This window comes from Uloborus diversus, chromosome 9 (assembly GCF_026930045.1).
Source record: "Uloborus diversus isolate 005 chromosome 9, Udiv.v.3.1, whole genome shotgun sequence".
Taxonomy (NCBI): Eukaryota; Metazoa; Arthropoda; class Arachnida; order Araneae; family Uloboridae; genus Uloborus; species Uloborus diversus.
This window is the reverse complement of record NC_072739.1, coordinates 12,286,075-12,430,253: the sequence shown is the minus strand read 5'-3', so window position 1 is coordinate 12,430,253 and position 144,179 is coordinate 12,286,075. Positions and strand designations below refer to the sequence as shown.

The window sequence follows — 144,179 nt, the reverse complement described above, 5'->3', positions numbered from 1 at the left end:
AATGGCAATAAAATTACTGACAAGTGTTTCGAGGCTAACAAGGAGCAAATTTATCGGCGCAAAACCTATGATCTTGAATGCAAGAAATCTGAGGAATAATTTCGGATACAATGTTTTCGGGTTCTCTTACACTTCTAAAGCCATTTTCTTTTCGTGAATTGAATGAATACCTTTGTGCATGAAAGGTAATATCCCCATATATATAATAGCGAATGATCGAGTAACGCTCCTGACGTCATCAACAATGAAACTCGCGACACGACATGATAACTTGATAATATTTTTGGTAACGCTTGACGTGCAGGGAAAGGCTTTATTGTGACAAGGCTGAACTGGATCCGGTCACTTAACTGTTTTACTGGTAAGACTCATTTTAGGGGAATGAAGAAACGTAAAAAGGGGTCAACAATGACGCTATCTACTGGAGTTTAGGGTTAATCCACTGGAGTTAGGGTTACCATTTCAACTATCAAAATATCACCAAACAGGCAATGGCTTCGATCAAATGTAGAAGCACTTTTCCCCCGTCATATCTTGACGGGCGATTTTCTAGTAAGAAATAACAACGTTTAATTGCACTAAATTGCAGATTCTGCAGACACGTGTTTAAGTGTTACAAGGAGCGCCTTTTTCAGTGCAACAAAAGTGAGCTTATGGATGGAAAGACGTCCGTAAAAAGCGTAATTCGCAATTTTGTGCAATTAAACGTTTTATTGCGAAACATCGGTATGTTTAAAATAAGAGTTATAATAAGAAGTTTAAAGTAAGAGTTATAGTAAGAAGTTTAAAATAAGAGTTATAATGAAAATTTTAATGAGAATTGAGCACTATGCCCAAGCTTTTTTGTGGGGGAGGGACGCAACAGTATTTTGTCACATGACTCAAGGTAAGAAATTTTATTTTGGTAATTTTATTCAAAACAGGAATTGATTTTGAACTAAAGATGTTTCGTTCATGAACGAACGAATCTAAATGACCGACTCTTCAAAATGAACGTTGCAGAACGTGCGTAATTGCAAAAATATGATTCTTTGAAATCGGGTCCATGTTTTGTGCTTGCCCTGAACATTAAACTGACTTCGAAAATCAAGGAAAATATTTTAACGGCATTCAAACATTTTTCAGAAAATAAAACTCAAAAAGCATTCGGAACTCCAGCGCTCGAATACGCTACCTTGCGGTGATTTACAAAACTGCAAATGAAACTAAAACATTGCCACGTTGCGTTCCACGTGTGTCCGTTGACGTAAACACAGGCAGTTTGTTCTGAGTATTTATTAACGCAATCGATGTGTCTTAGTTTGCTTTCAGCTACAGAAATTAATTCGTCCCTTAGTAGTATTCTCGAGCTTCTCAAAATAATGTTAGTTTTCATTATTTCCTTAATAATTGGTGAAAGCGAAAATTCTGGATTAACAAACTTGGATAACGTTATACAAGGTAAAAAATTTTATTGTTTTGTATGAATTTGTAAGAATATGGGTTTTTTTTTTAATCTTAAATTAATTAAACTTACCATATTTTACAGCAGCATTTAGTTGGAATGGACAGTATGCAAAATATTTTCTTGAATATATTATCGTAGAACAAAATGAATAACCGAGAAAGAATTTACTTTATTCCTTTTATTCTCAGCTGAAAGGTTTCGCCAAATTTGTTTAGGGTTATAGTTTTAGTATAGTGCGAGCAAAGTAGCCTTGGCGAGATTTCGCGTTTTTAGTTGAACCATTTTTAATTTTTATCATGAGTGGAATAAAATGATAGTAAGATTACAGAATTCGGTAAGTGAAAAGAAATAATGGTCAATCAACTGAAAAGAAAACTACCACCATATATCCGTGAGAATTTTGTTTATGATTTGCATAACATGACACAATTAAATCGTAACTCAGAAATTAGAAAAATCGAAACAGAAAATTCTTAAATTAACCGATTTGGGAATTCGAGAGAAATAACTCAGCTACAAATGGAAAACAATAAGCGCTAGCCAAGCAAGGCAAAGAAGTATCATCTTCTTTCGATAATAATTTGTAATGTCATATTGAATTTCCTAACATTAATTGTTGTTCTTGTCAGGCTACAATTATTATTTAGTTTTATCAAGAATTGATAAATATCGAATTCAACATCGTGGAAATAGCTGCTTAGAACTACGAACTACGTAGTTTGCATTAATCTTTGACGTTTAGTAATGCTTCTTGAATTCTCATTTCTTTCTACGTGGGCCAGAATATCCACAAGACTTTGAAAATTAATTTAAAAAGAATAAAGCAAAAAAATCATACGTACGAACAAAAATCACAACACTTTTAGCATTTTCTTCGTTACCATATGTGCGTTTGTTTTAGTTTTTAAGTCCGCCATTAGACAGTGACTTCAGTGCCCCCTATAGCTCGTTGGAGTTGCGAATAGGTCGACTGCATTCTCAAACAAAACAAAAATATATTCAATTTAATTAAAGCTTAAATTACGTCTTGATTCCTAAAGAAGTTCAAAATTCAGAAGAAAAAAAAACTTGAAGGAAATTAATTGAGTTTTTCACTCAGTTAAACATTCTATAAAACGGATTAAATGTCTCGTAAGAAACCAGCATGTACAAATTAAATATAAGCCTGAATCAGAAAAAAATAAGAACTCGTATTTCAAGAAAAATAAATAAAAATAAACGTTGGCAACAGAGATGATTACTTTTTCAGACGACATTTTTTTCACGTTGCCTTGGTGAAATTAATTAGTTCAGTGGAATGAATTTCAAATCTTTTAGGCGAATTCAGTATTGCTGTTTAGATTTTTGGAAAGCAATATTTTGATGGATCATTTTACAATCCAGAGGGGATTTCATTGAAATTTTCGCACAGATTAAATTACACGGAACAATAATTTCTCAAAAACGAAAATTGAATGAGCTTACAACTTGCATAAGGAATTGTAGCATCAAATTACTTGATCTTTTTTCTTACTAGAAAATCGCCCGTCAAAGTATGACTGGTAAAAATTACTTCTACATTAGAAAGAAACAATGGGGTGGTTTCCTTCAGTCAAAAGTACTACTTTTAGGCATTGAAATTGATAGAGTGAGCAGAAAAAATAACATGGACGCAGAAAATACTTTCATTTTCCCAACAGTTATTTTTTAATCAATTTTTTTAAATGTCCGATTTTTTCAAACAAGGCGTGGTCTTGTTGACGTCACAAATGATACTCCTTGGCGCATCTTTCTACTACGTTTCCACGTTATGATAATCAAGAAAAGAATTAAAATTGCTCTCTACCATAGACTAATAATAAGTAGACCGAGCTATGGCAACCCTTTTGCTGCTCATAAACCAAACCATGTGACTGGTGGATATCCTAGCAACAGCGGGCGTTAATCGTAGCAGACGATCAACGCCAGCGCGAAATAAAATAAATAGAATTGATGGAACACGGAAGAATGATCTTTTATGGAGTCCGATTTGTAAATTTGTTATTCTAAGTTGTAAATATTTTGTTAATATAGTGAGTTTTTCGTTTAGATAGTATTGTGCATTTTCTTTAGTCAATTTCAATAACTCTCTAAGCAATAAAAGATGCAAGCGACCAAGAAGAATCAGCAAACGGTAAGATTTTTACCTACAGTTTCAATGTAAGATACCGATTAGTACATTTTTGCGTTAACGCAAAACGTTTACGCCATTTCGTTCACGCCAACGCTGACAGCTCCAAATGAAATAAAAGTTACCGAAAACTGATCAAAAACTATTACTAATGTCAAAATAATGCATAACTAAAAGAAAAACAGTTCAATCTCTGCACCTGGAAGTTTTTTTTCATGAAAACACAGTCTTAAAATACATGTCGAGTGGCAAACTATAGATAATGCTGCCATCTAGCAACCACGCTGCCAAAGTCTTCGCCAAGCCCTTCCACTAGTCACATGATACATCTATGAACCAATTTTCTTTATCAGCAAGAATGAGAAAGCTCGGTCTACTCTTATTATTAGTCTATGCTCTCTACGCTTGCTATCAACCATATCGTTGCCAATACACGTGAGTAAAGATGCGAATTAAATATTTTGCTCTGTGAATGGCAACACTAAATGACATTTCATCATTTGTGATGTCATCGGGCAGAATCGTAAACAATGAAAGCGCTCCGATTTACTGTTTGACCACGGATTGTATGTAATTTTACAGTGTGCCAAGTAAAGACGATTCCATCTGAATGAATCCAGCAGGAGAGAGGGGAAAATTACGATGGGATTTTGATGCACACGTTTATAATATCACTAGTACCTTACTCAATTATATCATTCTCAAACATAATACATGGGGAAACAAAAATAGTTACCATGGAAACAACAAAAAGAAAATAAAATATTTTCATTTCGTTCAGGAACGTAAAAGCAAAATGGTAAGTTCAAAACTTTGTTGTGAATAAATAAATCATGTGGTTTTTGCCGTGAGAATATAGATCGAATATACTTGAGATTTAAAAAATATTGCTGTGAGAATATTTTCATTTTTACAAAACTAAGGCTAAATAGTAGAGAGGCAAAAATGCTCATCTGAAACAAACCAACTAACTCCCCTATAAACTAATAGATATGTCCATTTCCGCCTATAAACCGGATATTAGCCTTTCCATGTAATCGATGGTCAGACAGTAAGTACTTTTTTCAAAAATGTTAAACTTAGTCAAATTATTTAAAAAATGGTCAGATCCCATATTTTTAAGCATGCTCTTTCAGAAAAAAATACTTTTAAAATTTTGGAAACGACCCCATTGCCTGTTTGTTGATATTTTGATAGTTAAAATTTCAACCGTAACTCCTGTGGTTGAACCCTCAACTCCAGCAGATAGCGTTCATTTCTGACCCCTTTTTCGTTTCTTCATTCTCCTAAAATGACAGTTTTAAAAGTAAAACGGTTAAAATACCGGATCCAGTTCAGCCTCGCAAAAATAAAGCATTTGCCTGCATGCCAAACATTACCAAAAAATATTATCAAACTATCATGCGGTCGAGCGAGTTTCATTGTTGATGATGTCAGGAGCGTTACTCGATCATTCGCTGTTATGAGTCATTCCAGAGTCCAGAAAATGTAACTTTTGAACGCAAATATTTTTCAATTTCGAAACCTTTTTTTTCTTTTTTTTTTTCATTATTACATGATGTTGTCTACTAGAAGCAACCATGAACAATAGCCCAGCTAAGTTACAACAATTTTCACATACATTTAAAAAAAATAATAAATAAAATAAAACGAAAAAAAACCTCGTTCACAGAAATGGAAAAAAAAACACAAAAAACAACTTTTAATGCTTAAAAATTGAGGCCAATTTAATATCAAAGTAGTAACTTCGTAATTGTGAAAACAATGAGCTGTTTTAATCATTAGTGGGAATCTAATATTACTCCCTCTTAATTAATATACAGCTTAATTTTTAGTTATCCTATTAATTCAAATGTGTGTTAAAAAATAGTATTTAGTAAATTTGAGAATATACTGGCAATTTACGAGGCGTGTTTTTAAAGTAAGTTCCGTTTTTATATAAAAAAGGAACGAGTACAGATAGAGCTAAGTATCTGTACTCGTTCGTAGGGCGTTTTTCGTTGGGCGTCGTAGTGCCCAAAAATCTACCACCCTTACGCTATTTTTCGACATTGCTCCCGTGATTTTCCAAGCATTTGTCATAGCGTGGTACAGGTTTTTGCATACCTATTCGTACAAAGTTACCGCCCGTTTAGTCAACCATGAGGACTCTTACGTGATTTTCCAAGCATTTGTCATAGCGTGGTACAGGTTTTTGCATACCTATTCGTACAAAGTTACCGCCCGTTTAGTCAACCATGAGGACTCTTACAGGGCTTTGGCTGGGCGTTTTTGAACATCCTCTGGTTTGCCCTCACTTCGCTCGCAGCATCTTTCATTTGTTTCGGCATCTAAAGTCTTTCCAAGGTGGTCTGTGGCACAACAGCAATAATGAGCTCAGAGAACATGTTATCCCATGGCTGACTACACAGGCGGCAATTTTCTATGAATAGGTATACAAAAACCTGTACCACGCTATGACAAATGTTTGGAAAATCACGGGAGCAATGTCAAAAAATAGCGTAAGGATGGTAGATTTTTGTGCAATAAATTTCTTTGCTCTATCTGTACTCGTTCTTTTTTTATATCAAAACGGAACTTACTTTAAAAATACGCCTCGTATAATTTTTGTAGAATGCCTAATATTGATGTATTTCCCCTCCATCATTTATTTGCACCTCAGAAATAATGACATAAATAAGGTCTGTCTCGGAGGTGAGGAATTTTCTATTAATAAACGCCTAATGGATACATTTTTCAAGGAAATGTTTTTTTTTCTTCGTTGCTACTATCTGCACATGTTAAACATATGAAAACATATTCACTTCTCTTTTTACATTAATTTACATCCCTTCAGTTCATGGAGGTGAGAGTTCACAATAACCACACTTAGTTTTTCAAACAAATTCTATCTTCTTGTTTTTTCGAAAAAAATCTCACAACTTTTTTTGACTAAAAGAAAAAAAAAACAAAGAAAAAAAAAACAAAAAAAAAAAGGGGGGCTCCTTTCTATCACGGAAAATAAAATATGATGTCATTACTGCCACGTGTCAGTCAGAAATGGCGTTTTGTGTTTAGGTAACGGAGGTGAGAATTCATTGTGTGATATGATTCCTTATCCTACTAAAACGAACAAAAACACAATATTAAAAAAATAAATATGCATAAACAATTGGTATTTGAGACACTTGTGAAAGGAATAATAAATAAATAAGTACGTATACTTTTGATTAAACAAGTTATGAAGCAACAAAAATAGTCACACCAGGTGTATGACATGCCACGGAGGGGAGAATTCACACGTTGTGAACCAAAAATACATTAAAATAAAAATTATTATTAAAAAAATTGTTGGCAGGTTCAAATAGATATATTTTTGATGAAATTGAAAAGCATTGTTAAATGAATTAGTCCTTAAAGTTTGTACAGTAAAAGGCGTGTGACAGAAAAGTTACACTTCTTGCAGAATGACCCTATGGAGATCCAATCGATTCACTAGATATGACAGCTTATGGCGCAACCTCAATTCATCGATTTCATAAAAATGTAATCAGCGAGTAATTTGCTCGAATCAAACTTTTCCGAACTCCAATGATAACTGATCCAAATAAGCTCGTATTTAAAATATTGGGTTCAGTAATTAACTCTGGTTTTTTTTTTTTTAAATCTCCATCTCCTGAAATTTGTATTCCATAGAAATTGAAATTTTAATTAAGAGATTTAAAAGCTCCAAAACTATTTCCTTGTCGTTAAAACATGTTTAGACGATTCTTTTTATTGAAAGTTTAATTACTTTTATTCAAAAATTTCATTTCGCAGACAATATTAAAAATAAATAAGGTTTGTAGTTGATTATACGGGGCATTTGGTGCAGAAACTTCAAAATTACCTTTGATTTTGTTTCTTTGTCATTTTGCAGATTAATTTTCTGTACTTAATTATTTTAAGTTTTGAACGATTACACGTTAGTATGCGGCTTCTTTAAGTTATTGAGAAATGGTTTTCTAATTACTTTCATTTAATGCCATTTTATGATTTGTTTAGTCGAAGTTATTTATAATTTTGACAATTTCCCTTCGTTGTTTGAAAACGTTATGTTGCTTAATTATCTCTGGGTTCGAAAATATCATGATATTTTCGACAATATCGAAAAATATTCGATATTTTGATAGATATCAGAGAATTTGATATACTTCTGTTAGCTACTTTTACAGTTATATGATTCAGAAATAAAAACTATGTATTTCTACCGTGCACAGTCATAAGACATTTTCTTTTTTCCTGACCAACGTTTAATATTTAACTAGGCAATACTCATATGAATGAAAATTGTTACATTACTAATAATTTTATGGAAAAAAATAAGGAATATTACATTACTTTGTTATATTAATGATGTATTTATGCATCATAAAAAATTATACATGACTTTTTTTGGTTATTTTCAATAATAAATGAACAATATTACTATGACTTATTTTTATTTTAAAAACACCGTAGTAGAAAAAATAAACATCGAAAATAGCAAAATATAAAGATATTTTCAAAATAAATAACGGATATATATATACATTGTGATTATATCATGATATATGTTGTGATATATATCATGACATATGTCTTGATACGTATTATGATATTTATCAATATATCGGATCCTTACTGAAAAAAATAAGTCAAAATGTATTAAAGATACTGTTTCTTTGAATTCAGAATTTACTTTTAATGCTTGCGCTTACTTGTCTTAAGTTAATTACTTTCTGAAAAAAGGAAAGCATGATTTGGTAAATTGTGCAACTCAGTGCAACATCTAGTAATATTCACCATTATAATTGTGTGGTGTAATGGCTTAACTTTTGTTATACGTTCACTTCAAAGCTACAGTAAAACATAAATCCCAAGAATAACAGTACAATATTCTACTGTTGCTTTGAGGTGACGATAAGTGTTACCGTTTTACATTTAGTTTTTTAAGTTTAAAATATAGTAATACAATGGGGTTGTTTCCTTCAGTCAAAAGTACTACTTTTAGTCATTGAAATTAATAGAATAAGCAAAAAAAAAAGAAAACATGGAGCGAGAAAAAACTTTCATTTTTCCAACGCTTAGTTTTTAATTAATTTTTTTAAAATGTCCGATTTTTGAATTAAGGCTTGGTTTTTATGGCGTCACAAATGATGTACTTTGGCGCATCTGTCTTCCGCGTTTCCACGTTATGATAATCAAGAAGCGAATGAAATATTGCGCTGTACCCTTGCTATCAACCATATCGTTGCCAATACACGTGAGTAAAGATGCGAATTAAATATTTTTCTCTGTGAATGGCACAAGTAAATGACAGTTCATCAGCGCATTTGCCGATGACATCACAAATGATTTTTCATTTCATTTCACCTTTAATTTTTCATTTCACCTTTGTGATGTCATCGGCAGAAGCATAAACAATGAAAGCGCACCGATTGAAGTAATTTTTTAAAAATATTAAACTTTGTCAAATTATTCAAAAAATGGTCAGATCCTATGCTTATAAGCATACTCTTTCAGAAAAAAAAAATACTTTTAAAATTTTAGAAACGACCCCATTGGTTTTCTCCAAATAGACTGTACTCCTATGCCATTTTAGAGTATGCATGACGCATTCTAATAGGCACTTAGAGCAGGAATTAGAAAATGGAGGGAGCTGTCCAATCATTGGCTGAGCAAAAGTCTTGGCGAAGAGCTCAAGTCACGTGACTCAACAACGACGAATGGTGACACGTTGACCGCAAAGCTAGAGAAGCAAACCTGATTTTTACTTTCTTCTATATCTAATATATAGAAGAAAGTATTGGATTCGTGCAAATTTTCGAATATCGAATTTTGACGGATTCGAACGTCTTGAGGTGTGTTGAGTCCATTTCGACCATTTTTGGAAAATGTCTGTCTGTCTGTGTGTATGTGTGTGTGTGTGTATGTGTGTGTGACCAGTTTTTTGTGGCCGCTCTACAGCAAAAACTACCGCATGAAATCGAACGAAATTTGGTACACATATGTGTCCCTATGTTAACTTGTGCCCATTGGTTTTGGCGCGAATTCCTCGAAGGGGGGTAGAGTAATGGGACGTTTTTTGAGTTACGCGTGCTTGCTATTCCTCAGGAAGTAACTGGCGGAATCAAACAAAATTTGGTCCATATGTTGCCATTAACAGGAACAGGTGCTGATTCAATTTTAGTGTCAATAACTCAAACGGGGGTTTAGCTATAGAACGTTTTTTGTCGTCAATTGTGACTGCTGTATCTCAAGAAATAATGAACGGAATGAAGGAAAAATTTATCGGCAAGTAGCCCTTAGTGGGTATAAGAGCCGATTTTATTTTGGTGTCAACAGCTAAAAAGGGGGGTAGCGCAATTAACCCGTTCTTTTTTTTCCATTGTGAGTGCCCTATCTCAAGAAGTAATGCTACGTTCTGGTTGAAATTTGGAATATATGTGAATCCATATGTAAAGAGGCTTTGGTTCAATTTTGACGCCAATCGCTCCAAGAGGTGATGATTTTTTTTTTTTTTTGCGAACTAAAATAGCTTTATTAATGCAACAATAAGAAAGATAAATCGTAATAGATTGTCGTCTGCGTATTTCTCGTGATTTTAATTGTATGGAAATGATCGGAAATATTATCTCAATGATTTAAAATGTTTAACTGTTGCCATCTTATGTTTGTTAACAAATAAAATATTTGTAGTTCATTCAAGCAAGGCTTTTAAAATAACTTTCCATTTTCGCTCTTTGCTTTGCTTCTGTAATAATTCAGACATTGGGATGGTCGTCAAGTTTTTGCATGTGTCATTTTGTTTTTGTTGAGAATATTGCTTCCTCGTCAAGCATGGGGAGGGATCAGAAAAAAGAAAAGAAAAGAAAAAGAAAAATATAGAAGAAAGTTTCGTGATGGCCACAACATACTAGTTTCCAATGTTTTCCTTTAAAATCTATCACATGATGGAAACTTTCCTTCACGAATGAAAGTTTTCACTCCCTCCATTTTATCCCTTCTCACTGGGTAAGCATAACTACTAAACAAGTTAGCCTTGTGGATATATATTTTTTCCAAATACCTCATGTGGACACCATGGAGCAACTCCAACCTATTTATACCTCTTATATCCTGTCGGTAGAATCTCTTATAGTAATTTAATTTTTGACGAACTCTACACATTTTCGGTAGATTTGAAAATTTTTCTGAAGAAAAAAGAAACCGAACAAAGGGACTAAGAAACGTAACCATGGTAACAAAAGAAAAAGTTAATTTTTGTTGCGAAAATAAATTTGTTCATCTTCTGGATTGCTTAAGGTAAGCCCCGGATTCCGATTTTCAAAAAACAATTCTCTACATTTGAGCAAAATGGCAGAGATGCAAATGACTAAAAAAATTATTTCCCCTTACTTAAAATGCCTTTTTTCCCGTTAATTAGTCACCTCCATCATTTTTTAACCACAAGTAGACAATGTTCTAAAATAACATTTTCCAGCTCTTTAGAATGCAACCTGATTCGGGAAGATACAATTGTTATTTCGGGTAGAAAGATTCATTTTTGGTTAAAAAAATCAAACTTTGAATAAAAAAAGAACTATTCATCGAATTTTTTTTGAGCAATCAAGAATTGCTTATTGTTTCACTTGACCGTTTTAGGCGTCCGTTCGGCTGTCCGTCCTTTGATTTAATTTTCCTCCCGCCTCCCTTTGTAGCACCGCCGTCGACCGACCCCTCCCGATGCTACTCCTCCAGCGAGCTGCTGGGCGGTAGCTCTCCATATCCTACACTCATGCCTACACACACACTCACGCACGCCTACACAAACACGCCTGCACACACACACGTCTAAACATGCACATTCACGCCTACACACACACACTAACGCACGCCTACACACACACACGCCTGCATACACACACACGTCTAAACATGCACATTCACGCCTACACACACACACACTTACGCACGCACGTTTACACACACACACTCACGCACGCACGCCTACACACACACTCACGCACGCACGTTTACATACACACTCACGCACTCACGCCTACACACCTACTCACGCCCGCCTGCACACACACTCACGCACGCCTGCATAGACACACACGTCTAAACATGCACATTCACGCCTACACACACACTCACGCACGCCTACACACACACTCACGCACGCCTACACACACACTCACGCACGCCTGCATACACACGCCTGTACACACACACACACGTCTAAACATGCACATTCACGCCTACACACACACACACGGCTGCATACACACACACGCGTCTAAACATGCACATTCACGCCTACACACACACTCACGCACGTACGCCTACACACACACACGCCTGCATATACACACACACGTCTAAATATGCACATTCACGCCTACACACACACACGTCTTAACATGCACATTCACGCCTACACACACACTCACGCACGCCTGCATACACACACACACGCACGCCTGCATACACACACACGTCTAAACATGCATATTCACGCCTGCACACACACTCACGCACGCACGCCTACACACACACACTCACACACACTCACGCGCGCCTACACACACATGTCTAAACATGCACATTTACGCCTACACACACACACTCACGCACGCACGCCTACACACACTCACGTACGCCTACACACACACACACTCACGCACGCCTACACGCACAAACATTCATGATTGCAAAAAGCATTACTTAACTTGAATTCAAGATTTCATATTTTGTCTTCTTTTTTTTGGAAACGGTTGGTTGGAACGTACGGTTGGAAACGGTAGTTGGGGAAAATCTAATCTATCAGCATTGCGAAGACAATGCAGATCCTAGTTATAGCATTAAGACGCTGTCAGATAAGGTTTGCCCTGACTATACCTATATGTACAAAGCTTCATAGCCGTGCCTAGACCAAGGCTACCTGCGTTCTTATAGCAAAAATGAGGTTTTCATAATAGAATTGCATAGAAGGTGACCCTTGGAGGGCAGCGCCGCGAGCGGAGAAAACGATAACTTTGCCGTGCACACGATTTCTTTTGTTCTCGCGCCCGTCTTGACAGCCGATATAAGATCGTAAGATCGTAGGAAGCCATGAATAGACAAACTCTGAAATTTTCAACGAATTCGGTCAGGAAATTTCCGATGAGAAATAAATTGCTAATAAACGGGAAAAATTCGGATTTAAATTCATTTAAACGAAAAAAAAAAAAAATCATATTACTGGAGTTTCGATAAATACGGACACACAAATTTTAAGTGTTTTTTTTTTTTTTTTTTAATTAAGGTAATGATGCTTTCCTAAAACATAATTTAATTTGTACACGTTTTTGACAGTTATGAAGAAAAGTAAAATTTAAAAATGAATAATTAAACATTATTTATTCAAACGCACCAAGTGTACGTACGATAGTTCAGAAATTATTTTAAAAATCTATTTAATTCATACATAAATGATTTTTTTTTTTGGTTTAATTTAATTGAAATCTGAATTGTTTTACCTGTCAATTAGCAATTTATTTCTCATTCTTAATATGTCCAATTTTTATTCTAAATCCAGCTTTTATTAAAAAACTAATATACTCTGATTACATTAACCGTCTCATTACTTAGTATATTCTTTAAACTAATAGATTAATTGAAAAATTTCCTAAATCCTTTTCATGTGTAATATTTAAAAAAAAAAAAAAAAATCTTAAAACTTATAAGCGAAAAGCTATAAAAGCTCTCATTAAGTTCATAGAATAATGTCTTTGTGCCACGTCAAATCTTCTTCTTCTTCTTTTGCGCCATTTTCTTTTGTGCTTACATCTGAATAGTGGGATTTTTAGAAGCTCTAATTGACGCAGCTGCAATGATGAAGCCAATGATTGCCTCATTCTTCTTGTTCGATGACAATTATTTGCTCCGCAAGCCAATTATTTTACAGAAGTTATTGATTTTTTCCATTTATATAGCGATGAATTGAGTGCGGCAAGGGGGAATTCAGCATTGTTGGAAATAAATAAATTATTTCGAGACATTCGCATTTTTAGTCCTTTTGAGTTTTATATTTAGGTCAAAATGAGGCGCTGGCACAGCTCTGAAAGTAACTCTTTTTTTTTTTTTTTTTTTAGCGAGAGAAAAAGAATTATTAAGTACAGGTATCCCTTGTATAACGCGGTTAATTCGTTCCGTGTAGTATCGAAACCGTGTCTCAATAATCGCAAATTTGCTACCGTATAATATCGAAACCGTGTTGTACAAGTACCGTGTTATACGAGAGACGCCTGTATATCCTTTTCATGTTTATTGTTTAGTAATCAAGGATTTGAATATAATAAATAGAAAGCAGAAATACTTAATTTAAAACCCAAGTAAATCCCTGTACTCATAATAAAATTCCAGTTCAATATCTTAAAAACCTCGAAAGATATAAGCTACCTAGTGAGCCGAATTTCAATAATTCACGGATAGGCGACGAATCGAAGTGGTCCTTTGCAAATTTGCAACACTTGTATGCAACTGTTCAGTGTAATTTAGGATAAAAACAGATAATTTCCGAAAGATCCCTCACGATTCGTCGCCTATCCAAGAATTATTAAAATTCGGCTCATTACATCGCTGATATCTTTCGAGGTTTTTAAGATATTGTAACGGATTCGGTGCGACTTCCATTTTCTTGAAATGAAGACACAGTTCTTGATAAAAACACAGGAGCTTTATTTACACTATGTACAGGAGAAATCGTTAACAACTGCTAAATTAATCATCAGCAATTAAGCAAATATCACTCAACGCCGTAAACTTAACGGTTACCCACGTATTTACTTCCAAATACGAAAACAACACAGCGAAATGCCTCGCAGTAAACAGAGCAAATACGCTCTCAGTTCGAAATCTCAATCGAAACTCCCCTCTTTATCACGCGGGACCCTTTTATAAACATCGAAAGAAATCTCTCAAATATTCCAAACGCTTCTGGAAAATAGTAGACCGTTATCAAATTTTATCAATGAACAAAAAAAAAAGAAATAGGGGGGTCGTATACTTTAGCCATATGTTAAGGGGTTGTATATTCATTACGGGAAACTATTTACAGGTTGCGTTACTACAATAATTACTATTTACAGGATTTGTAACAATATTGAACTGGAATTTTATTATGAGTAGAGGGATCTACTTGGGTTTCAAATTATGAAGGTAATTAATTGCTATATTTCGTGCACGCGCAGTGAAAATTTAATTGCTTTAAACTTTCATATTTTATCCAATTTTCAATATTTTAATTTCAAATTTTAGTATCATACTTCTTCTGTATGCTGTCAAGTTGTCTGAAAGTCTGTTAATGTTTGATGAAAACGCTGCGTATTATGAGCCAAAACTCTGCAAGCGAAATTGGTATTTTCAAAGAAGATGCTTAGATCTTCGTGAGTATAAATGATATTTTTACGAAAAAAAAAAAAAAAACATAGTTTGTAAACTTATTTCAGAAATTTATAGCTTACTCCCAGCTACTTACGATGAAGGATGATCAAAAAATCTTTTGCTGTTTTCTCAATTTGTTGCTGGTTGCATGGGTGATTTAGTTTTTGTTGGAAAATAGCGACTGGAGCATACCTTTTATCTGACAAAAATACAGTCGTCTCTTTGTCGCGAGATCCTAATAAGTGTGTGTTTTCGAAAGTGTGCCAGCACTTTTGATGATAATATCAGCGATACTTCCTTGAGAATATAGCGTACTTAAGCCCCTGTTAACCGAATCGGTGTAACCTGTTAACTTGTAAAGAATTTTTTTTAATTACGTCTTTCAGGCTAGAAGCGTCAGTTCGCACCTTGATTTCAGTTATAAAAAACAATTGATAAAGAAACTGCATCGCGAAGAACAATTATGCCGTATATAAATAAAATTATGTAGTTAAAAAAACTGGTAGAAATTATTACTAGAAATTAGAATGAAAAAAAATATTAGATTATATAATGACAACAAAGGTTAAACTTCTTTTGGAGTCAGAAGTGAAAAGAAATTTTGACAGTAGAATTCTTGTAATGCCGAAATAGAGAAAGAAATTATTTCTGGATTACATAAGAATACTGGAAAAAGTTTAACTGTGACGGTTTAGGTAGCTCCAAGTTGAGTGAGTCATTTTGTTTCTAGATGGCGCTAATGACACTATGAATTGCACTACTTTCAATTGCGCCATCTAGGAAGTAAGTCACGTACTTCTCGTCCACTGCTTTGAAAGATACTTTATAATCTTTTTGATCATGTGTTTGCATTTGTGGAGGTAAAGGAGGGGTAAGGGTGACCCCACAAATTACCGCCCCGGATGTCACCCATGCTAGGTACGCCACGGCTGATGACATGATAATTATTTCAATTTCTTTTTGTTGGTAAAATTACCTTTCTTTTTCAAATAAAAAGGCCAAGTTTTGTTTCTAAAAAATGTTCTTATCGTTAAAAAGAAAGATTTCGAATAATCTGGAACTTAAGGTAACCGAGAGAGGGTAACAACTGACATCGGAATATCAAAGGTTCGTTGAGTTCTGAACAAACTTCTTGTTACCTAAGAAAATTACCAGTTTTGCATTGTCGCTATTGATAGTACTAAATGTGTAATTCTAAATTCTAAATGTTAATGTTTCAAAACAGAAAGAAAGAAGAAGAAGAAGAAAAAAAAAAAACAGCTAGGGGAATGTTTTGGCGTCTTCAAGAAATACAGAGATTGATCAATTGCAAAACTAGTAACGAAAACCTAAGTAAAAATGCTTAAACGAGTTAGCATGTAAATTTTCTAATTCTTGTACATATGGATGTAGAGTATAACTAGATTCTTTCCGGAGTATCCATCCCATTGCTGAGGTTCTAAATCGGGGTTCAAATATCTGTGGACTATGGCGAAAGGAGTTATAGAGTTCTTGAGCCAAACCGCGCACATGAGCTTTTCAGACATTTGCCCGTCTATACTAGAAGGACTCGTTGCCTATGGAACCGGTTTCTTGTTGTGCATCTAGTTAATGAAGACATTTTTGACTTTATTTTCGGGAGAGAAAGCTATTAAGAAAAGCACAGAGACGCCCCAAACTAAAATTTTTGGGCGGGCAAAAATTCTCACTTTGCCGAATGGAACTCCAAATTTTGTCGAATGATCATAATTTTGCCGAATAAAGACACTTTTGGGAAGTCACAGTGACCCCTCGTTATCTTCCATCGGGGCCGCCTTAGAAAAGCTTCCCAACTGGAAAATATGGCAACACACCGATTTCTGAATTAATGGTCTCACAGCTGATACCAACAACACGAGAAATCTATAAATGGAAACACTGTTGACAGACCAGGAAGTTGAATGGGCTCAAAGTTTCCATGGTTACGGAATCCCGAGTTTAAATAAACGCTTCTTGATTATTGATTCATCTTTCAAGAGGTCACGTGGCTGCGTGCGTTTTCTTAAGGAAAAAAACTGGATTTTTATGGTCTGTAAGATGCTGTTTTCTTCGAAAAGACATGGCCAAAAAAGAATTTCAATTGAATAGTTATTTTAAGCGGCGAGTAATAGCATTTCATTGGCGCAAGAAAAGTATTGAAATTTCAATCGATTTTTTTCTTTTTTTGCTAAATTTAAAATTTCTAAGGCATTTAAAAGGAAATTTTCACAAGTTCTGACATTAAGAGGGTTCAAGATCCAAAAATCGTCAAATTTTGTATTTTTATTTTTTTTTATCATTCAAAAAACTTTTTCCGTTTTTTTCCCCTGTTTAAAAGGACGATTGAATTTTGTTTTTATTTTAATTAGAACAAAGATGTAATTATTTTTGTTGCATGCATTTAACTAATATTACATTTAATTTTAAAACTTTAAACGCAATTTCCTCCACAATTTTCCCCATTTTTTGCATTTAAACTCTCATAAGTCAAGAATTGATGAATATAAAGTAATGAAATTTGGGGCATACCTTCTTCAAACAGTTAACTTTAATTTTTATTCGGCAAATTTGCAAAAAAACGTTTCCTTGAAAACATATGATTAAAAAAAAGTATCTTCGAATTTTTAGAAAGCTTTTCTTTAAATATTTTTTATATTTCATTTAATTAATATTTTAAAATCGCCGGATAATTTTTGGAAAAAAATTTGAAAATTGACAAAGAATATTTTGAGTTTTAGCTATTTAAAGCAACTCTATTTAAAAGAAACAAATTAAATTTAAATATGTATTTTTAAATCTTTATGTTATGATTTTGCTTATTAAATCGATGGTGAATCAGTGCAAAAAATTTCATCAACTCTAAAACTGTTTCATAATTATTTTTTCAAAATGTGTCCCGAACCCCCTTATTGAAAATTTAACAATCACGATCCTGATTGCTCACCTCATATTAGATGAGTTTAACCGGTAAAAACACTTAGAAAATTTTAATGCATTGAAACTTTTCTTCAGACATGGCTAACACGGAAAAGATAAGATAATCACAACTGTAGTTGGGGACAAACCCAAAATGGCAGCATTGTGAAGGCTACGTAGATCCAAATTACAGCATTATGACGCTGCCAAGATAGGCTTGCCCCAACTGCAATAGAATTTGCAAGTCGCAAAAGCAGAATCAAGAGGAGAAATTAAAAATATATTTTAAAAGCATTTCTAATAAAAAAAATCAATATGAAGAATTTTATTCGTTTTCAACTAGAAACTGGTAACAGATAAAATTTTCAAATGATTGAGCTTTCTTACGTTGACGGTCAATTTTGAGATGGTTAACAATCGCATGAAAAAAAGATTAGAACATATTTTAAATCTGCTAAAGAATGATTTAATGTGAGGTTCATATAACTTGGAAGTTCCAAACAGAATCCATCAATTGCAAAAAAACTTGTTCTTTTTTTTTTATCAATGCTAATATATTTTGAAAAGTGCAATTAAGTTTTTACAACAAAAGTTGCAAAGAAAAACAATGACTGAGCTGGTGGTGTATTTCATTTACGAGTTTTTAAATAAAATGATCTTTCATTAAAGTCCCACAAAGATGAGATCAAGCAAGTGTTTTTGACGTCTTAGACACAGAGAACTCCTACATAGATTTCGGTGCCCCTCCCCTTTTAAAAATTTTTCTCTATTTTACTTTGAACTGTTTTTCTGCTTTAAATTTGAGAAATTCGTGCAGAAAGCAAAAAAAAAAATCGCCCATTTCAGAAATTATCTGCAGATTTCCTCCAAAATCTACGAAGGGCATCACAGCGTCGCGTTGTTTTTGTAAACGAATCAATAAATAAATTTATGATGTCACAGGAGAGAATAATAATAATAATAATTTACTATATTTTCTTTTACTTCAGGAGGAAAATGAATGTTGAAACTTTCGTCATCACAAGGTCATATAATTTTTCAACTGAATTTAAATGTTTAGTGACGAAGATGCGGCTCATTAACTTTAAAAATTATGATATCAAAATTTAGCATGAAAAATTAATAATTTTGTCAGGAAAATCTGGCTTTGCTCATTCAAGAATTCAGCCACAAAAACTTAATTCGCTCCTGTCAATCGACTTGATGGATACTTAGCCTGTAAGGAATAAAAAAAGACCTTTGTGCTGATAAGCTAATTCTTTTGTCTGATATTTTTTCATCCATAATTTTCCTCCCCCTTCCCCACTTCACCCCTATTAGCTAAACATGTAAGAAATAAAGCAAAATCCCTATACTGATAAGATAATTTTTCGGCCTGATATTTTTTCATCCGTCTCCCCCCCCCCCCCCGCTTAACTTCATTCCTAATAGCTGAGCATGTAGAAATAAAGAAAGACCTTTGTGCTGATAAGCTAATTCTTTTGTCTGATATTTTTTCATCCATAATTTTCCTCCCCCGTCCCCACTTCACCCCTATTAGCTAAACATGTAAGAAATAAAGCAAAATCCCTATACTGATAAGATAATTTTTCGGTCTGATATTTTTTCATCCGTCTCCCCCCCCCCCTTAACTTCATTCCTAATAGCTGAGCATGTAGAAATAAAGAAAGATCTTTGTGCTGATAAGATAATTCTTTTGTCTGATATTTTTATCCGTAATTTCCCACCTTCGTCACACTTCATCCCCATCGCATACCGAAGGGGTTAATTGGGGGAGGGGGCTGTCCGTTAAACCTCAAAACAAGTGTCTGCAATTTTTGCGAGTTTGCATATGGTGCGTCGTTGAATGATTTATCTACTAAGCGTACGTTTTCAAGGCCTTGGTAACAGAAATTTGACTGCAACTGTCAAAAATTTTATCACTTAAAATTAATTTGCCGCCTTCAAGGACTTAACCACACGTATATGAGCTGTTTCCTTTAAACATTTGAAAAAAAAAAGAGAGTTCAGTAATTTAATTTAGGGAAAAAAAAAAGACTATTTATGGAAGAACAGTTTATAAAACTAAAATGGACTAGTCGAAATACAAATACCATTAAACGCAGTCATGAAAGAATATTATTAAATTAACTAGTTGCGTAACAGCAAACTTAAACTATTGTGTTTATTGCAACTAACTTAATAATTTCCCGCAACTGTTGCGATGAATAAAATTAGTTGAAAGATTTTCAATATTTCTTAAAGCACACTTAGAAAACGTCTCTATATTATCCATGTCTTAATTATAATAATCTCTGGATGGATTGCTTTTCATAAACACTCTGTGATGTATTTTCTGCAAAGGAATAGTACTGAATAATAGCATTTAAAATCAGTTTTAAGCAATAAAATTTAAAGAATAAGATCCAGTAGAATTAACTTACATAAGCTTTTGACCAGTGATTTTATAAATCTACTAGTGGTGCCCGCACGGCTTTGCCCTTATTAAAATAATTAAAAGTCATTTGGTTCTTCGCCTGTATATTTACAAAAAATGATTGACGAATTTCTCGCCAATTTGCTATGTTCATTTGCTCGCCCATGGTCGCATATGGTAGTTTGCTCGTTCACTTTGTAGTAATTTGCTTGTCCACGTTAGGATAATTTGCTCGGTAAAACGTTCTTAAAATTGGAATAGAAAAAGAACAAAATTCAATTTTCGAAAATCGCTTCGAGGTGCTCACCCCTATGCTACGAACTAATTTTGTGCCAAATTTCATGAAAATCGGCTGAACGGTCTAGGCACTATGCGAGTAACAGACATCCAGACAGAGAGACAGAGATCCAGAGACACAGAGATCCAGAGACACAGACTTTCAGCTTTTTTATGCTTAAAATGGAAAGCATTTAAACATCTATTTCAGATAAAGGCAAAATGTTTGGATACAGTAAGAAAAATCAGATTTAAAATAATTATCTTAAGTCTGTTTTTTGCATAAAAACAGTAAGTGAAAACAAAAATAGAGAAAAATCGTTTCACCAGTGTCGAATTAAGATAATCAACGAGGGGAAAAAAACGAAAGGAAAGGGAAAAAAATATATGATGCAATAAAGGAGCATTAACTGAAATTGAAAATACTTTTTTTTCTCTGTATTGGAAAAAAAAAGTCTAAATGTATATTTTTTCCTTTATTCTTCAAGGAATACAATGTTTTTTTTTTTGAAGTGGTTGTAAAGTTTTCGCGTGACACTTAAAAAATAAAACAGTTTTAATGAAATGGCGATCATAGCAATCTGACAGCCAGTATCTTATTCAGTAATTACAAGTGTCTTTAAAAGTCACTACCAATCAATAACTTCCTTCAAGACTTTCAATAAAATGGATTTTTTAAATTATCGACAGTTTGTCGCCACCAGCAAAAAGCGTCTTCCGCAATCACGTTTAATTATATGCATCTTCTAAAGTCATGATTAATCAACAATTTTATTGAAAAGTATTAAAATTATCGATTTCTTTAAGTATCGTAAGCTTGACATCACGGTAATTACATGTATCTTCTAAAGTTACGTCAAATTATAGATTAGTGGTTTCCAACCTTTTTGAGCCCATCGCCCCCCGTCTCGGGATTGACCTTCTCCTCTATCGCCCCCCCCCCCCTTTTTCTTGAAAAAAAAATGATGTGGTGCTAGTGATTGTTGATATTATAGAAAACATAAATTTGGAAGAAAATGTGTATAAAGCAATTTTCTTCAATCACTGTTAAACTAAATAATAAACTAACTAATTAAAGCACATTTTTACGTTTTTATTTTTCTTTTCTGAAATGAACTGATGGGTATTTGAAGCGAGATAAGATCATTGACGTATTTTTCAAAATCAGAACATTTTTTTATGATTATTTTATTTTTTAATCTGGAATCTGGGGAACGTAAAAACAGACACTTAAAATTAGAAACAAAATTAGAAATTCATAAACTTGGCGAAGAGTGATTAAATGCTTCCTTAAGGTTCAACCGAGGTATGAGGAAGCTCCTGAGTTTTGTTTGCTTCTTTTTTTTGCCTACGTTCCCGCAAATAAATAAATAAAAAAATAAATAAATAAAAATCAGAAAAAAAGCTGACTTAATGCATCTTAAAAATATCGCTGAAAAAAAATTGAAAAATTTAAAATTGGAAAGTAGGGTATTGAGATGGGAAAAATGTGTCTGTCGGTCTGTATGACTGCCCCCTCCCCCCAACAACTTGTGAAACGAGCTGCATCACATTGTGTGCATCACATGACTTCCTTTTACACCAATTTAATGTTATTTCACCATTATTGCAATTTTAATGGGATTCAATAGTTAACCCTCTAAATATCACCAACAGTGGCCAAATTGAAACCAAATTTAAAAAATCGCCAAATTTGTCTCCAAGTTGGCGACAAAACTTGGCGACCAAAAGACTGGCGATATATCGCCAAGTGTCCGCCAAATTATAACACCACTTGAGTTTGCATCGAAATTAACAATGATTTCCCCCCAAAAAGGTGCAAAAGACCCCTTTAGAAACCCCGAATGCAACCAAAAGGGGAGGTGCACAACTAGATCCCACTAGGAATCTACGAATCAAATTTCAACTTTCTAGGACATACCGTTCTTTAGTTATGCGACATACATACGTACATACGCACATGCATACGTACATACATACGTACATACAGACGTCACGAGAAAACGTGTTGTAATTAACTCGTTAAACGTCAAAATGGATATTTCGGGCGTCTTTACGTTCTTAGGTACATATGTACGTGTGGTCAGGACGAAAAAAAAACTCAACATTCATTCGGGGGTGAGCAAAATGGAAATTAAGGCCGATTTTTGAGTGAATTTTTTTTTGCGAATACAATACTTCCTTTTTTGTAAAAGGAAGTAAAAATAGTCACCTAAGTTAAAAATGCGCCGTGACGTACCTATAACAGCAGATTACCCAAATGAAATACAGTAAAACCTGTAAAGTTGACCACCTTTGTAAGTTGACCACCTGTCTATATTGACCGCTTTTGTCAGGAACGGAATTAGTCCTATCTTGTATAATGAAGGAAAACCTGTGCAACTTGACCACCTTTCTATCTTGACCACCTGTCTATCTTGATCACTAATGTACCCAAAATTTGGTTTGGAGTATTGTAAAAAATCCTTTGTAAGTTGACCACTTGGTTTATTTTTTAAAACTTAATTTAGCAAATTATTTTATTTTCTTCTTATTATTTTTTAAAGCTTTCATAGAATATTTTTGATGCCAGACCAGCAGTTTACCAACTAAATAAAACAGCAGCATAACTAAACCTCCTTGTAAGTTTAACCAAATTGGAAAATTACTAAGAACCCTTTTATTCTCCAAACTTGTTTTTCTTTTGTTGTTCTATTTGAGATTACCTGTTGTACCTCTCTGTTCAATGAAAACATGTGTTAGTAGAAAAGTACTAAGTATTTTTTTCCAGTTGCAATATTTTGTGGCAACACTGGAATTGTGCTAGAGTAAAAGTTACTTGCATTGTAGTATTTCTGGTGCAAGGAATTAAGAAATAGGACATTTTCATTTTCAATTACCTTTTAGAACTATGAGAGTCCAGCTTGTTGCTCTTTGTGTTATAGTTTTACATAAAATGGCTTCAAAAAGAAAGTTAGTTGAACTTGAGATTGATAAAAAGTATGAAATATTGAAATTAATTGAAAAAGGAGAAATCCAGAGAAAATTAGCTGACACATATGGAATTTCCAAAACTAGTGTCTAATAAGTGCGCCAAACTTCAATAAGGAGTTATTTTGTTGAAAAGTACATCATCATGGTTATAAATGTATGAATTGTGTATGAGAAAAAAAAATAAGCGAAAAATTTGTTATTTTTGATTAGCTATGAATTTTTAGGAACTATTAATATCAAAAAACTTTTTAAAAACCATGATTATTTTTATTTTTATATCAATTTACCGAAATTTTAAATTTACATGACACATTATACCTCATTCTGAGAAAATAACCTCTAAAAATATTTGAATAACATTTTAAATTATTGTTTCAAAGTAATGTTAAACAATGAAAGTGAGTTGAACGGAAAGAGTAAGTGTCAATTAGTCAAAAAATGAATACATGATGTAAGAAATGACAAAAAAAAAAAAAAAAAAATCATTACCCCTTTATAAGTTGACCACCTGTCTAAGTTGACCACCAAAGTACTGCACCGCAAGTGGTCAACTTACACAGGTTTCACTGTATAAACAAAGAATTGTCACTGCATAAGAAAAGAAACACCAAATCTAAAACACATCCCTACACAAGCAAGTTCCGCACAGTAACACCTCCATCCAGTACTGCGGTTAACGGTCTTAAGGAGCGAGACAAAAGACTCATAAAAGCCCGGCTCCGTCGTTGCGAAGGTGTTGGGTCCTCAATAAAGGCAAAATATGAGTCCCTGATAAAGAGGAAGTGCCTCAAGGTGGTGTGTGTGCGAGCGCCTGTCGATGTCCGGGTCTTTTATAGGTGTTGGAGGAAGGGGTTTATGACTCTCGGCGCTTCTGCCGGTGAAGGGTAACTTGTTACATTTGTTATTATTTGCCCGGTGAATGTCGGGAGGGTGTAGAGGTGGTTGAGGGGATGAGTTATTCGTCGTAAAATATATTCGCAAATGATAAGAGTTATGGGGCTAAAGTTGAAGTTTTGGTTCTTTTGTGAGGATATTGTGATGCCGATGAAAGGGTGAGGTATACGGACGTAAGAGCGCCATGTTGGGGGGGGGGGGGGGGGGAGGTTCACGGAAGTTACTGCGACCTTACAAAAAATTTCCTTATTCGTCAGTTTTGTCTGACGATTGCGCTAAATTATCATCATTTGGCAAAAATTTGTAATTCTACTCGGAAAAAATATCGTCATTCGGCGAAATTTGGAGTTTCATTCGTCAAAATTACCATTATTTGGCAAAGTTTGGGGTTCCTCTTGGCAAAATTACCATTATTCGGCAAAGCTTGGAGTTCCACATGGCAAAATTACCATTATTCGGCGATGTTTGGAGTTCCATTCGGCAAAATTATCATCATTAGGTTAAATTTGGAGATCGATTCGGCAAAATTATCATCATTCGGCAAAATTTGGAATTCCGTTCGGCAAATTGAGAGTTTCTTCCAGCTTCCCAAAAATTTAAGTTCGAGGCGCCCCTTATGGTTTGTTTTGTGAACTGTGGATTAGTGGAAAGATCGAGAGTTGGGGAGGAGAAGAAACAGTTAGGGTCAGTTGGGGTAAATGAAAGCGTGGGGTAAATGTAAACAAACTCTACAAACTACGCGTATAATAATGAGGTAGTTTCCAAAAATTTAAACGTATTTTTTTCTGAAAGAGCGTGTTTAAAAACGTAGGATCTGACCATTTTTTAAATAATTTGCTTAAGTTTAATATTTAAAAAAAATACTTAAACTGGTGCGCTTTCATTGTTTATATTTCTTCGAATGACATCACAAATGACGAAATGCCATTCAGTGTTGCCATTCACAGTGCAAAATATTTAATTCGCATCTTTACTCACGTGTATTGGCAACGATAGGGTTGATAGAAAGCGTAGAGCGCAATGTTTAATTCGCTTCTTGATTATCATAACGTACAAAGCTGTAGTAAGATGCGCCAAAGTACATCTTTTGTGACGTCATCAAGACCATGCCTTGTTTGAAAAATCGTACATTTTAAAAAAATTAAAAAATAACTGTTGGGAAAATGAAAGTATTTTCTGGGCCAATGTTATGATTTTTGCTTATTCTATCAATTTCAGTGACTAAAAGTAGTATTTTTGACTGAAGGAAACAACCCCATTATTGAAATTAAACTGTAGGTAAGTGAAAACTAGGGCAAATATAGAGCAAATTTTAAGAATTCCGCATGTTTTCAAACAATTGTCATTAAACAATGAATCAAAACAAGCATGCTCACATTTATTCTAGTTCTTACACCATAAAATCTTATTCTCAGAGGGAAAAAATTCATGATTACCCCGTTTAATTACTTTGCTTGTTGGCTTTAAAATGGTAGAACTCATTTCAAAGGAATTGATATTAATGTTTACAGCGTTCAGATTAGAAAGGACTCAAAACGCAACATAAATCTAATGACAGTAAAAATTAAGTAATAAATATATAATTTTAAAAATCCTGCGTTTTATTAAATGATCACTCCACGCCATGGAAAATCTTCTACCAGTGCTAAAGATACTTACAGCAAATGAAGTATGTGACGTTAATCGAAATGAACAGCGATGAAGCGAGACATTAATGTATTTTCTTCAAACAAGGTCATTATGTACAGCGCTCATTATCTTGACTGGAGACGATTAGTTGCAAATTTTTATGCGTAGTATTTTTTCAAGGATGTTCAGTTACTTGTCTTGGATTTATTTTGAGACTGGTGATTAAGTTTTTTGCTGTTAGTGGGTAGGGGAAAGTGGCAATACTGCGCACTTAACTTTACAGAACCATAATACCTTAAATATAGCCACGGCTTGTATGATATTTTAGCCATGTGGAGCAGTAGAAATTCAAAATTTGCTACACTATGCATCAGAGAAATTCCCCCTTTAAAAAAAAAAAAAAAGAAAAAAGAAAAAAAAAAAAAAAAACAACTGAAAACTAGCTTTGCACAGAATTACTCTACCCATAGAGAAGTTCTGCGCAGAAGAAAAGATGTCAAAACTGAATGTAATTGTAATTATTGGCCAAAAAAAAAAAAAAAAAAAAAAAAGCCAGACTTTACTGAATACCTTTAATAAATACATTTGTGCTGAACAGTAAAGTAAGAAAAACAACGTTATTTGTGCTTTCTTTAACGTTGTTTTTCTTACTTTACCGGACTTTACTCTTTACCCTTCATAAAATGATGCAGTGAGAAGCAAAGGGATGTTATTGACAAAATTAAAAATTTGGAGATAACCAGAACTTGATTACCCAGTTTAATTAGTTTCATTGTTGATCAGGCTTTAAAATGTTAGAATTTTCACTTCAAAGGAATTAATACTAATGTTTACAGTGTTCAGATTAGAAAGGGGCCATTCATTAATTACGTAAGGATCCCGAGAAAAAAGGGGTTAAAAAAAATCTCTACATACCCTTACTTTGAAAAGGGGGGGGGTCAAACTAATTCTTACGTAATATTTTCCAAGACAATATTTTATATTAGAAATCGCGCGGTCAAGTGGTTTGTGCAAATGGTAGATGGACCTGTCCTCTGTTTTGCAGAAAGAGATAGTACTAGTAGATCTGGTAGGTGTTGCTATACAGCATGATTTAGAAAATTTTTTCAATGAAAGTCTACCTAGGACCTTATCTTTAAACACGTTTTACTCAAAACTTGACAATGTCCACTTACATCCCTTTGCTTTTCACTGCCTCAAATGTATTTTAGCATACGAGGCAATGAGAAGCAAACGGATGTACGTGACGAAATTAAAAATATGCAGATAACCAGTACAAATGGCCGGTGAACCTCTCCTCTGTTTCGGGGCAAGAAATAGTACTAGTAGTCCTGGTAGGTGCTGCTAGGCAGCATTATTTAGAAAAATATTTTAATGAAAGAATACTCTCTCTCATTTATGGGTCTTTCTTCAAACTTTTGGGTCACACGCCTTTTACAACAAAACCTTTAAGAAACAATTCATTTAACAATGCTTTTTAATTTCATCAAAAAAGTATCTGTTTAAACCTGCCAACAATTTTTTAATAATAATTTTTACTTTAGTATATTTTTGGTTCACAACATGTGAATTCTTACCTCCGTGGCATGTCACACACCTGGTGTGACTGTTTATGTTGCTTAATAACTTATTTGATTAAAAGTATATACTTATTTATTTATTATTCCTTTCACGAGTGTCTCAAACACTAACTGTTCAAGTATGCTTAATTTTTTAGTATTTTGTTTTAGTTAGTTTTAGTAGGACAAGGAGTCATGTCACACAATAAATTCTCACCTCTATTACCTAAACACAAAATGAAAATTCCTCATTAACACGTGACAGTAATGACATCAAATTTTATTTTCCATGATGCAAGGGAGCCTCCTTGTTTATTTTCAGCCATAGTTGAGGTTGTGAGATTTTTGTTGAAAAACTAGGAGATATATAGATTTTGCCTCAAAAACTTAGTGTGGTTATTTTGACTTCTCACCTCCATGAACTTGAATTTCAGGGATGTAAATGAATGTAAAAAAAGAAGTGAACATGTTTTCATATGCTCAACATGTGCAGATTGTAGCAACGAAGAAAAAAAAACAATTCCCTGAAAAATGTATCTATTAGGCCTATATTAATGGACAATTCCTCACCTCCGTGACAGACTTATGTATGTCATTATTTCTGAGGTGAAAATAAATGATGGAGGGGAAATACATCAAAAATAGGCATTCTACCAAAATTATAAATTGCCAGTATATCCTCAAATTTACTAAATAGTATTTTTTTAACATACATTTGAATTTGAAATTAATTAAGCCGTACTTTAATTAAGAGAGCTTAATATTATGTTCCCACTAAACATTAAAATAGCTGATTGTCTGCACAATAAACAAAATTACTACTTTGATATTAAATTGTTCTCGATTTTTAAATATTAAAAGCTTTTTCATTTTTTTTTTTTTTTAAATTTCCGTGAACAAGGATTTTTTTTTATTTTTTTTATTTATGAGTAAAATAATTGGAACTTAGCTGGGCCATTGTTTATGGTTACATCTAGTAGGTAACACTTTCATGTAAGAACAAAAAAATGAGAAAACAAAAGGTTTCGAAATTGAAAAGTATTTGCGTTCAGAAGTTACGTTTTCTGGAGAATGACCCTTATGTTTCAATATTTTTTTCTTAGAAAAAAATTCATAAAAAAATAATGAAAAAATCAAGTACTGCAAAAAAATTGGGGGAAAGAGCAAAATTATCTTGACACAATTATACAGATAGATTATGTGCAAAACCCAAGTTTGGCCCTTTAAAACTCCCAAGATCTATCGTTATTATTTTAAAGTAAAATATCTCATAATAAATATGCAAATTTATCTCTCGATAATTTGTTTCAGAAAAAATCATAAATAGCAATGTAAAATACCTACACCTACAGAAGGAAAAGGGGGGATGGTATACTAATATCTTGACAAAATTATACAGATAGGGTTTTGTGCAAAACATGAGATTGGGCTCTAGAAACTCCCAAGATCAAAGCTATGAAAATTTATTTACTTTTCTGAAACTGTTACTATTGTAGCCAGTCCATTGTTCATCTAAAAATGATAAAGTTTGAAAAAAAAAGTCATAATATTCAAATTTCTCTCCGAATAATTATTGCTTAGAAAAAAACTCATAAAACATGCTGTTAAAATAAACTAGCGCAGAAAAAAAGAGGTTGGGGCATTAATATCTTGCCGCAACTATACAGATAAGATTTTGTGCAAAACCCAAGATTGGGCTCGTAAAACCCTCAAGATCTATGCAAGAAAACCCGAGATCATGTAACTAATAGTTCTTAAAATGTATTTACTTTTTTATAACAGCTAATATCATAGTTAGGTCATTAATCGTCTGAAAAATGATGAGATAAAAAAAAATATAATAAATACTTAAGTTATCCCATAATTTTTTTACGAAAAAATTTCTCAAAAAATGATGTAAAAATCACCTACTGGGTCATTCTACAAAAAAACACGCTTTTTTAGGTCCAGGATGGTTAGTTTCAAAAATATTTATTTTTAAGCCCTTTTTATGAGATTTAGAAAATTATAACAATTTTTGAAAATGATCAATACAAATTAATGATGTTATAAAAAGTATAAAAAAAATTTTTCACTGAACGGAGGGATACTTGTATGATTCCGTTACATGTCACAACACATTTCTTCATATGTACTTTTTCATTTATTTACTCAATACAAAAAAAAAAAAAAACATATTTAATAGTGAAATTTCAATCATTTGATGTTTTTATAATAGGTTAAAAGAATTACGTTGTAAAATAAAAAAATGTATATCATTCATAATCTTTTGAATCACTGTCACAGTATTTCTTGTATCCTCCGTTCAGGATTTAATTAAGTAATAGAATTTCCTATAGACGGCAGTACTGGCAGCTCATTACAGAGGTTTAGAATCACAAGTTAGCCCTTTTCAACTCTGGGTCTTCACAGTGAAGCTAAAAAACTTCGTGTGAAAGAATTTCAGCGTTATTCTCTTTGAAGTCAAATAGGTCCTTAACTTTGTGTATCCTCCATTCTTGAGTTAAAAAGGAAAGAATTGTTTGCGTACACAAAATTTTTTTATAGTTTAAATTGAATCATTTTTTAAAAGTAAATTCTAAATAACATGTGTTAACCCTAAATCAACACAATGATCATAGCAAAAGATAAGTATTTGTATCCTCCGTTTCTGTATCCTCCTTTACAGTATAGATGTAGTGGAGGATATACAATCAAAAATGGAGCATACAACTTTCTTTAAAAATCCATTTTAAGAAAGATGTGTACATTTTAATCAGTTCAAATCGTGTTCCTCATACAAGATGCAATGTTTATTTAAATGAAAAGTTTAAAAATCACATTTAAAATATATATTTACTGTCCGTTACCCTCCGTTCACATCCAAAATTTTAACTGCAAAAGAAAGTTACAAAATAACCAATAAAGGATGTGACTAACTATGTGACAGTAAAAAGGTTCCTAAAAGGAACAATATAAAGTAACTTTTAAAAAAAATTGAAGATTTTTTTTTCATGAATAAAAATTTCAAACATCTACGTTTTTTGTATAATGACCCTACTGCAAAAAATGGGGGCGAATTGTATTCATATCTGGAAACAGTTATACAGATAGCAAGCAGGAAATATTAAGGATTTAAGACATGAGTAGAAAAATCACATCCAGGGCTAGAGCGGTGATTTTTTTAAAATTCCCTACGTAAAATTTTTATAAAGTCACAGCGCGTGCATGAAATAAACTTCTATTCTAGATTTATTAGACAAAGAAATTATATTTTAGTAAAGATACGTTGAAGAATCGTTGAGATCTTTACTAATAATAAAGCTGAAAGTGTACGTCTCTGGGTGTCTGTTACGCTCATAGACCGTTCGGCCGATTTGCATGAAATTTTGCACAGAATTAGTTCGTAGCGTTGGGATGAGCACCTGGAAGTGGTTTTTCGAAAATTGGATTTTGTTTGGACCTTTTCTTAATTCCAATTTTGAGCCACCATTGGAGGATTTAATTCCTCTGCAGCAATACCGAGCGAACTACCATAACATGGATGAGTAAATTATTATAACATGGACGAGCAGATTAATGCAGCATATTGGCGAGAAATTCGTCAACCATTATTTGTCAATATACAGGCGAACCAAATGATCTTTTAATTTTTCTACTACGGGCAAAGCCGTGCGGGTACCGCTAGTAGGTATTCAATAAATCTATCTTTTTCATCAGAGAGCCCTAAAACTTTCAAGCAAAACCCCAGGAACCCAACATTCTATCGAAAACCCAAATCTTTGTATTAAACCCCAGACTTTGGCAGTTTTGTCTTGAACAGCAGCGTAGCGAGTTAAGAGGTTTTCCGTGCATTGACAGTACGAAGGCGGGGGAACAACATCTACAGCATTCATTTGGTGCGGAATACGGCAGGTTTCAATGAGTTGACTCTGCTCATAGAAACATTTAAAGCATCGGGATTGCTTCGGAAAATTAAAGTTTTTGAAATCAAGAATATCAGCCTAGTGGTTACTTCGAATTTCTAAATCTTATAATTTTGCATTCATTTTAGTGTAGTACTAGCTGCGCTAGTGAACTACACTAAAGAACACCCCTCAGAAATACCTTCTGAAGGGTTTTTTTTTTTTTAAAAACAAAATTAACTTCTGGGGAGTTTTTTGAGCAAAACTACCTTCTGGAGGGGTTTTTCTGATCAAAAGTACCTTCTGAAAGGGGTTTTTCTGATCAAAAGTACCTTCTGAAAGGGTTTTTTTTTTGGATCAAAAATACCTTCTGAAAGGGTTTTTTTTTTAATCAAAAATACCTTCTGAAAGGGTTTTTTTGATCAAAAATACCTTCTGAAAGGTTTTTTTTTTAATCAAAAATACCTTCTGAAGGGGTTTTTTTTTGATCAAAATTAAGTTTTTTTTTTAAAACAAAATTAACTTCTGGGGAGTTTTTTGAGCAAAACTACCTTCTGGAGGGGGTTTTCTGATCAAAAGTACCTTCTGAAAGGGTTTTTTTTTTGATCAAAAATACCTTCTGAAAGGGTTTTTTTGATCAAAAATACCTTCTGAAAGGGTTTTTGTTTGATCAAAAATACCTTCTTAAAGAGTTTTTTTTGTTGATCAAAACAGCCCTTCCATATGCATAAACTACTGCATTTGAATTTGCATTCATGTTAAAACCAACGTCCCGGGGGGGGGGAGTTTCACCCCGAACCCCCCCCTCCCCTTCTCTGAGCCACTGTAGCTATTTCAGAGTTTTGATTCAATTTCAGGTGAAACGCTGTTGCCAGCTCATAGATTGATATACAGTGAGTAGGACATCAAAACTCCGAAGCTTCAAAAATCCGAAAAAGAAAAAACCGAAGCGTCAAAATCCGAAGCTTCAAAGAGCCGAAGGCACACTCATGAAGTTTTAGTAAATTTTCCCTTATGTTCAGTAAACAATAAGAGTTAGTTTTTGCTAAAGTTAGCTAAAAAAAATGTAGTTATGTATCTAAAATAACTTTATGTATTGTATGTATGTACATACATATTGCATAACTACTTTATTTAATTAAATGACATGCTATTTTATTGAATGGATTTTCTTGGTTATTTTCAAAAATCCGGGCAATTTGAAAGTCCAAACTACCTGTGATCCTAATTAAATCAAATCAACTGAATTTGTATATTTTTTGCAGCAGTTTATTGCGTTAATATGACGCGAGCATGTGTGCTCACGTGAACTGTATTTTTGGAACAAGAAAGAGTCAACAATTTATTAGTTTTCAATAAAAAAAATGCTTCTTTTGTTATGAATTTGTGATTTTATTTTAAATAACTGCAGAACAAGTTTAGCTATTTTCTTGACCTTTGCATGTATTGGTAGATGAGACTTCTGAATTTTTTTTTTTTTTTGCGTTATCATACAGTTTTGACCGGTTTTTATGGTGAAAGGGTATTATAGACGAAAGTTTCCCTTTTGGCTCCAATATCCTCGTAGATCTAGTGTATGTTCTTGTGTCAAAGTTAATGGGTTCAGTTTTCAAAATCCTTGAAGCTCATAAGGAACAGAATTTGAAATTTTTTGTCAAAAAATAAAGCAGAGATTTGGATGAATTTTTAGAAAAAATCAAATTTGTGTTTCTATTTAAGTATTAGATATTTAAGGAAATTAGAAAAAGTCACGTGACCTTTAACAACCAATCCCAAAGTGGGTGTCGATGTCAAAGGAAAAACTTTTATCAGGGGAGTTCAATAAGCACTTTTCTTGATTGCTCCACAAATGTTACACTAATCATTACACTAACCAAACAAAGCCAATAAGATGCTTGGGTTTATCAATAGATCAATTTCAAACAAATCTAAAGAAGTTCTTCTGCCCTTATACAGAAGTTTGGTAAGACCTCATTTGGAGTATGCTGTTCAGTTGTGGTCTCCTTATCTTAAGAAAGAGATTAATGTATTGGAAAGGGTTCAAAGAAGGGCTACAAGGCTAATAAATGGATTTTCTCATTTAGACTATGATTCCAGGCTTAGAAGGCTAAATATGTACAGTCTTGAGCAAAGAAGAGACCGAGGGGACATGATTCAGTTGTTTAAATTTATTAAAATGAAAGATGTTACGGGGCTGAAGTTTAGCACTGAAAACAGGACAAGGGCTCATTGTTTTAAGCTATTTAAATCTCAGGCAAACATGGATATTAGGAAAAATTATTATTATAGCTGGGTAGTGGAACCTTGGAACAGCTTACCGGAAGAAGTGGTAATGAGCAAGGGAGTAGATAGTTTTAAGAGGCCATTGATCTTCACTGGGGATTGTAAATTGACTAGGACCAGTCTAGCTGGGCCCAGAGCCTGTTGCTGGTCGTCACTTTTGTATTTGTATTTGTATTTCTTAGTGTAAATAAAGCATGTCGCTTTACCTACCACGACGACTCTATACTATACTATAAAGATTTTTTTTTTTAATGAATATTCTTTTGTCTTTCTTAGGTTTGGTCAAACTCGGAGTGCACTGTGTAACTGGAAAGAAAGTAGCAGTAAAAATCATCAACAGAGAAAAACTAAGTGAATCCGTTCTGCAAAAGGTAAGAATGAATTCTCTTCCAAATAAAATGGGTTTAAATTATGGAAGATAATGTAGAGGGTGTTTATAAAGTCCTTCACCGATGAAAAAAGTTTATTGAAAGAAAAGAAAAGCTACTTCAAATTTAAACATAATTCATTTTTATTTTGATTCTTATCTCAGAACTTTTTTTTTATTGCAACACTTCTAAGTACGCACTTTTCTTAGTTCTTAGGTGATTTAGACTATTTTCAATTTTGTGCCAGCCGGTGGCACAGGCAGAAATTACCCGCTGAGGGGGGGGAGGGGGCGGGTTGACGGTTTGTTCATAAAAGTCCTTACATGGGTTCTAACTGTCACATTAGAATTAGCAATTCGTGTTAAAACCAAGGATTCTAGGAGGTTGATTCTCAACCCCCCCCCCCTCCGAGTTTTCCCGGGAGTTTTTTCTGTCACAGACGCCATTTTTCAGTTCTCGGTGTCAGAACCAATGTAAGACTGCCAATTTCCCAATTACCGGAATCTTCTTGTTTTTGGAAACAGCCGAATTCAGCAGTAGGGGCATTCCATGGTATTTTTGACATTTATGTAGAGTCCGTAACGTGACCTTTTTTGCCATAACTTTTTAATTTACTGTTCGATTAGCATATTATTTTATTTTGATCTTTTCCTACCAACACACCAGCTGAAAATAAAATAATTTGCAAATCAAACGGTAAATTAAAAAGTTATGGCGGAAAAAGGTCACGTTACGGACTCTACATAATGTCAAAAATACCGTGGAATGCCCCAGTAGCGATTACATGAGCAATTATACGTTAGATTCAAAAATTCGTATTAGATACAGACACTAGCGCAGCCAGATATATCTTCTGGAGGGGGTTTTTGTTTGAAAATACTTTCTGGAGGTTGTTTTTTTTTTTTTTTTTTTTGATAAAAAAAGCCTTCTGGAGGGGGTTTTTGGATCAAAAATACCTTCTGGAGGGTTTTTTTTTTTAAATCAAAAGTACGTTCTGAAGGGGATTTCTTGATCAAAAATACCTTCTGAAGGGGTTTTTTTTTTTTGGATCAAAACAGCCCTTTCGTAAGCATAAAATACTGCATTAGAATTTGTATTTATGTTAAAACCAATGGCTCTAGGCAGTGCTTTCATCCCCCATCCCCCCCTTCGCTGCGACACTATATACAGAAGAAAGTTTCATGATGGCTACAAGAGACAACAAGTTTTTGTTTAAATTACGATTATTCTTTTTTGCTTTCTATTTTTTTGTCCGTTTCTCTTAACGTTAACGTAACCCCTTTTCTGCCTTGTTAGCCATTAATCTAAAGGGGGATGTGGGGTATGAGTTGAAGATTTCAAGTGAAAAGGTTTCAGTTCGTATGGTATCATCCTCATATATATAATAGCCAATGATCGAGTAACGCTCCTGACGTCATCAACAACGAAACTCGCGCCACAGCATGATAATTTGATAATATGTTTTGGTAATGTTTGACATGTTGGGAAAGGCTTTATCGTAACAAGGCTGAACTCGATCCGGTCACTCAACTGTTTTACTGGTAAGATTGTCGTTTCAGGGGAATGAAGAAACGAAAGAAAATGGTCAACGATGAACGCTACCTACTGGAGTTTAGGGTTCATCCACTGGAGTGAGGGTCACAATCTCAACCATCAAAATATCACCAAACAGGCAATGGCTTCGTGCAAATGTAGAAGCAATTTTCACCCGTCATACCTTGACGGGCGACTTTCTAGTCAAACAATAATAACGCAAACAAAGAGATAAAATAAGACCAGTGAAATACATAAACTGAAAAGCTTTGTTCTAAATATAGCAAGAATAAAACCCATAATTCGAAAAAGGTGCTATTTTTATTCACTGAACAGGAATATTTTATTCATTTGAGTAGCAGTTTTCATTTATTTTGGGTAAATTCATTTTCTTTGAAAAAAGTGGCATAATCATGCTTAAGAAATCGATGCAGAGAGAAACTATTTCGTTTTTCTCAAACTTCCCTCTTCTATATTTACGTAAAGTAAACTTAAAATTGAGCAACTTATTTAAAACCCCAGAGACAAGTAATATTTGCCACGGAGATAAAAAGAAATGAAGTGAAGAGAGGTAAAAATATCATCTCGATTTGTTCAACGTATTGAAAGCATTTTTCATGCATAATGCGATTTGGAATTGATTTTTTCCGAAGTCCAATTCAAGCAATTCACGTTTTCATCATTTATTTTCCCCAATGCAATAGAACATTTCAAATAAAGTTAAAAATGTGGGTTTGATGTATTCGAAAAAGAAATGAAAAATGTTTGCCAGAAAAAGATATCATTCAGAATATTGTCAAGGTTAGGAAAAATACATTTCGAAATCTTTTACCAAAAATAATATTTAGAAAACATGTATTTGCTGCTTGATTTTTTTTTTTTTTTGCATTTGGAAGGAAATGGAATGTTGATATGAATTCTACGCAATCATGGAAATATATTGTCAAGAAAAATACTGAATAGATAGTACACAGAATCTTTTGATTTTTTCTGTACTATTTTTAAATGCAGTGTTAACAAAAAGTAAGTTACCGCTTTCGGAGTGTTCTAGAATTCGTTCTGTTGTTCCGAATGGGATGAAATTTGGTCTGCAAGTAATTCGAATAATGGGCATGACATTTATTAAATGAAAAAAAATTGGTGTTTCAAAACATCACAGTTAGGTGGCGATGTAACATTTAATGCATTAAAAATATTAATAATAAAAAAAAGCAAAAAAAAAAAAAAAGCAAAAAAAAAAAAAAAAATCAAGATAAAAGCTTTTTAATTTCACCCCTAGGCCGTTTAACAATTTTCTCTGAAGGGGGAACTATATTCTCCATCACTGACCAGAGTAAGTCTATTAAAATTTGGAGATCAATGCGCGAAATGCTGTCCTCTACGTCGGGAGGAGTTGCTGGTACGAGGTCCCGAGTAGTTTTACGACGATTTTGTTGGATCCTCATATATATAACAGCGAATTAATTAATCTGGTAACGCTCCTGACGTCACCAACATGAAAGTCGCTCCACGGCATGGTAATTTAATAATATTTTTTTGGAAATGTTTGACATAGGGGGTAGGGAAATGCTTTATTTTGAAAAGGCTGAACTGGATCTGGTCACTTAACTGTTTTACTGGTAAGACCATAGACTAATAATAAGAGTAGACAGAGCTTTCCCAGACTTGCTGATGAAAAAATAGGTTCATGGATACATCATGTGACTGGTGGGAGGCTTGGCGAAAACTTTGGCAGCATGGTTGCTAGATGGCAACATTATCTATAGTTTGGCACTCGACATGTATTTTAAGACGTAATGTATTTTCACTATTTTTTCCCCCCAGGTGCAGAGATTGAACTGTTTTTCTTTTAGCTATGCATTATTTTGACATTAGTATTTAGTTTTTGATCACAGTTTTCAGTAACTTTTACTTCATTTGGAACTGCTACGTCAGCGTTGGCATGAACGTAATGGCATTAAACGTAATGCGTAAACGCAAAAATGTACTAATCGGTATGTTAAATTGAAATTGTAGGCAAAAATCTTACCGTTTGCCGATTCTTTTTGGGCGCTTGCATCTTTAATTGCTTAGAGAGTTATTGAAATTCACTAAAGAAAATGCACAATACTATCTAAACGAAAAACTCACTATATTAACAAAATATTTATGTACAACTTATAATAACAAATTTACAAATCGGACTCCATAAAAGATCATTCTTCCGTGTTCCATCAATTCTATTTATTTTATTTCTCGCGGGCGCTGATCCTCTGCTACGACCAACGTCTGCTGTTGCTAGGATATCCACCAATCACATGGTTTGGTTTATGAGCAGCAAAAGGGTTACCATAGCTCGGTCTATTCTTATTATTAGTCTATGGGTAAGACTGTCATATTAAGAGAAAGGAAAAACTAAAAAGTGGTCAACAATGAACGCTATCTACTGGAGTTTAGGGTTAAACCACTGGAGTTAGAATTAAAATTTCAACTATCGAAATAGCACCAAACAGGCAATGGCTTCGTTTAAATGTAGAAGCAATTTTTCACCCGTCATACCTTGACAGGCGATTTTCTAGTTATTTAATAGCACATTAAATAATTTTTAGTGTGCAGCGTCACCTATCGGTGGTTTATGAACTCAAGATTTTTGTTTAATGAATGTCAACCGCATCACTCAAATAATGTGTAGTTCAAATTTCATCTCATTCGGACCGACAGAACAAATTCTAGAGCCCGCTGAAGTGGGCAACTTATTTCTAGCTAACCTCGTACTTTAATTTGTTGTAGTAACTCTTCTACGATGACAAATTTCCAATGAAATTCCAATGATTGGTTTCGGAGTGTTATAAAAATATTTTTCATCTTTCTGACATCAAATTCATTTTAAGTATTGGTAAAAAGTTGGGCTCTTTTACTTGCAGTAGTTTTGGGATTGAAAATATGCTATTGCACTGGAGGATGTTTATTTCTCACCGTTAGACATTAGTAATAGGAGAGTAATTTCTCCTGTACTAATTATTTTACACTGGCGATTACTGCTGATAATTACTTAAGCAATTTATTGCTGATCTAAATTTATTAAAGTATCTAATTTATGCACAATGTTGAATGAATTCAGGTTAATATTTTGCTTGAAGGAATACCAAAACTACCGCAACACGTATGAAATTATTTAATTGAAAAAACCCAATCAAAAACGAACAGAACATTTATATTTTACCAATCTTAGTTTATATATATATATAAATATATATATATATATATATACAGTAAACTCTCGATTATCTGCGGATTAGGGTGGCACGGTAACCGCGGATAAGCGAAACCGCGGATAATCCGAATTATAGTTAAAAAACGATACTGGTGTATACAATAGTTAAAAAAAGAAATAAAACTCACATATGCATTTAAGTTATAACTAAAAAGAATAACATGACTGTAAAATATATATGTAAAAGCTAAAATCAAACAATAATATAATCATAAGTCAGCACCGTTGAAGAAAAAAAAATGTGAAAAGACCTGCGGATAATTCGACCGCCGATAATCGGGAGTTTACTGTAGTTACGAGTTTTGATGAGTTTACTCAGATTTTGAGTTTGCCTAAGCCCCGTAGCAGTAAGTTTATTAGATTTCTTTGGACACAGCACGAGCACCCACGCAAGCACTTAGACAATTTCTGCAATGAGTAGAAATAAAGAACAAGACAAACAAGAGTTTGAGGAGTAACAAAGCTTTTTACTCCTGTCACAAAATAAATATTACATGTTTATTCTGAAATGAAACTGTTCTGCAAATGTTTATAATTATACTACTTATAAGATGTCACTCGTTTGTAAAATTGTTTGTGTTGAAAGATGAAATTTTTGCGGTGAAAGTAATTTAAAGGTTAAACACGAAATTACTGAGGTTACAATAACGATATCGTTGAGGTTAAAATAAAAAAAATCAATAAGATTAAAATTTAAAAAAATCGAAAGATTGAAATTTAAAAATCGCTGACGTAAAAAGAACAATGTACGAGTATTTGAAGTTAAAACAATATCGTTGAGGTAAAACCAGGAGCGTATCCCGGGGGGGGGGGGGGGAGAAGGGGCACCTGTTGGCCTGGGCCCGAGCCTAAAGGGGGCCCATTTTTTTAAACTATGGGTGAAATATAAGGGTAAACATTAAGGAAGGGGGCCCAGAAAAGCCATTTGTGACGTGCCCCAAAATTTCTGTGCACGTCCCTGGGTAAAAATAAAATCTCTGAGTTTAAAATAAAATTGTCGAGGTAAAAATATCAAAATCTCAGACGGGGAAAAAAGAAATCGCTAAGGTGAAAACTGCAAAATCACCGACGGTAAAGTAAAAAATCGCTGAAGGTAAAATAATAAACACTTTGAGATTCAACAAAAAATCATTGAGGTTACAGTAAAAATATCGTCGAGATTTAAAGTAACAAAATCGATAAGATTAAAAGTTAAAAATCGCCCAGGTAAAATAACAAAACAAAACCGATGAGGTTAAAATAATATCACTGCGAGGTTGAAGTAAAATCGCTGAGGGGTTAGAAAAATTGCTGACGCTGAACAAATTGCTGAAGCAAAAATATATTCGCTGATGCTAAAATGAAAAATATAGCCAAGTTTAAAATAATACAATTTCTAAGGTCAAAATCAGAAATTCGTTAATTTGAAGAAGTCAGTCAAACGTCATCTACCTTTAAAATAGTTTGTTTAGATTCTGGATGTAATGAAGAAAATAAATAGTAAAATGCTTTTTAAAACGCATTTTGGGTTTTTTCTTTCCATTTTTAGTTTCAATCAAGTCGCTTAAGCGCTATCTCTATCAAGAATCTACTCAATCCTTGAATCAAATCTTTCTAGCCATTGAAATCCAAAACTATCGAACCTTCTTCACTCATTTGAAACCCTTTCCAGTTTTTTTTTTTCAAAGAAAATTTCCAGAATGTTAATTCATTAAATAACTTATTTTACACTTTTCAAAAGTAAGAGTCACGTCTGTACAAAAAGGAATTCATTTAATTTTGAGAATTTCTAAGTAACTAGACACTAATTACGCCAAAGGAGGGACAGATTTTTAATGGCGGAGAAAACATTGCTAATTAAAACCAATTCATTATTTGAGTACGAAAAATGTATCTTTTGAAGCAAGCTATACTTGACAAAAAAAAAAAAAAAGAAGAAGAAGAAGAAGAAAAAAAAAATCTACACCCTCTTTCCGTTACCTAATGAGCAGTAAGTTTAAATACAGCTAAACTATGTCTTAAGAGAGCTTTTTTTATTCATAAATTAAAAAATTTAGAAAGATACTACAGAGATTGCTACAAATTATGCTTGTGATTTCGAAATTTATGTGCAGGTTACAATACATTTTTATTTTTGATAAGAAATATTGCGCTGTCTGAGTTCAAAGGCTTGTAAGTTTTATTGCTTGCAACAGCAATAATCATCTTATTGCAAAACAAAGTTGGAAGATTATGGAAGAAATATTACAGTGGCTACGATTGGAGCTAAAAGTGCGGGTGGGGGCCAAAAAAAAAAAAAGACGACAATAAGCCACGGGACTTTTATGGGGAAAATAAATAAATAAATAAATAAAAAAGGTGCAAAATTTTGTTAGAGCTGGTTTTAATTATATTCAAGAAGATAGCTGGAAACCGATACTAGTCCAACAACTTGACTCACACTTTTCTTAAGACTTTGATGAATGTTTTACACAATGACTTTCCCCGAAGAAACACTTAGACAAGAATTAGACTTACATTATTTACCCCAAAGTATTTTCAGGTGTTACCAACACTGGGTGGTAATTTTATTTAACAAGTATGAATTGTTTAAGTATAGCAATTGATTTTTGAGGTGTTACCAACACTGGGTGGTAATTTTATTTAACAAGTATGAATTGTTTAAGTATAGCAATTGATTTTTGAGGTGTTACCAACACTGGGTGGTAATTTTATTTAACAAGTATGAATTGTTTAAGTATAGCAATTGATTTACTAATTTCTAAACATTGAATACATAAACTAAAAGTTATTGCTTGTGCTAAATAATGTTTCGTAATCAGATATACAAAGTAAAACAAAAAATTATGTTCTGAAAATTTTGACATTTCTGCTTTTTTTTTTTTCAATTTCTAGTTTTGGTTCCTAAATTATAAAATAAAATAAATAAAGTAACCATAAAAAGAGGGGGTGGGCGGTTGCCCCCCCCCCAATCGCCGCCACTGGTAGTATAACAGTTTTGAGTTATTAATTTTCGTTTTTGAAAAGAATGATTGGAATTTTTGACGATAGCGCCTGTTGATTAACAATCCTAGCTTTAATTCCAACTACTGTAAAAAGATTTTGCTTTGATTTTGTGAATGGATGCAAGTAGCATCACTAAGCATTAAGGTACCTAACTTTGGCATTCTGTCTGTGAATTTTATGTTTTCTGATAAAAAAGTTTTATCTACAAATTTCATACTTACAAATGCGTTAAATTTACGCAAGAAAAATCTATAATGAGGAAGGAAATCAGTATATACTAAACAGAATTAAAAGCTTGCCACAGCTCTGAATTGAATCTAACTTCAGACCCTCAACTGACAATAGCTGGTTTAGAAGCACTGTATTTTAAAATTAGAATTTATTTTCATGACAATATTAATCTTTGTTCGAGAAAATTTGTCGGATCTTGTTGAAAATTTCATATTACTTTTATGAAAATCGCTTGCTAATCTACGGCACGATTTGAAAAATAAAAATAAGCGATAGTAGAAATTCGTTGTAATCAGAACAATGAATTCTCACATCGTTCAAAGACATTACTTGCCCTTCAGTATTTTTGCAGTACTATTTATCAGCACTAAGCAGAATTAATGGCGTGTCGCAACTCGCAATTGAACCTATCCTAAGACACTCAACTAACAATAACTTATTTAGAAGAGTCATCATGCAAAAGAAGAAAAATATTTTTGGACACAATATTAGTATTGGCAATGGGGTCGTTTCCGAAATTGTAAAAGTATTTTTTTTTCCCTGAAAGAGCATGCTTAAAAACATAGGATCTTAGCATTTTTTAAATAATTTGACTAAGTTTAATATTTTCTTAATTACTTTAATCGGTGCGCTTTCATCGCTTACGCTTCGGCGGATGACATCACAAATGATGAAATGCCATTCACTAATGCCATTCACAGAGAATAATATTTAATTCGCATCTTTACCCTCGTGTACTGGCAACGATATGGTTGATAGCAAGCGTAGAGCGCAGTATTTAATTCGCTTCTTGATTATCATAACGTGGAAACGCGGTAGACAGATGCGCCAAAGTACATCTTTTGTGACGTCATAAAGACCACGCCTTATTTCCAAAATAGGACAGTTTGAAATATTAACTAAAAATAAAGCATTGGGAAAATGAAAGTTTTTTTCTCGCTCCATGTTTTTTTTTTACTTATTCTATCAATTTCAGTGACTAAAAGTAGTACTTTCGACTGAAGGAAACAACCCCCATTCTCACATCGTTCAAAGACACTACTTGCCCTTTAGTATTTTTGCAGAAAACTAAGCAGAATTAATGGTTTGTCGCAGCTCGAAATTGAACCTATCCTAAGACACTCAGCTAACAATCACTTATTTAGAAGAGCCGCCATGCGAAAGAAGAAACTTTTTTTGGACATAATATTAGTCTTGGCGATTGCATTCAGGAAAACTTGTCGATTCCTGATGAAAATCCCGGCGCTCCCGCACAAAAATCATTTGTTATCCTCCCTTTTGTCTTAGAACACGTCCGTAAAACATGGCGGAAAAGAGCCAGACAGGAAAATTCCATCCCCAACTGTAGAGCACTTATCTTGCTCCTTCTCATCATCTTAACAATGGGGGAAGCCCTCCGTATTCCTTTTCCTTAAGATCGTCTGGGTTGCCATGGCGACGCTCTCATCGGGGGCGTAGGGCGACGCCGCGTCTTTGGGGAAGACCTTGTTCCAGAGCGCGGGGTTCTTCTTTTTTCGTTCTTTAGAATGGCACGTGAGGGGTTGATGGAATGACGTTCGAACGCTGATTTTTGAATAGCGTTCGTAGTTATGGGGAAAAGAGTGTTCTGAGATTATTCGGAAGATGGAGTTTGTGTGTTCGTTTAGGAGCTGTGAGGAATATTATCGGTTTTAAGTTCTGCCGCTAATTTTTGCAATATTTACGTGTTTCTTGAGTGACAATTATGTATTTTTTCAATTTTTGTATCGATTTTGAAGAAAATCATCAAACACGTTATAAATTATTAGTGTTTTTTAAAGCAAGAGCTTAGCTGGTCCAAATATTAAGGCCCAGCTGTTGGTTAAAAAAAAAAAAAATACAATGCTTGCTGTTTAAATCGAGTATGTCCAAGGAGGGATTTAAGGCTTAGTAATTAATTTATGTATTTATGTATCTCTTACTTAAAAGTAATTAATAATTCGAATTCATATCACAATGGCTGTAAAACCAAGAAAAAGGGGGATGGGTAATGGTGGCCATGCGTCCTGTTTTGAACAGGACAGTCCCATTTTCTGGTAGCGTGTCCCGTTGTCCTTACGCATGTTTCCAGGATACTGAAATGTCTCGTTATCTGAAGTGATAGAACGGAATGCTGGGAATTTTTTAACCGACAGCCGTGGGGTGGAATTTTTTAAGCATTTTCATTCCAATAATTTGAATCATGCAAACTTTAGTATGATGGGGTCGTTTCCCAAAATTTTAAAAGTATCTTTTTCCGAAAGAGCATGCTTAAAAACATAAGATCTGACCATTTTTTGATAAATTTGTTTACGTTTAATATTTTAAAAAAAATACTTTTAATCGGTGCGCTTTAATTGTTTACGCTTCTGCTGATGACATCACAAATGATGAAATGCCATTCACTGTCGCCATTCGTAGAGCGCAATATTTAATTCGCATTTTTCTCACATGTGCTGGCAACCATAGAGTTGATAGCAAGCGTAGAGCGCAAATTTAACTCGCTTCGTGATTATCATAACGTAAAATCGCGGCAGAGGGATGCTCCAAAAGTACATCATTTGTGACGTCATAAAGACCACGCGTTGTTTGAAAAATCGGACATAAAATTAATCGAAAAATAACTGTTGAGAAAATGAAAGTATTTTCTAGGTCCATGTATTTTTTTTTTTTTTGCTTACTCTAACAATTTTAGTAACTAAAAGTAGTAGTTTTGACTGAAGGAAACAACCCCCATTATTAAATGTACTTCACATTTTCCCGGTCCTGGGAAAAAGGGTAGTTTAGTATTTTTCTGTTCAAAAATCTGGAAATCCTGCTGTCGATTACTTGTCAGCGCTCCAATTATACAAAGAAAGGCAGTTAAAGACGAATCTAACTAAATTTTTTTCGTAATATTTAGTTGCCTGTATAAAAATGTGATATTTTTAGCCGTTAAAAAAAAAAAAAGAAAAAAAGAAAAAAAAATATTCTAGGGAAAAACACACATGACTTTTAAAAAAAAAGTTACTATTTTTGGCCGTTTTGCCGAAGCAAAATTTCATTTCCTCATTTTTTTCCCTCCAGCTTACGTCATTTCGCCGACATGAAATACCTAAATATCTCAAAAGGTAAAATCGAGAATGAACGATAAAATTAAAAATAAAAAAAAAATAAAAACCCCGACTGAGGTCGCTGTAGAATCAAGAGGGAAAATTGAAAATCCTTTTAAAAGCCTTATACTATTAAAAATCAATTACAAGTATTTTATTTGTTAACAAATAGAAACTGGCAACAGATAAAAATTTTTAATCATTCGCACCTCCAGAGCTCGAATACGCTACCTTGCGTTGATTAACAATACTAAAGAAAAAGGTAAAATATTCCATTCTACGTGTTTTCTTTGGGGTAAATTACAGGCTTCAGATAGTTTGTGGTATAATGTAATTTCAGAATAATAGGAAAAAAAAAGCTTCCCACAAACACGGTGAAATATTACTGTCATTCACTAAGCGTCAAAGCAAGTTATAAGTTACGGCATGCGTTTGTTTTACCTTTTTCATCCGCCATTAGACAGTGGCTGCAGCGCCCCCTATAGATTATTGGAGTTGCGAATTGCTTTTAATTTCCTTGTCGGGCCAACAATGAATTCGGTTCAAAATCGCTTGAATAAAGGCTTAGCGGTATTTAAAATCAGCTTCAAAAAGTGTTATAATTCGAATTCTATATAACATGGAAGTTCCAAACACATTCTATCAGACGCAGAAAGAAATACTCTTTATTTTGGTGCTAAATTAAAAAAAAAATTAAATATGTCTTCACTGCAAAAGTCACGAAAAACCTTTTAGAGGTTTTTAATTAATATCTTCGTTAACTTATGTCATCCGAAGACGCAACCTTGCTAAGAACACTCTCGATCAACTCTCCTTTCAAACAAAAAAAAATTTTTTTTTTTTTCAAAATCGGTCCGTCCGTTTAGGTGCTAGAGTGCCAAAGACAGACACACAGATACACAGACACGTCAAACTTATAACCTCCTCCCTTTCTGTGTCGTGGGTTTAAAACAAAAGGGGAAGAAAATTTGATGTCCGTGAAAAGTAGGGGAGACCACATAAATATAATTCACTAACATTTTAAATCCAAACAATGAATCCAAAATATATGAACGCATTTTAAAAAAATCGCAATAAAATATCTAAAAACAATCTCAAAATCTATTCCATTAAAACAACAAAATGTTAACAACTTAAAAGCTTTTTGAAATGTCGACCTGTGATACGTGACAGCGGAAAATATAATTTATTAAAATGTTTACAGGCACGAATAAACTTATGAAAATCTTATACATGTCGACGAAGCAGAAATGCAACGTCAGAATGCAGAAAATATGTCAAGAAATGGAATTTAGAAAAAGCTATTAGAACAAATGCTGGGAGGGAAAAGGGGGGAGGCCATCTCGCCCCGACAAGCGACGCGGAAGAGAACTGTTATTGAGATCGAATCTGGCAACTGCAGTGTAAGCAGACGAAATTACAAGAGATGTCAGTCAATCAAATCTTTCAAAATCTGCTTTCTCGCGTTCTTTCCCGTTGTCATAGTTACCAAGCGAAGAGCTCAACCTTTAGGAGTCGAAGTTGAGGTTCTTGGAATCGCGAATAGCACGATGTGGAATTTTTTAACGAATGGAAATATGTAAAATATTTTTACAATAAGTACAAAATTGGAAATAATTATTTGAAAAAAAAATCAAGATATTTAAATATTTTGCTGCGTAAAATTGTTTAAATGGGCGATTCTCGAAAAAATGTCCCATGCATAACGCTAAGTTTTTTTTATTTTTTCCAGCTAACCAAAGCCTTCAAAAAAATGATGCTGTTGGGGAATAATGCATGATTTAATATACTATTAAAGCATAACAGTTAATCCCATATTTAATTAATAGTTACTTGAATAAAATAAAAAACTTAGTGTTAGGCACGAGACATTTTTTCGAGAATCGCCCAAATACATTTTTGTAACGAAGTAACGGTAAGAAAAAAACTTTATTAATGCACAAATTGGCACAGGTCACAGATACGTGTTTCGGAATTTCAAGGAACCCATTTCCAATGAAGAGAAGTGTGAAATCTTGGGTTTAAGGCCCCTATATAGAAGTTGACTGGCGTTTTTCGTCGTCTTTACACGAGGCAACTCACAACTAAATATAACTTTGCACATAGCTAAAACATTTTAAAATATTGATCCCCTGTTTTTATTAATTGGCAACAAACACCTTTAGCGGGGTGAAATTTATCCCAAACTATTAGACAATTGGGAAATAGAAAGTACAATATATTCTTGTATTTTAAATTTCAATTACAAAATATCAAATAATGATCGATAATTTGAAAACCTGAACTAACTAAAGTTGACGTGTTTCAGGATTTTTCTGAAAATACTATTTATAGGGGTAAACTATTACTCGCAATCTTACCCCATCACGCAGCTAGTTGCCTATGAGCAATTTCAGGTCAAAAAAAATGACCTTTTTGACCTCATCATTTCCGATTTCAATAAAAAATTGGCATGAAAGACAGATATCGTCGCCTCAGAGCAACAGTAGGATATCCTAGTGTTATTACTGGGATTAAATGCCTTACTGTTGCTCTGAGGCGACGATATGACAATATAAGTAATCCTGCCAAATTTTAGATTTGAAAATTTTTCGAAATATAAGTCAGTAAAAAACTCAAAATGTACGAAAAAAATTAAAAGTGTGTTCTAACAAACGATTGTAACTTCTCTCCTAATTATAGTTGAATGAACATTTAAAAAAATTTGTAAAGCTACAAAATAGGGCTTTTTATTGGTATATAACATGACCTTCTAACGATAGATTTAAATTTTAGGGTTATTCATTGTGACGGGGTAAGATTGCGATGGAGGGTTTACCCCTATAAATAGTATTTTCAGAAAAATCCTGAAACACGTCAACTTTAGTTTGTTATGTTTTTTCATTTTGTCAATCTTTGTTTGAATACCAGCTGTGTCGCATAGCTTTGCGCGGTCTACCTCGAAAATAAAAGTTACGTCAAGTGGCGCGTGTTCAACAATTACGTTTATACAAAAAAAAAAAAAAAAACAGTAAAATTATGCGACAGATTCCAGAAAAATAGCCAAAAAGGAAACATTATAAATCTTCCGATTACAGGAAAAGCCTCAAAACAAAAGCCAGAATTTTATTTGTTCTTATTCGAGAACAAAAATGACAACAGATCTTTCTTCTCAATGATTTTCTTCACGCTACAAATTTTAATAAAAGCATTGTTACGGAAAGCTGAGATGAAGCACTGAATAACAATTTGAATAGAGGAAAGCCTTCGAAAAATAGGGATTTTATGTCAAAATCTAAGTGTCATAATTAATAGTTTTTAATTATTATATCTCCTCTAATTATTATCGGAGGATTATGTTAAATAGCCAAACACAAAGACGAGAAAATTACGAATCTATCGATACCTGGTTCGATAGTGAGTTCACTGGCGTTCGGCAGAAGTAACTCGGACATAGATACATACATAGATACATATACACTGATACGCTCAGTTTTTAATAATATAAGATTTGTAATTAAACTGAAAATAAAAGAATATATTGCACCCTCCATTTCCCAATTATCCAATATTTAGAAGTACATTTCGACCCCGTTAAAGCTGTTTGTTGTCGATATAAAAAAAATCACGGTTTCAATATTTTTAAGTGGTCTATCGATGGGCAAAATTTTTTTTTTCCAATCGGTGATTCACATTTGGGTAGGATTACTTTTTAGTTGAATCTACTTTTCTTCTAATAAGTCGAATTTATCCGAGCAGCTGCTCCAGCAACGATTTAAAAACCGAGCCAAATTGATTCATCTAGCTTGCTCGTGTGTCGAGTAAACGCTTGGTAAGGTCCCAATGAGTAGTATCAACTAAAAAGATGGTTCAATGCATTGGAATGAGAATAATAGCGACACATGTACCTGGTGTGCCTGATCAGTTGACTGTCGTGCGAAAGCTGCCGGGCAATTCCATCTCTATCCTACCTGGTTACATTTCCTAATAACTACCGGTTCGAAAGTTGATTCCACTAAGTTGCCTGGTATGAAGAAGGCCTACAGTGTAAGTACAATGTATAAGCGAAATATTTTAATTCTTCTAAAACCGTAAAAAAGTTCTAACACGTATTCAAAAACGTTTGGCCAGGCCCGACGAGAGGCCACGTCAGCCTTTTTCAAAAACTAGCAGAGTTCGTGATTTTTTTTTTTAAATAAAAAAAGTCTGATTTTTTTTATTTAAATCGGATTTTTTTTGTTTAAATCAGATTTTCTTTTTTATATATTTAACAAATTTGTAGATATTAATTACTTCACATTTATAAACATAATATATTTCATACAATAGATGGATCCACTCAACTTACTTTTAAAATTAAGATAAGTTCTCCAACTATTCAATAATATTTTAAGATTTATAAATACTTAATAATGCTTAGATAAGGTGTAATTTTGTTTTATGCTTTGCTTAAAGATAAGATTTCCATTATCATGTACGTTTTTCGTGTGAAATAATATGTTGAACAATTACTTTTCTGAACTATATTATTCATGGTGTATAAGAAAAACTCCAAATTTTTATTCAGTTCTGAACTGTCATTTTGGAGTAAAAGCAATATAGAGTGAAAATCTGTTACACACACAGAAAGAGGGATCTATGTAGTTTTGCCTGTTGAAGTTATGATAGTATAATGCAGTGTAGTTAAATTTAGAGTAATATATTCTAAAAATGCAAAATTAATTTATAAAAGTAAAATCAACTGATTTTAATTAATGATTTTGTTAAAAAAAATCGCTTAATTCAAATCAATTGATTTAAAGCACGATTTAAATCAAGTTGATTTAAATCAACGAACCCTGGAAACTAGGGGCCCGGGCCTTGGGCGGAAGGCGCAACTGACGCAAAAAAAAAAAAAAAAAGAAAAGGAAAGGAAAAAAAAAAGGAAGACAGAAAACGAGGGAAAAAACTCCGAATAAGAGAAAACGTAAGGATTAAATAAAATTTACTCTTTTCATATTTACTGTTGTGGCTCTCAAAATACAGTTAATTGTTTCCAAGTTAGCAGTTTTGATTTTTTTTCTTCCTCCCCATTCTCTTTTTTTTCTTCTCCCCCCCCCTTTTTTTCGTTTTTTGGAGATGGGAGAAGCACGGTGACATAACTGTCAAGGGGCCCACCATGGCTCTCCGCGGCCCTGACGTTTGGTACACTTATAATACAAGCGATCATAAAAATTTAGAAATTTAGTGAATAAAGAAGAAATAAACTTTTCGTTCTCTTCAAAAACGTTTTCCCGCCTTTTTATTTTTATTTATTTTTAAAAATAAAACCATTTTTATGTCTGGAACAAGCAGTGGTAGTAAAAATCTGCCCAGATTCAACTGTGCATGAAAATATAAACATTGTTTTCGGATTGTGTTCAGGAATAATAAATAGTAAAAGCTGCTCCTGGGAAGCTAGCGATCATGAATAATTTAATGCGCATGCTTGTATGAAAGAAATCGAATTTTGGGGAAAGAACAGCTGTCGGGGCATTGTCGTTCTTCTAAAACTTTGTTTCTACTGTCTTTGTAGCTCTGTGTGGGTATAAAAGACAGTTGTTGCCATTTTGCTGAGGCAAATTCTTTGCTAAATGCACAAAAAATTATGTCCGATTAAAATGGGGTTGTTTCCTTCAGTCAAAAGTACTTACTTTTAGTCGCTGAAATTGATAGAATAAGCAAAAAAAAATGAAAAAAAAAAAAAAAAAAAATGGAGCGATTTAAAAAAAAAAAAAACTTTCATTTTCCCAACGTTTAATTTTGAATTATTTTTTTTTAATTGTCCGATTTTGAAAACAAGGCGTGGTCTTTATGACGTCACAAATGATAAACTTTGGCGCGCATGTGTCCACCGCGTTTCACGTTATGATAATAAAGAAGCGAGTTAAACATTGCACTCTACGCTTGCTATCAATCCTATTGTTGCCAACACACGTGAGTAAAGATTCGAATTAAATATTACACTCTGTGAATGGCATTTCATCATTTGTGATGTCATCCGCAGAAGTGTAAACAATAAAAGAGCGCCGTATAAATTAAAAAAATATATTAAACTTAGTTAAATTATTTAAAAATTGTCAGATCCTATGTTTTTAAGCATGTTCTCTCAGAAAAAAAAATACTTTTAAAATTTTGGGAACGACCCCATTATGATATTGCTTTGAAAGCAGTTTAATTCAATTAGCGCTTGGAGATATATTTTTTGCAAAAACGTTCATAAATATATTTATTTATTTATTTATTTATTTATTTTAAGAGTTGATGCATTTCAGAGCTGTGTATTTTGGCTAGAAATAAATATTGAAACCTTAAAAAGATTGAATTAATGTTACAAAGTTGCCGATAAAAACGAAACATGTAATGCAATTAAGCGTACATTTTTTTCTTTGGCTCTTTATAACATGAGTACTAGGATGGTTCAAAAATAGTTGGTTTTCTCACATGAAACATGTTGCACAAAAATTAATGGCACATTAACTTATTTACTTTCCACTATCATATAAGTTACACATAAACATAATTACATGCTCATTAGTATGACGCAGTAATGCACATAGACTTCGGTGCCATAACATGAGTACTAGGATGGTTCAAAAATAGCTGGTTTTCTCACATGAAACATGTTGCACAAAAATTAACGGCACATTAACTTATTTACTTTCCACTATCATATAAGTTACACATAAACATAATTACATGCTCATTAGTATGACGCAGTAATACACATAGACTTCGGTGCCATAACATGAGTACTAGGATGGTTCAAAAATAGCTGGTTTTCTCACATGAAACATGATGCACAAAAATTAACGGCACATTAACTTATTTACTTTCCACTATCATATAAGTTACACATAAACATAATTACATGCTCATTAGTATGACGCAGTAATGCACATAGACTTTGGTGCCATAACATGAATACTAGGATGGTTCAAAAATAGCTGGTTTTCTCACATGAAACATGTTGCACAAAAATTAACGGCACATTAACTTATTTACTTTCCACTATCATATAAGTTACACATAAACATAATTACATGCTCATTAGTATGACGCAGTAACGCACATAGACTTCGGTCCCCCCCCCCCCCCCCCGCACAATAGGGTGGTTCAAAAATACATTTCAAAAAAGTTTCTTCTAGATAACAGGACACCCCTCAATATTTGTAGACTTGTGGATAGTAATATACTGAAAGAATTTTAGCTTCCTATTTCTGCTGAAAGAGGGTGCTCAACCCCCCCCCCCCCAAATTTCATTATATGGGGAGGGGGGTTAAAAAAGTAAATTGAACTGAAAAAAACAATGCTAGATATTGTAATATACACGAGTAATATGCATATACATTGCAAAAAAATAATCATTTACAAAAAAAGCAGCTGGGGAAATAAAATATTTCTAAATTTGTGACATTTTCGTAAGAAGCTAAAACTTTTACATCATATTACTATTAGCAAGTCCAAAAAAATAGCAGGTGTCCTGGACTCCAGCTGAAAAAAAGTTTTTTTTGAACCACCCAAATGAGTACGTTTAATTAATAAAATTAGCGTTATAAACTGAAAATATGCACTCGTGTTTCAAGATTACAAATGAAAAACGACTTTTTAAAATTATCTTCCGTTTGTTTTAATTAAAATGCTTGAAAGAAAAAAGAAAACATTTCATTGCTAGGAACATCATTATTATTCTTTATCATGGAAAATTGATGATTTTGCTTTGCATATAGTAATGAATAAATCGATAAATGAAATTAAGTACGACTAATCACAAATAATTAATTAGCCCTGGTTCTTGCAATTAGGGGTGCACCGATGAGAGGTCACTATGATTTTCCAAAAGTGTTCCTTATTCGTCAAATTTTTGAGATAATATCTGTACTTCAGAGCCTGACTGACTTAAGGCCAAAAATTGCGGTTTTCCGTTTATGATATGCTGGTGCTTTATCATTCGGTTAAATTCGAAATTTCCTTCGGTAAATTGAGAATTTTTTCCTTTCAAAAATTTTTGTTCGGGTCAAAGCTTGGGGTTCGGGGGTAGCTTGAAAATTTTTAAACGAGATCCGTTATTTGTCTAACATTGCTTTGTCTAATTATTGTTCAAGTTTCAAAATATTTTATTTGGTTTCATACGGTTCTGAGTGACACATTTGTGATCAGACGGTTTATGTGACATATTCGTTATCATACTAGTTTATGTTGCATATTTATCGCCACCCAATTTTATGTCAAACACTTGACCACTATAGGGTTTTATGTGACATATTTTCTGCCCTTTTCAGGTGACCCATACGCAGGGTTCGCCTATATATATCAATTGATATGTATCATGATATATATTTCGATATATATTTCGATATTTATTAGCAAAATATCATTATATTTTGATATTTTCGATATTTATTTTTTCAACTACGGTATTTTTCATATAAAAATTACATTAAGCATAGTAATATTGTTCATTTATTATTGAAAATAACCAAAACGTTATGTACTATATTTTTATGATGAATAAATGCATCATTAATGTAACAAAGTAATATAATATTTCTCTTTTTATTTATATTCATAAAATTATTAGTAATGTAACAATTTTAATATTAAAAATGCATAGTTAAGTATTAAACGTTGGTCAGGGGAAAAAAAACCTCTTAAGACTGTGCCGACTAATGTATCTTTTTTTTTTAAATCATATAACTGTAAAAGTAGTTAACAGAAGAAAAATGAGTAAAACAGCTAATGCTAAATTAACTCCATTAAAATTGATAAAAATGTAAAATGAAATATTCGATATAAAAATTGAAAGAAACCTTAATTTTAAGTCTACAACCCATATTGTGATAATACTACAGGAAAATAAAGAATGATTTGAAGACGCATTTACTATTTTCAAGACTTTAGTTTGTGATCATTGAAAATATCGGATATGTATATCAAAATATACGATACATATCAAAATATCGCATATTTTCAATATTTTTGAAAATATCATGATATTTTCGAACCCTGCCCATACGCAGTGTCATACGATTGTAAGTCACGTACATTTTTTTACACTGTTCCTCGTGACAAATTAGCCCTCATACAGTTTTATGTGGCATATATTTAGTATCATACAGTCCCCCCCCCCCCTTGAGACGTAAAACATTTATATATCGATAATACACAGTATACCTACTAAATCCCTTGTCCCCCCCCATTAATTTCGGAACGGCTGCTGCTATTTTTTTTATAAAGGTGGCGTCTTGATATAGTAAATCGGATATGCGTTATCGAATAAGGTATAACAACCAAACTCGTTATAATAATCCGAAAGTTTAAAATTAACTAAATTATTGCAAGGCAATACAAATCATAATATGAGCAGCGAAACGAAAGATCAAAATTAATTTTATTCCAGAAAAATAAAAATGAAAAAGGTATTTAACTGCGTTAAAATTTTACTCTCACCTTTCACTTTGCTATGAAGCTGTAGTTACCTCTCAAAGTTCGCTGAAAATAGCTGTAGTGCAAGCGTAAAACTTCTTCATACACAAATACTCTTGAAAAAGTCGACACTGACGCACTCTGCCATTGAAATAGTGAAATACAGTTACTGAGGCGCTTTACTTGGCGGGGCATGTCACCCCAACTCACATCAATTAAATTTAAAAAAAGTGTTCAAAAAGTACTGATTTTTACTTGTTGAATGTGGGATTCAACAGACACCCGTAACAGGCACAAATTATAATGTTTTTAGTACAAAAAACAGTTTCAGACAGTTGATACTTTATATTATGATGCGTTTTAATTACCTGTCAAAGTTCGTTCAAAACAGCTGTGGTGTAGGCGTAAAACTTCTTAATACATAATTGCTTTTGAAAAAGTCGCGCCAGGTAAAACACGCAATTACTGGCGTGGTTTACCTGGCAGGGCTTGATACCCCAACTTAGATCAATTAAGTAAAAAAAGTGCTCAAAAAGTAATGATTTTTACGTGTTTCGGGTGTGATTCAACAGTCACACCTGTAACAGGCACAAATTATAATGTTATAAGTACAAAAAACATTTTTAGACAGTTGATACTTTATATTATGATACATGATGGTTCTTTACATTCAAATATATATGCAAAAACTAAAAGCTATAGCTTAAATTCCGGAAATGAACTACAAACATACAGGGTGTTCCAAAAATGACTGATAGATTTGAAAAATCAATAAAAACTAAATGGGAAGCGATAGAAGTGTACCATTTGTTGCGTTATGCTTGAAACAGCAGTAAATTTTCAGACGGAAAAACTTTCAAAATTAATTACAACGTTCCTCAACAGATGGCGTTACAGGTAGTTTAAAAGGTATAAAAGAAAACGCAGTCTGTAAGATCGCCAAAATAACCGGTATATTTGAAAAATCAACTAACCCTAAACGGGCAGCGACATAAATACACTGTTTGTTTGCAATATGCTTGAGAAACAGTACATTTTCAAACAGATACACTTGCAAACTCCTCTAAATACCTGCAGCGTCATCTGTTGAGGAACATTGTAACTAATTTTGAAAGTTTGTCTTTCTGAAAATTTACTGTTGTTCCAAGCACAATGAAAAAGAAAGGTATATTTCTATCGCTGCCCGTTTAGCTTTCATTGATTTTTCAAATGTGTCAGTCATTTTGGAACACCCTGTATAAGCAAATAGGTCACCCCCAGCAAATAATTATTTTCCTTTTTTCCGAGAAAAATTTGAAAATATAACAATATTTTTATTTTTTGCAGGTAGAGAGAGAAATTGCAATTATGAAGCTGATTGAACATCCTCATGTTTTAGCACTGTACGATGTATATGAAAATAAGAAATATTTGTAAGTACTGTCATTGCTATTTTTTTTAAATACAATTTTTAAATATTACCTAACTTTTGTGAAATAAGTTTTTTTTTTTTGTCGTGTCCATGGACAATTAAATGGCTCCGTGTGTCTTCAAGACCGCGTCCGCTAGCTGCAACGCATCTGTGCTGTAGAGAACCTCTCGAAGTTCTGAAGCCAGTGGCACCATACCCAGCTGCAGAACATGTGGGATAAGGGCCGGGCACTCAAGAATGTGATCCGGAGTCAGTTGGGCATCGGTGCAGATCTTGCAGGGAATATAAGTTCTCGTTTTGTCGGGAAGAATTTTCATCCCTTTATAGTGGTTTGTTCTTAATCTTGCAATTGTAGATGTTAGGATTCTGGGGCAATCAAAGTCGGTGATGAGGGGCTTCTTAAAGGTATGTGGCAGAAGTCTATGTTTTGCGACAGCATTTGCGTCTGCTAGCGTGATGGTGGTGCAAGGTTTGCCAATGTTTCTGCCTTCTTTTGCTAGGGAATCCGCACACTCATTCCCTTCAATATTCACGTGTGCCGGTATCTATTGCAGCATGCAGGATTTCCCATTGCCGTGCAAGTCTTCGAGTAGGGCATTTATGGCAGAGGTGATGTTGGTTGCTCCGTTTTTGATTGCTTCTAAGGCCGCTTTTGAGTCAGAGAAGATTGCCATTCCATCAGTTGGGACTGAGATCTCTTGATTGGTCATGTAAAAAGTGAGCGCCTCCTTAATCGCAAGAAGTTCGCTGGTGAAGTTAGAAGCAATTATGCCTGTGTTGATTTTATGTGTATATTTATCTCTATTTGGAAGGAGGAAGAGAATGCCAGCACCTCCTTTGTTGAGGGATATGTCAGATGAGCCGTCCGTATAGACAGTCACAAAGTTGCCCTGGGAGAACTTTTCAATCGTCTCAAGGCCTTTTTGTCTGAGTGTTTGTGGGTCTTCTTTTTTCGAGCATGGCTGTAGGAGGTTCAAATTAATCTTTGTTTCCTTTGGTGGCTTTCTGGGAAATAGAGGCTCTTGCAAAAAGTTCAAGGTGGAATGCTCTAACTTTATTTGGCTCCTGATGTCTCCATCAAGTTGGAGCGTTGATGATCTTTTAAGCCTTTTTCTGTCTTTCCATTCGTTGAACACTCTGGTGGAGATATGGTCTTTATTGTAGCAATGTAGTTTGTTGGTGAACTTAATGGTGGTAAGATTGCGCCTACACTCCAGAGGAGGCAGACCCTTCAGGGAATGCCTTCAGTGGTCTCCACTGGTGGTAGAAGGGAAATAAAATACCTTCCGCGGACCAACAGGTAGAAGTCCAACCTTTCGAGGCTCTGGCAACCCTCCTTTCCATGGATAGTGTGAAATAAGTTGAAGCTTTTTTATGCAACCAGCAAACACGATTACAGTTGTTGTGACTTGAGTCTTATGAAATAAAGTCAAGATTTTTTGATATCAAAAACCACGATTACGGTTGTTGTGACATGAGTCTTAAGGCCTAATGTAAGATTTTTTTTTATTATCAAAAAAACTTGATTACAGTTGTGATTTGAGTCTTGAGAAGTAAAGTAAGAATTTTTTTTACAATCAAAAACCATGATTACGGTTGTTGTGACACGAGTCTTAAGGCGTAAGGTAAGATTTTTTTTTATTTTCAAAAAACTCGATTACAGTAGTTGACTTCAGTCTTGTGAGACTAAGGTCAATTTTACAATAAAGAATTCGATTGCAGTTGTTTGTTTAAATTAGTTTGCAGTCTTGACTTATGCAAGAAATGCGCTCAAAGATTCTAAGCCAAAATTTCTCATTGTGAAAAAGGATATTTGAGGCAGTGAGAAGCAAAGGGATGTTAAGTGACAAAAGTAAAAAGTTGGAGATACCCAGCGCAAATGAAAAGTGAACCTTTCCTCTTTTTAGGGTAAGCGATAACACAAGGAGTCCTGGTAATTGCTGACATGCAGCTTGATTTAGAAAAAAATTGTCTGCCTTTGACCGCAATTTTAAACGCGTTTTAATTAAAACGCTACACTGTTATAACCAGGGGTTCCAGACGAGTGAATATATTCCCTCTAAGGTGAAAGCATGGTGCCTGAAGGTGCAACGCAGGCCAGAAAATAGAGCAGAGGAGCCGAAACAGCATGCAATCACAGAAAAACTTATTGCGCATGCGCTTTTGTCTTAGACATACATTCAACCACCTCAATATGGCGGACAAATCATGATTGCGTTTATGTGTCTTTCACATTGAATAAAGTACACTATTGGATTAAAACCCAACTTTTCGAGGATTAATTATCCGAAATAACAAGTAAGTACAGCTTTTGATCACTTTGTAGCTTTTAGAGCTTTCAAACATAATTAAAAGTTTTTAAAAGTGCATTTATTGCTTTTCAGTTACCGTTACCGTCTTTTAGTTTCAGTTTACCGTTACTATTGTGAAATTTCCATCATTCAAAACGCTACTAAAAGTATCTCTCATTATTTTCTTGAGTACTCGATAAGCAGCTTTTATTATTCACCAAAAAAAAAAAAAAAAAACCACCGGCAATAGGGTTATCAATAATCAACAAGTGAGAACCTTAATAAAAATGATTCTTGAGCTTCGTAGATTATAACAGAAAGCTAGCGAAAAAGATAATCTCTCTCAGTCTAGCTCCTTTTTTTTTTTTGCTTTTCATTCAAGTGTTAGAATTATTTCCTGTTAGCGGTTAATATCTCGATAGCGTTAGAAATTTCTTTTGGTTTTTAAGTGTCGAAAAACTTCATGTGCATTTTATTTTGTTTATCTTGATTAACGTTTATGAAACGATTTTGTTTTTACGTAACTGTAATATCCCTGAATATTTTTGGCTCTTCATGTAAATAATTCATTAGTACAGCTATGCTTCATTTTCGGAATGCGTCATGTTTTAGTAAATGTATAATTTCTCACATTATTTAAATAATTACTCGTCTTTAAATTATAACGTATTTGTGACAGATCTTTGATACTAAGTAAAGGGGTATATATTTATTGTTTTATTAATTTTTAACATTACATGTTTTTTAACGGCCCCAGAGTTATTATTATTAATATTATTTATTTTATGAATTTTTAAGAAAACGATAAAGATGTGAAATCTTTATCGTCCACAAAGTTTTTCATTTGCTTTTACCGCGCCCGTGGGTCAAAAGAGGTTGAGAAACACTGAGTTAGAGCACGATCAGATGAATTAAAGCAATGAACACTTCTTAACTACACTGGTGTGCAAAAATTAAGGACGAAGTCGAAAAATTAGCATATCAGCTGAACGAAGAGGCAGAGCGGACAGAAAGACCAATCAGGAGATTAAGTAAGGTGATGTACGGTAGCACATGCACAGATATGCAGGCAGACGTAATGGGGGAGTGTCTGAGTAGTATAAAGCATGTTGTCGGTGTAAGATCAGTATTTCTGGCAAAGAGATTGCACGCCGTATAGCAGTTAAAATCACACCGAGTTGCTGCCTCAGCGAGAAATGGCGAATAATCAATCTGTTAGACGACATCTGGATGCTTTTACCGGAGGTCGAATCATTGGAAAGTTGGAGGAAGGCCGCAGTGTGACAAGTGTGGCTGCAGAGTTCGGAATTGCTCACAGCATCGTTTCACGACTTTGGAGACAATTTCAAACTACAGGAACAGCTATCCGGGGGATCAGTAGTGGTCGTCCACGAGGAACCACACCCGCAGATGACCGGTATATTGTCTTACAGGCCAGAAGAAACAGGCGGCAGACAGCGGGAGAAATTGCTAGACACACGACACAGGCGACTGGACGACCGATATCGCGTTTTACCGTGGCCAGAAGACTGCACGGTGGTGGTCTGTTTGCACGACGCCCTATACGGTGTGTACCTCTAACGCCTGCCCATCGGAGAAGGCGTTCTCTGTGGTTCCGGGAACACCGGAATTGGAGAGACAATGAATGGGGACGAGTACTCTTTACAGATGAGAGCAGGTTCCGTCTGAGTAGTGATTCTCATCGCATACTCATCTGGAGAGAGCGGGGAAGTCGCAATCATCCCTCGAACATCATTGAAAGGGACAGGTATGGAGGTCGCGGTGTTCTCGTTTAGGGAGGCATCATGCTTGGTAGTCGTACAGACCTTCACATCTTCGACGCAGGTTCAGTCAACGGGACCCGTTATTGTAACGAGATTCTTCTTCCATATGTGCGTCTTTTTAGAGGCGCTATGGGTCCGCAGTTCCTTTTCATGGACGATAATGCACCATGTCATCGCACAGTAGCTGCCGAACAGCTCTTTGAGAGTGAGGATATTGAACGTATGGATTGGCCGGCACGATCTCCGGATCTCAATCCCATCGAGCATGTATGGGATTTTCTAGGCAGACGCTTGGCAACTCGTACCTTACCACCAGTAACGATTCGGGAGCTTCGATTGGCGCTGCAAGACGAATGGGCAGCAATGCCTCAACAACTCATTGACACCCTCATTCTCAGCATGGGCAGACGCTGTGAAACCTGCCTAGCAGTCGGGGGAGATCATATCCCCTACTAAAGACCGGATGTTTCTTGCTGGACACACATCATAGGGATGTTTCGGCCTTCAGTCGCATTGCGTGCCATGCTACTTTTTCAATAAAGCTTCTTTTTATCCCTCTGATTTCTTTTTTAGTAAGTGTTACTTACATTACACATGTCCTTACGTATTGGGGATCTTACGGTATTAAATGTGTTGATTTGGAAAGCTTTTGTACAAAGTTATATTGAAAAAACCGTCTCGTCCTTAATTTTTGCACACCAGTGTATGTTGAAAACTCTGAAATATGATCAAATGCTGTAATTACGTGTTTTAATCATTTCCAGTACCGAGTTCAATGTGAAAAATGTCCAAACGTAGAATATCATAAATCAAAACAAAACTTAAAAAAAAAAAAAAAAAAAAAATAATAATAATAAATAAAAAAATACACAACTGTATTCAAAAACGTACACAATACGGGGGAGGGGGGAGGATCTGTTGTAAGGGTGCCATTTCTCTCTCCGAAGGTTCATTTTTTTTGCTCTGGCTGTCTATTTTTTAAAAGGAGCCTGTTTTTCACCCTATTTAGAGGTGCCATTTCGGCTCCGTATTGGGTGCCGCTGGTGAACAAGCGTTTCTCCCCTGAAAGGTGCCGAATGCATCCTGTAGTTTTAACAGTGTAAAGTGTGCACATACTGGGTGGGGCGCCGGAACTTCCTTTCTTGAACTTGGCTACAGAATGGGGCGCGGGAATTTCCTTTCTTGAACTTGGCACGCAAAAAGTGTGGAGCATCACAAAGTGGTGGGGAGAGGCTCAACGGAAAGATCTAAATGGGAAGTTTTGCTACATCATGCTTTCAGTTGCCATCATGCTTTGGTCGAGATAGCATCGCGCTTTTACTGTGGAGGCATATTTTTCTGACAGCCACTCGATCGGAATGAAGACTTAAACTGGCCTGCAAGCTTGCCTCGTTGACCCTGATTGTACTATTTGACTATTTCCTGCGGAATTATCTGCAGTCGCGGGTTTATACCGATCGTTCACGAACCCTGGAGGACCTGAAGAACCAAATCCCAGTCAAAACTGCCAATATACCGGTCAACATGCTCCAAAGAGTCGACCAAAACTTCCGAGTTAGACTGAATCAGTGTATTGACAATGGAAGGCAACACTTACAACATACTGTTTTCAAAATAGTGTAAAGCATTATCCCCCAATATGTGCGACTATAAAAAGACAATAATAAAGAATTTTTAAGCATGTATTTTTTTTTTCTAAAAAGGAAGTTCCCCCCGCCCTACCCTGTATAAGCATCTCTCTGCTTCTCACTGGGTCATTCTATGCGAAATGAGCAAAATTCGCAAAAAAGTGGTGGCCGCATAGTAACAGATTTTTATGAAATTTGGTATACAGGTTCCTTTTATGCCTATATAAAAATATCTAAAATATCTTTGCTTAAAATTTTTTATTTAAATAGTTACATGCGATTGAAAATTGGTCAAATTGAACAGCATTCTCATAAATGCTAAATGATGCACTTTTGAAGGCTTGTATCTTATTAATTATTTAATGAAAACATAAAAGTTATATGTTTTTGCAATCTATGGAGTAGGGTAATCAATCTGATACCAGTAAAATTTTCAAAGTTATTATAGTTAACTTTTAACCGAATTTCAAAAACTGAAAATATTTCAGTTTAATCATAATTAAGCATTTTAGTTTTTAATCTCAATCTTTAAGGAATGCATTAGCTCTGATGAAATTAATACCCAATAATGAGCTAAGTATCATAAAAGAAATACCTTACTTTTGAAGTTTTAATTTAACTCATTTGTCTTCAAAATCAGTTTTAAACTCAGTGACATTTTGTAAAATGATGATTTTCCCCTTCACGTTCGCACAAAAATTCAAATGAGGGAAAATTCAGACAACTTTAAAATTTTTCAAGAATATAGAGCTGTGTTCCTACTATTTGCTTGAAGAAACTCGAAATTGGTTTTTGATTTCCAAACGTAAAATAAAATTCAGAAAAATAGCATTTTCTTTCTGTTTTATGGGTCAATCCATACAGGTTCGACGGATGTTTGCGCTCGATCATTTTTAATTTTTTTCAAATTCATATCCCTAAAAGCTGCATATGAAAGATGTTTAAAACTACTTTTATTTTTTCTCTCAACTGGACCTTTGATTTTTTAGAGGTCATCAAAAGTGAATTTCGTAGTCAAAAATGGGACTTTTAGACCTTTGCATTTTGGCCAAAATCTATTTGAATTACATTTATGACAGCTAATTTAATGCTTTGATGTTAAAGTGCATAAGTTGATAGTCTTACATGATGAGTTACGTAGCTGTAAGTTAATAGTTAAAATAATGGCAACAGGTTAAAGTTCAAGGCCAAATGTTAAAATTTTACTCATTTCAAAAGGAGATAACTCACGTAGGAGACGGAAACATAAAATGAAATACGGCAAAAACTAATCACTGGAACCATGCTAAAAAGAATATGTAACTGTTGCTGTGTGTTTATGTAACCTTTATAGATTACAGCCCCTCAAAAATCGGAAAAATGACATTTTTAGACCCCTATAAACCAAAAGGGATTGAATTAAAAATAAAATTTCCTGGTCAATGAATATTACATTCAAATACTATACATGTTATACATATTGTTTTTTGTATTTGGTTTGTAAAAAAAGATACAGGTCTTTGAAATTAAGCAATTTTGCTAGTCAATTTACACACTAAAAGAGAAATAAAAAGTGTGAAAACTTCGTGGCACCTTCTTAAATTACGTATATTGTGCCCTATATAATACAGTATACTGAAAAAACATATTGTAATTTTCAAAATAATTATTTTAATTTGATAACTTAGAAATATTTGGACATGAATGAGTAGTTTATACTGTATGGATTGACCTTTATGTGAAATTACGAGAATTCAAAGAACTAGATAAACGACTAAATGAAACAAAAGCAAGTAAAACTGACATTTATTTCAATTAAAAAAATGTACATTTCAGCATGAACTTCATAAACGTGCTTTTGAGAAAATGAAACACAAAAGAAATAGTTAGTTTTGATAAACTTACAAAATAAAAAGAACTAATGAAATTTTACCTTAGTTTAAGTTACTCTAGTAACAAAAATACGCTGATACCAATGATTAAAATTTAGTAGCATCTAAAAGACACTTCAATATATTATGTAAAAAAATTGAGTACATTTAGAGCATTCCCTCATCTTCCAAAAAACATCTAAAATAGAGGAAAAAATGAAATTTTTGGAAATTTTCGATTTTTTAAAGTACAATATCGTCATCAAGAAATTCATAAACAGTTACTAAATTAGAGCAGATAGTTATTTATAGATAGTTTTTCAATCTGAATCATTTTTACTGTTATTTTTTCATTAGAAGAGCTAGAAGAGTGATTTAAAATCTGAAGTAAATTGGCGAAATTTCAATCTTTGTTAATATCTCAGATTCAAAAAAAGATCCCAGTAAATTTTACTTTGCTCTTTCTCAATAGAGATTTGTTTATGGAATGCGGAAATATTTATTTTTTAAGTGTACGTTTATAACTTATGGAGTTATTGAGTCACAAACTGGCAGCAATGAACTCTGAAAATTTAGGCTTAGCGTAAGCATCGACTTCTAATTACAATAACAAAGCAACAAACAGTTTTTAAACTTTCATACTTTGCATTTCCTCATAGATATGCATGGTTTACCTAAATAAAAATTTTCATTGAAATCTGTGACATGTCAGCCACAGCTGATTTGCTCATTTCGCATGGAATGACCCCACTACCTCATATGTATACGACTTTATAAAGCCACCTATTATCTGGCAATATTTTAATTATGCACTAGCACAAGGACCTTGAAATGATCAACATTAAAAGAAAAAAAAAATGGTTAACTACTCCACAATTGCCAGCTGTATGCGGTTAATGTGAAAGTACTTTTCCTCTCCCATTTTCAGGTACCTCATCCTGGAGCACGTGTCTGGTGGCGAGTTGTTCGACTATCTGGTGAAGAAAGGTCGCCTCACGCCGAAAGAAGCTAGAAAATTTTTTAGACAAATCATTTCCGCCCTAGACTTTTGCCATAGTCACTGCATATGGTGAGAATGGAGCTATAAAATATTAATAATTTATACTAATTTTGTAAATGTATCCTCACAGTAGAAGTAGCTCAAGTTTTCCCAATCAAACGCCAAGCAGAATTTTTTTGTAGTACTTTTTCGCTAATGTACGGCACTTGGCTTGGCGTCTTGCTTAGTTTCTACATTTCAAGTTAAAAAAAAAAAAATATCGTTTATGTCCAACCGTGTTTGCTTCTATTTTTCTGATTTTACATTTTAATGGAACTTTTAATGTTTTTTTTAGCGATTTGATGGACTATACAGGGTATTCCGGTTTAACCTGCAAGACCTGTATTTTCGCAACCGTTTGTCTTAGACGCATACTTTCAATTGTATAAATGCACAAAATCAGATGTAGAATTAAGATATTGAAAGTTTGAAGCAAAAATAAAAATGAGTCAAAAAATACAAATTTTAACTTTTTATTCGGAAACTAGGTCCTCTTACGTATATTTAGGGAAATAATCTCCAAATAAAAAATGATTTCAACGCAAAAAGTTTGAAATTAGCACTACCAATATTCACCGAGATATGAAGCATAGCGTTTGTGGACTTATGCCATTTTACACTCGCCGTCAATAGTACCTTTTGGGAGAAAATATAGCGGCTAACAAGGTTTTAAAATGATATGTTTGGTTAGAGTGTATTTTTTTAAATTGTACGGAGTTTTGTAGAGTGTTTTTGTGTATCAAAGCATGACAGTTGCATTTATATTTGAATAGCAATGAAAAATATAAATACTTTGTTTTTTTTTACTGTGACAATCTGTCATTCCTCTGAAAGGCCGATAATTTCCAATCTCATCTTCTGTATGGTCCCTTAAAACTTTGAACTCTAATATCTCCATGAGTTTTGGTCGCACAACCGTCAACTTTTTGTGTTAGTAATGATTTTCAACGTAGATTATTTTTCTTTCTATAAGTTAGGGGACCTATGGCCCGTATAAAAAGTTAAATTTTGTATTTTTTGTTGTTCATTTTTATTTTTGCTTCAAACTTTCAATATCTTAACTACATCTGATTTAAACCTTTTTGCAATTGGAAGTATGGATCTATGACTAATGGTTGCGGAAATAGAGGTCATACAAGTTGAACCGGAACACACTGTATTATTGAAGAATAGTTTAACATTTTAATAGCGCCACTATTCTTCTTAAATTTAGTTGCTGGATTATTTCACACTTGAAGAGCTCAGATCAATTTTAACGAATTATCTTTCATTTAAGGGGGAACTCTTGGTTTTATTTAAACGACCTGTTTTGTTTAAAAATTCACAAAAAATAAAAGAAATAGTGCCACCAAACAAGTTTAGTTTCAAAAAAAAAAATAAAATAAAAAATGATCAAACATCGCGGCATTTTTAGGACGCCAATTTCGAAGCATTTCCAGAGGAGAGCTCCATACGTTTAGTTATATTAGGGAACCCCGTTACGGCACCAAAGATATCCCACGAGGGTTTTCAAACTTCAATGTTAAAATGTTTCTTGAGCGAGCACCCGAAAAATCCCTATTTATTGTATGGGAGCAAAAAATTTCTTTTTTAAGACTTCAATGTCAGGAAATCCCCCCCCCCTCAAAAAATGTTAGAGAGAGGGGCACTAATCTATTCACATTCTGTTGACACCTAAAAAGTTTTTAAAATTTCGTTTTTAGAAATTTTCACGGAAGGGATCCCAAAGCTTTCCTTCCTAAACTTAAACTGACAATTCCTACCTTATGTTACGAAATGATTTCCTATCTCTTGTTACTAAGTAATTTCCTACCTCATGTTTACTTAATTATTTCCTATCTCATGTTACTAAGTAATTTCCTACCTCATGTTACGAAATGATTTCCTATCTCATGTTACTATGTAATTTCCTAAATCAGGTTACTAATTAATTTCCTATCTCTTGTTAATAAGCAATATCCTATCTAATGTTACTACATGATTTCAGTTCTTTTACATCTATCAGTCACTTCTTGGTTTTTCAGCCATCGGGACTTAAAGCCAGAAAATTTGCTCCTGGACGACAAGAACAATATTAGAATTGCTGACTTTGGCATGGCTTCTTTACAAATGGAAGGAGCCATGCTAGAGACCTCGTGTGGTTCCCCTCACTACGCATGCCCAGAAGTAATTCGGGTAAGTTTTCACAAACTGAACACTTTGTTTTCTATTTTATTGTCCGAAAATAATTAACCCCTAAAATCCTTATTAGTTCTTTATTTTTGAGGGGGCTGTCGCCATCTGCTCGCTTCCGCTCACTAACCCTCGAGCACTGCAAACTTCGTTACTCTCGTTCTCTAATACAGTCGAGTCCGCTTATTAGAATATCGGTGAAAAGAATATCCCGCTTAATATAATACGTTTTCAATGTACCAAAGCAAATGTTTTTTTTTGATCCCGGTTAATAGAATATCCTGCTTATTAGAATATTTTTTCACTAGTGGCACCCGCACGGCTTCGCCCGTAATAGAAAAAATTAAAGGTCTTTTGGTTCGCTTGTATATTTACAAATAATGTATGGTGAATTTTCTCGCCAATTGGCTTGTACCGACGTTACAGTTCCACGTTATGATAATTTCGTATCTCGCCAATTGGCTTGTGCCCATGTTACGGTTCCACGTTACGATAATTTCGTAATTTATGATACTTTTTTTCTTAAAATTGGAATAAAAAAAGAACCACATCGAATGTTCGAAAAATCGCTTCGAGGTGCACACCCCCATGCTACATACTAACTTTGTGCCAAATTTCATGAAAATCGGCCGAACGGTTTTAAGCGCTATGCGCGTCACAGACATCCTACGGACATCCTACAGACATCCAGACATCCTCCGGACAGAGAGACTTTCTGCTTTATTGTTAGTAACTAGTGGCACCCCGCACGGCTTCGCCCGCAATAGAAAAATCAAAAGGTCTTTTGGTTCGCCTGTATATTTACAAATAATGTATAGTGAATTTTCTCGCCAGTTGGCTTGTACCCATCTTACGGTTCCACGTTATGATAATTTCGTATCTCGCCAATTGGCTTTTGTGCCCATGTTACGGTTCCACGTTATGATAATTTCGTAATTTATAATTCTTTTTTTCTTAAAATTAGAATAAAAAAAGAACCACATCGAATGTTCGAAAAATCGCTTCGAGGTGCACACCCTCATGCTACATACTAACTTTGTGCCAAATTTCATGAAAATCGGCAGAACGGTTTAAGCGCTATGCGCGTCACAGACATCCTAACGGACATCCTACAGACATCCTACAGACATCCTCCGGACAGAGAGACTTTCTGCTTTATTATTAGTAAAGATAAAGATGTCAAAATGGCTATTCCATTAAGCGGGCTCGACTGTTACTACATTATCATAGTCGGCAAGTGCGGGTTTAATATAGTATGTCCATAATAACAGCGTAATTTAGGCATTGGGCAAAAACAATTTTCGTCCTTGCCAATCTTGCCAAAATGAAACAACTGCCAAAAATTTGGACGCGCCATTGAAATTGGGCGTCATATTCGAAATTAATTAACTTTCGTAAAATTACCCATTATTTACTTCTTTTACAGAGAATGCTTAAATCTTGGGTATTAGAAAAATTAGATGTTTGTTAACTCAAATGATTTTTTTCTCTTTAGTGTTTAGAACAGTTGAACAAATTGGCATACTTTCACGAAATTTTCTGCTAAGTGTAAATTTAATTTCGTTTGCACTTCCAGTTTCCAGTAAAATATGTCAAAATCATATTTTAAAAAGTTAAAAAAAAAAAAGTAATAAAACTAGTAGATAAAATTAGGGCCAGTTGGGGTTCAGGGAAACAGAATTTCAAAGCTTGAATTTCAGATCTTTCCTTTTTTTTTTAGATAAATTGACACAAAAGTTTTGTGCTGGGTATAAAAAGGTATGCTGCCGTGCTAAGCACAGATGTGGTATCTGCAGTAGAGCGCAAAATGAGAAATTGATGATTTAAGTTTTACAACTCGTTTCTTTGATTTATGACTTAATTAAATGCTCAACTTGCGGTAGTTGTTTCGTAAATAACTTATCTAAAAACCGTAAGAGAGTATTTTTGTAAAAATCATAATTTAAAATTAATAAATGTAGTTACGACAAATTTTCTTTTCAAAACCTTTTCATATACTAAGCTATTTTCACCGTAAGTGACAATTACTAGGCATTTTTAGGGGTATCTGCACAGATACGATAAAAATAGTTTAGTAAAACGTGCTCAATGTCTCATTAAATAAGACTGAAAACATCTGCTTTCTTTGGACTTAGCTGTTTCGCTTTATTTTGTTTATACAAATCTAACAGAGTCTACCTTCTGAAAGATACCATTCTCAAAACTCCAGACAGTTAAAACTGTAATCCATAACAATTTTCTATTTTTTATAATCAAAGAATTTGTATTTTTTTATAATGTTTTATTTTCTAGATTCATTTTTACCGAGCAGCGAGCATGAAGATAATTTTGGCAGCAGACGATACTTTACTGGCCGTAGAATGAAATGCGTTTTTTTTTGCATGAAAGAATTATATGTGAATATTTTACATGCATTTCATTTTTAGAATTTGCATTTTAAATAACCATTTAAATAGAAAAAGCGGAATATTTATTTTAAAAATCATGCAAAGTTGTATTAGTTTTTATTATCAACCTGTATCAAATATTAACGGTAAACTAATTTTAATATTCTGTGTTACAATAAACTGCTACATTATTAAGTATGCTGCTTTACTGAGGTATAAAAGTCGTATCTACAAATTACTAAGGAAAAAAGTGGTAACTGCGCAGATACCACTTTAAAGGCTTAATATTTGTCACTTACGTTCAAATTGCCTTAGCAAACTAAGCAAATTTGCAGTTACGACTTTTTTCTTAAAGTTTTTTTTTATATTTCGCGTTCACAAATCGCCAAAAAAACTTGAGATTTAGGTAAATTAAATTACTAACGACCACCTGGTGACAATAACTCAATTTGGATAAAATGGGCAGATACCACATCTGTGCTTAGCACGGCAGTATGACGTTTTTAGTGAATTAAATCCTGTTTCTTTTTACCCTAGAACAATAAAATCGCCCGTCAAGGTATGACCGGTGAAAATTGCTTCCACATTTGAACGAAGACATTGCCTGTTTGGTGATATTTTGATATTTTAAACTGTAACCTTAACTTCAGTGGATGAACTCTAAACTCCAGTAGATTCTTGACCACTTTTTCTGTTTCTCCATTCTCCTAAAATGACAGTCTTACCAGTAAAACAGTTTAAGCTACTGGATATAGTTCCGCCTCGTCAAAATAAAGCATTTCCCGCATGTGAAACGTTATCAAAAAATATTAGTCAAATTATCATATTAAGGTGCGAGTTTCATTGTTGACGACGTCAGAGCGTCCCTCGATCAGTGAATTCGCAATTATATATATGAGGATGATTACTTTTACCTCAGACACTAAGGGGTAAACAGATACATCACATTTCCCCCTCCCTCCTCATAGGTTATGTTGGTAGGTAATAGCACTTATACACTGTCAGTTTAGAAGCGTAAGAAGTTCTACACCAACTTTACCGTGAATAATACTTGGGCCCACATTTTGGATTTTTTTTTTAGCTTTCCAAAATAATTTTGTTGCTATTCCTATTTCTAAGTTGTGTTAACATTTTTCACGCTCCTTACTCTTAATTTAATTTTTGAATTGTTTTTTTTTTTCAAAGTGATATCAAACTTTTTAATTGTTTTTTATCTGGGCCAATGTTACCTTTCGCTTGGGTTACTATGAACAAGGTGATTTTCCCTATTAAATATTATTGTATGACTACTTACAGCCAAAGAAAGACTTGTATTTAACAAAAATCTATTTCTTTGGAGAGAAAAAATTGGCGGGAAATTTAAGTCACATATTTGTTTTAAGGAAAGTTAAAAGTTTTTTTTTTAATGCGTGAGTAAGCATAGTTATTGTCGCACAAATTGCTATATGCATGAACCATATGCATGTTTTTTACGACATGAATTTCTGAAAACGATATTGCGTTTAAGGTTAGTGCTACTTTAAGAGCCATTTGCTGGTCTGATTTGTCTATCCAAAACTCTTTTAATGTCATGAATCATATGCTAGATTTTTATGATATGAATTTCTTAAAATGAAATTGTGTTTAAGGTTAGTGCTAATTTAAGAGCCATTTGCTGGTGTCTATCGGAAATCCTTTCAACGTCCTGAACCAAAAACTAGTTTTTGATGACATCAGGGGCGGCATTTCACCATTTCATTTGGGGGGTCGAGTTTCTTAAATATGTATAACCCCAAAGCGAAACCAAACACACATTAGCTAACAAGAAGTTGTCATAAAATCGGTTTAATATGAATAAAATTAGTGTTTAGAAACAATTAAAAATTTGATTCATTGACTAAAAAGTTATCATACAAAACATATTGCTACTAGTTTTTATATCTTTTGGAAAAGTTATAATGCTTGATTTTTGGAATTCGGAAGAGCAGGGAATCATGTTACTAATTAATCAGTGCCCAATGTCGTGCTGTTTTGCCAGTTTAGCTAAATGGAAAAGGTTTTTTTCCCCCCTTTGCGCTTCGAAAATATTTCTCTAACTTCCTGAGACATAAAAAAAATCTTTCTCTACTAGCTAAGCTGTTTGTAATAGTTAAAAAATAATTGAAGTATTACAAAGTTATGTATGAAAACACTTTTTATATCTTGCTCTTCAAAATCACCCAGGCTACTTCAAAAACTGTGAGGGGCTTTAACTTTTCATGATTGAATAATCTAGTCATGTCGGCTCTCTCAGCTTCAATGAGATATCATCTGCCTCCAGCTCTGTTATTCACTATTCCAGACTGATAAGTCCATAACAAGGGCGAAACTGCAGTCTCTGCATGTGAAAACCATTCTGTCGGTATATTGCTTGTAATTTTTCTTGCCTCATGCTAAAAATTTTACTCACAGTTGAAACATTTTATTTTTCGTTTTCAAAATCCAATCCAAATAACCATAATCCCAGCCAATCATACAGAAAAATAATTATTATCAAATCTTGTGTTAATTTTATTCAAAACTGAATCTATTACTTCATACAAAATATTCAAAAACCAATGTTTGACTTCACATCATCATGTGAATTTTTGTCTCTTTTTTTTTTTTTTTTTTCGCCTCTTTAAAATTGACTCGGAGGAAGAATTTTTTGGAAAAACTTCACGATTGATTGAAATATACATCTGTAAAAAATCTATTTTCAGTTTCAATTGTAGATTCAACTGTGGTAGTATGGTGCATAGATCAATTGTAGATTGAACTGTGGTTTGAATAGTCGAGTAGCGGACTGAAGATAAAGATTTTGATAGAGTATAAAGCATTTTTCAAAAACCTTCTCCCGATGCGAACAATGTGGATAAAAATTCAAACGAAGTCATACATCCTAAAGGGCATGAGCTTTTTCACCATTGAATGAATCGTTTTGCAATAATTCTTCCAGTCGTCAAATCACTGCTTTGAAGTTATAGAGAAATGTTTTGATCGTTTTAACGCTTGAAGATTATCTTGTGTCACTCCGCGATTGCATAATTATAGAGCCCCATAAAAGGCATTTGGTTCATATGTCTTTTTTTATTCAATAATCACATGCATTTTTAAGAAGTTTCTATGAAAGCATTATAATGTATTGGGCAGCTGAAACGTGTTTCGAGCAGAAGAAAGCGATGAACACTCATTAAATAAATATACACTCATTAAATAAATGAGCGTAAAAGTGAATGAAATATCAAGGAATTTTTTTGTGAAAACCATGCAACCACACCACTTTTCACGAGCCTTGGAGATACCATCGTTACACTGGGCATACAAGTGAAATATTTAGCCTATATGAGGCAATGTCTTCTTTAGTTAAAATTAACCATTGTTCTCTATCAGCTGTCTATGCTGTGAAAAAGCCGAAAATACTTCATGAATTTCTAAGTCATCATCCAAATAACGAAAAACACTTTTTCTAGTCTGAGAATGTGTCGAGTTCCATTAAATAGTTGCTGAGAACCAACGAGATTTCCTTTCATGAACATTGATTTCCGACTTACATAAATTGAATTCACCCACTTTTTATAATTCTGCTCAAAAAATTTGGGGGTGCGACCGCCCCCTCTTGACCCCCCTATTTGCCGCCCCTGGATGACATTAATTTCTGAAGAGGGTATTCTGCCGTGCTAAGCGCAAAAGTTGTATCTACAGCTGAGTTCAGATTGAGAAATTACCGATCCAAGTTTTGGGCCTCCATGTATTTGATCTAGATTCAACTTTTTCAGAATTTTTCAAAAACATTTCCCACTGATCATGAAAAATTGTATACAGGTGAAACAGGTGATCATGAACCATTTAGTGACCGTAAATCAATTTTGATAAAAATTGCAGATGCGACTTTTGTGCTTAGCACAGCAGTATTGTGCTTAAGAGCTTTTACTGGTCAGTCTTATTTATAATCTTTTCAATGTCATGAACCAAATACTATTTTTTTATTACCTGAATTTCTGAAAATAAAATTGTTTTTAAAGTTAGTGCTAATTTAAGAGCATTTACTGGTGAACCTATAACGACATTTTATCGTCATACATCTGTTAAATGTGTGTTTTATCTTATCGTCTATTTCAGGGAGAAAAGTATGATGGCCGGAGAGCTGACGTGTGGAGTTGCGGTGTTATTTTGTATGCTTTACTTGTGGTTCGTAATTTTTTTTCATTTCCTGATATTTACTAAGGTTGCGTTCGACGAAACTCACCGGTCGAACGGTAAGTAACTGGTTACTAACCAAAGCGTTCTATGATCAACCGGTTAACACAGCGGTTACCATTCTAAGCAGTTGATTGGTTGATTGGAGCACGTGATCATTAACTGTCACCTGGTTAACTAACCGGTCGCTACCGGTCGTGCTCGTCGAACGTAAGCTAAGATAGCGCAGTGGTTCTCAAGACACTGTAGTATTGAATACTTTTTAAGCAAGAAATGTTTCTATACCTAAAAATAAAAGTATTTTAAAGGCAAAAAAAAAAAAAAAAAAGGAAAGAAAAAGAGAAATTCTTCTACTAATATGACGTAATTAATTGTCGGAGTAGGAATGTATTCTAAGTCATTTTTACACGTTTTCGAGTAAATGAAGAAGTAATTAAAAAATATTTGCAAAATAAATAAATTCATAATAAATAAACAAAACAAAGCAATAATAATATTAATATTAAAGATTAAAAAAAAAAATTTAGCTTTAAGAGCGAGGTTTGTAGTCAAACAAAAGTACTGTTCTTAATTTTGTAACAACTTTTATCAAAAGCTACTTGTAATTCATTTTAAAGCAAATTTAAATTCATCAAATTCATCTCATATCATTTTTTTAATGCGTCACTTAACAGTTAAACTTAAAAGTGGAAGCCCAGTTTTTCAGAGAATGTAGAACTCAGTTTTGCTGATTAACAGCAAAAATAAATAAAATAAAAAACTTTAAAATTGACAATTTTGGAAAAATTAAAAAAATGAATAAAAAATTTTATTTTCAAAAGGCTATTGCAAAAAAAAAAAGAACTAATATTTTCAAATGGCGCTTATGGTATTAAGCAGAGAGATTATTATTTTCAAATAAAAGCCGCAATAAAATATCGCGCTTTGTTTCGAAGATAAAGCAGTTAAAATTTTGTATCAAAAATTGCAAGTGAGAAAGGGCGTCCGGGTTTCCATATACAGTGAAACCTGTGTAAGTTGACCACTTGCGGTGCAGTACTTTGGTGGTCAACTTAGACAGGTGGTCAACTTATAAAGAGGGTAATGATTTTTTTTTTTTTTTCGTCATTTCTTGCACCATGTATTCATTTTTTGACTAATTGACACTTATTCTTTCTGTTCAACTCACTTTCATTGTTTAGCATTACTTTGTTGAAACAATAATTTAAAATGTTATTTAAATATTTTTAGAGAATATTATCCCAGAATGACATATAATGTGCCATGCAAATTTGAAATTTCAGTAAGTTGATCAAAAAAAAAGTCTTATTGTTTATGAAAAGTTACTCATTTGATATTAATAGTTCCTAAAAATTCATAGCTAATCAAAAATTACAAATTTTTCACTTTATTTTTTTCTCATATACATTTATAACCCCATGATGATCTACTCAAACTCAAAAGGAGGTTTAGTTATGCTGCTGTTTCATTTACTTGGTGAAATGCTGGTCTGACATCAAAAATATTCTTGGAAAGCTATATAAAAAAAAATAATAATAAAATAATTTGCTAAATAAAATTTTAAAAAATAAACCAAGTGGTCAACTTACAAAGGGTTTTTACAATACTCCAAACCAAATTTGGTGTTCATTAGTGGTCAAGATAGACAGGTGGTCAAGATAGAGAGGTGGTCAAGTTACAGAGGTTTTCCTTCATTATAAAGATAGGACTAATTCCGTTCCAGACAAAAGCGGTCAACATAGACAGGTGGTCAACTTACAAAGGTGGTCAACTTTACAGGTTTTACTGTATTGGCATATCGGGCAAGGAATTTGTTATGAGGAAAAGAAAACAATGCTTGTTATTTATTTTGTTTCAAGTTTTAACCCATGTTTCACACGTTGAATTCAAAAACTTCCGACCCTACGAATGTAAACTCCCATGGATTGACATGGACTACGCCAGAACATAACATATACAAGCATTTAATCTAATTTTCAATGAAATAGAAATTGTAAGAAAAATTTGAAAAATACTGCATTGAGCTTCACATAGGGTAACGGCACTAGTAACAGACAAGGATCCAGTAAAAGACAGTCATAAGTTTGGATTTAAAAAATAAGAATTTTAAACAAGTAAAGCTGAGATTACTGTGGCCCATGAATACAGTGCAATCATCTAGTGTTATCAAAGTGAATTCCATGATCCAGTTGTATTTACAAGGCAGTGGTGGAAGGTTGTGAACAGCCACCATGAGGTCAGGCGGATGTTTCAAGTTCATTTGAATTTTATAAGGCTTTAGTTCTAAAAATAAAGAACTTTTACTCGTATTGAAGAGAAAAAGGGATTTTTGTCCATTACTCATCCTTTCCTCATCCTGTCTGTTACTGGGTGTCATCAGATTTTTCGATGTCTGTTACTGGGGGTCGGAGTTTTTTCGAAATCGAGCAAATAAAAATAAAATTAACTCATTCAGAGGATCCAGAAGCAGCCAAATGTTAGATGAGATGCAGTTGCATGAGAGAAAAATAGCTTAAAAAGTATGAGGCTCATCAAGAGGCTCAGAAAATTGAGCTAACCTGAGAGCGATTTCTTAAGCATGTCCGTTTACTGGTGCCATTACCCTACTTTGAAAAAAAAAAAAATAAGAAAATGATGATAAATTTTATTTTGAAAGCAATCCATTAACTTGAAATTAAATGTCTCTCCCCTCCGCCATATTTTTCATAATTTTATCAAGGGAAGGTTAATGTTAAATGTGCATTTTGTTTTTCAATTGTGAAGTCAAAAAAAAAAAAAAAGTCAACATCGCAAAAAGGTTAAAGTAATTTTTTTTAGTTGAAAAGTTATTTTGTGAAAAAAAGAGGGAAGGGTCAATGTAAAATTTTCAGTTTTTTTTTTTTTTTTTTTCAATTGAAAAGCTATTTTGCCAACATCACAAGAGGGTTAATGTAAAATTTTCAGTTTTTTTTTTTTAAACTGAAAACCTGTTTTGTCAAAAAAAGGTCGGCTTGGTTTGATTAAAGAAATTATGTTTCCTAGATTTCTTACTTTAAAGCTCAGATTACTTTTGCAGGGTGCCTTACCTTTTGATGACGACAACCTGCGCCAGCTACTAGAGAAGGTGAAGCGTGGCGTCTTCCACATTCCTCATTTCGTCCCCCCTGAGTGCCAGGAACTCCTCCGCGCCATGATCCAAGTGTGCCCAAACAAGCGCATGGCCGTGAGTATGACTCTTGATTACATAATTTGCAGTAATTTTACTCGCTAGTCAACAGTAAAAAATCCTCGACCGTAAGCTTTTCCTAATCTTTCGATGATATGAATCATGATTTTAGAAAATTAATCATGCTGTGGATTAGGACAGGACAAGTCTGCCGTGGGAAAATAAAAGCAGTATCTGCAAATTTTTCTTTCTTTCTTTTCTTTTCTGCATTTTTGTCACCTATTGTACTTGAGCTTTATCGTATACTAGCGGTACCCGCACGGCTTTGCCCGTAGTAGGAAATTAAAAGGTCATTTGGTTCGCCTGTATTTTTACAAATAATGGATGGTGAATTTCTCGCCAGTATGCTGTATTAATTTGCTCGTTCATGTTATGGTAATTCACTAAGTATTGCAGCAGAGGAATTAAATCCACAAATGGTGGCTTAAAATTGGAATAGGAAAAGAACAAAATCGAATTTTCGAATCGAATGCTTCTAGGTGCTCACTCCTATGCTACGAACTAATTTTGCGCCAAATTTCATGAAAATGGGCCGAACAGTCAAGGCGCTATGCGCGCAACAGACATCCAGATCATACAGACTTTCAGCTTTATTCTTAATAAAGATTTTATGAAAATCGGCCGAACGGTCTTAGCGCTTTGCGTGTATCAGACATCCAGACTTTCAGCTTTATTATTAGTAAAGATAAAGAAGCTTGCTTATTTGATTTCTTATTTGATTGCTTATTTGAAAATAAAGCACGAAAAACACGTCATATCCACCATTTCCCTCTTGTTAGCATGAATCCAAAACGCGTGTCTTCAGATACCGCCCTTTACCTTACAATCGCAAAATGAGTCTAACGCGGAATGATTTCTATTTAAATTTCTCCTCCGCGCCATGTGTCCAAATAAGCGCAGGTCCGTAAAACCCCAAGTACTTAACAGTAATTTTACTCGCAAGTTGAAGGTTTAAAATCCTCAACCACATGGTTAGCCTAAACTTTCAATGGTCTTAATCATGATTTTAAAATGTTAATAATAATCTAGATTAGGAGAGGACAATGGATGTAATATGGAATGATTTCTATTTCACTCCCTCCTCCTCGCCATGGTCCAAGAGTACCCAAACGAGAGAGTGGTTGGGGGCCAGTCATTAATTGCGTAAGGATGATTTTGGAAAATTTTGCCCCCTCCCTCTCCCCATGTAAGAGTACGTAAGATTTTTTAAACCCCTCCTGCCTATTCTTACGTAAGATTCCATATCATTTTTCAAAATAATAAAATAACAAATCTTACATTACTAGAATCGTCATTAAGTTAACTATTATCAAATTAAACCTTTTTCTGTAAAGAAATATTTACTAAAAGGTTGTAATTTGACTGAATGTTTTTTCGCCCCTTTTTTTTTACATGATGCACTACTAATTTAAAATAAAACATGCCATACAAAGTCGATTCTTTTATTATATTTTGCACTGTTCATTCTTTGTAAATAAACAAAAAACAGCTCATCCTAATATGTTTCTTACCTTCCTGACGCAAATGAAATTGGATCCCTGCCAAACCACTTGGCTGCGCGATTTCTGATATAAAATATCAACTTTGAAAGTATTACGTAAGAATGGGTTTGACCCCTCCCCCCTCCAAAGTAAGGGTATGTAGAGATTTTCCCTACCCCTCTCCCCACGGGACCCTTACGTAATTAATGAATGGCCCCTTGTGAGTATGACTCCAAGTACTTTTCAGTAATTTTACTCGCAAGTCAACGGTGCAAAATCCTTACGCTAATCCTAAACTTTCGATCATCTCAATCATCAGAAAACTAATCATGATCTGGATTAAGAGAGGACATTTGGTGTAACGCAAAATGATTTCTATTTAACTTTCTCTTCCACGCCGTCATCCAAGTGTGCCCAAACACGCATAGCTGTGAATATGATTCCAAGTGTATTTTTGCTAACAATTCAGCAGAAGAAAATCCCTTACCATACGCTTTTCCCAAACTTTAGATGATCTGAATCATGATTTCATAAAATCAATCATGTTTTGGATTAAGAAAGGATAATATGCCTATCGCAGAGAATGATTTTTATTCAGCTGTCTCCTCCGCGCCATGATTCAAATGTGGCAAAACAAACGCATGAACGTGAGTAAGATACCAAGTACTTTATAGTAATTTTACTCGTTAGTCAAGAGTAGAAAATCCTCAACCATACGCTAATCTTAAACTTTGGATAATCTGAATCATGATTTTGGAAAATTAATCATGATCTTGTTGAGGGGAGGACAATGGGTTTAAGGCGGAAGGGTTTCCATGCCATGATCCAAATGTGGTCAAACAAGCGCTTGGCCATGAGTAAGACACCAAGTACTTTATAGTAATTTGACTCGCAAGTCAAGAGTAGAAAACCCTCAACCATATGCTAATCGTAAATTTTGGATAATCTGAATCATGATCTTAGAAAAATAATCATGATCTTGTTGAGAAGAGTACAGTGGGTTTAAGGCGGAAGGGTTTCCATGTCATGACCAAATGTGGTCAAACAAGCGCTTGGCCATGAGTAAGGCACCAAGTACTTTATAGTAATTTTACTCGCAAGTCAAGAATAGAAAACCCTCAACCATACGCTAATCGTAAATTTTGGACAATCTGAATCATGATCTTAGAAAAATAATCATGATCTTGTTGAGAAGAGTACAGTGGGTTTAAGGCGGAAGGGTTTCCATGTCATGACCAAATGTGGTCAAACAAGCGCTTGGCCATGAGTAAGGCACCAAGTACTTTATAGTAATTTTACTCGCAAGTCAAGAATAGAAAACCCTCAACCATATGCTAATCGTAAATTTTGGACAATCTGAATCATGATCATAGAAAAATAATCATGATCTTGTTGAGAAGAGTACAGTGGGTTTAAGGCGGAAGGGTTTCCATGTCATGATCCAAATGTGGTCAAACAAGCGCATGGCCGTGAGTAAGACACCAAGTATTTTACTTTAACTTCACTAAAAAGTCAACCGCAGAAAATAATTAACCATGCGCTGATGATTTGAAATTGTAATCTTTCAAAACCAATCATATTTTGGATTAGGACTACATTTCAGTTGTGGAATGATTTCTTTTCAACTTTCTCCTACGCTCCATGATCCAAGTGTGCCCCAACAAGCGCATAGTCGTAAATATGGTCTTAAGTAGGGGAATGTGGGGCAAAGTGAAATAGTTAAGATAGCTTACTTTTTTCAAAATGAACAAGTAGGAAATTTGTTCTGAAAATTACAGTACACAAGAAAAGGACAATATTTTTTATAATAAAACTCGCATTGAAACATTATTTTTTATTTTTGTACCTCTAAAAAAGGTGGAAATTTTTCACTTTTTCATAGAGAAAAGTGAAAAATAAAATATTTTTATAAAGAAATGTTTCCTATACGATTAATTAAAGATATTTTTGATCAGATAAATGTTTAAACGAAAGATTTAATGAATAAATAAAAAGGAAATGAAACAAATTAATAAATAAATAAGTTTATATACGAGAAAAATAAAATGAGTGAATAAAATAGTGAATGAATAAGAAAATAACTGAAAGAATGATTAAATAAGGGAATTAATAAATAAAGGTATGTAAAAGAAATAATTAATAAATGCGTATGTAAGTAATTTTAAAAAAAAGATTGAATTAGTAAATGAAATGAACTATTTAACTTTGCCCCATCCATTTTGCCTCGCATGCACTGGACTAACAGTACAAGGCATTTAAAATACAAACGAGCTTAATAATAAACAAATAAATACTGCACCGAATATTAGCAGGTGTCATTTAATATTTAAAATGTTAATAACAAGTGCTTTATCATTTCCTAATAAAAAAATAATTTTTGACTGACATCAAAATATTACAACATAAGTATCATTTTTTTAAAATTCCCTGTATAGCCAAATGCTTTAATCTTCAGCGGTACTTTTTTCCTGACCCGAATAGACTACATATGGTACTATATAGCTAAAAATAATACCACATAGAAGCTAAAAACAGAGTAAATATTTCACCATTTCACTTTGCCCTATGTTCCCCTACTTTACACTAGTTTTATTCGTAAACCAACCGCTTAAGTTCATTAAACAAAGGCTAATATTTGCAAATACTGAATTTATTTCACACGAAAAATAAAAAATCATTATGAAAAATAATTACTTCAAATTCAACTCACCTTTTAAAACTATATTTTTTCCTCAGTTTCTTGATGCGTAACCACTTTGGAACGATACATATATTTTGATACAAAATATTGGCGGTGTAAAATGTCACGGAATAAAATTGCACATTAGTTAATAATATTACTTTTTTCTAAACATTTTCAATGATGGAAATTGTTTGCTCTTTTTTAGAGACAATGGAAGAATATAAAAACGCATTCTCCGAATGTTTTGGCAAGTTTGGTTGCCAAACATAAAAGTACACGAGGCAGACGAAAAAAGTTCCAAAAATATTACCATTTCTAAAAGAGTAACCCCATAGAAAGAAGAAATATGCTTCCCAAGTCTGATTTGTATAGTTTTCTGTATTTTTTCTTATTTATATATAACGCGATGGAAAGATCTGGAAAAATATCGGAGTCATTTTTTGCCTTCCGTCCAGTTGATTTGTTTCTTATATTTACATTGAAGAAAATGGAAACTACATTCGTTACTCAGCTTCATATGCTAAAGAAAGAGTACTTATTCACGGACATGTTGAATTTATCAAAAAAAAAAAAATTAATTTGAATTTTGACATCTTGAATTCAAATTATGTTTTTCGCAATCACGAGTGTGTATGTAGGCGTGTGTGTTTGTGTGTGGATGGTATGTGTGTTTGTGTGTAGGGGGTATGTGTATGTGTGTGTAGGAATGTGTGTTTGTGTCCTGGCATAAGTGTGAGGGTGGTTGTGTGTATGAATGTGTGTGTGGGGGGGGTATGTGTATATGTGTGTAGGCATATGTGTTTGTGTATGTGTAGGTGTCTGTATGTATGCGTGTGTGTATGTTTTTGTGTGTGTATGTGTAGGTGTCTGTATGTATGCGTATGTGTATGTGTTTGGGCATGTGTGTGTGTAGTTGTGTATGTATGCGCGTGTGTGTAAGATATTGACGCAACCTGGAGACAGCTTTCGCTATGGGAGCAGCATCGTAAGGACCCGGTCGACGGTGATGGTGCGGAGGGTGGCGGTGGGAAAATGAAATGATAGGACGCCAAAAACAGTCAAGTGAAAGCAATAAGCAATCATAATTGCTCAAAAAAAGAAAAAAAATGGCTAAACACAGTGAAAATATTTGAGTGTTCGATTTTTTTTTTTTTTTGCTGTCAACGTATAATTTTATGTTCAATGTTATGTAAATAGTTTATAAGTTCACACTTCAGGAAAATAATTGAATCAACAGTCGTGAAGAAGCATTTGACTGAAAATATATGCTTTAACGATAAGTTGAGTGCACTGCAATTTTTTCTGTTTTACTAAAACTTGAGCAAATTATGTTTTTTTTTAATACTTCTTTTTACAAAAAAGGAAGTATTGTATTCGCGAAAAAATGTTCACTCAAAAATCGATCTTAAGGTCGTTCATTTTGCTCACCCCCGAATGAATGTTGAGTTTTGTTTTCGACTCGACCACACGTGGATAAGTGCCTAAGGACGTATAGACACGCGAAATATCCATTTTGACGATTCCCGAGTTAGTTACAACGAATTTTCTCGTGACGTCTGTATGTACGTATGTATGTATGTATGTGTAAATGTGTGTATGTATCTCGCATAACTCAAAAACGGTATATCCTAGAAAGTTGAAATTTGGTACGTAGACTCCTAGTGGGGCCTAGTTGTGCACCTCTCCTTTAGGTTGCATTTGGGTGTTTCTAAAGGGGTCTTTTGCCCCTTTTGGGGGGGGGGAATCATTGTTAATTTCGATGTAAACTCAAGTGGTGTTATCATTTGGAGGACAGTTGGCGGTATATCGCCAGTCTTTTAGTCGCCAAGTTTTGTCGCCAACTTGGCGAAAAATTTGGCGATTTTTTTTATTTTTAAAATCTGGTTTCAATTTGGCCACTGTTGGTGATATTTAGAGAGTAAACTATTGAATCACATTAAAATTGCCAATAATGGGGAAATGACATTAAATTGGAGTAAAAGGAAGTCATGTGATGCACACATCAGCTCGTTTTATTTTATTTTGTTACAACTTAATTAACTGTTAGTGGCTTAAAAATATCATTGGAAAAAAATTAATTTAATTTCTATTTGTGATAATTTTTTTCGGGATTTTTTGGTGCAATATATGCAAATATATTTCTTGCTATAACGGGTTCCTTCACTGTAGTAACTGAGAAAAGTCATTCAAGTTAATGATGAAGCAAATTAGAGACTAATGGAGGTTATTGCACTGGTATTCAAATAAAACATTCGAGTAATATTTTTACCTGAGAAAATTCCTATTCTGTAAATGAAATGACCATTAAAAAAAAAGATTAACACCTTGCATCTCTTTTATCACACAATATTAATGATGGTAAGTTTATATTTATCATCCTTGATTAGTTTAAACACATTAGAGCAAGATTACGAATAAAACCACAAAATAACAAAATTAATTAAAAAAAAAAAAGAAACGCGCATCACATAAACTCCTTTTACGCCAATTTAATGATAATAGTGCCTTGGAGTAAGCAAAGAAACACTTTAAATAGTTTTACCTCAAGTTTGTTGCGAATTGAAGCAGAAAAACGTTTTATACAGATTAATTTCCCAATATTAGACATTTTAATGTGATTCAAGGGTTTACTCTCTAAATATCGCCAATAGTGACCAAAATGAAATAAAATTTAAAAAAAGAAATAATAAATAAAAAAAAACGCAAAATTTGTTGCCAAGTTGGCGTCAAAACCTGCCGACCAAAAGCTTGGCGATATATCGCCACGTGTTTGCCAAACTATAACACCACTTGAGTTGAAATTATAACAATAATTCCCCCCCCCCCAAATGTAAAAGACCCTCTTTGGAACATCCGAATGCAACCAAAAAGGGAGGTGCACAACTAGACCCCACTAGAAGTCTACGTACCAAATTTCAACTTTCTAGGACATACCGTTCTTCAGTTATGCGAGATACATACGCACATACATACGTACATACGGACGTCACGAGCCATGTTTGGTCGGGTTGAAAGAAAAAACGCAATATTCATTCGGGGTGAGCAAAATGGAAATAAAGGCCGATTTTTGAGTGAAAATTTTTTCGCGACTACAATACTTCCTTTACTGTGTAAGAGGAAGTAAAAATAAAGTGGTCCGTTTCCGCTGCAAGTTTACTCGTTATCTCTCCTTGGTCAAGCTATACTTCGTAGACGAAATTATACTCAATTGAACAAAATATAGTAATATCATTTTGTTACTTGAGAAATCGGTATGTTCTAAAGTCGGTACATGTCAGACGTTTCTCAGACTGACTTTATTTTTACTGAAACCTTAAATCTCTTCGATCGCAAAAAAAAAAAAAAAAAAAACGATCAATTGCAGAATTGAGGTTGATGGTTTTTTTTTGCTTCCTTGTCCGAAGTACAAGAAGTACTATATTCGTTAAAAAAAATAGAAAATTATGAATTATTGCTTTTTACTTCCTTTTACATATTAAAGGAACTGTTGTAATCACGAAAAAAATTTCACTCATATTTCGGCCAAAATTTTCATTTCACCCACCCAAGGCCCGACTATGATTTTTGAAGACACTGGGCACGAAATTTATTTGGTGCGCCCCCCTCCCCCCGCTTATTCCATAATGAAGGTATTTTTATACTTTGCGTCAACACACCCACGTGCTAAATTTGGCGGTAATTTTTATTGCAATATAATATACAGTGTGTCCAGCAAAGGCCCTCTGGTTTCAAAATAAAATATCTCGAAAACTAAGGGCAATATTGAAATAAAATAAACGGTATGATTATTGTAAAATCCATAAAAATCATACACAGGAACTTGGAAATTAGTTTAAAAAATAGCCAACAGGTGGCGCTGTACGCTGTAATAGAAGTCTCCATAAATAGTGCTGCGAAGGGGTTGGAAGATAATTTCTACCGTATTAGCATTTCTCAGAGACTAAACTACTGCTGAAACAACTGATCTCTTCGCAGCTCTATTTATATAGACTTCTATTGCAATTACAGCCTGCAGCGCCACCTGTAGGCAGTTTTCAAACTAATTTCCAAGTTCCTGTATACAATTTTCATGGGTTTTACAATAAACATGTCGTTTATTTTATTCCAATATCGTCTTTTGTTTTCGAGATATTTAATTTTGAAATCAGGTAGTCCTTTGCTGGACACCCTGTACAATACATTATAAAAAAAAGTGATATAGCATACACTAATTATCCATTATAATACAAGATGTTTTAAAGCTTTGCCCATTACTTTAAGCCGCAAATACTAAAATTATCTATGATATAACTTTAAAAAAAGCAAAAAGTGCAATATGCAATGAGTCCAACATATGCTTTACCTACAGAATTGGTGCCCCCCAAATGTTGGTGCCCTGGGCCCGTGCCCCATGTCCCAAGGCCTTAATCTGGCCCTGGAATTACCCCATTTGGGAGTCATTTTTTCGGATGGGCCGCATGTGCATATAATAGAAATGCCTGGCAACGTACCGACAGCAGAAGTATCCATTTTTATAACTTTCGAGTTCATTATCACACGTTTTATTCGTGTTGTCTGTATGGGCGTATGTATCTTCCATATTTCAAGAACGGAATGCCGTAGAAAGTTGGAATTTTCCATGCAAATTTCGAGTAAAGTCTAGTTCTGTACAGTTTGACCACGAACTGTATGAAATTGGAAAACGTTTAGTTAAGTGGAGTCTATCTAAATGTAGAGAAGTTAAAATTTAAAAGTTTCATGCGCGTGTTCCACTCATTTGAATGTCCCTCTACTTAATTTAGAAGCTAACATACACCTGCAAAAGCTGACATCTCTGAAAATTAATAGAGGCGCCCATTTCCACCTGTAAACTGGAAATTTGCCTTTCCATCTAATCGGTGGGTCAAACTGTACCTCTCTTTTTACATTGCTTGACATTGAAAATGCAACACCAAGAAGGAGTGGTCTGAAAGTGATGAAATTTGGAAAAAAAAAGACATAGACAGCAAGGAATAATAAATGATCTTAATTTCAAAATGATAGGCAGAATACAGAGCGGGAATGGCGTCGGCTCAGTAGGATGTAGGACCACCGCGGATAGCGATGCACGAAGAAACACGTCTAGGCATAGAGTCAATAAGGGTGAGGATGGTGTCCAGAGGGATGGCTCTCCATTCTCTTTCAACCATTTGCCACAGTTCGTCTTCCGAACGAGGCAGGGACAGGCGGGGGGGAACGGCGTCCAATTACATCCCACACATGTTCGATTGGTGACAGGTCAGGAGAGTATGGTGGCCAGGGAAGCATCTGTGTGCCTTGGAGAGCATATTCGCAGATGCGAGCACTGTGTGGCTGTGCGTTGCATTAGGTAGCCCTTGAAGGTAAGGGATTGCCACCGGCCGCAACACATTATCCAAGTATCGTTGGGCCGTCATAGTGCCCTGAATACGAACTAGAGGTGATATGGAACGCATGGTGATACTAGAGGTGATATGGATTGTGACGCAATTGCTCCCCAAACCATTTTGCCGCGTTGTCGTGCGGTGTGACGTTCCACAGTTACTGCTGGATTAGATCTGTTTCCACGTCGACGCCACACACGTATGCGGCGACTATCACAGGATAAACAGAAGCGGGATTCATCTGATAACACGAAAGTTTGCCATTCTGTCATCCACGTCGCTCTAGTCCGGCACCATACTAAACGTTGCTGTCTATGTTGTGGGGTCAATGGCAGTCTTCTTAGCGGACGTCGCGTGATTATAGACCACGTGCGACCAAACGACGGGAAATGGTTCTGGTTGACACGGGAACATTCAGGGTATCTTGCACCCGATGCAGAATCGAGGAACAAGTGAGGTTTGCTTCAGCTTGTCGGTGGATGCGTCGATCCACGCGTTCTAACGTCACTCTGGCTCTCCTGCACCCCTTAATCTTGCCACGTTTCGTTGTTCCAACCATCTTCGGCACAGCTGATGCACCGTGCTCGCATCCATGTGGGTATCAGCTGCGGTTTGACGTACGGACCAACCTCCCCTTCTCAGTCCGATCACCATACCCCTCGTAAAATCGTCTATCTGCTGGAAGTGCCTTCGTTGACGGTGGCCTGGCATTCTCTCGTGTTACACGTATCCTCCAAAACAAAAACAAAATTTCTTCGATAATTCTCCAGTCAGAAAAAACGACACGAATATTGCCCATTCTGCAAGTTCCTTCCCTTATATATTACTTCACGTGCGTCGGAGAGCTGCGCATTTCATATCATTTACATTACTCAGTGATGTACGTCTACTCTAAAATTTTCATAAATTTCTGACCACTCCTTCTTGGTGTTGCATTTTCAATGTCGAGCAGTGTATTTGCATTTGAATGTCCCAAAAGGGGTCTTTTGCGTGTTTTTAGATGCAAACCGGTGTTATTCAATGAAGACTTAAGTGATGCTATAATTTCGCGACTACTTGGCGATATAGCGCCAGCTTTTTGGTCGCCAATTTTTCGTCAACTTGGCGATAGATTGCCAAGTTGACTACAAATTTGGCAAAATAAAAATCAGAGTTGATTTCAATGCAGACTAAAATGTCACAAATTGAAGAACGTACGAGCAGGAAGGTTTAAAAGAAGAGAAAATAAAGCTTTGTCTTGTAAGTTTTTAAGATCAACTACAGAACAAAAAGCAATGGACCAGAAAAATAAATAAATAAATACAGTTGAACTCTCTTAATACGATCACGTTTAATACAAAATCACGGCTAAAACGAATGTTTTGTTCGTTAAGTATGATTCGCTATCTAAATTACATTAAAAAGTTCACGTCTTATACATACGTTAGGTTGAAAGTCTCGGCTGAGACGAATAAAAATTTACTTGACATTTTTGTGGTTGAGCAATATAATTTTCTTTTTTACAAATTATTCATTATTTTGGTAGGTAGTAGAAGTCCTATTGGATATCGAGAAGAAAATATTAAATATATTACATAGAAATTAAATTCCCGTTCAATTGTTAACCTGTGGACATTTCAATTATACTCGGAGATAAAACTGTTCATCTTCCATTGTGAATTGCAACCTATTTCTGGCTTGTCGATTATGATCTTCCTGTCTCAATATTTTCCAAACACATTCTTTTATAAGAAATAAGTGATTTTTTCTGAAAATACTAACAGTTAGATTACAATGTGTGTCTTAGTAGTAATATTTTTCTTTACTACAAATAATAAAGCTGAAAGACTGGATGTCTGTGACGCGCATAGTGCCTAGACCGTACGGCCGATTTTTATGAAATTTGGCACAAAATTAGTTAGTAACTTGGGGGTGTGCACCTTGAAGCGATTTTTTGAAAATTTGATTTTGTTCTTTTTCTATGATTTTATTTTGGACTTAATTCCTCTGCACCGACGAACAAGTTATCATAACGTGGAAGAACAAGTTATCATAACGTGGACAAATAAATTACCCTAACGTGGACGAGCAAATTACCATAGCACATTGACGATAAATTCATCATCCATTATGCAGGTGAACCAAATGATCTTTTAATTATTCACTACGGGCAAAGCCGTGCGAGTGCCTCTAGTTAAACATAAAAAAGCATTTCTTGGTATTTCACAGTATCAATCCTTCACGGTTGTTACGAATAGCGGTAATACGAACAAATTCGTGGATTTTTCCCATTTCATATTAACCAAGTTCACCCGTAAATAAAACACCTATCCTTTTAACTTTCTCAGCTAGTTTCTCTGAAGTAAGAAATCAGTTTGTCACTGATCAATTGGAAGCAATAAACGGTGCGTAAAGGAAGTAAAATATGTTAGTAAAGGAATTCACGGAATGGACAAACTGGAAGGAAACACAAAGTAGATAAGCTGTCGGATAAAAAGGATGCTGAAACGAAAAATTGATTTTTTAGGGTCAAAACCAGGAAGTTCTCTCTGAGAAAGAGTTTGCATTTCTTTTTCCAATGCGAGAAAAGAAATCACATACAAAGAAAAACGTCAATATGAATGGATTCCTGATTTCGTTCGAAATGATTTATTCCTCTGGAAGAAAAATGAATGTTGGTTCTATTTTCTCCCTTTAGAGGAGTGATCTAAGGAAGGTATTGTTTAAATGTCGAAAGATGTTGATATGAACAGTTATGAATAATAAAAATAAAGCATTTAAAGTAAAATCGATTCAAAATCTACTTTTTTCTATACAGGGGTGCCCACGGGGGGGGGGGGATATGGCACAAGTAGCCCCATAAAAATTTTTGGGGGATTTCTAAATTTTTGTATTTGGTTATTTAATTTTTTTTATTTATTTATTTAAATTTATTTATTGATTTATTTTTAATTTAAATTATTTATTCTGTTTATATTTTATTTAATTAATTTATTTAGATTTTGCGTGTATCATTGGCGTAGCACAGAACGTTTCTAATAAAATAATAATAACATAAATTAAAAATAAATTAATAAATATATAAATAAATAAAAAATATTTAAAAAAATAAAGTTAAAAAAAAGAGAGAGAGACAATAAAAAAGGGTAAGACGGTTGTGAAAAATTGGAGGGGGGGATTTGCGCCATTGAACTTGGGCGGATGGTTTTTTTTTTTTTCCTTCGTGACCTCTCTAGAGCAAAAGCTGTTGCATAAAATCTAACGAAATTTGGGGCACATTACTTTTTGCTGCCAATGCCTCCAAGGAGGGTGGATCAAAATATCGTTCCCTCATGCCTGCCTGCAATATCTCAGGAAGTAACGGGCCGAACTACACAAAATTTGGTTCATACGTTGACCCTAGAGGTTAAAGGTGCTGATTCGATTTTAGCACCGATAGCTCAAAACTAAAAGCAAACACTTTTTTCTTATTGCACCCTTCAAATGTTAGAAATTTCATCTGACATTCGTACGTATGAATAAATAATACATAACGCAGCTGAGCCAAAGTGGACCACTGTTCTGATGGTAAATTAATCATAAAAATAGAATTTCTTTCATTCTTTACAACAAAATGGCGGAACTGCATTGTAAAACATATATATGTAGTGCAAGTGGTTTAATAAGTAGAGATTCTGGATTAGTTGCTATTAAATGCAGGGATTTCACTTTTGAAGAGTAGTAGTTCTAATTTTCTCGGTAGGAATAAGCCTTAGTTTACAGGCGTTTAAATTCTTTGAACTTTAAGTTCAAATACGTTTTATGAAAGATTGCTTTCTTCTCTTTAACCGCTTTCACTTTAATTAAATTTGACTCTGATAGTTTTAAAGATTAATAGTTTTACATCTCACAAATGCTGACCATGTGAATATTCCTAAAATGGCCACCTTGAGACAAAATACGTTAACTGATGTAGGTAATTTTCTGTGCCACACTGTATTATTTTACTTTCAACATTGCATATTGTTCTGCTACGATTTTTAAAAAATATTTCCAGATGGGGGGGGGGGTAGGCATGACAGCAAAAAGATCGAAAAATTGTTTATTGTAACTCTGTTTCTAGTAGTTTTCTTCTAATTGATTGTTTCATTTAATTCAACATTGTATTACTTTTTGTACAAGTAAAGATAGTGTACAAATAGTTTTTTTTTTTCACATTTTAAAAGTAATTTAAACACACGGACCACTTTTGGAATACTATGTTCCTAAGGTGGCCCATTAGCTATATTTTTAAAATTGTGTTAATAAAATAATTAAATTGTATTTTACAAAAGAAATGGCACTTCATATGCGTTACAGACAAATTTATATTTCAACCCAATATACCTAACCATAAAATTATGAAAAATAATCGAAGTTTGACTATGTCCCACTTTGAGTCGCTTTCCTTACAAACACACATATATATTTTGTGTCTTCCTTTCAGAAACCAAAATTTATACACAAAGAAATTCTACAATTCAACAAGAAGTTATTTGAACAAACACTCAGCTGCATATTGCACAATTCAAGTCGAAACATCTCCGTAATTTTGCTTCAATGCTTCTGAAAGATATATTCCTAACAAGTGGCACCCGCACGGCTTCGCCCGTAATAGAAAAATTAAAGGTCTTTTGGTTCGCTTGTATATTTACAAATAATGTATGGTGAATTTTCTCGCCAATTGGCTTGTACCGACGTTACAGTTCCACGTTATGATAATTTTGTATCTCGCCAATTGGCTTGTGCCCATGTTACGGTTCCACAATATGATTTCGTAATTTATGATAGTTTTTTCTTAAAATTGGAATAAAAAAAGAACCACATCGAATTTTCGAAAAATCGCTTCGAGGTGCACACCCCCATGCTACATACTAACTTTGTGCCAAATTTCATGAAAATCGGCCGAACGGTTTAGGCGCTATGCGCGTCACAGACATCCTACAGACATCCTACGGACATCCTACAGATATCCAGACATCCAGACATCCTCCGGACAGAGAGACTTTCAGCTTTATTATTAGTAAAGAAATGCAGACAATAATAAACATTTTTAGTGTCTGATTTTTATCGAGGAGTTTACAAGTACAGGAAAAAATAATTCGGATCGAAAACAATTTCTTAATTATATCTTGAAAGTCAGGAGATGAAGGTTCAGTGGATTTTTTGTCCTTTTGGACCTTTTACTAAAGAGGTCCTGATACTTAATGATCATTTCAGCACGGTTGTTATATATAAGAATTTGTTAATTCGTACTTCTGTGACTGTTTTCCCCAAAAGATTCTTTATGTGAAAGAGTTGCTAAAAATAAAACTTCACTATTCTTTACCGCCAATCCCGGGGGGGGGGGATAAAGCGAAAGCTTCCTCTTTCGTGCCTGCTATATCTCGGGTTTTCTTCTTTACTAATAATAAAGCAGAAAGTCTCTCTGTCCGGAGGATGTCCTTGAATCTATGAGAGATATCCGTGGGGGTGTCTTGGCAGGCTGGCATGGCGCAAGCTAGGCCCCATTTTCTCAAAGTGACAAAGTGGCCAAGGGTGTACCTCAGCTGTTCCTCGAGATCGATAATATTCTTTATTCAGTACAGAAAAACTATCATAAATACAGTGTCATAACATGGAGATCGAGGCTGGGCACAGGCAATGGCCGAGATGACAACATGAAACTTCCTGGCCTCAGCTAATTGGAAAAAGCTCTGTAATATTTAACAAATATAAAGCTTGGGCTCATCCCACAGTACCTACAATACAGGCAGCTCCCTGCCAAGCCTAGTCCTGTAATGTTGAAAGTCTGTGGCTCCGGATCTCTGTCTATCTGGATGTATGTTACGTGTATAGCGCCTAGACCGTTTGGCCGATTTTTATAAAATTTGGCACAAAATTAGTTCGTAGCAGGGGTGAGCACCTCGAAGCGATTTTTCGAAAATTCGATTTCGTTTTTTTTTATTCCAATTTTAAGAACATCTTACCGAGCAAATTATCATAACCTGGACGAACAAATTACCATGTTGTGAACGAGCAAACTACCATATGCAACCACCGGCGATCAAATGAACACAGCAAATTGGCGAGAAATTTTTCCTCCATTATTTCTAAATATACAAGCGAACTAAATTGCCTTTTAATTTTCTACTACGGACAAAGTGGTGCGGGTACCGCGCTAGTAAGTATATAAGTAACGGGTCAAATTAAAACAAAATTTTGTCCAATATTATGTATTCTTGCATACTTATGCATTATGTAATATAGAGTACATAATTATGTGTGTACTTGGTTTGGTCCATTTATGTATAAAAATTTATTAATCCGTACTTCTGAAACTATTTTCCCAAAAGAATCTTTCTGTGAAAGAGTTGCTAAAAACAAAGCTTTACTAAGACAACCCCCTTTATAGCGTCATGTGTGAATGTTATCTTTACTAATAATAAAGCTGAAAGTCTCTCTGTCCGGAGGATGTCTGGATGTCTGTAGGATATCTGTAGGATGTCTGTGACGCGCATAGCGCCTAGACCTTTCGGCCGATTTTCATGAAATTTGGCACAAAGTTAGTATGTAGCATGGGGGTGTGCACCTCGAAGCGATTTTTCGAAAATTCGATTTTGTTCTTTTTCTATTCCAATTTTAAGAAAAAAAAAATATCATAAGATGAACGAATACATTACGAAATTATCATAACGTGGAACCGTAACATGGGCACAAGCCAATTGGCGAGAAAATTCACTACACATCATTTGTAAATATACAGGCGAACCAAAAGACCTTTTAATTTGCTATTACGGGCGAAGCCGTGCGGGTACAACTAGTGTCGAATAAACGAAGTACAGCAGAATGATCTTCGAAAAACATTGTGCTTTATTTGTGAATGTCGCGGCCTCAGAGCAACAGTAGGATATCTTAGTGTTATTCCTGGGACTAGATGTCTTACGGTTGCTCTGAGGCGACGATGTGTACAACTTAATTGTTAAATGAGTTAATGTAAACGAAAATTTAGCTAAGCAATTTATTTATTCAGTCTTTTTCTTATTTTTCAGTTAGTTGATGTTACTAAGCATTCTTGGGTAACTGCGTAAGTATATTTAAACAGTACAATTCATTTGCTCTATATCTCATTCTTTTATACAAAACGTATTCAGCTGGTAATAGAAATTACCTCAGTTAAGAAGTCAAGAAAGTAGGGCAACGGCGCCACTAACGGACATGCTAAAGACATTGCTCTCAGATTAACTCCATTTTCTGAGCCTTTTTTCATGTATTTAGAAATTATTTTTCTCCCATGCAACATCTCATCTAACGCTTGGCTGCTTCTGGAGCCTCTGATTTAGTTAATTCTACTTTTATTTGCTCAAATGTGAAAAAAGGTCCGACTCCCAGTAAAAGACACCAACAATTCTGATGTTACCCAGTAACAGATAGGACGAGGAAAGGATGCGTATTGGACAGAATTCCCCTTTTCTCTTCAAAATGTGCAAAAGTACTTTATTTTTATGTCTAAAACCTTATTAAACTCAAATGAACATGAAACACCGGCAGACCTCGTGCAGGCTGTTCACAACCTTCCACCACTGCCTCGTAAATACCAACTGACTCATAAAATTCACTCTGATAACACTAGATGGTTGCACCGTATTCATGAGTCGCAGCAACATCAGTTTTACCCGCCTAAAATTCTTATTATTTAAATCCAAACTTATAACTGTCTGTTACTGGATCCTTGTCTGTTACTGGTGCCGTACACTGTAAAAAAAAACTGTAAATTTTGAAGAAGTTATCCGTATTTTTTACAGAAAAAAACTGTTCGTAATAAAATACAGGATTTCTCTGTTTTTTTGAATCTGTAACCGGTTATACTTTGTTTTTCTTCGAATCTTCGAAATTTCGCCCGCGTGTTTGGATTTTGGTTCTCGTGCTCGAGTTTTTGATCTTATATTTATTTAAAGCGAATAAGTCTTAAATCGTTTGCAACTTCCATTTCATTGCATCCTAATCAATATTTTATTATTATGTTTTTTTGTCATCTGTTACAGAGGCATATTCGGAAATTTACACAGCACATGCTTACGCTGAATTGCATTGGCTAGCTAACATTCGTAGCGAAATGGATTGTAAGTATAGTTTTCATTTTGAAATGCTACATAAAACCAGCAAAATCCAACGAATAAACCAGCCAAAAATAGGAAGATTTTACCACAAACCGACGACCTGGCTGGCAGTTTTCTATAAATTACCAGTTTTACAATGTGACACCATAATTCTTGATGCCGGCGCCACTGAAGCTTATTCGCATTATTTATAAAGCTGAAATGTTGTATTCTTAAAAAGTAACTTTCCTTTTGATAAACTCTTTCAAAGCTTTTTCCAAAAAATATTTCGAACAGCCACTGGGGATTAGGGTTTGTCTCTCACATTTATGAATGCGTGAAATATTCGGTCCCGAAAATGTCAGGATTTTCAGTGCTGCACCCTTACATTTTGGACGTTAATGGCGTAATCTAAATTCTGCTTTAAAATTTACAGGCAGTGGTGAAGCCAGATAAAAATTGTGGTGCTGGATATTGTTAAATTTTGGAATTGATTAGCTACTTTTGGTCCTTTTTTAGAGTCAAAAAAGGAAACATTCCGAGTTTCGGAGTTTGAATGTCCCCAAACTCACACCTCCAGATACGCCTCTAATTAGAGGGTACTGCATAGATTTGTTCATAATTTAATATCTTGTTCAAAGAATCGATTTTGATTGCGGTTACGTTTTTAAAGATAATTGTCAGAGTTTCAGTTTTTAATCATGTTAAAAATGAAATTCATGATACTATAAGTCATTAATAACGTTCAAGTTCAGAGTAAACGTATAGGCAGGGTGTTCCCATACTCCATACACGCCGTATATTCTCAAACATTTTTTTGGCATATTATGTAAATGATCGCATACACATATTGTGCATAATAGATTACTGGGAGTACACCCTCAGAAAAATTGCTGGGAACATCACTGCGTATAGGCTCATAAACATATTCAAAACAGAAGCCTTGTAACAAGTTCGCAATGAAACGAAAACGATTGGACAGAAAAAAAAAAATGACAAAGAATTTGATTGGTGGCAAGACAAAGTCGATAAAGCTAAAATAAAAAGCGAGTTTCGATAACTGTGACCTGTAAAAAATGAAAAACCGTACAAAATATAAAAGATTTAAATAAAAAATATTAGGAAAATGAGCAAAAATATTTTAATCATACAAATGAAGAAAAGAGAATAGTTACTTAGTGGTCCAAGTAATGGGGGGGGGGGGGGTGATAAAGCAATCCTTTTAACTCCTCCTCCTTAAAAAGGTTACATGATTTCTACCGCCCATTAAAACAGATTTAGCCGTAATAGTGGGGAGAGGAGTTGACATATCTTGTAGTTAGGGCAAGATAAGGGCTTAACCCCCCTTACTGCGTATCTCGCCATTTCCACGTGCAACGTAGAAGTAACAGACATGTGTTTCGGAATTTCAAAGAATCTCTTTTTCAATGCAAAAAAATTGAGAGCTTCTGAATGCGAATTCATCCGTAAAAGGGAGTTTTACTCGAAACCGTTGATTTCAAAATATATACGTATATTTTGTAAAAATGAGAATAAATATCTCAGAGACTCATTCAAAACAACAGTAAAAGATCCATTAAAATTTTATTACTTCATTTTTTTTTACATTAATACTTTCATACTCATCTCTTATTACTTCATTTTACCACAGTAAGAATTTTACACCCACAAGTTACAACTTCCCTTGTTACAACGATTAACTTCATTATCTTATGTTATTGACTTCAGCTTGATACAGAAATAAATTACATGTATGTTATTAACAAATCACGCTGCATAATAATTGCACTGTTATATTACTTCATTTTGGTATAACAGCAATTTTGTACTCATATGTTATCACTTCATTTTGTCACAGTACTAACTTCTTGCTAATATTATTACTTCATTATGATAATTATGATACAGTAATAAATTTGCCTCTTACGTTATTATTTCATTTATCTGGAGCAATAAATTCACTCTTACGTTGTTACGTTATTTTATACAGTTATAATTTCAGACTTGTTTATGTTTTTACTTTCTTTTGCTATAGTAATAAATAACGTACTCTGATGTTATTACTTCATTTTTCTACAGCAATAAGTTCGTACGCATATGTTATCGCTTCATTTTGTCACAGTACTAACTTCCTGCTAATATTATTACTTCATTATAAGTATAATGCAGTAATAAATTTCACATTTTTACCTTAATATTTCATTTATCTGCAGCAATAAAAACACTCTTATGTAGTCAAGTTATTTTTCATTGTTATAATTTCAGACATTTTATTTTATGACTTTATTTTGCTACAGTAATAAATGATATACTCTAATATAATTACTTAATTTTGCTACAGTAATAATTTCGTACTCATATGTTATCACTTCATTTCGTCACAGTACTTCTAACTTCCTGATAATAATATTACTTTATTATAGTACAGTAATAAATTCCACATTTAAGTTATTATTTCATTTATCTGCTGCAATAAATCCACATTTTTATGTTGACATGGTCACGGTTATAATTACAGACTCTTTATGTTCTGACTTTTTTTCTGCTACAGTAATAAATGATGTACTCGATTGTATTACTTCCTTTTGCTGGAGCAATAGTTTCGTACTCATTTGTTAATTATTTCATTTTGCCACAATACTAACTTCCTACTAATGTTATTGTTTCATTATAATACAACAATAAATTTCACCCTTTTACGTTCTTATTTCATTTTTCTACAGTAAAAAATTCATACTCTTATGTTTTCACTTCATTTTCTACAGTTATAACTTCAGACTCATGTTCTTACTTTCTTTTACTACAGTAATAAATAATGTACTCGAATGTTATTACTTCATTTTTCTACAGCAATTATTTTATACTCTTATGTTATTACTTCTTTTGGCTAAGATAATAGTTTTGTATTTTTTGCTATTTACAGGGGGAGTAAAACTGAATTAGAATTAGAGCTGCCTATGAAAGAAGTCGTTCAAGTACGTGAAACTTCCTGAATTTATATTTTTTATGCAAGCTTAAGTTTGTTTCATTTAATACAGTTTAATACGCATTTCTAAACACAGTAACTTAAAATAACTTAATTAGAGAGTCCAATCAGGAAAGAATGCTTTAATTATTAAGCTACTTACATTATGTTGACTTTAAAGTCGTATTATTTTTTTCTTAAGGATTTTTAAATAACTGTTAAGGAGATTTCTCGACTATGAAATTAATTTTAAAAATGCCCCTGTTCTACACATTTTATTTTATTTTAATTTTCGCTGCTAAGTAATTTTATGTATTTAATTTTATTTTAAGCTACTATATGTTCTTTTTAAAAGCACTTTAAAGCTTTTTTTTGTGTTTATTTTTTTTTCTCTCAGCAAAGCTAAAATAAATGTTTATGATTTAAATGGTTGATATTCCTTGAGATATCAGATAGACTCATCTTAACTGGACGTAACTCTACAAATTTTATCCGGATAAACAAGAGCCGGATAATCGATGTTCTACTGCATTTTGAATTGAAAGGAATACACATTGGGATATATTTCCTTCAGTAAACAGCGTTGTAATCCGTAATCAAAAAATTGTGACTTACCGTATTACCCTGCATTATCCGGCATGCCGGAAAAAAGCGAGGTTAACCAGCATGCCGGGAAATTCGAATTTTCCGGCATGCCAGATAATTCAAGGTTTATTTGGCAACGAAAAAAAAAGTAAATTTCCCCATTTAGTTCCAATCAGAAAGCAAACCACTGTAAGGAAAAAAATAAATAAATTCCGAAAGTAACCTTTTTTCAAAAATTGCGTACAATATGGGCTTGTTATTTATAGTAGGTCATTATTAACGGACCTAATTATACACTAATAAAGTAATCAATTCAGAAGCAATTAATTTAAATTTTCTAAAATTATTCGTTTTTAAACAACATTTTTCTTGTTAAAATAACACATGACATTGTTAATAAATATTTTACAAAATTAAACTGTTTATTAATACTAACAAAATGTGAAGAGAACTTATATTCATTTTTAAGCTGAACATATATTTTATATAGTATCATTTTCCCCCCCTAACCTCGATTTTTCCGGTATGGTGGAAAGGACCAAGCAAGTGTTATTTAAAATCTGGTGACCCCCGAACTTTACGGCATGCCGAAAAATGCGGGGTAGTACGGTATTTTGTTTTCTCCTGAAATTATAAATTTCACATTTGACTGTTCCTGTAACAAACGGTTCAATCACCCCCCCCCCCTTCACCACTTCACTTCAGTTCGATTTGTTGTATCGTTCACAGACGCACGTGATTCCTTCTTCAGACGCTATCGATCCCGACGTGCTCTCGAGTATGACGTCACTGGGATGCTTCAAAGACAAGGAGAAGTTGGTGGAGGAACTGCTTAAATCCGAGTAAGTTATTGATTGCCAGTCAATGCGTTTGGTATTTTTCTTTTCCCGTCTTTTCCGGCAACAAATTCTTCGTTGGGGGGGGGGGGGCAGTTCGTTCGGGTTGATGACACGTGACATGAGTAATGACTCCATATACAAGAACTACATTTATGGGACTTTAGCTTATTTGCATGGTTTTCAGTGGCCCATGTATAGTTTTAATTAATGAAAATAATTGACAAATACGTTTTAAAGTTAAAAGACAGCGACCAACTTATTTAAGATGCTTCTAAACTATGACCAAACGTTAAAAAATAACAATGAATAAAACAACGAAAAACAAATAATCAATGTATGGAGATAATCAACCTCAATCCTTGATTGATCTCAAAACTTTGGCTGAAAACTTAGGTTTAGGTAAGTATGGATGGATGCAAGGGAAGGGCCCGCCCCTCCTCTCTCTTGAGAGATTTTCTACACTTAACTTTTTATTTTTAAATTGAAGTTAGGAAAACGCAATTCTAGACAAAATTCATGAAGTTAGAAATAGCGATGTTTGATGTTCACCCCCGGAAATGTTTCAGAATTGAAGTCCAAAATATTTGTGATCAACATTTGTTAACCAGGTTACGTTCGGGTTGATGACACGTGACATGAAGAATGACTCCACAAACAAGAACTACGTTTCGCAACTTTAGCTCATTTGCATGGTTTTCAGTCGTTTATGCATGGCTTTAATTTATAAAAATTATAGACAAATATGTTTTAAAGTTAAAAGACGGTGACCAACTGATTTATATAAGATGTTTCTCAACTATGACCAAACGTAGAAAAATCACAATGAATAAAACAACAAAAAACAAATAATCAATGAAAGGAGATAATCAACCTTGATCCTCTACAAAGGCAGTGAGAAGCAAAGGGATATAAGTGCAAAAATTATAATTTTGGAGTTATATTTGCAATATTGAGTTGACAACGTGATGGTGAAAAATAATAATCTTGTATGTCTAATATTGTAGAACGGTGAAGTTTGAATCATTTGCCGACAGACAGTAATCGTAAAATAGAACAGCAGCAATAGTATTTTTTGCAAAAGTGGCTGGTTGCTAAAGCAATCAATGGGGATGTTTCCTTTAGTCAAAAGTGCTACTTTTAATCTAAAATTGGTGGAATAAAAAGAAAAAAAAACATGGGTCCAGAAAATATTTTTATTTTCCCAACATTTATTTTGAAATTCATTTTTAAAATGTCAGATTTCTAAAACAAAATGTTTCATCGAGTGACGTCACAAGTGATGAATCAGCCATCTTGAATCGCAGCACGTGGTTGTCTTTTCTGGAAAGATACCGCATATAACTGCGAGCAATTAAAAGCGGAAAGAGAAGTGTTCGTTAAATAACATATTCATTTGGCGAAGCTTGGCAGTGTCCTGAAACTTTCTTCTGGTAACCTTATTGACTTGTTCACTTGTGACGTCAACAGCGAAAATGAAAACAACGCCTGAACGTCTTTAATGATTATTTTTTTATGACTCTTCTCATGTTTTCGACCTTGTTCTTTTAGAAAAACACATTTTTGAAAAATAGGAAACAGCTCAATTACTCAAAACTTTGTTTCGTTGAGTCAACCGATTTTGCTCTTAACGGTCTATATGTAAGCTGCATATTTGTGTGATTAACTTTACAGATTTTAGAAGCAATAATTTTAGAAGAAGGGTTACGGCACCAGTAACAGACATGCTTAAGACATCGCTCTGATGTTAACTCAGTTTACTAAGCCTTTCAACGTATTTAGACTTGTGAAACTCTTTTTCTCTCACGTAACTACATCTCATCTAACGTTTGGCTGCTTCTGGATCATCTGAGTTAGTTAACTCTATTTTTATTTTCTCAATTTCGAAAAAAAAGTCCGAACCCCAGTAACAGACACCAAAAAATCTGATGATATGCATTAATCACTAGCTCAGCAAGAAATACCTTCTGGAGGGTTTTTTAAAAAATACCTTCTGGAGCGTTTTTTGAAAAATACCTTCTGGAGGGGTTTTTTGATTAAAAATACCTTCTGGGAGGTTTTTTTTTTTTTTGGATCAAAAAAAACCTTCTGGAGGGTTTTTTTTTTGATCAAAACAACCCCTTCATATGCTAAACTTAGAATTTGCATTAATGTTAAAACCAATGGCTCTGGGGGGTGTATTCACCCCCCTTTTCTGCACCACTGGCAGAAAAAAATAGGATGAGGAAAGGATGAGTAATGGAAAAAATTCCTTTTTTTCTTCAACAAGTGCAAAAGTTCCTTATTTTTAGAACTAAAACCTTATTAAATTCAAACGAACATGAAACCCCAGCTGACCTCGTGGTAGCTGTTCATAAATTTCCACCACTGCCTTGTCAATACCAAGTGGCTCATAAAATTCACTCTGATAACACTAGATGGTTGCGCCGTATTCACGGGCCACAGCAACATCAGTTTTACCCGCCTAAAATTCTTATTATTTAAAGTCAAACTTATGACAATCTGTTACTGGACCCTTGTCTGTTTCTGGTGCCATTCCCCTAATAGTATTTTAGAAGAAAGTCTTGTTTCGTTTTACCTCGTCATTCACCTTGCTCAGATGGTACAGAATTAACTCAATTGTTAAAATTAACAAGTGCTGAAAACGAAAATAATATCTCCCAAACTCAATTTGAGTGAAGTGTATTGTTCTTTCAAGATGTAAGGTAAGACACCAGTAGTGGCCATTGTTTCAGTAGTGGCCACTTCTAGTTTACTTTTGTATTTTTAAGGGAAAAAAATGAAAATTAATAATGTGATTTTTTGTTGGTACTTAGTGTAAATGTAACTATCATATTGAATCCATTTTATTTATCAGTTATTTGAATTTAAAGTAATTACTGTAAACTCTTCGGCTGGGAGAATGTCAGATAGCCACTACTGAAACGTCCAGATTTTGGAGTAGCTACTACTGGATCAAATTTGTAGTTTGAGGGAAAATGGAAAAAAATGAACAAATTGAAATTCTGAAACTTATTAGAAAATGGGACGATTAAGGAAGAGTTGGACTATAATACGCTCATTGAGTTTTAAGAGAGGCAATTAATATTGTAGACCCACAGTTTAAGAATATACTTGACTGTGGCTACTACTGGTGTTTTAACTTATAGCAATAAGTAAAATATAATTTCTCTACTTTTTTTCTTTTGCAGTCACAATACGGAAAAAGTGATTTATTTTCTATTGTTGGACCGGAAAAGGCGGAAACCTTGTTACGAGGACGAAACAGAAGTCATTCTTAGAAGTAGATCTGAATCCGGTAAGATATCTGAGCTTCAAATATTTTCAATGCCAGAGTGATTTTTTTATGCTATGCCCCTAGTATTTAGAACCCGACTAAAGTTTTTGAAGACACTGGGCACAAAATTTATTTGGTGCACCCCCTCCCCTCCCCGTCACCCTGAGCTCATTGTATATGCAGAAGCAGTAAAATACCTTGATACTTGCGTATTAACATATCTGTACTAAATTTAGTGGTACCTTATATTACAAAAAATCGAAGTGACATAGCATTATGATAACTAAACATAATAATATAAGATGTCGTCAAACTTTGCCCGTTGGAAAAAGCCATTAATATCAAAATTATCTATGGTATAACTTTAAAAAGTATTGTAAATATAACACAAATTTGGAGTGGTTTTGGGATTTGCGAAATAGATTAAATTTTTACAGAGATTTTTTGGTTTCTAGATTTAATATTTAAATCTTGCTATAGTGCGATATGAAGGAGTCCAAAATCAAAATTTTACCTACAGATATGGCGCCCACCAAATGTTGGTGCCCTCGGCCAGTGCCCCATGCCTTAATCAGGCCCTGATTGTGTTCGAAACATAATCGCGGCGGCAACCAGCGAGCGGAGTTGGAGGGAAAATGACCGACTCTGACCCTCTGAGTTTCATACCCTTGACTCCTGACTCCGACTCCTTTATCTACAAATCCGTCCTACACCGCTGCCCTGCTTACTACATACTAGCGGTACCCGCACGGCTTGGCCCGAAGTAGAAAATTTAAAGGTCATTTCGTTCGCCTGTATATTTTACAAATAATGGATGATGAATTTATTGCCAATTTGTTCGCCCATGGTCACTTATGGTACTTTGCTCGTCCACGTTATGGCAATTTGCTAGTCCACGTTATGGTAATTTGTTCGTCCACGTTACGATAATTTGCTCGGCAAAATATTCTTAAAATTGGAATAGAAAAAGAACAAATCGAATTTTCAAAAAATCGGTTCGAGGTGCTCACTCTTATGCTACGAGCTCATTTTGTACCGAATTTCATGAAAATCGGCCGAACTGTCTAGGTGCTATGCACGTAAATTATATCCAGAGATCCAGACTTTCCGCTTCATTATTAGTAAGGATTAATTCACACATCTTTGTACTACATTGATAACTTATGTCTTAATTAAAGCCTGATCGGTGTGAGTAGGACTGGTAACTGAAGGTCGCGAGTTCGATGGCTGCCGGTCGAACATCATCCGTGTCCGGTAATGGTGACTGGTCCACATTAAGTCTGTCATTGTCTCAGAGCTAGTTTTCCATTCTGCATACATGCCAACTCTACTATTTTTAACGGGAGACTCCCGTTTTTTGCTTCCATCTCCCGATTTCCCGTTTTTTACGATTTTCTCCCGTTTTTGCAGTTTTTTCAGTCAAGCATCAAAAAGTTTCACTTTCTTCTCAATAGATGGCGCCCTTTTCTAGTCTACCAATGTCAGGGAATAAGAATTTTTCCAATTAATAACTCCTTTAGTAAAAATTAATTTTTTAGAAGCTTTCCACATTGAATGTTCAACGAAGCACGTGCTTTGCCGAAAATTGCAGCAGGTTTCAATCCTTTTGCATCTTGAAATTCTTTCAATTATTTTTAATGTTTGAAGTTATTTTAACATGTGCTACCCTATACATACTTATTTTATATTGTATTTTCATTATATATTGATTTCCTTTTTTTTTTTCGGATTTTATTAATTAAATTTTTGTAGCTACTTTTCTGGTAGAGACTGGAGAATGTACGAAACTTTATGAAAGTTCACTCCTTATTATTTGGTTTCCCCTTTGCAGTATATTTTTCTTGCTGCTACCAATTTGCTTACATCTGCAAAATATCCCCATTTCACTTTAAATTTAGTATTATGTTATTTAAAAGCATAATTTAATAATTCTGTAGCAAGGATATGTCGATGGTGAATCACCTATGTACCTGTAGTAAAATCTCCTGTTTTTTTTCCTTCGAATGTTGGCAAGTATGATTCTGAATCAATTTATCTGATGGACCAAGGATCGCTACGTTAAAAAAACCAAGCAGTGTTTAGAGCTGGGCCATTCTGTATGACGGAACGGGATATTCGGTGGACTTTCGTCAGAAGATTTTGCCGCATAAACAAAAATAAAACACTAGAAATTTTCTTTCTGATAGTAACAGTAAAGGTTTGGCATAACAAATACGTAGAACATCAAAAGCTATTGTTTTTAAACAGAATAATTGAAGAATGTGCAATAAAATGCCAATGACGGAACGTTACTCGTATGAGTCCCGTTCCGTCACAGGACTTTTATTGCATACCATTCAATTATTTTCTTCAAAATGATTAATTTCTGATGTTCCACATAGTTCTTATGCCAAATCTTAACTGTTATATTCAAAAATGAAATTTCTAGAGTGTTTTATTCGTATTTAGGAGACAAAATCTAACGAGACGAAACTACTCCAAATGTCCCGTTTCGTCACATCGAATAGCCCAGATCCATTCAACCAGTAATGCAAGTCAGTGGTAGATGCGCGGGACCACGTAGTTTCTTAATGGTAGTGGCGTCACTGCGGAGGAGGCGGTCGCCCAACACCCTTCTAGGGGGGACACCAAAAATAGATATAACGGGTTTATAAAAAACATAAATACTTTAAGTCTGGAAAAGTTTCGCAGTCTAGTTCGAATTTCCTTAAAAACAAATGTTTAATATTTTGTTTTTACACACATTGGCTCAAAATACATGTTTCTTGATTTCTTTTCTTTTTTTTTTTTTTTTTTTTGTGAACTTTTCGCTTGTTCAAACGAAAAATGAAATGCGTTCATAATTAATGATTTGTCGTTCGTCATTTAATGTTTCATAAATAAAAAGTTGTTTTTAAGAGTTGAACGAACTTTTTTAGTTTACATTAAGAGGTTCTCTTTTTTTAAAGGGGGGGGGGCACTAAAAATTACCGCCCCGGGTAACACTCGTTCTAGGTACGCCACTGCTTAATGCTTACAATAAATAAACTGCTGAGATGACCCCTGCATTTATTGCGGGCCCCTTGTCATATGGCACCTCGGACGTCTACTATTTTTAACCCCCGACACACAAAGGAATGGGGTTATAAGTTTGACATGTCTGTGTATCTGTGTGTCTGTCTGTGGCACTCTTAGCACCTAAGCGGATGGACCGATTTTGAAAAAAAAAAATTGTCCTGAAGGAGAGTTGAACGAGAGTGTTCTTAACTTGATTGCGTCTTTGGATGACATTCATTAACGAAGACATTAATTAAAAACCTCTAAATGGTTTTTCGCGATTTTTACAGTGAAAACATATTTAAAAATTTTAAAATGTAGTATCAAAAAAAGAAAAAAAAGAAAGAAAAAATTTTCTGCTTCTACAAGAATGTGTTTGGAACTTCCATGTTATATAGAATTGGAATGATAAAGTTTATTTAAAGCAGATTTTAATAACGGCTAAGCCTTGATTCACGCGATTGATTACCGAGTTCATCGCTGGCCGACAAGGAAATAAAACGCAATGATTTAAAATTTTTATCTGTTGCCAGTTTCTATTTAATAGCAAATAAAATACTTGACATTGATTTTTAATAATACAAGGCTTTTAAAAGGATTTTCAATTTTCCCTCTTTTGATTCTACAGTTGCGACTCAGTCGGGGTGTTTTTTTTAATTTTAAATTTAAACGTTGCTTGTTGTCAATTGGATAGATAGATATACAGAAACCCGTTTGAATTTCACCACATACAGCAGAACACTGTACACTCCAAGTATCCGACTCAATTGTGATCAAACCCTACTGGGATTATTGGATTTTTTTCCCAAATGGGGGTTAATTTTTATTAACTATTGAACGTGTATGTTAAAAATAGGAGAAAAAAAATTTTTTTTTGAAGAAAGAGAGTTTTAAGTGATCAAATGAAGGACAACACTTTTACTTCTTTAGCGTACCTAGCTGTACAGTATGTACGCACCGTACTTTGAATGGAAGTCATTGCTTGCTGATTACCTGTCAAAGTAAGCTGTTTGACTAGTTTCGCTGAGGGAATAGCGCTCAAGAAAGAATTATTATGTTGCGATTCGCAATTCTGAAAGTGATTCGGATTATAGGACTTTGGATAATTGGGAGCTCTGCTGTATTTGTTTTTAATCCAATCTCCTCTCCTTAATCCAGGGCCTGTTGCCGTGGTACCCCCCCCCCCCAGGCGCGGATCCAGGATTCGGCTCAGGAGGGGGCACTTTTTTTTTCAATTTCGGCGCCCCCACACACCTGGCGCCCCCCCCCCCCCAACCACCAAATGAATTCTCAAAGATGAAAAATCACATTTTTGATTGTTATCCTCATCTTCTTTATTTTTGAACATTCAGCTATTCTCCCACTAGGAAAAAAAAAATTAAGTAAAAATGCATTGTTACTGGAAGCGAAAAATAATTTAAATAAAGTAATGTAGGACATAATAGGATTTTATAGTGGAGTTCCCGGAACGGGTGACACCTTGGACGTTAATTTGTGGTGCCCCCCAACCCCCCTCACTCGCCCCATCAAGGAAAAAAAAGTACAACAAGATATTCTAATTTATTATTGCAATAAAAGTAATTGATGCGCATAACGTTTTCAGTGTAAATAATTGTTTTAGTATAGCCTTAAATAACAAAATGCAAAATGTTAAGCGCGGATGCAAGGGAGAGGCGATGGGGGTAATAATTTGAGGGACTGTGCACCTGCCATAAACGCAATTTCAGTCGATCTTCAATGAAGTTAGTGGAAGAAGGATGGGGATTCTTCAAAAATGCTTCAAAATTGTAGTCTTAAAAACGCGATTGCATTCCATCTGAAGTTAAAAGAAGAGCAGGTGCACAACTTGAAAATATTTTTTTTTTCGTTTGAAAGGGGAGGAGGGGGAGCACTTTTAAAAAATTCCCTCAGACATATGGTATATACGTAATATATAACACACATACAAAAACTAACAGGACCGTTGGGAGGTCAAAACTGGGAGATGATCTTTGGTAATGTTAAAGGAAGCAAATGTTCGGGCTCCCCCCCCCTCAGAATTTTTTTGAAATTTATGTCTTAGAAACGTGATTATAGACTGCATTTGTGGATGTTAAAGAAAGAAGTGGGGTTTAGGAAATGTCATCGATGCAAATGGGCTATTATCAAACCGTAAAAAAGCCCTAGAATGCCAAGAATTATTGAACTACTAGAATACCGATTTTTTGAGTCGATTTACCACCCCCAGCCAATGTTTCAAAATTGAAGAGCCAAAAACGAAATTTTTGACAATCTGAAGATATTGAGGAGAGGGGAGTTCCAGGGGGACTCTCCTCTGGAAGTTTCTCGAAATTGAAGTCCTTAAAACAAAGGTTTTTAGACTTTCTTCAATGATGTTAGAGAGAAAAATTCAGAGGTTCATCCCCTTAAAACTAGCACAATTGTAGCTTTAAAAACACAATTTTCGTCATTCTTTATTCATATTAGAAGGACGGATTTCAAAGACCCCTCCCCAGGAATTTTTCGAAATTGAACTCTAAGAAATGCAGTTGTAGGCTATATTTGATAAGGTTAAGGGCCTGGTAATTTTTTGAAATTGAAGATTAAAAATCGCTACTTAGACGATCTTCGGCGTTGTTAGATGGTGGGGTGTTCGGGGGCTCTTCCTCCTGAATAATCTCTACAAAATTAAAGACCAGACCAGGAAACAAAATTTGAGACTATCTGTAATAATTTTCGATGGGGGGAAGGGGTGAGCTTCGCGCACAGCATTTTTATTTTCAGAAGGGAGGTGGAACAAATTAGCTGACCAAGAATCTGCAACTGTTAAAGTTTTTAAATTTAAACATTTCTTTTTAAAATAATTAAGGTTTTTTCCTAACATTTCTTTCCCTTGTTAAAATAACTTTTCTATCCCTAAGACATGTTCCTTCCTTCCTTTCAGTAAGAAAGAATACTTCTGAAGAAAAAAAACATCAACTCAGCATTCAGGGGTAGGTAGGGGTCCTGTGGACCCCTCCTCTGGTTGCGCCACATAATAAGAATGTAATTAAAGACTGCACTAGCGCAGCCAGAAATACCTTCCGGAGGAGGTTTTGCGATGAAAAATACTATCTGGAGGGACTATTTTTTCTTATCAAAAATGGAGGAGGTTTTTTGATGAAGGGGATTTTTTTTTTTTTTTTAATCAAAAATACCTTTTGAAGGTGGTTTTTTTGCTCAAACTATTCTACTAGAATTGGTATTTATGTTAAAACCAATGGCTCTGAGGGGTGTTTTCACCTCCAAACCTCCTACTTCCAGATATTTTTCAAAACTTAAGTCATAAAAACGCTATTGTAACCTATCTTTCGTAATGTTGAAGGAAGGAATGAGGTTTATGTGTATTTTTTTGAAAAAGTTTCATGAACGCAATTTTAGACGATCTTCGATGATGCTTCGCAAAGAGAGGTTAGGAGGCTCTCCCTTGGAAATTTTGTCGAAATTAAAATACTAAAGACGTAAATAAAGTATCTCTTTGATGACGTTAGGCGTTAGTGGAAGGGTTTGGATTTGGAACTTTCTCGCGAACATTTTTCGAAATCAAAGTTTCAAAAACGCAATTTTTGACGATCTTCGGTGATGGCAGAGTGGGGAGAGGTTCGCCCCTTCCCTCGGACATTTTTGAAAACTATAAAATCATAAATAAAAAACACAATCGCAAGCCAGCTTTAACGGTAAACGAAAAAATGGAATTCTGAAACTCTCTCCCAGAAATTTTTAGAAATTGAAGTCAATAATGGACGCTCTTCGATGATATTAGGAGGATGAAGGAGGACCTCCCGCGCAGTTTTTTTATTACTGAATGTTAAAAAACGCAATTTTAGATGATCTTTGATAATAGTAGGGAAAGGGTGTGGGGGGTCAGAGTTCTCAAGCGGAAATGTTTCAGAATTGAAGACCTAAACCTGTGTTATTAACATGTGTAACCAGGATACGTAGTAACGGTTGAATGATTAAAATCAGTCGCTCCTCAGTTGAAAAATTTCTGTATCCGCTGTTGAGAACGGGCAATTCTCATGATATTGCGCCCCTAAGCAGACGCAGACGCGCCCCACTCCTCACTGGTTGAGGAACGGTTAATGAAGTAAAAAAAAAAAAATTAAATGTCTTTCTTTTGCACCCAGTTCCAAAACTTCCCCTAAATTTAGAGGGACACTCATAAAATGCAGATATTGCGCCCCCTAGGGAGCGCGGGCGCCCCACAGATTGAGAATCGGTAAATGAACCAAATAAATTTTTCAAATGTCTCTCTTTCTTTTGTACCCAATTCCAAAACTTTCCCAGTAGATATATAGGGAAACTCATAAGTTGCAGATATTGCGCCACCCAGGGTGCGCTGAGAACCGGTGAAAGAACCAAATAAATTTTTAAAATGTCTTTCTTTCTTTTGTACCAAATTTCAAAACTCCCCCCCCCCCTAAATTTAGAGTGAAAATTTAAAAGTTGCGAATAGTGCGCCCCCTAGAGCTCGCTTCCCACAGGTTGAGAACCGGTGAATGAGACAAATAAATTTCTTAAGTATCTTTCTTTCTTTTGTACCTAATTCCAAAACTTCCTCGCTAAATTTCAAAGGAAAACTCATTAGTTACGGATATTGCGCCTCCTAGGGGAACGCGCCCTATTCCCCACAGATTGAGAACTGATGAATGAACCAAATAACTTTTCTGAATGTCTACTTCTATACCCAATTTCAAAAATTTTCCCCTAAATTTGGAGGGAAATTTTTTAAGTTGCGAATATTGCGCCCCTAAGAGGGGCGTGGAAGCGCCCTACTTAATATTGGTTTAGAATCGTAAATGAGAAAAATAAATTTTCTAAGTACATTTCTTTCTTTTGTCCCTAATTCCAAAACTCCCCCCCCCCCCGCTTTATTTAGAAGGAAAATTCATAAGTTGCGGATATTGCGCCCCTAAGGGACGTGCCCTACTCCCCACACATTGAGAAGTAGTGAATGAACCAAATAAATTTTCCAAATGTCTTTCTTTAGTACCCAATTCCAAAATTTTCCTACCAAATTCAGAAAGAAAGCTCATAACTTGCGGATATTGCGCCCACAAGAGGGGCACGGAAGCGCCCCACTTCAAACAGGTTGAGTGAGACAAATAAATTCAAACTATCTTTCGTTCTTTCTTTTTGGTATTTAAATATTCGTCCAGGGACGCTTTCGGCGCCCCCTTCCTACTGGCGCCCCTGATTTTCCCAGGGAGGGGCAATTGCCCCCATTGCCCCCCCCCCTTTGGATCCGCGCCTGCCCCCCCCCCTAGCACTTCTGCAGATTTATCACGTTAACTAGAAAATGTAGCAAAAGTAAAGTTAAATTCAGCAGAAAATTAAGCCATCTTTGACTGCCAGCACTATACTGCCAGTCCACATCAATGTTTAATGATCGACTATGCAGTGCTCGCTTCTCAAAAATTTCCTTGTTCCTCTCGGTGAACTGATTATCAATTACGAAAATAGAACAGCGAAGAGTAAATGGTGCTGCCATCTGTTGAGTATATTGAAACATAAAACTCAGATCAAGAAATATATTCAAAGCTTTTTTCACTCTTCGTCGTGTGCAGCGGTGCCTACTTAGAGGGAGAGGGGCGATCACGGCGCACACTGCGGCATTGAAATTTTTTTTTTTTGGGGGGGGGGGGAGATTTTTGAGGGGTATCTTCCTTATTTCTGGGGGGGATTGGTGCTTGCTTTTAAGGGACTCTTCGCAATATTTAGGAGGAGTGCGCCCTTGCTCTTAGGGGCAGGGCCCAGGGCCGCAACCAGAAAATAATTTCGGGGAGGGTTTAAAAACTTTCATGCGGAGCTTTGCGGTAGGTAGTACATTTTTGAAAACCAGCTTTGACTCACTAAAAGCTTTTTATGTAATTAATATACATATGAAAGACATTTGAGTTTTGAAATATATTTTTGGAAATTTTTAAATATAAACGAGTATTTAAATGTCAAACCGAACTTTCCGGGGGGGGGGGGGTTGTATACGGCCCTTTTCCAGGGAGCACCCCTTGTCGCGTGCATCAGGAAAAAAGATAGCGGTTTTGTAATTAAGTTTTTTTAGCGTATATTTATGAGTGTGTAATCTATGAGTTGAATCAATCAGGGGATTTTAATTACCTAAAATTCTCTTGGAAATGGAAGTTTTGCTGTAGCTTTAAAATATAATAGTAGGAGAGAATACTTCTTCTCCTATTTTAAATTCAAAACCGGTCACATGAAATATTCATAAAATGGCTTAAATGTATCTTATACGACGCATTTTTTTATATTAGTATGATACTTTATATTGCCAAAGATTAAAATATGTTTCTACATTTAGCAGTGAGAGAAAATACACAGGTTGACCGAAAAGTCCTTGACACAATTTAAAAATTCATAAAGCAACAAATTGTCGTATGAACATGCGATTTTCGCAAAGAATACTTCACAGGTTCAGAAATAGTTCATAAAAAAATACGAAAAATTCATAGAAAAGCAAGAAACTGTGGTTTGAACATGCGAATTACGCAAGAATACTTCTCGGGGTCAGAAATATTTTTGTGTTCATTTGCGTCAAATTGTGTATCATTGCTAACATTGAAGATCTGAAGGTACGAACTGCCCAAGTAGCAAATTGTCCATGCTGGGTAGAATCAAGCGCGATTTCAGAGGGGGAGGAGGTATTTGGGTCATTCGCCCTCTCCCCTTAAGTGATCAAAGATATCCTAAAACTGGGTTTTGGGGACTTCCATTTCGAAAAATTTGCCTCTTACGACCCCCCCCCCCTTACGGAAATGACCCCTCCAAAACCAGAAACTGGATCCACTCTTGGGTGGTACATGGAATGAACTTGAGAAAGTTTGGATGTGGTTCGAGCAACAAACGGTGCACTCATTCAATTCCAGTAATAAAACGTATTGCTTTCTGTTTAATAAAATGATTAAACTCCTCACATGACGTTGTTTTTTCTTATTGTGCCGGCACAGTGCCACCTTTGCACAGTACAGTCAATACAGTCAGGGCCGAAGAGAGGCCATGTCAGCCTAGTCCGAAATAGGGGCCCGCCTCAGAAACGGAGTAGTATAAATTTTGCAAGTTTTGTGGCGGGAGGGGGGCCGGTGACCAAACTGATTAGGGGCCAGCTTTGGCTCCCTGCGTCCCTGAATACAGCACAATTTGAAAGGTTTTTTTTACGATATCATAAAATATTCGTGAACATGCAACTTTTTTTGTGAAAACCAAATACAAGATTTTTCAGCTTTTTTTTTCAGTTTTTTAAATGTGCGAAAGACTTTTTGACACACTATATAACAATGTAAATCACCGGGTTTGTTTGTAATCAATAAACAAATTAAACAAAAATATGACTTAATGAATGCATATTTTATTTTTAGTTGATCCCCCACGCAAGCGAGTGGATACCTGCAACATTAATGGAAATTCCCCAGCCAGGTTAGTACTATACTAGCAGATTTTTTTATATATTAATCTTTTTTTTTTCAATTCATAGTAATGTTATTTTGACGAATAACTAGTACCATCTCTTTGCGTAAAACAAAGGAGTGTTTCCTCTCTCATTTTTATTAAATAGATAAAAAGTTAAATAATCAACGATAAAAATGAAATTTTACGAAACCAATTGAAGTCATGTGTTTTTGGGTTTTCTCCAGTATTTTTTTTTTTTTTTCAGTCCAAAGTGAGCTTATGAATGTAATTTCTTAAGCTCACACCTTTTTGAGTTAAAAAAGAAATTCATTGAACACAATCCTACTTTTTTTTTTTTTTGCAAATTTGTAAATTTGTGAAGCTTAAACTTTGACTTAACTTTGCCCAACAACAATAATAAAAAAAAGTTAAATTAACAAATAAATGAAACAGAAAAGAACAAAAAATATCCAAAACATTTATGATATGAAAAATAAAACTTTTATGAATTTCATTGGTCGCGCCACCGACATAATGGATCAAGTGAATTGCTATTTACTAATCGCAAAAGAAATGAGAAATGTTTTTCACGGCAAACAATACTGATTGCTCAATACAAAGGGGTTGCCAGCTTTGGCTTTACATGGAAATAGGTGCTACTTGCTGAAGTCTAAAGTAAAGCAGGTAATTTTCTGGAACATATACGTCTTTGGGAGTTAGATGATTAATTTTAAATTAATCCGTTTTCATAGGTATCAATTCGAATTGCTGAGTGATGGATCTCCACTACAGCCAAGAAGATATCCGTACGGGTAAGTAATGGTGCTATCTACTTTTTTAACTGATGAAAAATGTTTTTACGAGCTGTCCATAAATGTCCCTTTGTTTCATTATTTTTGTCCCCAACCCCCCTCCCCTTTTGTCCCCACAAAAAAAAAAAGAAAAACTAGCTTTAACTGGTTTTAAAATTTAAAAAAATTAAATACTTTTTAAAAAATTTAAAATGCTCCACGCGACTTAAAGTGTTACATTTTTGCTTATTTTTTTTCATTTTAGCACATAATAAATCATTACGAAAAAAAATGGTATTAATTAGTAAATTCCTTAAAAAATTTATTTTTCAGAATTTTTTAAAAATACTTCGCTAAAACTTCCCCGAAATTTCTTCGGCTAGTAATTTTTAGTCGAATTTTTTAAACCTTCCTGAAGTTAGATTCTATAATGCATACCAAGTTTTATTATTGGTAAACCGTGAGGCTAAATTTTGAATTTGGTGTCATTTGAGCAAAAATTGTGTCGCATGAAGCATTTTGTAGGAATGAAAATTGAGAAAATTTCGTTTCGCGTAAAATGATAAAATATTATCAAGATCAACAAAACGACTGAATCACGCGAGTAAACAAACTGAATCTGTATAATCAGTTACAATTAAGTATAACCGCTGCCAAATAACAATATACAATAATATTTTAATTAAAAATTAATAGGAGAGATTATTAAAGTTTAACTTTTCCTGCTTTGTTTACATCTGAACAGCTGAGTTTGACGAGAGTATCTCATGAAAAATCATTTTGTGTGCAAACTTTAAGCAGTTGTAACTTTGGTAAAAAATGCCCAGTCGCTAAGCGGTTTTTTGCGTTAGGAAGAGAAATGTTTGAAGTACAACAAAACACAAAAATCAAAATTTTGATTTTTTAGTCTACCGTCCCCCATGAAAAAAAAAAACAAAAAAAAACATGATGTCACACTTCTGGTTAAGCCCTCACTTCCCCTAATCACGAACTGTCACATTTTTACGACCCCCTCCCCATCCCCTCAAAACAAAACATCACTTGTGGACGGCACCTTATATCTCATCTTGTTATGCTGTCTCTACGATCTAGTTGTGATAATTGAAAAAAAAATCGATAATAACGATAGCTGGGAATGAAAATTAAAATTTTAAACTTAATTTTCAAGTTTAAGCACAATACATTTTTTTCCAGCCTTTAATAAATCTATTTTATTGATTAGTGGTTAGTGGGTGATTAGTAGGCTTGCCAGATTTCTGAAAATTTCAACCGGGACACTAGAATGCCGCCCCCCCCCCAAGTCACGGGTATTTGAAGGGGTACCCACCCCTTGCGGGTTTTTAGGAGCGTTTTAGAGGGCAGTTCATTCTCAATGCTATGAAGAAATGGTTACTAATTTAATTATGAATTTAAACCACAAATGATAAATTACACATGCACATAAATTTAAAAATTTTATTTCTTACATGATAATGTTTAGAAGTTACTTTAGTAAGAAGAAGCACATGCTTTTCATTGACTAGGTCTTTTTGTAGAAAGTAGTTTTTGGTTTCAAAAACCCTCTCAAGCTAATTTAATACTTATTTTACAAAAAATGTTACAAGAAACAAAGTAATTATCTTAAAGAATCCTTCACAGTCAACCATTTTTGGACTTACATGAAATACACCGCCAGCTCAGTCACTTCCAGCCGACGACTGCAGTTTCGTGCTTATTAGCACTCATCAGTCCGGCATAGGAGTGACTGAGCTGGAGGTGAAAAACCTCTTAAGCACGAAACTACAGTCCTCGGCTGGAACTGACTGAGCTGCCGGTGTATTTCATGTATTTCTTCCTTAGCCCTGGCTATAGGGCGGTAACTTACTGAATATTTTTGGACTTTTCTGGTCATCTGTAAGCAAATATATCTTCTTCTGGGACGTGAAGTAATCCGGCCGGGACACCGGGATTTCGTCTGAAAATCGGGACTGTCCCGGCAAAACCGGGACGTCTGGCAAGCCTAGTCATTAGTCGCCATGCGCGAGCAGGGGTGCCGATCCGCCCCCCCCCCAGTTCAATGGTGCTAATCCCCCCCCCCCCCCCAAATTGTTCTCAGCTCCTTCCATTTTGATTTTTTTTATTTTTTAGCTCTCTTTTTAAATTTTATTTACTTTTTAAAGTATTTTTCTTTTTTCTTCTCATTTTTATTTTATTTTTCTTTAAATTTTTTATTTGTTTATTTTTTTTATTTTCAATTATTTTTTTATTATTATTATTTCATTAGAAAAGTTCTCTCCTACGTAATGACATATACACACACAAACTAAATAAATAAATGAAATGAAATATAAACAGAATAAAATAAAATAAATAATATAAATTAAAAATAAATCAAGAAATAAGTTTAAATAAATTTTTTCTCAAACCTCAAATTTGATCTAGCAGTGGCTACTCCAAAATCTGAAAATTTCAGTAGTGGCTATCTGGCATTCTCACATCTGAAGTATTTACTTTACCTACTTTAAATTCAAATAACTGATGAATAAAATGGATTCAATATGATATAGTTACATTAAGTACACTCCTGTTTGTGAAAATTGCAACACCATGAAGAAAGCATCATAGTTGAATGAAATTTAATACACAGTTGAGTGGTGATGGTACAAATAAATGATTACATTTTCAAAAAAAAAAACAATAAAAAGAGATAGAAATTAGTATTTTGTGTGGCCACCACGCGCCACAATAAGAACTGCTACACGGCTCGGCATGGAATGAAATAAAGTTTGAATATCTGCCTGCGGAAGAGTATTCCATATTGCTCGTATGCGCAACCAAACTTCGTCTGTCGAAGCAACAGAACGAGAATCACGAGCGAGACGCCGCCCAACGAAATCCCACACATGTGTAATCGGTCACATATCCGGGGAATATGCAGGCCAAGGAAGAAGCTGTACCTGCTGCGAATCAAGGTAGGATTTGACAGTCCTGGCGACATGTGAACGGCCATTATCCTGCCCGAATACAGCCCCTGGCAATCCTTGCAGGAAAGGAATAGCTTGGGGCTGTAAAACTTCGTTTATGTATCGGGTACTGTTCAAATTGCCCACAATTCGTAGCAATTGTGATCGTCCATGATATGCTATGGCACCCCAGACCATAACTCCGGGTGTTCGTCCACTGTGGCGTTCAATAATGCACTCCGGAATGTGCGTTCACCAGCATAGCGCCTGACACGAATTCGGCCATCGTGGAGCCCCAAACTGAAGCGGGATTCGTCAGAAAAGACGACCTGCTGCGAATCAGCACACCAGCTCCTATCCACATAGGCCCATTGTAGCAGCAGGCGGCGATGGTTTTGCGTGAGAGGAATCCTGTATGAAGGAATCCTTGCGCGCAGCCCACGCTGCAGCAGACGTCTCCGAATGGATGAAGCACACAATGAAACACCTGTAGCTGTTGACCACTGTGCTGCCAATTGTCTAGAAGAAGCTGTGCGGTCCGTCAGCGCCATACGCACCAGGTGTCTGTCATCGCGAGCTGACGTCACATTTCGGGGTCCACTCCCGGATTTCCGAGCTGTCCGACCCTCGTCTGTCCACTGCTTCCAAACACGCATGATTGTGCTGCTGTTACGCTGCACACGAGCGGCTACTGCCCGATCAGACAATCCAGCTTCGCGAAGGCCGACGATTCTGCCCCGTTCAAACTCCAAAATTTGCTCAAATTTCGCTTTCTTTCGTCGAAGAGGCATAGTAAAGGTTCTGTTAACGTTTACTCTAGCATATAACCACCGATAATCATACACGCCTCGCTACAGCCGTCTATTTATATTCGGTTCGATCCGCCGTCTAGAGGGCGCTGCTCAGCATACGCATGCGTTACCGGTCTGCAATTCTAATCATTTGCATATCATGCCCTACTTCACATTTCCTGCAATTTTCAGCTCACTCGCGTAAGTCCTTCGCGGTGTTGCAATTTTCACAAACAGGAGTGCATCAACAAAAAAATCACACTATTATTGTTCATTTCTTTCTTCAAAGTACAAAAGTAAACTTGAAGTGGCCACTACCGATTAACTGACCAGTACTGGTGTTTTACCTTAATTGTTATTTTTTCGGTGAAGGAGAAGTTTCGCTTAAAAACACACCATTAAACGTAGGTTTTAATTCCCGCAGTTCGAACTGATGAACGACAACCAAAAACACCGACATCAAAAATGTTTAAGTTGAAAGTTTTTGTGGCTGCTTCAAAAAGATTTTGCATCCTACTGTGTCCCGTTTTATCTTTTGTAGGGTGTTATAACAAGACGTGGTGAATATCTTCTGTTTGTCGTTTTAGGGGGTTGGGATACATATACAGGACACCGGCCTATTTTCGGATCATTCTGTAGAGCATACAAATTTGAAATCAGAAAAAAATACTTTGAAAATAAGAAACTTTTTTTTTTAATGTTTTCCACCTATACTGCCGTGTATAGGTAAACGGAAGTATCTGCACAAATGAGTTTTCGAGATATTTGAAGAAATGTGTGGTGGATTCAATACTAACAATAGGAAACTGTTGGAATTAGACGTTTTTTTTTTTTTTCGCGCTTTTTTTTCAGCGAAAACCAAATAAGCGATCTTGTACACTAAAGATAACATGCAACAGATGACAAAAATGCAAAAAAATGAGAAAAATGAAAAATTTGCTGTTACTGCCTTTTACTTGCACACGGCAGCATAATCATTGACAGTAAAAATTCAAACTTGATATGATAAAATTTTACATGAAATGCACCGCCATCTCAGTCATTCCATCCGAGGACTACAATTTCGTGCTTATTAGCACTCAGTCCGGAATAGGAAGGGTCTACACATACAATAGGAAGTGTCTACGTTGCCTATTCCGGGCTGATAGTGCTAATAAGCACGAAATTACAGTTCTCGGATGTAATGACTGAGCTGGGGTGTATTTCATGTATGATGACACTTCCTATTCCGGGCTGAGTGCTAATAAGCAGGAAATTGCAGTCCTCGGGTGGAATGACTGAGCTGGCGGTGTATTCCATGTATAACACTTCCTATTCCGCGCTGAGTGCTAATAAGCACGAAATTGCAGTCCTCGGATGGAATGAGTGAGCTGGCGGTGTATTTCATGTATGACACTTCCTATTCCGGGCTGAGTGCTAATAAGCACGAAATTGCAGTCCTCGGATGGAATGACTGAGTTGGCGGTGTATTTCATGTATTTCTGCCTTAGCCCTGGTTATAGGCCGGTAACTTACTGATAATGATCAAATTTTGTTTCGTATTATTTTTCACTTTTAATTTGATTCTTTTTGCTGCAGAAGAAGCAGGCGGAGTACTGGACACCTGCATTCCGGGAGTCCATCGATTTCGCCAATGAACTCCCCGAAACCCACCCCACGCACCACCCCAGACGAAAGTCCCTTGAACACGCCGCCGGGTTCACCTTGCATCAACCAACCCTACTGGAAATCAAGGCTCTCCACCATCAAAAACAGCTTTCTCGGTAGTCCTAGGTTCCACAGGCGGAAACTGCAAGGTGAGGCATAAATCCTAACAGTTATGAACACTTATTGCAAATGTCGGTTTTGATTTAATTCGGACAAATTACATCGCAAATGAATGATGGTACTTCACGGAAGACGTCTTTGTCTAGAATGAAGGATCATGTTAGGCATTAGGGGCAGTCAAAATAAAACGAGACAGCGGCAATGAAACAGATTTTATTCGACATTCTTCAAAAATACTGACCTAAATTGTTTGAACACTTATTTCACTGGGAAGTTGGCAAGTTAGTCGTATAATTTCGTGCTCATGAAAGTCCTTTGGCTGCTTCTGGCACCTATCACGCACGTACTCCTTTAATTCAACGTCGGACAGAAATCGTTGTCCTTGAAGTGCCTTCTTGAGTTCCCCAAAGATGTGGGATCACATGGGGATAGATCTGCACTATAAGGGGGTGGTTCAAGATTTCCCACTTAAATTTCCGTAAACGTTCTTTTTTTGCATTGACTGTCTGTAGTCCCGGTAAACTTTCACGTACTGCCATCCTGTTGCACGACAACTGTAGACCCCAGACAGCCAATGCAAAAAAAGAACTTTTACGGACATTTAAGTGGGAAATCCCGAACCACTCCCCTTATAGTGCAGAATTATCCCCATGTGATCCCACATCTTTGGGGAACTGAAGAAGGCACTTCGGGGACAATGATTTCATTTGGACGATGAAGTAAAGGAGTGCGTGCGTAATTGGTGCCAGCAACATCCAAAGGACTTTCGTGAGCTCGAAATCATACGACTAACTTGCTAACTTCCCAGTGGAATAAGTGTTGAAACAATTTCGGCCAGAATTTTTGAAGAATGTCGAATAAAATCTGTTTTTTAGCCTCTGTTTCGTTATTTATTGACTGACCCTCATACTATGTATGTTAGTCACATAAGGGTCATTCATGTGGTTGTACTGTCAAGCATCCTCTTTGCCACGAATAAATATTCTAATAAGCGGATTGATCCTTTATCTGGGATAAAAATGACAAAATACAAGTTTGGTACATTAAACATTTATTACACTAAGCGGGATGTTCTTTTAACCGACATTCCAATAAGTGGCCTCCATTTTATATAGGGAGTGGAATAAATATTGACTCAAACTTGCAGGAGGTGTAAAGGACACATTGACGTTACGGTTTTAAATTATTATTTTCAATGTAATATATGAGCTGTCATGTGCTGGGCAAAATGTTCGTTTTTCCGTAGAATGGTCCTTTAGTCCCCAAAGAAGCAATCTTGTTTTCTTACATTAAAGAGGTTTAACTTATTACATTCGTAGTATTTAACAGAAAAACTACCAAATGAACTAAATCAAGCTTTTTCTATGCATTCATATCCGAATGGGAAACTTATGAACTTCCGAGTTGCCGTAGAATGCAGTCTACCACGTTTGAGGAGCTGTTTTTACAACATAGCCGTGCTGTGTGGTACTGAATCGACAAAGTATGCACTTTGCGAGGAGGGGGCGGTTAGATATGCATCTAGCGCAATTCTCAATAGAATACGATTATAATTTAAACTTTCGTTACAGTTTATGAATAAAAACCACGTGTGTCTGAAAATTGTACTGTTTTCATGTTTACAGAAAATATAGAAGTTTTCTTTCTTTTTTTTGGGGGGGGGGGGTGGAGGGTGAGGACCTTAACAATTTTTATTTTTTATTTTACAGGATTTTAAAAAAAATGTAACGTTAACCGATAATTTGTCATCTGAAATTCTTGAGATTACCTTTAATTTATAAAGCTACTAGCTGTACCCGACGTGCGTTGCTACGCCAACAAAAAAATACATCATTATACTGATTTTCATGACAATCGGTTGAACGGGGCAGAAGTTGCTACTCTGCAGTGCCACCAGGTGGCGAGTGGCTTCAATGAGCATATTATGCACCTTCTCCGTGGAAAAATACATATATATAGCAATTTTCATAATAATCGGTCCAGGTATCAAGTGAAGCCGTGACTATACTCAAATTTTGTACTCACGCAGTTTGCAAGATCAATCAATCGCTAAAAATATCAAATAGAAAAAGTTTTAAATCCCCCCGTTGCATGAAAAGCCATAAAACAATAAAGAAAGAATTTATTTGTTCAAACTCAAGAAAAATGGCAACAGCTAACTTCTTATCAATGAGATCTTTCATGCGAATTAATTTCTGCAGCCGATAATTTTATTCGTATTTATCCAATGGATTGTGACTTAAATTGGAATAAAAAAGGAACTATCGATCGGATTTTTTTCGAACTGGTCTATAAACATTCCCAGTACCAAAAATAACAAACGGTGAAAGTTTCAGCCAAATCTGCCGGTTTTTGAGTTCATGGATGACTTACAGACAAACATTCATTTTTATATATATAGATGGGATGACATACAAATGGTTTTAAAATTTTTTGATATGAAGAGTCCTTTTCGGAAAATGGAATCGTTCGTCATTTTGCCCCAAATACGGAGCAAGATGACATTTTCGTTGAAGATAATATGATACAAATATATTTGTAAAAATGTTGCATATTAAGCATGCATAATTACAATTTTAGTAATAAAAAAATGAGCAATAAGCAGTGCTAAGGAGCAGATAAATATGTTTTTGCATGACCGATTCATTTAGATGTGAGACAAAAACTATCGAGGACTTGACGGGCCACAGTGTGGCGAAAACGCCAAAAAGCGCTTTAAAATGTTTTTAAACCTCTCTCGCTTGTTTGTTAACATAGGCATGTAATTAGGGAGTTTTTCCGATTTGTTTGGGCTCAGGATCCAAAGTTCGTAGGTTTACGCAGCTAATTCCTTTTTAGGGTCTTTCTACAGATCCTTGATGACTAAATAATATTAATTTTAAAGAGGACATAAAAAGACATTTTTTTGTAGAGTGTTTTGAAAAAAATAATTTTGAATTCCCAAGTTTTCTGTGCTGATAAAAACCGATTTTCGGTTTGAGAATTCGGTTATTCATTTTTTTTTCATCCTATCGCTATCGTTAGACACCCCGAAAGAAATTAAATATACCGGTCTTTAATTAAAAAAGAATATTATAGGCTGTTTAAAAGCATTTTTTTTTAATTTCTCGCGCTCATGGTTCTTCAACTTTCTAAAGGCTCCCTTTAGCTTTGTAGTGGACGAAGAGCTCTAAAATTCCAGTTCTGATTGCCTAAGAGGTAGGCCTTTGCAATTTTTTTAATATTTAATTGGTTGAATATAGGAAAGAAAACCAATTTATAAGCGCTTTTTTTTTGTTTTCGCTCCACTGTGCGGAAGGGGGGGGGGGATTTAGCGCTCCTAAAAATGAAACATCCAATGGTTACAATCAATGAGTGATGTGCACTGGAAACCATATCATGGTTGCATTGTTTTCTTTGCGATATGTGACGAGATGGTTATTTTGTTCCGTTGTAGCAGATATTTACTATCTCCTTTTACTTAATTTGAAATTAGGTTTGTTATGCGGTACACTATGTTAAACATTACTTAAAACAGTTGACGGAAATAAATGTGACGTATTTAAAACTGACGAGGCCTTATATACCAGGGGTTCTCAACCTGGGGGGCATAGAAGAGTTTCAAGGATGACGTCGGAGGCTGTATCAGGTTAAAAAAGGAATCAAACGTTGATTTATCAAATTTTGTCGTCACATGAGAATATTAAATAACAGCCTCATTAATGTTTTCAAAGTGATAAAATGGGTGCACGCCAACCTCACCTAAATCCTAAATTACCTAAAAAAAAAAAAACTTGTACATGTGTTTTTTGTTTTTTAGATTTCATATGTTCTAGTAATACGTTCTGAATAAAGTTTTGTGCAATAGTGTTAAATTTTGTGCGTGAAAATATCTAGATTTTTGCTTATTAACTAGTTTTAGATTTCCTAATCAGCTCCAGTTTCCAATAGTACAGCTTGTATTAGCCACGTATGCGAAAGGAGAGGGGGAGGGGTCGTGACCTTATGTCGATGTTCAAGCGGTGGCACAGAACCTAAAAAGTATGGAACCTCGGTTAGATATGATGAATCCTCATATATATAATAGCCGATGATCGGGTAACGAGCGAGATTCAACAATGAAATTCGCGCCACGGCATGATAATTTGATAATATGTTTAACATTTGACGGGCGACATTCTAGTCACGAATAAATTCACCGAATCTTTGAACAATAAACACTCTATCAACAATAGATGAAACTCTATGCCTATCCTCCCCTACACTATCCTCAGTAAGGTCTCTCGCACTCGTTTCCTTCAAATCCATAAATGCTACATTCTTTTGTCTGCAAAATTAAGTAAGATGCGAATACGATTCTTCATCTTGCCCCGAATTCCTCTATATTGTTTAATTTTCTTTCACACTGTACTTTTATTCAAATTTGAATTAATAATTATGCGTCTTTTTCCTTAGCTGATGAAGTTGGACTGACGCCAGAATCTTCTCCAGAGTAAGTATATTTTTTATGTAAATTCTCAATGTTTATTTAGAACGCATTATTGCGCGAGCTGATTCGAGAAACTTCGCGAATTTTATATGCACGACAGTGAAAGCTGAAAAATCACGAAAGTACCAAATAATCCGCGAGGCATCAATTTTCGCGAATTTTATATGAACAGCAGCAAAAGTTTTTTAACTTTCGCTCAAAAAACTCTCCAAGTACCAAATAATCCGCGAAGTATCAATTTTCGCGAATTTTATATACACAACAGCGAAAACTGAAAAATCACGAAAGTACCAAATAATCCCCGAGGCATCAATTTTCGCGAATTTTATATGCACAACAGTGAAAGCTGAAAAATCACGAAAGTACCAAATAATCCGCGAGGCATCAATTTTCGCGAATTTTATATGCACAGCAGCGAAAGCTGCAAAATCACGAAAGTGCCTGTAATTCCGGGAAACATAAATTTTCGCGAATTTTATATACACGACAGCGAAAGCTGAAAAATCACAAAAGTACCAAATAATCCGCGAGGCATCAATTTTCGCGAATTTTATAAGAACAACAACGAAAGCTGAAAAATCACGAAAGTACCAAATAATCCGCGAGGCATCAATTTTCGCGAATATTATATGAACAACACCAAAAGTTGGAAAACCCCGAAAGTACCAAATATATCGCGAGGGATAAATTTTCGCGATTATGACGGGCTCCCGAAAAGGACGAAAATTAAAGCCTCGCGGTAGTAAGTGCTTTAGTAGTACTTACTTTTAGAAAAAAAAATTAAGAAAATAACTTTAAAAAAAGAAGCACCATTTTGTGTGGTTGTAGAAAGTCCAATAGTTATCGAGCGGTGAAGATAATTTTTTTTTGTTTACAGACAAATCCCATACTACGTTTATTTGTGGACATTTTAATTTGCTTTAAGATGAAACTATATTTTTCAACGTGGGTAGTGCCACTTTTATACAATATTATGAGAAGCGGCCAGAAAATATCAATATACGAATAGCATCACAGGCGTTTTGCCCCGAGGTGTGTGAATGGTGAAACATAGTAGAAATAGAAACAACCTAAATATAAAGTACATGAAATGCACCGCAAAAAAACGCAGTCATTTCCAGCCGAGGACTGCAGTTTTGTGCTTATTAGCACTCATCAGCCCGGCATAGGAAATGACTGAGCTGGAGATGGAAAAACCTCTTAAGGAAGCCAAGAGTGCCAAACTGGTAGCTAATATAGAAGTAGCACAGCACAGACCAGACTAGTGACCGAAGCAATGGTTCGGTTCAACTCGGAGATTGAAGACAAGGCATGGTATATTCAGTAAATTATTGAATAAGGGGGGACCTAAGTTGAGCCATCCCCTATCCATTAAAAAAAGAATCATCAAAATCGGTTCACTAGGTGAGACGCTGTGAGTGGACAAACAAAAAAAAAAAAAAAAAAAAACATACATACGGTATGAACTGAAAACCGCCTCCTTTTTGAAGTCGGTTAAAAAATCACAAATTTATTTGGAATTAGTCGTTTTATGTAACAGACATAAATGCGAATTTCAAAAAGAAGTTTGTTTTCTGAATGCAATCATATTGCAATGTATATGTTAGTAATAGTGTAAAGTTAGAATTTTTTTTTTTAATATACATAAGCATTTTTTTTCTTCACAATTTTACTTATTTATGTCTGCTACATAAAACGACTAATTCCAAACAAATTTGTGATTTTTTAACCGACTTCAAAAAGGAGGCGGTTTTCAGTTCATACCGTATGTATGTTTTTTACTTCCTTTTACAAAAAAGGAAGTATTGTATTCGCGAAAAAATTTTCACTCAAAAATCGCCCTTAATTTCCATTTTGCTCACCCCCAAATGAATGTTGAGTTTTTTTTTCGATTCGACCACATGCGGAAAAGTGCCTAAGAATGTATAGACACGCGAAATATCCATTTTGACCATCACCGAGGTAATTACAACGACTTTTCTCGTGACGTCTGTATGTATGTGCGTATGTGCGTATGTATCTCGCATAACTCAAAAATGGTATGTCCTAGAAAGTTGAAATTTGGTACATAGACTCGTAGTGGGGTCTAGTTGTGCACCTCCCCTTTTGGTTGCTTTCGGATGTTCCTAAGGGGGTCTTTTGCACCTTTTTGGGGGGAAATCATTGTTAATTTCGATGTAAACTCAAGTGGCGTTATAATTTGTCGGACACTTGGCGATATATCGCCAGTCTTTTGGTCGCCAAGTTTTGTCGCCAACTTGGCGACAAATTTGGCGGGGTTTTTTTTTTTGGTTTCAATTTGGCAATTGTTGGTGATATTTAGAGAATAAATATTGAATCACATTAAAATAGCGAATAATGGGGAAATGACATTAAATTGGAGTAAAAGGAAGTCATGTGATGCACACATCAGCTCGTTTTTTGTTTTGTTTGTCCACTCACAGCGTCTCACCTAGTGAACCGATTTTGATGATTCTTTTTTTAATGGATAGGGGATGGCTCAACTTAGGTCCCATTACTTTGCTTGACCATATTTGTCCTTTAGAAAAAAGTTATGGGCAAAAAACAACAAATTTCATGCAATTTCCCTATTAAATGATTAAATATAAAACCCATTGTTATAAAAGTTTGGTGCCATAAGACAGTAACATTAATAGTAATTGTAGTGATAATTTTGAATGAAGGCTTCTCTGAAGCAAGCATCAAGTTTCTTCAGAGGGATATTTCGATAATCGGGAATCTGCCGCTGTCGTCTCATTTTTGGCATAAATAATTTGATTTTGGTAACCCTGCTGATTTATATTAAGTCTACTAGCATTCCCGTACCCGATATTGCTCGGGTAATGGAATTAGCAGGGTTTAACAGTGTTTGGTGCACCTAGTTTCGAAAATCCCCTGTAATAATTACTTATTACCTATAATTTTTTTCTAATTTTGGGAGGATCCCGGGGCCCCTGGACTCCTTATATATATGCCCTTGTCCTTAACCGATCTTTAACTGTTACTAACGATCCTTTTAAAGTATTGATTATCTTTGCAAACACAGGTCATCTACATTTTATTGTTATGCCTATGTTTAAGTGAGAACTTCTTTGTATACAACATTTTTTTTTTTTTTCTTGGGCTAAAATTATTAAGCTGCTTGATGAACTGACTTTGGAGCAAGCTACACAACATTGGCTGTTTGAAAAAAAAGTCTTCTCTTAAATCGATCCCTGCTACTTTTAATGTCTGTCCATGTGACTTATCAATGGTTATTGCAAAGCAAACTTTAACAGGAAACTGCACTCTTCTAAATTCAAAAGGATAGTCCGCCAGTGATGATGTTCTTAAAAACTTCGTTTCTAGTTTTGAAAAAACGAAAGCAAAAGACAGAAACATTATGATTTGACTTGAGAAAAGCCTCGAAGAATCACGTGAGAAACAAAAACAATATCAAATTTATAGTTCGCTATCGACCAAAAGTTGAGATGAAGTACTGAATAATGATTTGAATGGAGGAAAGCCTTCGAAAATAAGGGATTTGAATTTCAATGACAGGTTTTAATTTCGCAGAAATTAAGGGGTTTTAATTAATTTCTCCCGAACTAATTGAGATTTCGAAAAATCCTTTCTTAGTGGTTACTTTTGTAATCATACGGACATGTCTGCCAAATTTCAAGTCTGAAGCTTCAGCGGTATTGGCTGTGCGTTGATATATATATGTATATATGTATATATATATATATATATATATATATATATATATATATATATATATATATATATATATATATTATCTCAGGACATTGATTTTTATATATTAAGATGTGAATTATCGAAATCTTCCCTTCTTCAGTGCTATTGCTCCATAGTGGGGGTAAACCTAACCTGGAAGCGAGGTGATGCAGTAATTAGGATCTGCTTAGCCTTCACAATGCTACCATTTGGTTTGCCTGAACTACACAGTATTTTTATCGTTATCATCTACGCCAATGACAGATAATCAGGGATAAGTAAGAAAATACAGGATTGCATAACAAGCAACTTGTATGCTGTGAAATGGAAACTAGTTAGGGAAAACATAATACTTAAATGGTTATAATTAAATTAACTACACATGAATTCCAGAGAGAAACAAAGATAAGTTTTTAGTGCCAATCGCCTAAAGTTTAATGCGTGTTTGTAGTTTTTTTTTAGTATGGAGCATTTATATGAAAAAAATAAGGCGAAGTTTCGTGATGGTAACTTCTTATTATTTCTGAAATACCTACATTTACACTAAGAAGAATAAAATAAAAAAAATTTGAAAAAAAAAAAAAAAAAAATAGAACCGACTTCAAAATTGCTCTAAAAAGTGAAAAATAATTTTATTTTTTAAACTCCATCGATAATGCTTTTAAACATAATTTTTGAAGTTGGCGCAAAAACGATAGATAAAATCATTCACTGCCGTAACTCAACTATACTATAAATTTAACCAGGCCCAGTTTCTTCACTATCACATACATTATGCATTGATGACAGCATATTTGAATAACGATATAAATCTTTCATTCGTAACTTTGGATGCTTTTCTGAAAAAAAATATGAACGAAGATGGTTGCACTGGATTTTACGTTTTGTTTTTGCGCCAACTTCAAAAATTATGTTTAAAAGCATTATCGATGGTGTTTAAAGAATAAAATTATTTTTCACTTTTTAGAGCAAATTTGAAGTCGGTTCTATTTTTTTTTCAAACATTTTTTATTGGCAATTTATATTCACAGAGGTTTTTTTTTTTTTTCTTTTCTGTATCTTGATGCATATTTATATACTTTGCTTTTACGGGTCTTTTTTTTTTCTTAAAATTTACGAAAGATGGACACACCTTCCTCCCTCCCGGCCATAATGTTTGAGAAAACATTGCATCAGTTATTTTCTTGAAATTAAAGGATGGAAACTAATTGTTAGTTCAATCATTGAATAAAGTGAAACTATTTGAAAAATTTTGCTATAAGATAGTTACCTTATCATCTAGAGGGAAAAGTTCTTTTTGGAGCTGAATGATTATTTGTTACATAGTCATAAAAACGGTATCTCCCCAGTTTCACCGACATTTAACCCCCCCCCCCTTAAATATATCAAACGATATTATCGGAACTGAAAAGCAGGGGAGAAAGCAAATCCGTGTCGGCGAAACTGGGAGAGGTGGGGCACCATAAAAACATTTATCAGAAATTAAAAGAGCTAACAGATTACATTTTTCTCTCTGACATTAGCCAAAAATTTTAATCATCACTCTAAAAATATATTTTTCGTTGCATTTCGTTCCGTAAAGTAGGAAACTAATCTGTAAAATGTGTATTGAAAAAATTCCCACAAAATGTGCACGAAGTTTATAGACTTTATACCTCCTGACTTTGAAAAAAAAAATTGTGCTTTTTCATGAGCAGTATTACACCGGAAATATTTCGTAGGTTTTTCTTGAAAAAATAAAAGAAAGAAAACTAAATAAATAAAAACCGGGTTTTGTAAAATTCACAAAACATTTCAATGCACGTTAATGATTGTATTTGTTTCCAGTACTGTAAATGCAATTATTTTAGCGAGCCGTAATTGTCACGAAAATGAAGATATCGGTGATTTCGCGAGTTGAAAATGTCCCTAATTTTATATGAACGGAATTGAAAGTTGATTATACATTGAATGTTCAAATATTTCACGGTAACGTCGGACTCGAGGAAATCAAATCCTCGCTAAAATAAGTGCTTTTACAGCAATTGTTTCCCCAAGATTCAGTTGAATCTGTTTAAATAGTGTTTTCGAAGGAACAAATGTTATTAATGATATTTTCCATTATGTTTAAGGATTAAACATGTATTTTAAGAGGCGTTTAGTACCTACTAAAATAAGTTGAATCTGTATTCCACAGGAGTGACAGAATAAAAAAACAAATCAAGAATTGGGCCATTTTCTAAAAAGAAAACAGAATTTTGACCACCATCTTCTAACTGAGCAGGACATTTTCACCTTCAACCGGAGTGACTCACGGCCACTTTTCCATTTACGGGGTCAAATTTGTCCTTTTTCAAGTGTGAGTTTGTATCATTTTTGAAGCTGGACAGCAAACGTAAGGGTTAAACCGTTCATTCAGGGCAGTTCCTCTTCAATATACTAGAAAAAAATATGCGTTTTCAAGTTTCAGAAATGATACAATCTAACATTTGAAAGTGGGCAAATTCACCCCGGTTGACGGTATCAAATTGCAAAATAAAGGAAATTTTGAAAATTCATGGCTCGAGCTGGTTTTGACACTGAACGTTTGATATTAAGATAGCAAAATAATTTTGCAGTTGCTAAATCATCTAGAGTTTATATACACATTAAAAAAAAAATCAGCTTACCTTTACCCACTGTTCAACCGTTCAATCGAAACTTGCCGTGGGTTTGTTTAATCTTCACGCTAAAAGCATCTACAGAAGGATACTAAAAATACTAGATTGTTTTTTATCGTAGATTACACACACGAAGAAAGTACTATATAGTATGTACGAAATCACAACAAACATTTATAATTGCACTTCTATTGACGTTCTTTCTTTCACACACATATTGAGGTTTCTGCTATTCCACTAGGGAAGCTTATACCTCTATTAATCAACACAATGTTTCCAGAATTTTGTTTTCCAGGACAGCACACAGACAACACAATAGATGGTGGTGCCATCTATGAACAGTTCGAGAGACAATTTAGAACCAGGCCAGGAGCCAAATAACTTCCTAGTCAGGCACCCCCAGAGGTATCGTTTCACTTGGAGGACTACATTGTGACCACGAGCATATTTAACGTCGCTCGGCCACCATTAATGACGACGGTGGGTCTTCGACCAGTGCTATTGACGTTACGTCCTGCCCAGAATCTTACGCGTTCAGTCAAAGTTAACGATTCCAATTCAATGCTCGGCGCATGCGTCGGAGAGTGAACAATTATAACGTCTTGAATTTCTTGATGAAAATAACGCCATAGGTGCGCTCGAATAGAGTAAATGGTTGACTGTGGTTTACCACTGAATATCCAGGCATGTTTTAATAGAGTTAACGGTTGATGAAAACTAATGAAAACATCTTATAACACTGATCGTGACGTCATCAAATCAATCGCTGGCGTTATCAAATCAACCGATTGGTGCAACCGGTTACTCTATTCGAACATACCCTATAACGCATTATTTTCAACGAAACTATAATAGTTTAAAAAAACTTTTATTGAACTATGTTTTCTTTTCTAGACTCACAAAAAAATCCTGGTTTGGAAGTCTTATGACGTCAGAAAGGGATGAAAGTCATGTGATACTAGTGAAAGATCGTCCGCTTAGTTCTGTCAAGGGGGATCTAATCCATGCCTTTCTCTCGGTGAGTTAGAAAAAAGTGTTTGTACAACATTACTTCAAATTAACTCGTTACCTTTCAATAAAAATGTACTTCTGCTACATTTTTTTTTTTTTTTTGCTTAATATCACATCAATTACGTCAGATGCACAACCAGAATTTTTTTCGGGGGAGGGGGGGAGGGGTAACAATCTTATCCATACATAGACTACCATATTAGAATTTACAATAGTGTTGAAAATAAGGGATGAAAAATTTAATTTGCACATGTGGCAAAAGTTGTTTTTTTATCTATGCATGATTTTTTAATCCAATAAAACAATATGCAAAAGTTCTAATTTTCGATAAAAGTTTGAAATCATAACCACACCTAAATTTTATATTCAATTGAGTCAGGGCCAGCTCTAGTATTGCCGCCCCAGCTATGTTGACAAGTGCCGCCCCCTCTTAATAATATGTATAGACAGACATAAATTATCGAGCATACTCTCATGCATTGCTGCAATTCGCAGTGCATACAGCATTTGCAATGCATACTCCAAGCATCAGACGGCAAACTATAGGAACTAAATTCCCGTAACCCATGGATTACGCTGCACAATGATTGCACCGAGGAAATAATGAAAACATTGTGCAACCTTGGAACCTAAACAATAGGATTTTGTTGCTGTTTCCCTCAGTCTGAAGTCAGCTTAAAGCCTTTTGTAAAACTAACCTTTGTGCCACGGAGGGATGGCAGAGGAACAGGAAGAGGAATCAGAACACTTTATTTTGTAATGGATTGGCAAGAACACGCGAGCAGTAACGTTTTTATTGCTCGTGCGTTCTCGCTGATCCTACCTACTACAAGAAGTGCTCTGTTTCCACTTCAACTTCATCCGTCCTCTCACCGTGGCACAATTATAAATATTCTGATGATTCACCCCTTTGATTTCTGTGCCTTAGATTGCAGACCTGAGCCACAGCGTGTTAACGCCCATGTCTTTCCGAGTCGAGTACAGGAGGCCAGGGGGCACGAGTGTGTTCCAGCGGAACGTCCGGTTCCACGTGGACATTACTTCTGCTGCCGGACCTCAAGACATACACTCTGTCGGAAGTCCGGGAGTCTATTGCATCAGTTTCACGCTTATCTCAGGTAAATGTCCATGTCATGGTTCATGACAACAGCTTGTTTTAACACAGTAACAACGATACACTTTGGCGAGTAATTTCCGTTGAGGTATCATTTTGTATCATATAAAAAAGCATCAAATTTCTAAAAAAAAATTTTTTTGCATTGAAAAAATAATTATTTGTGCGTGTTACGGGCTTGACTGTACGGTCACAACCGCAACACGCACAAATCATTATTTTTTCATTTTGTCTTTTAATTTCCATTGAGGAACCATTTTGTATCGTATTCAGAAGCATCAACTTCCTAAAAATATTTTTGCATTGAAAAAACAATGATTTGTATACGTGTTACGGGCGTAATTGTACGGTCACACCCGCAACACGCACAAATTATTTTTTTTTACATTTTGGCTTTTAATTTCCATTGAGGAACCATTTTGTATCGTATTCAAAAATATCAACTTTCTTAAAGTATTTCTGTTTTGAAAAAATAATGATTTACGTGTTGCGGGCGTGACTGTACGGTCACACCCGCAACAGGCGCAAATCCTTATTTTACATTTGTGATTGCAAACTCCATTAAGAAACCATTTTGCATCGTATTCAAGAATACGCATCAAGCACACATCATATTCGAAAATGAGACTGTACGGTCACACCCATAACACGCTCAAATCATTCTTTTACGTTTTGAATTGCAATTTCCATTAAAAAACCATTTTGTATCGCATTCAAGGGTATCCACTTTCTAAAGACATTTTTGTATCGAAAAAAAAAAAGATTTGTGCGCGTTGCGGGCGTAACTGCATTCGCAACATGCACAAATCTTTTCAAGTACAATTTTGTTGATACTTTAACTTTTGCCGCATCATATTTCTTAAATTCAAATATCTACAAGTTGAAAGCCTAAGTAAAATTCTGGGAATAAAGTACAAACACAGGTGTAAAAATGTCAACCCTTCCAGGTTTATTAAGCGAATTATAACTCACAAACGTGCAAATTAAGTTTTCTACACTTGTTTCTGGTGTAAAAGTCGTGGTAAGGCCCCCTATATATAAGAGCCGACGCATCAGCTTAAGATCATCAGCCATTTTGGATCGGAGCGCGTGTTTGAGTGACTGTCTTTTCTGGCAAGTTATCGCGTTTGTTGAGTTTTCACTGCTATCACACTCACACATTAGCGGCACACGTGAAATATTTATTAAATAAAATATATTTTTTGGCTAATTTGGCAAAACCCGAAGCTTTTCTCTGGTAACCCTAGCTCCGCAACAAGTCGCTCTCCGCTCTAAGTCGTGGTAAGGCCCTTATATATACGAGCCGGCTCATCAGCTTAAGATCAGCCTTTTTGGATCGGAGCGCGTGTTTGAGCGGTTGTCTTTTCTGGCGAGTAATCGCGTTTGGTGATTGTTCCCTGCGAGCGATTATTAGCGGCACGTGAATTATTTATTAAATGAAGTATCATTTTCAGAAAATTTGGCGAAACCTAAAACTTAGCTCTGGTAACCCTAGCTCCGCAACAATGAAAAATCCGATCCAAAATGGCTAAACTTAAGCTGATGCCCTGGCCTATTTATATAGCAGCTCTAAGTCGTGGTGTAGTCAAAGAGGACGTCACAATCTCCACTTTTTTCATGTTTGCTTAACTTTTTCCCGTTTAATTTCACTCTCTCTTTAAATTCAATCTCATTTGTTTAAAATCTGAAAGCATTTCCAACTTATATTTCTTAAAGTACACCACTGGTTAATGGGTGCCAAAAATTTGACACCAATGCATGAAGATCGCCAATTTCCTAATTGTCAAAACTTTCCCCGGTACATAAATATGCTACGTTGTATTCAAAGTTTTGCATTAGTAAGAATAACAGTGGCAACAATTGATTTATAATTTCACTGTTACAAACATTATTTTTATCAGTCAATCAAAATGTGTCGAACGTATTTGATTGTACTAAGAGAATCGGATAACTTATTCCTATAAATACTTAGGTGTAACGGGAAAAAGAAAGAAAGAAAAAAAAGGAAACATTTTTCGATTGAAATATGGATGGAAAGAAAAAAATACCAGAGGAAAACTATTGGGAACTGGCTTCAAAAGGATTCAGTTTTGACGAAGAATCTTCAGGCACGAAGCTCGTCGTATCCTCTGAAGAAGGACTTGACATTTTGGGGCATGTTGGAATCGGTGGTGGTCATGAACTTGAAAATGCTGAAAGTTTACTGGATAACCATTTTGAGGATGACGAAGGTAATTTATCAGAATTTGATTTGAACTTTTATCCTCTAGAAATCTACGCTAAGAAAACCGCCAAGAAGTGTAAATTAGATCCAGCTGATGTGGTAAAAAATATGGTATTGGGAATGGATATACCCCTAGCGTATTATAAAGAATTGCCAGAAAAAATCCAACTGCTTGCTGCTGCAATAAAAAGCCACGACGGGAATGTTATAATTACCATTGTTTTGTTTATGAAAGCTACACTCAAGCCAAGTATTTTTCAAAAAGAGCTGATTATGTTTCCAGATGCTGTAAACGCCTATTTGTTGTATTTAATTGAAACACGTGAATACGATGAAGCAGAAAATATGCTATTGTACTTTGGCAAACATGAGGATGCTGCAATATTAAAATACAAGCAAGCACTTAATGTCAAAGACGACAAAATTAAACTGAGGAAGATTGAAAATTGTTTCAATACCCACTGCGACAAATATTTTGTTGATAGTTTTCTAGTAGACTCAATTGCAGAACACATGTTTTTACTCCACGACCAATTGTCTTTTGCAAAGCACCATTTTGAAGAGTCACCCGTTGATAGTTTGAAAAAATCATCCATTGGTCAGCAATTTAAACCCGATGGAAAGATTATCTGCAAGTACTTTGAAGACCTAACCGATGAAAAGACTTATATCCATGCTTCCGTGATGAATTATTATCTGTTTTGTTACCTATACCACTACAGTACACTTGAACCTGATCAAGTCTTCCTGAATGATATTGCATTGAAATATAATTTATCCAAAAAGCAACACGCTTGGACAGCAGTCAAAGCATTGTCAGCATTGAAAAGATGGACGGATTTTGAAGACGTGGTGGTTGAAAAGAAGAACTGGTTGAAAAAGCCGAATCCATCTTTGAAACTTTTACACGTAATTGAAATTTTGAGAAAAGCAAGCGCACCTACGAACGTATTAAGCAAGTACATAAATCTGATAGAAGACGAAAAAGTAAAAATGGAACTATCAGAAAAATTTAAGTGTCATTCATTAGTCATTGAGCATCTCAAGAGCAATAAAGATAGACTTGGTTTGATTGCTTACAAATGTAAACTAGCTCCGTATTCCTCCGACTTTTGTAGCATAAACGATATGCTGAAAAAATCAGAAATTAATTGGAGAAATTGATTGTGCAACCCTTTTTTCAGAGACAATTCTTGAATTTAGTGCCAAATGACATTGACTGCAAAAGGACAAATCTACTTTTGATTGCATTATTTTGTTGGTAGCTTAAAAACTAAATGTTTACTTTGTTTATTGGTTCATGACTCGAATCTCAGTTTCAAGTAACTGAGATTAAACAGTATTTTCCTTTTCATGTTCTTAGGGAGCTTTAAATAAGAATTAGTATTTTTGAATTGGAGCAGAAATACTCATGTTGTCTATTACTTTTCAATAGTCTTTTCAGATCATGTTTGATATTAAGTGGTATTTATGCACTATAGGGACCATACTGGCAACTTCCTTTTAGAATTATCGCCAACACGAAGGTTGGCGATATCAGCCGATGTTTGCAGACTAGGTCACTGAGTTCAAACACGATAGTGCCTGCCTACCTTTGAAAATAAAAGTCACTTCTGTATTGAAAAGTTGGGGAAGATTTCGATAGTTGGGAATCTGGCGATCTTTCTTCATTGGCGTCAATTTTTGGCTCCAGCGTCTGCGCGAGGGGTATTTTTCTTAAACAAAGAGACTGGAAACATCTATTCACATAGGGTTACTATAAATCAACAGGATTACCAAAATAAAATTGTTTATACCAAAAAATGAGACGACCGTGCCACATTACCCATTTTCGAAATATCCCCAAAATTTGATTTGGAGAACACATAACTAGGCGCTGTATGCGTTGGCGATCTGGGCTTCATCATTATCATGGTCTCTATAATTGACAAGTATTCAATTAAGTGACGTGAAATATCTTTGATATCGATGAAATAAGAGGCATACTCCGATATATCTTTAGAAACTGAAGAACTAATGTTTCAAATGAAATCTGGGTATTAAGATATGGTGAAGATTTCGAAAATTAGGAACACTAAGACTTTTTTTAAATGCGGGTCAAAATTAACGTGGTCTTATTTACAAGCACAGCAATGGATTCACCAATCACCCCCACTCTTAATCGAACTCTGCGTGCTAGGAGGCGGGGCGAAGTGCCATTTCGTTGTGAACGGACAATAAATAGTATTTGCAGTTCATTAAAAGACTTTTTTTTTTCCTTTTAGGTCCCATAAGAAGGTTTAAGCGAATCTGTGAACATATTCAGGCTCAGATCCTGGGGCGGCGCCCCAACGCCTCCCCAAGAATCAGTCGCCGCCCTACGAACGAGCTCAGTGACAGTTCATCCTGTGGATCCGAGTCTCTTTCACCAACCCCACCAACCCTGAGGGTGTCGGACGACATGTCAGTGGGCACACGCCCCGCCCAAGGGGGCGTGGCCAGCTCTACCGTCCTCGCCCGATGCAAGTCGGACCAGGACCACGCGTCGGATCTGTTCGACTGCCCGACCACGCCCAAAACTGTTTCAGCGAATCAAAGGCGGGACGATAAAGTGGTGAGCAACGGCAATAGCAGGCGTGCGAACTATGACACACTGACCAAGTCGAAAGTGTGACAAACGTTACTGAAAAGAGAATCTTTTCAAGGATGATTTATTTTTATGTTTCCTTTCCCCTTTGAAACGTATAGTGTGATTCAAGGTCGCCAGAATCTGGGTATTTGTCTTGATCTTTCCCATCACATCAAAACTCACAACATGACATCATTAGACAAATTGTGAACACTCGAGTGTACATTCTAACTTGAAATTGTGCAAAAAATACCACAAACAATTTCAACTTCTTCAATATTTTTTTGTAAGGCAAATACAGGGTGTTCCAAAAATGACGGATTCATTTGAAAAAGCAATAAAAACTAAACGGGCAGTAAAAGAAATATACCGTTCGTTGCGTGGGACAACAGTAAATTTTCATACGGACAAACTCTCAAAATTAGTCACACTGTTCCCCAACAGATGGCGCTACAGGTAGTTTGAAAGGTATAAAAGAAAACGCAATCTGTAAGATCGCCAAAATAACCGTTATATTTGAAAAATCAATAAAGACTAAACGGGCAGCGATAGAAATACACCGTTTATTTGCAATATTCTTGAAAAAACAGTAAGTTTTCAGACAGACACACCTTAAGCTGGCTCTAAATACCTGCAGCGCCATCTGTTGAGGAACATTGTAACTAATTTTGAAAGTTTGTCTGCCTGAAAATTTACTGTTGTCTCAAGCATAATGCAACAAACCGTCATTTCTATCGCTGCCTGTTTAGATTTTATTGATTTTTCAAATGTATCAATCATTTTTGAACACCCTGTACTTACACCCTACTTATTAACATGAAAATTGGACAAGTCACATTTTTATTAAAACTGAAATGAACACTGGATATGAATGAGCCGATGCAAGCTTTGTCTTCTGCACACGAAGGCATTCCATAAGCATTGTTCACGTTTAAAGTTTTCATGCCCTGAAATTCAAACACTCATCTCCTCATTTTCGTACTGAATGCTTAGAATAATATTAAGAGGGATGAAAATCAAAATATTATGATAGTAAGGATTGGTTTTTAAGAGTAAAAGTATTTCTAAGTAACATTGAAATATGATTTTTGGAAATTGTGAAATTTAAAACGAGAGAACATAAAATTCTTTTAAAATTGAAATTTAACTATACCGTACTAGTAGCGTTATTAAATCAGTAACTCGCATTTAATAGTTTTAACCGTGCACTGAACTAGGTTAATTTCGTGATCTTGTCGGTATAGAGAATTTTCGGAAACAGCTAAGGCCCTAGATAACATCCTTAGCTATTTCCCCATATTTACGTATTGAATAAAAAAACGAGGGAGACCTCAATTAAGTAACTCTAAGCATGTTAAGGCTTTATTACATTGAAAAACTTTTGGGAGAAAATCCAGACATTACAGAAGGAAAAAGAGGGGGGTTGTGATGCAATTGGATTGCCAGTTTTGACCGATGAGAACCTTTGACAACGTATAACTTCAGTTCTCCGTCCCGCCCTATTTTAGCAGTACAGGGTTCGCACAATCTTAAACCCCGACCCATTTTGTAAGAATTCTTCCAAAAGTAGTTGGATTAAACTATCTTCTAGTCAATAAATCACGAAAACATCAAAAAGAAAACTGATCGATCTTGTACACTGGTGGTAATCATTACAAAATGAGGCGTGGTTTAAGCGATGAGGCGTGACTTTGCACGCAGCTGGGTGCTGCGAACTCTGCAGCAGGTTTAAAAACTGTAAACCTGTGAATGGACCGAAAGTTTCCTGTTATTGACTCTACCAAAAGTGCCCCTTGTAATTGAGCTTTAGACTACATACCAAAGAAACCTTATCACCCCACTTGCTTCTAAGAAGCAACACCGAAATATTCTAGTTTCAAGCTAACTGGTTAAATGCTGAGACTCAAATCGGATTGAACCCGTGTGAATACAAACTAAAAAACAAGTTTTGACTCCCCCACTTCATTTTTTGTGATGATGAAAAAGAACAAACATTAAAAAAGTACATACCAGAAATTAATACATATCGACATTACTAGCTTGACCTACAGACCTTTCGTCATCTTTCTGATAAACCTACAAAAGAAAAGGCATAAGATTTGAAGAGAAAAGTCTTGGAAGTTTTCTCATCAGCTAAACCATCAAATATTTTTTGATTGAAAAAGTTGGGATTTATATTACCGCGTAATCCATCAAAGCTTTAAAAGCGTGATATGATTTGTATTTCAAAACTCTTCAGGGATAAAAACATAAAAAGTAATATGTCTCAGATTTGCTTCAGAGTAATTTTACTTCAAAAATTGGAAGTACTACTTTCCTACACGTTAACGAGATCCAAAAAAAGGGGGGGGGGATGAACTTTAAAATGTGGGGCGCCTTAGTTCAGAATAATCAAAAATGAAAGTTTAAAGGAAAAAAAACACGAAATTACTAAACAAAATTGTGCCAAATTTAACTAAACTGCAATAGAAGGTTAGAAGCAACTAGAAGCAAAGGTGTGTAAAGGCCAAATTAAATATTTGTATTATACCTAGCAAAGTGGGAGGAGAATTTCTTATATTTTTGGGGCAAGAAATGGAAATATAGTAGCCTTTTTGGGTGCAACAGAATTTGGAAAAACTTTTCAATGAATGCCCACCTATGGTTTGAACAAGCGTTTAATTCAAAACTTTAAAAAGTCCTCTTACACCCTTTGCTTTTCAGTGCCTCACATGTTGTAGTCGTTAATTTTTTTTTTCGTGATTCATTATGGAATTCGGAAAGGTTTCGTGCATATGAAATTATTTTTGAAAAACCAGAAAAAATTTCCTATCAGTTATTTGATCCACATCTCTCCCCGAGGGTTTCATTATGTTCATAAAGTGTTCATCAGACGTTGTTTTTTTAATATTTCGGAACGTTATTGAGTATGGGGCTGTCAGTAAATGTACACTTCTCTTCAAAAGATTTGATCCCTCTCCCTTTTGTCACAAAATTTCACATTTTACCTAAACCCCTAACCTTATGTTGCCACATGTCAACTTATATTACACAAACACATTGTCATAAAAAAAATTATTTATTTCAAACGAAATCTGTGAGGTCACACTACTTGTTATCCTCTCTCTTTCTGTCCCTTGTCACCTACTGACACAATTTCACTAACCCCCTCCCCATCCGTTGTCACATGACACACAGTATTACGTAAACACTTTGTCATAAAAAATGTTTTATTTCAAGCAAAATGTGTGATGTCACGCTTCTTGTTATCCCAGCCATCAACTTGTCACCAACTCACAATTTCATGATCCACCCTCCCCCTCCTAAAGCCTAACATCATTTGTAGACGACCTCTATGTTAGAAGGAACTCACTGTTCAGACGTCATAAGTAAAGTACAGGGTGTTCCAAAAATGACTGACACATTTGAAAAATCAATAAAAACTAAACGGTCAGCGATAGAAATTACCATTTGTTGCATTATGCTTGCGACAACAGTAAATTTTCAGGTAGACAAACTTTCAAAATTAGTTACAATGTTCCTCAACAGATGGCGCTGCAGGTATTTTAAAAGGCAAGAAAACGCAGTCTGTAAAATCGCCAGAATGACCGGTATATTTGAAAAATCAACGTTGACCGTTTAGTTGTTATTTATTTTTCAAACATACCGGTCATTTTGGGGATCTTACAGACTGCATTTTCTTTTACACCATTTAAAATACCTGTAGCGCCATCTGTTGAGGAACATTGTAACTAATTTTGAAAGTTTGTCTGTTTGAAAATTTACTGTTGTCCCAAGCATAATGCAACAAACGGTACATTTCTATCGCTGACCGATTAGTTTTTATTGATTTTTCAACTGTGTCACCCATTTTTGGAACACCTTGTAAATTCATTTGTAAATTTTAAAGTATTTCTGTTTGTATATATTTTGGGGATTGCCTAAACAGCGATTCTGGCGGCCATGATGGTTCCCCGGAGCAAGTGAAGTGAAGTAATGTGTCACAAAGCTGTGTTTTTTATTCTCATTAAGGAGAAAACAAAACATTTCGCTACACTTCCAAAGAGTTTCATGTAAGATAAATTATTCTGAGCAGTTTGCAAGTTTGTGTATTAATAATCCTGTGACTTTCATTAAATGGGTATTGCGTTCTTCCGATTTTATTGCAAACAACTGTGGACGTGACGCGCATACCATGTTCACAGCTGCTTGAATAATGGCCTCACTAAAGAAGCGCAAGCGCCATCTAGTGCGGCTATGCTTGAATTAAGTATGGAAGAACTTGAACTTCTCGTATAAGACATCCTTTTCAAGTGTCTAAAGAATGGTAATTGGTATTGAAAAATAAATAAAAGAGAAATGAAACGCGATGTTAATTTATCGTTTGCAGCACTTTGCTTGCGAAAGCACGGACTTTTACCCTTGCAATTTTTAAATTTAGTTACCTCTTCCGGAGAAAGGTGTCGCTGTTGCCAAATGAACCGTTATCACGTTAATACCAAATAAACAGAATTTCCTGCTACGCATTATGATGCAATAGCAAGTTTGTCTCCCAAATTAGTGGACAAAGAATAAACAAACACGTATGGAACACAATTGTGTTTTTGAGTTTTACGATTTTTGGAAATAAAAACTAAAGAGTTATATTAGGAGAGGTGAAATAAAAAAACAGAATGAAAATGTTGAAAGGATTGATGCAAAGTATTTAGTTACGATATTCGCACTTTCACAAGCAACTCACAAACAGTTGCAAAATATTGAATAAGTCACTTTCTCTGTAATTATTGCATACTTACAGCGCCATCTGTTGATGGAAATGGTAACTAAATTTGCAAATTGGTGTCATGAAATTCCCTGGTTTTCCAATGCCACAAATGATACATTTATATCGCGTTCCGATTTTCTTATGTTGATTTCCTCTACCTATTTTTGAGGCACTTTACTGTCTTTCAAAGCACCAGACGTATCAAATATAAAAATGTTCCCAGCGTAGAGCATGCTCCAATGGCACATTAACGTATCTGCTTTCCATCATAATGTAAATTTCACATTAACATAACCCCATGTTCCACGACATGATGTTAACCCAATGATGTAAGTATGATATTAACCCAATTTTGGTGTCTTAACCACCCTAAATAGTTGGCAAATCATTTGCTGATGGAAAAATAAACTAACGCGTATGGATGGAACACAAAAATTGTTTTATATTTTAAAGATTTTAGAAAGTTGTGTCGTCTTTATCACTTGGGACTGGAGACAAACTCTTTTATTAAAACAATGCAATAAACTAATTTTGGAAGTGCAAATATCACTGCGGATATATGAACGCAAAAACACAAACATTTCAGATCAGATTCAGAGTGTCTGTTATCCAAAAACGCGTGTTAGTGCGGCACTGGTAACTTGATGCTTGACCTTGGGCGCACTCTTTTATGTTTGGGTTGAAAGAGGAGAAACTTCTTAGATTGGCACAACGACAATAATCCTTAATGCGACGTAAGCTAGGTTTCTTCACCTTTAGTTGAACAAATGAAATCTTTTTAGCCTCAGCTGATCGATATCATTCAAAATTTTGCATTACTCAAGAGTTTTTTTTTATTTTTTACATATAGTAGGACTTTTGAGGGAGAAAATTTTCAACTTCTAAGCTTTGCACTGGCAGCTATTTGGCGACAGTTGGAAATGATTTTGTTTTCTGACCAGAAAACCATACTATAGTTTAATAATGAAAAACTTCAAATTCGTAGCATTCGGAGCAGCATATAGTAAAATATGCTTCTGAATGCATAAATTATTTGTCTTCTTGTCCCCGTTATTGAAATATGAGGTTTTGAAGTTTACAGAAATGTTAGGAAAAGGCGCCAAATTTGTCGAGTTTTGGTGAAAAATGGAAGACATCTCTCACACGAATAAGATGGATGACCTGCCGCATGCAGGAGGTAAAATCTCAGGGTATCTTCAATTTCTCGCAAAATCTTTAAATTTGGTGGTGTTCCTCAAATTTTGGCTGACTTCAAGACCTTATTTGTCGATAACGAGGAACAAGGGCAAATAATTTTTGCGTCAAAATTCTCAAGATGATGCTATTTAATTGAAAATTTTTTTTTTTACATTATTCATGTAGTTCCCAAATGAGAATGATTGCGATTTTTAAAATCATATTTTGGTGCAGAAATGAAGCTTTTTTTCTTCTTTTTTGAGTAATTAAAATCATAATTTGGAGATTTTATTAACTGAGATAGATTATATGTTTAAACAGTTTGTTTATCTTGAACCAGGAGGTTTCACGAACAATTACATTTAACGATGCCAACAGCTCAGAATAGTTTTGTACATTTTCCTGTATATGGTAAATACTGTATGATAATTATTTATGAATATTTATGACTGTGACTTTGAATGTTATTTTGTTTGGCTGGCGAAGAAAGTACTTAAATTTTGCCATTTATGATAAAATAAAGAAACCAAAACATGTTCACTGTTAATAGATTGAAAAATACATGTTTCACCAAAATGTGTTGGAATTTCTTTTAACTTTTGCACATTTGCTACATAAAAAATCACAACTACACAAACATTATCCATACTAAACAATTTTTCCAGAATAGTTAAGTTCAAGTTAATCATCAAGAACAGAAATTTCCATTACGCGGATCTTAATCTCAGCATTACGGCTATGTTCCGCCGGTAATTTTTCGAGCCTGAAGTTCCAAAACGCTGTTTTAGACGATCTTCGATTATGTTAGGAGATAGGAGAAGACGGTCTTGGGGACACTTTCGAAATTGAAATTGGAGATGACTGGGTCTATCCATTAAGTTACATTTATAAGTTGTTGGTCCTATTTACATGTTAGGTTCGAAACGTCGCCAAGTTGGCAACATTGGGCGATTTTTCGCCAAAAAATTAATTGCCAAAAATGATGCCAACTTGGCGATATTTCTTAAATTTCTCGCCAATTCCACTCTTTCAATGTTAAATGGTGCAGGTGCATAGAAGGTAAAGTCAACATACAGTCAAAGTTTTAAGAACTGAGGCAATTTTGAGTGAAATTTAATGGAACAAACGCCAAATTGAGCCAGATTACAACTAATTAATCATAAAAATAATTACTACTTATGAAATTTGTAACAATACAATGCTCCCTTCTTCCCCAAATAAAAATAATGGCTATGAAACTGTCCAAAACAGAAAAAAAAAAAAATGGGTGCCCATTCCCTAACAGTGAGACGTGTAGAAACGATGGTCAAATTTGCATTAATGATGTGTCGGATCCTTACAAAAGTAGATCCGCGGATACAGATACGGATCCTGATCATTGGTGTCAAGATCCGCGGATGCGGATACGACCTCAAAACTGTTTTGCTCAATTCAACTGTCCAAGTTTAAAATTTATTACGGAAAGTATTCCTTCACTGTTTCTTAAAAAAAAATGTCATCTACGGCGAAAATATAATGAAGACTATGATTTACTCTTCAAAGAAATCTCCCTTAAAATTGAGGGAAAGTTGGAAGGAACGTGTCAGCGCTGCATTAATGCTTAGGTAGAATGTGAAAAAATATTTCTAGCTTGCTCGGTAGATGCAGGATACAGGAGCAAGAGTGTAAAGCTGCTACTGGATAGGCTAGAAATGATTTTTCGCATTGTATTTCAGCATAAATACAGCGCTGACCCATTCCACCCAACTTACTCCGACCGACGGAATAA

The 144,179-nt window shown here is 34.7% G+C and overlaps 1 protein-coding gene across 1 annotated transcript; it reads left to right on the top strand.

Moving 5' to 3' along the window:
* The first annotated feature begins 56,046 nt into the window (after window positions 1-56,046).
* LOC129229545 (serine/threonine kinase SAD-1-like) lies at window positions 56,047-136,536 on the top strand. The gene is made up of 18 exons (XM_054863866.1): window positions 56,047-56,126; window positions 64,607-64,747; window positions 66,742-66,892; window positions 73,396-73,464; window positions 76,529-76,675; window positions 93,252-93,286; window positions 97,222-97,273; window positions 98,578-98,690; window positions 101,876-101,982; window positions 108,863-108,869; window positions 111,344-111,354; window positions 112,389-112,446; window positions 113,172-113,231; window positions 118,522-118,739; window positions 123,145-123,181; window positions 130,429-130,552; window positions 131,474-131,663; window positions 136,148-136,536. The coding sequence occupies exons 1-18, from the start codon at window positions 56,062-56,064 to the stop codon at window positions 136,534-136,536; spliced, it is 1,974 nt and encodes a 657-aa protein (XP_054719841.1). The 5' UTR covers window positions 56,047-56,061.
* The last annotated feature ends 7,643 nt before the right edge of the window (window positions 136,537-144,179 follow it).

Excerpts from the sequence above, each read along its gene's own strand:
- LOC129229545 (XM_054863866.1), top strand. The coding sequence starts at position 56,062 with ATGAAGCTGATTGAACATCCTCATGTTTTAGCACTGTACGATGTATAT. Across the intron at positions 97,274-98,577 it reads CTATGAAAGAAGTCGTTCAA|ACGCACGTGATTCCTTCTTC; the intron begins GTACGTGAAACT and ends TATCGTTCACAG. Across the intron at positions 113,232-118,521 it reads CCAAGAAGATATCCGTACGG|AAGAAGCAGGCGGAGTACTG; the intron begins GTAAGTAATGGT and ends TTTTTGCTGCAG.